A 144,179-nucleotide genomic window follows, 5' to 3' on the forward strand; every position below is an offset into this window, starting at 1 on the left:
TATGTGTGTTTTATGAAAAGCTCGATTTGTTTCATGATACCATAAATCCATATTCATACCGTGAACATTTCAACACCCCACGCCGAACGTTATAACTGTCCAGAGATGAACAGACAGGAACACAGGCAGCCTGTTTAATACCCCAAAGAACAGCTTCTGACTCTCGAGTTTAATTACTCAAAGAAAATAAAATCCGGCGTCTCTGTACAAGAGCAAATAAAGCTCTAGGGATGTCGTGTTGGGAGAAAAATCTGCAGAATGTTAATATGTGGATGAACTTCGCCGCTTTTATGTCAATAAAGATCGGGGCGAATTAGCATTGATGCTGGAATTAATAAAATAGTACACAGATTCGTTATCCTCCTGGGGGACAGATAGAAGCACCTGAGGAACGAAGGTCAAACATAAGAAAAAACAACAACAATGCCCTTATTACCTTGAGGTCATGAAGAAGGAATAAATATTTAAATGAGACTGAATTGGTAGGCAGTGTGACGAGTAATGATGCTAATTCATGATGCTGACTCATAATATTGGGACAAATTTGCGAAATAAACTATAAAAATTCAAACAAAGTCTGAACAGCCCTAATATATATATATATATATATATATATATATATATATATATATATATATATATATATATATATATCCCAGAATGCAATTCTTAAATCATATTAATATTAAATTGTCTAAGTCAAAGACTTCCTCGGGTGCTAGCATCGATCCCTGAGGTACACCACCTTAATGAAATCTGTCTTATTAGCAAGTATTCATGAGATGGTAATCCATTGGATTTCTTCATATTACACTCATGCTAAACCTGCCTTTTAAAAAAAAACTAAATGGCCAACACCTATTATTGTGGCAAACGTATTTCTCAGCAAATGTTTTCTTAAAATACATTCAAAGCTACATGATTAATTAAGCCTCTAATTAGTCACAATACAGCACACAAAACACCCGGGATCAAGCTAGCATGAACATACCTGTACGAGGCTAGTACGTGTCAATAGGTTTGTACTGAATGTGCTAATGGAGTTAAACGTGTGAAAGGATTGAATTGAAACGTTAGCGCTAAAATGTGTTACTCCAGGAAAAATAAATAAATAAATAAAATAAAACACAGGTCGCCCCATGTTATGGCATTGATTTTAAAGGACGGAACCCACAGCACGAGTCAGACAAATCAATCCGGCTTTATGGTAGCGCTTTCATTACCGACAGTGTCCACAAAAATAATGAGACCTTGCCTTTAAAAAAGAAAATCATTACAGAAGCACACCTGCTGGATAGCGAAGCCCACATACGGCGCGCCGAGCAGAAAGGTGCCGGATGTGCGCTCCATAACAGGCTTGTTTCCAGGCAACGGTGCTGATCAACAGTGATTTCTTGCGTGCTTATGGAGAGGCAGTGTTCCAATTCCAGCACACACAAACACACACAAACAGCTGGTCATGTATATATATCATTTATATATTTATTTATCACTTTACCTTTTCTTGAGATATAATAACCGCCAGCTCCATGATGGAATGTTCCGTGTGAACGAGCTTCATAACCACGCGAGATGGTGATAAATGATCTTTAATCCCGTCACACGCCATAACAAGATGCACGTTATAGTTTTGCACAGAAAGTAATTCCATACGCATCACTCTGTGTCTAATACATAAAAAAATTATAAATCCACCATTTTACTCGTCTGGAGCCACAGCGATTTCCAACAATCACACAAATCCAAATCAATTCATCCTCTGGTTGCATCGATACTTCCATATAAATCCTAAATTAATAAAGAGGCATAAAACGAAATGCTGCTGAGGGAACGAGAGTTTATAGCTGCTATAACAAATAAAAACAGGACCCAACAGTATTTTTTTATGAACCAAAGTTGTATCTTTTTATCTGTTTATAGTTACAATGAATTTTGTGAAACATCCACAAAACAAGTCAGGTAGTGTTTTCATTTGTTATAGCAGCTATAAATGCTCACCAGCCTTTCTTTTTACACCTCTTTTTTCTCTGCCTGTCCCACCTCCTGTCCCTCCATCTGTCTTTCTGTCCGTCTGTGATTCTAATTACTGTGATTTGAAAGAAAAAAAAAAAAGCCACATGATTTGGATAAAATAATGATTGTAACCAGTTGATGGATTTGGATTTGATTCAAACAGGATCAAGGTCACAGCAAGGTCAAACATCTGGGCTGGTTTTCTCTTCCTGTTTGAAGTATACTTTGAAAGTACAAGGCGTGTTCAAGTCAAACCGGGATTCTTAATGTTACAGATATAAAAACGGATGTAAGCATGGCGATACTACACACAGTATAGTGTCCTATTACTGATAGAAAGCGCACATGTCATGGGCCGGTCCAAAGACCATTAATCAAGATGGCAAACGACAGTGTTAGTGCGTGCATGGAACAGCGTGAACGTGTGAACGAAGACGTAAAACCTGCGCATATCTACAGAAGACTTTGAGCACAGTACGGTGAGGAGACGCTCAGCCAAAGTAAGACATGTGAATAGTGTAAATGTTTCGAAGATGAATCCCAGCCCACAGCTGTGAACATTCAGTGCTTGATCCTGGATAATCGACGAGATCTTCAGAGCTCCACATTTTAGCACTGATGACGAAGTAAAGCAGGATGTCCTTGACCTTCTGGCCAATCACAATCTAGACAAGATGCTACATTTTCACTGAAAACGCAGTCCAGGTTATGTTTGTACTGTCAGTTATTATTATTAATGATTAATAAAAAACACAAAAAAACTCCAAGATGAAGACAATAAAGGTCGGACAATCCCGGCCCAAGACTTATTATAAACGAATTAACAAACGTGTCATGCACACGTGAGATAATTAACGTGATGATGTTCAGGACAATGCTGTTTGCATCACGGTGATATTTCACAGGCATTGTGCAAACGGTGAGAATGAAACACTTTCAAGCTTTGCACCGTCTTCACACTGCTTCATTTGCAGTCTTGAAGGAGGCGTGAACCAAACAGCTGGCGAGATCTGATACGAGACAACAGCGCTGACGTTAGCGTTTCAACACTGGGTGCAAAACTTCAGTCAGCAGGATCCTCAGGAGATGTTGTGCAGTTAACGGTATACAGAGCTGCAGATTCCATCCAAAACACTGACCTACATATGACCTGCTGGTGGATCAGAGAGGGTTTGGAGAATCAGAGAGGCTCTTAGGGGGGGTCCAGGAGAGGATCAGATGCCTCTCAGGTGGAGGTGCTCACTGTTGATAAGCTGGACGATTATCTCGGTGTGAATTTCACTCCAGTGTCGTTTTGCAAATTCCAACTTGTTTGTAATCATCCTGTCTTTATTTTAATAGCGATTCTTGCACTCGACATCTGATCCTAATGCGAGTCATGCTCATTTTTGCATATTCACACACACACACACACACACACACACACACACACACACACACACACACATTCACAACAGTGCTGTAGAGGCAAAAAGTTATACTGAAGAAACAGGAAAAAAGTTTCAGGCATTTGACCTTGCTGTGACCTTGTCCTGTTTGAATCGAATCCAAAATTTTATCAGTTTACCTGCTTCAACATTTTAAAATATTGCACTTAAGAGAATTTACACATTACATGGCCAAAAGTATTGGGACACCCCCAATTCTCCAGGGAGATGTTTCTCCTCCCCAAACTGTTAGCACAAAGTTAAAGCTCACAACTGTACAGGACAACTGAGGACACAGCATTAAATTTTCCTTTCACTTGAATTAGGAGACCCAAACCTGTTCCACCGTGACAATGTCCTGTGCACAAAGCCAGCATAATGAAGATCTCCTGCTATAGAGCTCCATCCCTATTAAACACCTTTGGGATGAATGTGAACCTGACTTTACAAAGAAGAGTGGAGGTAAGAAAAGAAGACTAAATATGGAATGGGATGTTAAAAAAAACTAATCATATTGTCACGTGGCCACAAACTTTCATCCGTATAGTGAAGCTTCTATAATATGATAATGCGGTTTAATTTATGCACAGTGTCACAACCGCCAGCTTTATATGTACATCTAAAATTCCTTAAAGATTTTTTTGTCATTTGTCATGGACATGCTGAAGTGCATTTTGGTGGATCAATTGTCCTGCAGCAACTGTTTTCAATGAACTCGATAAGCTACACCTTCTATAAGAACACAGAGAGATGTTCTCCCAGGTTAGGTAGATAGCTCAGGAAGATCTTTTGGTCCATTCATCTGCCTTTTTCATCAAAACATTCAAATTATTCTAAAACCAAGAACGTCGTTAACGCTAAGCCTCTTTAATCAGATGTGAGATTTGTCCATAAAGTACATATAGTGTTCTCCGTATCTGCCCATCATATGAATTTCAACTGGAGAGCAAGCCAAAGTTATGAGTTAATTACTGGATCTGAAAACTTTAAATGAAAAAAAGTCTAAAATTTGGCCTCCATGAACCCTGTTTTTAGGATCCCAGTTTTGATGTCTCACAAACTAGACTTTAATCCTTCTCTAGAGACTGCAATAAATTTCTTCGATAATCCTATCCAAGATCTGCCTTCTTCTACTGGACATGTGAACGTCAACAACCGAGTGCAGAACTTCCTCTGCTTTCAACAACAAGTTGCAAGATCAAAATCTTCCACTATAGAAGCTAGCACTATATCCCCCTAAATCCCATACAGATGCGGCGTATTTTGTTGGAATCATGTTTGTTTTCTCACTGGATGAAATCATAACCTTGAAGATTCCAAAGCCAGAGGAGTAGGCGGAGCCTCGGAGACAGGAACTAGCGAGTGATTTTGTTTATTCTCTCGAAAGCCGTCGTCAAAACCTGCGTGATCCGGCCATAAATGCGTAAAATAAGAACTAGTTGACGGTAACAGTCCGTCTCGTTCTTCATCTCCGTGTACAGTCAGTCCTGACACACAGAGCACTTGTGTGATTCACGGCTCGCTCTGTGACGCAATGGCCCTGCTATACCGAGAGCAGCGTCTCTCTTTTTTTTCTGTGAATCATCCTCCCACCTTGTGGAGCATAAATACCACCTGTTCAGAGTGCAAAAACTCGCCAAGACACAGACAGAACACAGAACAGAAACCTTCATTAGCATGAACACCCCCTCACCTCTTCCTCTTCCTCCTCCTCCTCCAGCTGCAGCTGCAATAAATATTAACGCTATTATTAGTGAAGTGGAGGAAGGTGCGGAAAGATGCTCAGGACTGAAAGAATCCAAAGTGGTCTGGGAATTGAACAATGTGCTTTTCATAGAATTTGGCAGCAGGGATGTGGGTATGGAATAAATCATGACAGGGTCATAAGTAGGGGTTTCACGGTTCAAAACGTACCTCTGCTACGGTTTGGTTACATTTCGGTAGATTTGGGGGAAGAAATGAAAAAAAAATTACTTGTCGTTTTTTATTAACGATTTTTTAAATCAATTTGTAATAAAATGCCTGCTTGGTTTAAATAAAAAGTAGAATAGAAATAGAATAGAATAAAATAGAAGTCCAATTAATGCATTAAACTTTTATTATTATATTAATTAAATTGAGTAATTGATTAAATAGGCACAAATTGAATTGATTTAAAAAAATTAATGAATTCGATTGAATCCATAATCACATAAGAATCCAAATGACAGAAAGTGAGAGATTTTATGCAAAATCAACATGCGCAGTAGAAATAGTGTTTTCGTTACACTGCGCTCAAAGTGCGAGGCGGAGACTAAACAAACTTGCGGTACGCCACTTAATATGAGGAAAACGTACATTGTTACTATGTTTCACACGTAAAAAACAAAAATTGCATTCAGTACACGTGTACCGTACTGAAAGTCCTGTACTGAAATGGGTCGATACGAACAAGTGGACTTTACATCCTAATCATAAGTAATTCCATTAGGTCCTGTTTTCACTTGCGCTATAGCAGCTATCCAAGCTGATCTCCACAAAGACATTTATACACACAATATAAAGCATCTGCCATGAAAGAAATTAACAAACAATTTGTGTTGAGAAACGATGGCGTTGTTAAAGTATTACATTATTAGCATCCAGAAGTAATTAATGATGCAGTTATTATTTATGATAATGTACTTTGGGAAAGCAGTCTATCGAATGTCTCTCATTTGGGGGAAATGTGATCTTCACAAAAAGAAACAGTTTCTGGAGCATCTGAAAAACATGCTAGAACGAGAATGTTTTTTTTCTACAACATCGCAGGACATGATAAGAACGTTTGGTCTTCCAGACGTTCCCATGAGCACGCTTTGGCGGAAATCGATCCTGGTTGTCTGTGCGAGTTCAGTTCTGTTCATTAGTCCATTATGGAGCATTTAATGCACTTTGATGAGGTCATAACACTCCATAAAGGGAAGCCTCCGTGTGTCATGTGATCATAATTTACTCTGAAAGTGTGTCGGCTCGGCTGAATCACACGAACGGAGCTGATCAAATTGGAAGTCATACAGCATTATGGCAATCAGGTTGACGCATTATGCTGTCACACACACACACACACACACACACACACACACACACACACACACACACACAAGCTAGATTCATCATCCGCCATCTATCCACCCTCCTATAATAGACCGTCCATATTTGCATGACTAAATAGTTTCAACAAATAATTTTTTCACTTTTCATAAAAAGTTGCAAGGACGTCACGGTCGCAGGACGACACTCACCCCGAAGCACATTATTTTAATCTGATTATTGTCTAAATTGAGCTTTACGCTGCTAATGAGATTATTTTATCCTCGTTCCAAATAAAGCAGCTCTCCGGCAACTCTATAGCAGCACCGATCCGAACTCTGAAATGAAAACATCAGGGTACGTTATAGATCACTGTATAGGTGTTAAATGATCTGTCTGTTGCGCTGTACAATGTATTGGCACCCCTCTTACCCTCTACCCATGGAATCAGTGAAGAAGAATAGATGTTCCCTGTAGTGATGCACAAATGAGTCTTCTTTAAAGAGTTCCTTGAATAAAAGTGAAAACTATTAAAGTGCTACACATTTTAAATGCCTGTAAAAGCCAGTTTTGCTCTGCAGGGTTAAAACAAAGCTTTGGAGCAGAGAAAACTTTTTGTTTAAAGGGTAAGAGACCAAACTCTGATCGATCGAGGGATTGTATCGACGCTGATGGTGTACGAGTCCAAAGCGTCAGGATGTTTCTGCATCCCAGCGTCTGCTTCTTATTATAATGACTCGTCTTTAAATCTGACGATTTTCACATTCTCACACTGCTATTATTATTATAGAAAAAAAATAAAAGAATTCAGTCTCTTCGTCTCGCTTTTTTCTCCGTCTCTCCGTGTCTCGCTTTTTTCTCTGTCTTTCTCTTTGTCTCGCTTTTTTCTCCGTCTGTCCGTGTCTCGCTTTTTTTTCTGTCTTTCTCTGTGTCTCGCTTTTTTCTCCGTCTCTCTCTGTCTCGCTTTTTTCTCAGTCTCTCTCTGTGTCTCGCTTTTTTCTCCGTCTCTCTCTGTTTGTCTGTCTATATTACTCTCTCAGTTTCTGTAGTCTACTTAATTTCCCAATGTAAACAATGTCAAAAAACTCAAAAAAAGTTATGATTTTGTAATAAAACACCAAAATAACAGAACATACAGCATCAAGAAGAATAAATCCAGTTTTTTTATGATGCTCTGATGACCATAATTATACATTCTCTCTCTCTCTCTCTCCCTCTCTCTCTCCTGTCACCTTTCCTCATATCACGCACCAGCACTCAGCCATAAGACGACTTCCTGACTGACTGAAGCCTGGAAGATTAAACCACGTTTCCACTGCAGCTGCTGTTAAACGCATCGATACCCATCGCATCATCAGACGCTTCCTTCCGTCTGATTACAGAAAAACTGAGATCAGAATAAAGCACCATTCTGTTCCTAATAATGAAACATATGATTTTTACGTTTTACAATTCTACATCATCCCACGGCAGCGTTTCCTCCTTGTGGAGGTGATGATGGTCTTAAACAGACGTCATGATGAGGTTCCATGGAGAGAAGGACAGACAAGCACTAAATGTTGTGATTTCAATCGTGATCTCTGGTCTCATTTGGAGTTTCACATGTTCTCCATTTCTATGTGAGCTTTCTCTAGGTTCTTAGGTTTCCTCCCACCTCCCAAAAGCAAACCAGTGGGTGGATTATCTACTCTAACTTCCTCTAGGTGTGAATAGGTGTGTGAATAGGTTAGCCTCGTACAGGTGTCTCATCCCTGGTGTATTCCTGTCTCAATCCCAGTGTTCCCAGAATAAACTCCAGATCCACCCTGATCCTGACCAGGATAATGAACGGAAAACCGATGGAAGCTTCTTTGGTAGAGGTTGTGGGGAAAGGAACCAGTAAGGAACTGGAGAGGGCAACATGATCATCTTAGAGATGCACGACAGTAGACGAAATAATTGGGGATGAAAGCTATTTTATATGATATGAGGTTGGTGGTGTTTAACCTCAGAACACTGAGGACTTCAAGAGGACTGACGACAGAAAGAGGATGGTTTGAGGATCAGATGAATAATGAAATACATAAATAGCTATTAAAAACAGATATGATAATGATAAACGGTATATAATAAATCACAGCACTAACACCAATTCGGATTGAAGAAACCGAGATGCCATTATTTAAGAGGCTGAACGCGTGTGTGTGTGTGTGTGTGTGTGTGTGTGCGCGTGTGTGTGTTGCAATTTGGTCAGATTTGAATTTTATTACAAAATATTGTATAATCTTTAAGGATTCGATCAGAACGCGGCCCCATTTTTTATATAAATTAAAACAAAGCCGTTTGGAGGAATGGACTGTTCGGGTGTTGAAGCGGATCTCGGCGCATTTTCTGCGCTCTGAGCATCGCACTGTTGCGCAAAAGCCTCGGCTCACTTCCCAAAGAGAACCCGATCCCGAAATGCGCAATTAGGAACCACTGACATACCCAGATCCATGGCTCAACACGTCATGCCATTCCTTTACATCACATCCTTCCCATTCCCATTCCCAATTCCATTCCCATTCCCAATCCCAAGCCTGGGAATCATCATCATTATCCACCCCAAACACTCTTACCATGCACCGAGAACACACTGCGGACTCCCCGCAATCCTGTAGACGCGTAAACACACGGGAAAACGCACGACGCGCTTCAGGGGCGCCCGCGCACGCACACGCACACACACACACACACACACACACACACACACACACACACACGAGACTCTCATATACCTCAATTAATGCATTAAAACAGATAGGTTTCTTCTTACCTGGCTTTCTTCTTTATTATTCACCATTCATGATCCGGCAGTGCTGATGGATAGAGGATCTCAGAGAGAGAGAGAGAGAGAGAGAGAGAGAGAGAGAGAGAGATAGGAGCGCACTGGATGAAGGAGAGCTGATTGAGACGCAGGGAGCAGAGCGGCTTTCTACACACCTACACACACACACACACACACACACACACACACACACACACACACACACACACACACACACACACACAAGCGCTCTAATTCGGGTGCGTCTCAAATAGTCTTCTAGTGAACTTCATCTTAATTCTAATGGAAATAAAGACGCATTTCTATTGGCTGAAATCGGTCACATGGTCCTGCGTCGCTCACGTGACCGCTACTAAGCGTTAGAGGTTCCCAAAGATTAATTTGTAAAATGAATTCGCAATCTATTCTTTTGTTTTCTCTATTTTATTATACAATCATAGCTTGAAGTGCAACACCGGACTCATCGTGTACACAAAGTGCTGAGATGTACAGACTTTTCACGTCAGGGTAGAGAACGTCGTCGCCATAGTTACGCACACGTCACTGTAAACAGACTCCTCGCTGCTTTACTTTTTTCTATTTAAATGAAAACTAAATGATTGTGTCTGCATCGTTGGCAATCCTCCGGACGCCGTTTTTACGCTGATATATTCCATCACCTTCACAATCTCCTGCTCCACAGATTCAGTGTCCACGGATCTCCACTGTCACTAATCACTAATCACTGTGAAACATTGGCGTTGATTTCAGATTAAAATCCACACCAGCTATTCTACATACATCTGCTCAGTGGGATCACCAACGATCTCTGCTACGTCCTTTAAACGTTAATATTTCAGTTATATCTCTACACACGCTTAGCGGTCGTATATTATTTTTATTTTATTTAAAGGAAGTAAAAGCTCAATGACACAGCAACGTATTTATTTTTAATGCTATACGCTGATATACAGCAGTTACATGGACATGACACACAACAGACTGTGTTCTGCGTTTATAATGAATTCTCGTTGCATTTGCTAAAACAAACACGCAGAATAGTTAATTATTTATCAGAATAAGTTCAGTATTTAAACTCTTTTACTCTATTAAATGAAGCGGTATGTTAAATAAGGTATGAAAGAAACAAATATAACACTGAAAAGATTATAGGAATTATATACAGAATTTAGCCCAAGATTTGCAAAAGTCTGGAAAACTGATGTTTAGAAAACACTGGTGATTATCAGTCATACTGCTAATTTATTATTAATTAATATAATCATTTTATGTGTGTTTTTCATCTGAAGTCATTTTTCTCATGGTTGCTCACTTTATAGTACCACACTGTTTTTACATTTATAGCTATAACTATATTATATAATCCTTTTAAAACACACACACACACACACACACACACACACATTGCAGTATGACATTATTAACCTGTTATTTCCTTTCATATTTTCCCAAACTGTTAGTAAAAAGAAAACTTCTGTGTTTCCGACATTTTGTAATTATTTAATTAATTGTATTGTGGTTCAATAATTAAATCAATTAAGTAAATAATCAAAGGATTTTCGCTCCTTTTTCAGAGAAACGCACAAAAAATGGCCGATTGTGAATCTTGTGTTCAGAACCCGGAAGTAGGTGTCGGTTTGAGACGCGTCCCGGCGCTGAGTTCAGTCCGGTGATGTAGAAAACCCGGAGCGGAACCTGAACCTGGACTGAGTATTAATGATACTTACAGCTTCAGACAATCAAATGCTGAATGGAATGAGAGAGCTGGAGACTTGATAAATACAGAGGACCAAGAAACATTCTTCTTCTGGAACTTTTTCTATAAAATAAAATCTTTCAATATCCCCACTAGTGCTACTACAATTACTGCACAAATCCATATTATGGTGTGAAACACTCAGTTAATTAAATGAAGGTCAGTCAGTCTGGAACATCTCAAGAACTTTAAATGTATTGTCAAGCAGAGTCTCCAAAAACCAAGAAGCAATATTATTAAAGGCTCGACCAAGAGCTACCTCTGCTGCAAAGGAAAAGTTATTTAGCATTGCCAGCCTCAGAAACCACCAAGTTACAAAAATGCTGATTGGCAAACATAAATCAACATTCACTGTTCAGAGGAGACTGTGACTCAGTTCTTCATGGTCAAATTGCTGCAAATAAACCATTTCTTTGAAAAAACAACATGCAGAAGAGACTTGCTTGAGCCAAGAAACACAAGGAATGGAGATTAGATCAGAATGGACGGTTCCTGAATGTGTGGTTCCCACTGTGAAGCATGGAGGAGGAGGTGTGATGATCTGGAGGTACTTTCCTGGTGACACTGTTGGTGATTTAATCTAAATTGAGGACACACTTAACCAGCATGGCGACCACAGCATCCTGCAGCGACATGCAGCCATCACATCCGGTTTGCATTTAGTGAGAACATCATTTGTTTTCCATCAGGAGAACAACCCTGAACACACCTAGAGAGGTTCTGTATTTTGTTCAAGAAGAAGAGTGATGGAGCGCTGCATCAGATCTTCATAATCACATCATCTAAATCCAGGTGAGATGGTTTGGGATGCGTTGGACTGGAGAGAGAAGGGAAATCAGCCAGTAAACATTTCACACCTCTGGGAACTCATCAAGATTGTTGGTGGTGTGTCAAAACTTTTGACTGGTACTGTACGTTCTTCTGTAAGAACCAAAAATCACATTTGGACTCAGAACTTCTTCCGTCATCTTCAGGACAGAAGATTTTACGCTTTATGATTTACTCATAAATTTTTCTGTGGATGAGATGGTTTGAAAAATAAAAAGAAAAAATCAGGTTAGATGCAAGTTAATAGTCCATGAACTGTGATTTCAACAAAACTGTTTTTATTTATTTTTATAATTATAATAAGTTCTGAGCCGCTTTCCTGCTGCTGATTTCCTGCACAAGTCGCATTATATACAGAAAAGTCAATAAAATGCAGAACAAGAACTTCAGAAGACCTCATTCAAGCAACTGATCATCCACATCCTACAGATTTATCTGCATTTAAATGTCTTCATAAAAAACTACAACTTTCCGTGTGTTTAATTTCTCCTGCACTTTTATGCAGTTTGCTGAAACTGGTGAACTGGTAGCTGTGAAACTGTGTGAGCTGCATGTGTTCACCTCGAAGCTCAGTAAAGATGCAAACGTCAGACACTGACTGACTGAGGGACCAAACTACAGTTAAAAAGTGCTTCATGCATTTTTTTTTTCTGACACGGTGGTACAACAGGTTGGTTTACTGAGTTTAAATTAAACTATCTCTTCTTAATGGGATTCTTCAGAGATTTTACAGTTTCATTCCAACTCCCAAAAACATACTAGTAAACTAATTACTCCAAATTGGAACACAGTGTAAACTGATCCAGCCAAAGTTTGGAAATGAATGAAGGCGTGATTAGATTTTTCATGTAGAAAACCTGGTGGGTGCTGTTCCAGATCTTAACCACTAGATGGCAGCAAAATAAAAAAATTGTTGGAACAGATACAGGCGATCATGTCCACGCAACGTGTCACGCGCATGTAATTCCCTATATTAACATTTAAACAGGAATAATAATAATAATAATAATAATAATAATAATAATAATAATAATAATAATAATAATGCAATTATTCCCCACCATCTTTTCCTTATTTTGATCAGTAAAGTGTACCTGTCTATTGCATTACTTATTTTTACAATGACATATTTATTTATTTTTATTTATTTAAAATCATGATACTGTAAAAGTGAATTTATGCTCGTTTTCTCTCCAGGGACTTTCCCTTTCAGTCTCCTCGTCCCTCTCTCCTCCTTTTTCATCCCTCTCTCATCTCTTTCTCTTTCACTCTCTAAAAAACAAAAACTATATGAATAACATCTGAATGAGCTTCACACAAACCAGCCGACTTTAATAAATAAAAAGATCCAATTAAAAAAATCAATTAACTAATCCGTTTGATCGTTTGATTATTTAGATTTCTTTTTCCGGTGAATTATAAAGTTCCTGCTCGGATTATGATCAACCAATCAGCTGCCATCTGAGCGAGGAGAACACACACTTGTCTTGCGTGGAACTGAAGTGTGAAATGGTTTGGATGTTCGGTTCGTGTGAGTCGGAGCGCAGGAGAAGCTCCTCTGGGTTTATTCTTCTAATCTCGAAAACTTTCCTGATCTACAGAAACAGATAAAAGCCTCTTGCTGTAAACCAGCGTCTCTCTGTGTTTTAAAGTAAGAGTAGTTTTTTTTTGTTTCCTGAAGTTCTGCTCCTTCCTTGATGGATAGAACCGAGAGCTCTGAGAACATCATCCATTCTGGAGATCAAGCAATACAAATCCACACGACATCATCATCATCATAAACAGTGACAGCAGGTCTCTGATAAGGATGTGCCGTGTTCGCATGAAGTTCTGCAGATGTTCAGCATCACTGACTACCGTGGGGCTACCGGGACTCGCGAAATGAGTCGGTTCATTTAGTGGTGAATCGATTCTTAAGTACAAGGGGGTGTTGTATAATTATGATGAAGTGTTGTATCAGTGTGTTCATGTGCATGGATGATGAATTATGACTGTGTGATGTAAATGTGTCTAACTCGAACCTGCAATCTACATTATATCCTGTCCGAATCGTTTGTTCAGAAAAATCGACTCTGTGAAATGATCCGTAGTAAGAATCACTCCGGTGTACTGAGTGATCGTGCCGGTTTGACCCAACCTCCTCCTGTGTGCCAAACCCTCTGATGGGCAGGTTCACGTGTCAAACAGGTTTCATACACTGATATAAAAGCTGGAGTCTCATCAGCTCCTCACACTGACTGACTCTCAGCATTCCGGCTCTGAGGAACCTCCAGAGGTCCAACTTCTCAACTGTTACAAGAGAAAACCCAAAGCAAGCATGTCTCACGGGTGGGGATACGGCACTGCTGATGGTAAGACCAGATATATTTAATGCCCTTTTGAAAAATATCTATCTATCTATCTATCTATCTATCTATCTATCTATCTATCTATCTATCTATCTATCTATCTATTATTATTATTATTATTATTATTATATTAACTAAAGATATTTATTCCCTAAATCCTGAAATGAAATAAACCCCACCTCACCGATATGAATAATGATTTCACATCTCATCGTCTTTCCATCACATCGGCAAAACAATATATTTCCTTCACCATTTGTAAAAAACAATTCCCAGGTCAACTTGTTTGTGTGAAGCGATCATGCAAAAAAAAAAACATTTCCCAATAAAAGTGCATTCTAATGGAATGCATATTGTTCTGCATCCATGAGATTCTCGAATGCACATAAAATTGCACATGCATTTAAAACATGTTTACTTCTAAACGCATACATATCTAAATAAAAAAATTTTGTGTCCCTTGTGCAGGTCCTGACAAATGGGTGGAACACTTCCCTATCGCTGACGGAGACAGACAGTCTCCCATTGATATCATCACGAGCCAGGCCCATTACGACTCGACTCTCAAGCCACTCAAGCTTCACTACGACTTGGTCTTGTCTCAAGACATCCTGAACAATGGCCATTCATTCCAAGTGAACTACCTGGACCAGCCAGACAGCAAAGGTTAGGGAACCTTTCGCTCGGTTACGTCGTAGTGCAACAAATCAGTATCAGAATAATTTTAAGTTCAGTAACTTTATCTGTGAAGGAGAAAACATTTTGGTGGTTAAAACTCTGGATTACTAATCAGGAGGTTGGTGGTTCTTCAAAAAAGAACATTAAAGTGTTGTATGTTTGATGCAGATCACATTCTTTCCTAATCTTCTTCAGTAAATTGATACCATTTCATACTGTTTAGCACCTTTTTTTTATTTTTCAATTATATTCCATTTATATTCATTATTCTTGTTATCTGAAGCAGTCTCTAGCAAAAGAATTTCCTTCCAGAATAAAAAAGTTCTATATTCTCTTCTGAAACATTTAAAATTCTGATTTTACGCTCGAGTCAGCGTTCTCGAATCTGGTCATCATGTGGCTCTCAGTGTTTACGTTCTCAGTGTTTATTGCAGCCACACCGCTCATGAGTGCAGCGTGTCGGTCGAGATTTGGAAATAAACCACGGTTGGATGTTGTGTCTGAAGTTGATGCTTTAAAGGAGGCGTGTCACTGCAGGGGAAAAGAGTGTGTTGTGTCTCTTGAGGAAGTCGAGGCCATGCTGGCATACTGTTCTGTGTTGATCTGTTTTGGGTTCACCCTTAAAGAAAATCTCAGGGGGTGTGATCACTGTACCTGATCACCTTTTACACGTTCTGATGTTGAGGGTCAGGCTCTTGACCTGTACAAGATTTTATAATTGCAGGAATGAGTAGAAGTGTGTGTGTGTGTGTGTGTGTGTGTGTGTGTGTGTGTGTGTGTGTGTGTGTGTGTGTTTAGATCTGACCGGTGGGCCTGTCACTGGCGCCTACAGACTGAAGCAGTTCCACTGCCACTGGGGCGTGGGTGACCTCGAAGGGTCCGAGCACACAATCAATGGCCACAAGTTCCCCTGTGAGGTAACACAATGTCCAATTCAACAAACTCTGACCACACACACTCTTCCTTTTGTGTAAATTGACCACTCCCACCCTCTCCAGAGGATACTTTGACCACTCCCACTCTTTACTGTAGATACTCTGACCACTCCCACTTTCTACTGTAGATACTCTGACCACTCCCACTCTCTCCAGAGGATTCTCCAACCACTCCCACTCTCTCTAATGGATACACTAACCACTCCCACTTTCTTCAAAGGATACTTTGATCACACCCACTCTTTACTGTACATACTTTGACCACTCCCTCTCTACTTTAGATACTCTGACCACTCCCACTCTATACTGTAGATATTTGACCTATGGTAACAGTAAACCTGAGAACTTTTCTTCAAAACTAACAGCTGTAGATTTTTATCTGCCTCATCTTCTTTCACTATGAGTCATACCACCACAACTGGCACAAACTTTAACAAGTTTTCACCATATCTTTTATATATCTCTTCAGCTTGTTTTTTTGTTTATTTCAGCTCCATCTGGTGCACTGGAACACCAAGTATGAAAGTTTTGAAGAGGCTGTGAACAAATCTGATGGCCTGGCAGTTGTTGGCATTTTTCTGAAGGTCAAAACCACATCTCAGATGATTCTCCCGAGATTTATACAATCATATCTGTCACATTTAACATTTCCTTCTCTTTTCATCTCAGATTGGTCCTGCCAATCCAAAACTGCAGAAGGTTCTGGATAAATTCGATGCCATCAAAGCAAAGGTGATTCTCCATTGATTCCTTATTTTATTTATTTTGTTTTATGTTTCATAAATGAAACATTTTATTTTTTGTTTCCTCAAAATTTGTCTTATTTTTCCCACAGGGTCAGCAGACCACATTTCCAAACTTCCACCCCAAGTCCTTATTGCCCTCCACTCTGAATTTCTGGACTTATGAAGGTTCTCTCACCACACCACCTTTGTACGAGAGTGTCACCTGGATTGTCCTAAGAGATCCGATTAGCATCAGCCCCACTCAGGTACGCAGTTTATTTAGCCAGGGAATAAAATACGCCAAAACCGCTAGCAATGCAAACTGATAGCATACGCAGAAATAGTAAAAAAAATGTTAAAGTGTTAAAATGTGTGGCTGAATTATAAACTAATTATCATTTCTAACTTGCAATCTGCAGAGATCTTCAGTTGGTTCAGTTTATTAAATGTTTTTTTGTTATATAGCTTGAATTTAAGCTAGTTTAATCTACTAGCTTTCCCAAAACCTTTGAAATATTAGCATGTTAGATTGAAACATGTCTCAAATATTGAAATAAATGCTAACTAATGAGCAAATGCAAATCGTTTCGAATTTGTGTGAAAATGTTCAAGACGCTATTGTAAGGAACGCAACGTCATTCGGAATAGATCCGCCTCAAAATATCAAGTGCTGCGATTTATTTGACAATGCGTTGGTTCATATGTACATGGCTTGTATAATTATTTACACACTGTGCACGAGTAGCGACGAAGTGCACGTCAGTATTTTGAAAAAAAACAAAGGCAACAGGGACGGCTCTGTGCGTGGTGTTTAGCAAGATTAAATAATCTAAAGTAAGCGTAAGCATCACCTGGAGAACGGTTTATTTATTAACAGAGGTTAAACAGGACGCTGAAACGTTTTGTGCCAAAACCATCTCTCAGACCAACAGATCAACTGGTAGCACAGGTTTTTCTGTCACTCAGGAACTGTCACATCTCTGGTTGAGGCATCCTACAGTATGTTTCCAAAAATAACCTTTAATTTGTATGTAATGTAATTTTTCCATGTTTAAATATAGTGTATAGTGAGTGTAGTGTGTTGGTGAAGGAGACTGCTGAGCTCTGTAGCTCACACAGGAAGTAAGTAGGATGCATTTGGTGCAAACAGGAAGTGGGCACAACTTTGCAACTTTCCATTATTCGGTCACATATGCAGGGTTAAATAAAGGTTCATATGCTGTATGAAAGTGTGTGTGTGTGTGTGTGTGTGTGTGTGTGTGAAAGATAACAAGGCTAGAGAAACACGACTTGTAACATTACAACCCGTCATTCAGTGCCTAATGGCTGTACGACATGTTTGTACGTGTATTATATTTACATCTGCGGGGTTTTATATGAAGCTTTTACATCATTAACTCTTTATTTTTTCTGGTATCTCTTTCTCCAGATGTCGAAGTTCCGCAGTCTGTTGTTCAGCTCAGAGGAAGAGCCAGCTCGTCCCATGTGTAATAACTACAGACCCCCTCAGCCCTTAAAAGGACGCAAAGTTCGTGCCAGCTTTAGGCACGCCTCCTGAACGCATCTCAGCCAATCAAAACAGTCCTTTTCTATTTTTTTATTTTTTTTTTATTTTTTAAGAATGTCCCTGTCTGACACAAATACTTTTTAAAAATAAAGAGATTTTATTGTCATTGTAGTGACAACAACATTTCTTATGTTTATTCTTCGAAGGTTCATTTGAATAATTGAACAAATGCTTGAAAAAATGAACTTCAATGAGCCGATTGTCACATCTGAATAAAATAAAATAGAAAATGCTTTGGATTAGTCTTTTCTTGCAGGTGCACAATAAACAGAAGACCGTTTTGTATTAATTATTAACATTTTAGTTTGTAAATTGTAAAATTTCAGCTGTGCAAACCTTCCACACGTTAGATAAAAGCGAATACTCAACATTCCTGTTTTAGTTTCTTCTCTCCTGCTGTTAGCTTCACATTTCTGTGTGAAATGTTCAGGGTTCGGATCCCAGTGCAGAAGAAATCTTCTAATAAAGCTCTTTTCAACATGGATGACTTTTTTCGCAGCTGTAGAGACCCAGATATAGTAGATAAAGAAGAATTGTTTCTGAAAGATTTTTGCAAAGATAAAAAGTCTTGTTTTACGAGTGTTGAACGCTTGAAGGTAATAAAGTAATATATTAAAACATTAAACAAGTGAATTGTTTTTTGTTCGCAGTGTGATTCAAAACCGTGAGATTAAAAAACCACAACAATCTGAATGAATCATTGGTTCCTCAATGACACAATTTGACCTCAGTGACATGTATTTATGTTTTTGTTACATGACCCACTAATACTTTTAGACTCATCTTTAGTCATCTGTAATCTGGATTGTAAGCTTAGCTGCTGATTACGAAATGGGAATCTTTCCTCAGGGAATCAGCATCAAACAATGAACAGACACGCCCGAATCAGCTCGTTTGAATCTGTTCAAATGAATCGTTTGCATTAAGTACATTTTGTAAATAATAAAAAATAATACAAAAAAGCAAAATGTTTAAAAATATCAAAACAATTAATTTAAATAACATCATTTACTTTTGACCAAATGACTCAGTTGCTGTATTTGAATTATTCAATGACGCCAAATGACTCGTTCGAACGAGTCTTAATCGACTCAGATGAAAATCAGTTCAGTTTGAATTCTGGACTAAAATTAAATATTAGAAAATGCTTTGAATAACTAGAAGACAACTTTGTCTAAATAAATCAGTAGTTGTGTTAGAATTCACCCAAGGCCATTTCACCTTCATTAGCATTGTTTGTTTATGTGCTACAGAGCGCGAGATTATGAAAGAAGCTTTCATTGTCTGTTGGTACACATTTCAGGGATTCACCATGTGCCTACTTCTCATTACGGCATTAACACATGGCTTGTGCAGGGTGTGTGTGTATGTGTGTCTTTGTGGTGTTTGTTCTTTTTGAGATCTCTGGCAGCATTGCTCACTCTGAGCATGAATAGATTTAGTCAGATTCTGTTATGACGACATGAGACACAACGAGAACACAGGCCTAAAAAAAGTGTGGAAAATGTGAGGTGGATCCTCCATGGACTTGTTTGTCCTGTAGGTCTCACAGATGTTTAATCAGATTGAGATCTGTGGAATTTGGAGGCCAAGTCAACACTTTGAACTCTTTGCCATGTTCTTTAAACTGATAGTGAGCAGTGTGTTGCAAGTCAAGTCAAGTCAAGAAGCTTTTAATGTCATTTCAACCATATATATCTGACGCATCACTCAGTGAAATGAAACAATGAAACCTGTTGTATATCGCACACTGTGGTGTGTTAAAAACATAAAGTGAACAGTAACAAAAAATGTAAACAGTGTGGAAATGCAGGGATTATCATCTTGTTGAAAGACAACACTACCATTAGAAAACACTGTTATCATGATTGGGTGGAACGTGTTACTCTGTTGTAACAGCTGGTATGCAGCATTCACATGCACACCAATAACCAGCAGAACATCACCTATAGCATCATGCTGCCTCTGCTAGCTTCCCATGATGCTATATCTTCTCCAGGAAAGCTATGCCCTCACACGGCTGCCTAGATGATGTAGAACAAAAAGGATGATTCATCAGACCAGGCCTCCTTCTTCCATTCTGAAGCTCATATGTCCATTGTAGGAGCTTCGGATGGTGTAAAGGCTCAGCATAGCTCTCTGAAAGCTTCATATGCATCAAGCTCTGATGCTCTGTGTATTCTGATTTCTTTTCATTAGAACCAGCATAAATTATTTTAGCGTTTTCTGCTACAGAAGCACTTCTCTGAAAATGAACCAGACAGTCTAGCTTTCTATCCTCACATCAAATCGACTCGAGTGCCCCTGACCCTGTCTTGGGTTCACCGGTTGTCCTTCCTTATAGCAATAGGTAACCCATGAATACCAGAATTAACCCCAGAAGACCTGCTGTTTTGGAGACGCTCTGACACAGTCGTCTAGACATCACAATCTGGTCCTTTTTAAACTCATTTAAATCCTTATACTTAGCCATTTTTCCTGCCTCCACAACATAACCACGAGAACAGACTCTTCACTTGGTGCCTTATATAAATAATATAAATCCCACCCCTGGACAGGTGCCTGTGTAATGGGATATTCAGTGTTGTTCACGTCACAAATCACTGGTTTTAACGTTATGGCTGATTGGTGAAGCACAAGAGCAGCACTGAGATGTCACTCTTTTTTTTTCTGTGTCTGTATGTTATTTTTTTTATCCTAAAAAGTCTTTCATTCAGGTTTCCATGCAAGAAAGAATGTATAATTAAATTCCTCCTACACTGCAGGCGAGTGCAATCAGTCTAAATGTGCATCTCTCTCAAAGTGTCTGGTTACGGAGGAGAGAAATTAGAATGCAAACAGATGAGAAGAGGAGGAGTGATGATCAAAAGAGCTGCAGAAAGACAAGAGGCTGAGACATGAGCTTGAGAAAATGAAGGAGACAAATCCTCCTCTCATCATTCATTATATAAACAACAACAACAACAACAACAACAACAATAATAATAACAATAATAATAATAGTGTAGCTCCTTTCACGCTGAAATGGACCTTAAAGTGTTTCATATGAATCTGAATATTTATTCAACAAATGTTTCATCAAGTTTTGAGCAGCATGTATAGATCTATGAGTTGTCCTTTTAATTAATAAAACAGGGGGCGGAGCTATTTTCATGGCTAGCAAAACTGATTAATAAAGTAAAAAAAGCAGATCCAACAATACTTCAGATGATTAAAAAGATTCTCAATCATCTTCTGAATTATTTTGTCTGGTCACAGTTTTGAAGAATTATATATAAACACTAAGTCTCTTCATCATGGCACCTGTTAGTGGGTGGATTTATTTATTAGACATCAAGTGAACATTTTGTCCTCAAAGTTGATGTTAGAAGCAGGAAAAAATGGCCAAGCGGATTTGAGCGAGTTTGACAAATTGTGACGTCTAGACATCTGGGTCAGAGCATTTTCAAAACTGGGCTCTTGTGGGATGTTCCTAGTCTGCAGTGGTCCGAATCTATTAAAAGTGCTCCAAGGAAGAAACAGTGATAAACCAGCGACAGGGTCGTGGGGGACGAGGATCATTGATGCACATGGGGAGCGAAGGCTGGTCCGTGTGGTCCGATCCAACAGATGAGCTCCTGTAGCTCAAACTGCTGAAGAAGTTCATGCTGTTGATGCTCAGCAGGCCATGACTGTTTTAGCAGCAAAATGGGACCAACACATAATTATGCTTAATCTGTGTATCTACAGTAAATATCTGAGTTACTGTTACATCATATCTCCTTAGTGCATAGTAAGTTTATTCCACAATATCGTACTGAAAGCACAACAGGGAGCATGTTCAGGAAACAAAACTTCTTCCTGCCATTAGGAAGCTCTTTCGTTCAGATACTGTTTGTGTAATTAGTCTATCTGTGGTTTAATGTGCATCAGAGACAAAAGAAAAAAACACAAAAAAGCTCAAATGTAAAGTGAAAAGAGACGAAAACATTTGAGGTAAATGTATGTGAGAAAAGTTATGATAACCAATATGCTGTGTGTGTGTGTGTGTGTGTGTGTGTGTGTGTGTGTGTGTGTGTGTGTGTGAGAGAGAGAGTCCAGGAAATTATCACAATGTGTGTACTCTATAGTTTTAGAGATGCTATCAGGCGATGCTGATGCGGTTAGCAAAGGGAAAGTAGGCAACCATTCCATTCTTTGGAATAAAAACCCTTCACTTGCACAGTGGAACATTGAAACACGCACACACACACACACACACACACACACACACACACAAACCTCAAACCTCAAACCTCTAGCAAACATATTATCGTTATCTGACAACTGATAAGAAAGGTAGTTCTGTTCATTTCACATGAAAGTAAAGTATTGTTTCTGTTTCGCATGTTCTTGGCTTGAATGCTAGCTAGCATAAAGGCGACTAGCGACTAGCCGTAAAGCTCGGGTACTGAGTTTCTCACAATGACAGCAAAATTTTAAGCTGTTGAATTTATGCAGTTCTCAGATGTTTGTCTAAGTTGTGTTGGGTATAGACAGGTCACGGTTTCTGGTGAAATAATATAAAGAAAATCTCTATAAACACTGAATATAATCAACCAAAAATATGCTAAGACATTCAAGCAGTTGCGGTTAGTGTAAATAAAATGTTGCTGGGCCGGTAGTGAGGATGTAGGCTAAGCAGAAGCTTGGTGAGCAATAACATTTGCTTAGCATATGCTAATGATGATTTTACTATCACATATACAGACTATGCACTTGTACATGTAGGACATCAAACATATGAGCTTTTCTCTGAGAAGTGTCAGTAAATTGCTAAGAAATAATGACTGAAATGCAAAACAAGAGCATCGGGTGATTTGGAATCGTTGGGAGTGTTAATGCTAATCGTTTTATCTGCAAAAACAGTGTGAACTAGCAGTGGAACAGAAGTCCATTTTTGGTTTCATTTAATGGAAAGCTTTGTAGAAATGATGCCTCAGACACACAGTGATGTTTCTATATTTTGTGCAGAAGGTCGTACAGAAGCTAGCAGAATAGCGAGCGAGTCTGGAGGCTGTGTGCTGACTGATAAGAAAGCTGATAGGAGCTGGGTGTGTAACTCAGAGAGAACAACTACACAACACCCAGTGCACAAACACACACAGATCCTTCTTTAAATAATGCCATGCTACAATTGAAAAATGACCTGCTGGACAAACATCTTGACTGAAACGTAGTCAGCTGAAGAATAGGCTAATTCAGATATAATGGTCAAAGGTATCATGGCTCAATTAAAGTAATTTCTTTGAATTAATTAAATAATTTCAATAAATAAAAATGTTATCTATACAAAATATTGCTAAAAGTGTGTGGACACCTGATTATTAGATTTGTATTTGCTTTTTGAACATTCCACTCTTCTGAGAAGATAGATTTTTAGAGAAACAAATCATCCATAATCATGAAGCATTTGGAACCTAAATATATCTACATTTTTTAGTTTATTTATAAATGTATTAGTGTTAACATTTTCGGCTTTTAAGCAGCATTGAGATATAGTGTTTGTAGTCAACTGGGGAACATGAATGCTAAGTAGAAGCTTGAGAAAAACATACAGTACAGACCAAAAGTTTGGACACACCTTCTCATTCAAAGAGTTTTCTTTATTTTCATGACTATGAAAATTGTAGAGTCACACTGAAGGCATCAAGGGCTATTTGACCAAGAAGGAGAGTGATGGGGTGCTGCTCCAGATGACCTGGCCTCCACAGTCACCGGACCTGAACCCAATCGAGATGGTTTAGGGGTGAGCTGGACCGCAGAGTGAAGGCAAAAGGGCCAACAAGTGCCAAGCATCTCTCGGGGAACTCCTTCAAGACTGTTGGAAGACCATTTCCGGTGACTACCTCTTGAAGCTCATCAAGAGAATGCCAAGAGTGTGCAAAGCAGTAATCAAAGCAAAAGGTGGCTACTTTGAAGAACCTAGAATATGACATTTTTCAGTTATTTCACACTTTTTTGTTATGTATATAATTCCATATATAATTCCACGTGTTCATTCATAGTTTTGATGCCTTCAGTGTGAATCTACAATTTTCATAGTCATGAAAATAAAGAAAACTCTTTGAATGAGAAGGTGTGTCCAAACTTTTGGTCTGTACTGTAAGTAACATTTGTTAGCAAGCTGGCTAAATACTAAGCTGATCTAGCTAGCACATATACAGAGAGAATATCAATAAAAATATGTGTTGGTAAATTACTAGGAATTTATAAGCTGGGACTGAAATGTTAAACATTAGAATCAAGCGATTTAGCATTTTTGTGACTTCTATTGCTCATTCTGCATCTATTTCCAGTTCTTTTAGTTGTGTTTTTTTTTTTGTTTAAAGGCGTTTACTTCAAGTAATTGTTGAAGCATGAAGAGCATTTCCTGTTACACCAGTTTCGATTTTTGAATAAGGTGAAGTTTGCATTATAATTACTGATAAGAATAATTAAATGTGCGGCCTATGCTGCTGGATTTATAGGTGTGTGGACATAATGTGCATTACAGAGAACACACACACACACACACACACACACACTTTGCTATCAATTCAGTTATTAGATAAAAAACCTGCTATTAATAAACCTGCTAGCAATAAACCTACTTATAATTTTGGTAGTTTTAGATAATGTTTAATTTCTCTTATGGTTCCTAAGTGTCAGTTTATATCCAACATTAGCTTGTGTTAGCGTGTGAGATGTTTTAAATGAATGAAACAATAAAATAATCAACTTGTAACTCTGACGTTTACTGATTAGTTTCCTGTTACATCATGACATGCAGTGTTTTACTCCTGACTCAGCTTTTCTTAAGTGTAAATAAAACAAAAAATTGAATAAATGTTATGAATAAAAACATTAACTAATCATTTTCTCAATATATTAGCAAGTTCAGGAATAAAGAAGTCAAAAAGCTCCCAAACATCGAACTGGAAAGAACTCGAAGAGGTGAATGAGGGTCACTGCTGTATGATGATGACCAGCGCTAGAATTCAGTATAATTCTTAAAAAAACGTCTACTGCAACAAACTGTGTTCATCACAACTAGCATTAATGCCACATCGTACGCACCAGTATTTCCCGTTACTTTTTTTTTGTTGTTGCACGAACACCAACACCGGATTTGTAACAAATTACAGGGAACTTCACCTGGAGCTGTGTCACGTGAGTGAGAGAACAAATCTCGCTCCTGAGAAGAGACGACGGAACCTGAAGAACGAGTTCAGTGAGCAAACACCTACGCTGCGTTCTCTCCACACTCATCACCTTTGACATCCTGAGAGCTGGTGACTGAGATCATTGATTGCTTCAGATATGTTCTTATGCTTTTTTCTAGCAGAGTGTATTTATTTGTTTGTGTTTTTTTTTTTACACTTCCAAGTTGTTTTTTTAGCATGATAAAATTATTATTTTTTAACAGTATTTGGAGATCCATAGAAAAAAAAAAAAATCAACAAATGTGTCAGGTAGGTTTTTTAACAAGCCAAGTCTGATCACCAGACGCCAAAATACCCCAAAAACCTAAAATGACCAACTTTTCATTAGCTTATTAATACCCTTTTTTAAACATGCTGCTTTTATGACATCTGAGTGTTACAAAGTAGAATAATAAAAGTCATCTTTTATACTGCTTTTTTTCCATCTCTCATTTCTCTCTCTCTCTCTCTTTCTGTGTCGCCTCACTTCACCCGGTGTGAGATCTTTGGCATGTGGGTGGAGGTGGGTGGGGTTTTTGCCCTGCTTTAATCATGACTTGCCACCTGGCCTTGGCACACTGTTACCCACCCTGTTGACCCAGATGACAAACCTTCAGGACAACTGCTTACAAACTCTACCACCTCGACATGGCGACAAATCCCCCCTGCCTGGTAACACAACCTCTAGGTTTTTTTTTTACCCAGTTAGAGAGGAGATGCTGAATATCTCATTCATGTTAGATAAGTACTTCAAGAGAAACTGGTTCTTGAGCTCTACACTGCCACCTGATGGCCAGGATTATATCTTCTGATCTGCCAGTGAAGGAAAATGTATACATTTGATATATAAAATATATGTATGTATTTGTTTATTTGTGTAATTATTTATTTAACATATGCCATCATTCAAAAAGTAATTTTTGTTAAACTGCTGTAATGAAAGAGAAATATATATATTTTTTTTATACGATCACGATCACGATCACGATCACCGAGTTACATCTTTACTAGCAGTAAACTGCAGCAGGAAAAAAATTAATATTGTTTTAAATAATTTGGCTTCTTTGAATTACATAAAATGCTGAATTTTAAAAGGGCAATCAACCTTAGTACATGTAAAAAAGTGAAAGATTTATGAGGTGCCATTACTTTTGAGTAATAGGAAAATTATCCTGATTAGAGAAAGATGGAGTTTCGCATGACTGTAAGTAAAAACTCTTAAATTACAGAGTAGAAAAAAAGGGTTTGTAAGGTACCAGGCAGCAGATTGTACAGGTACACTGACACCATTAATGCGTACACAGCATTCTCTCTTTCTTTACACACACACACACACACACACACACACACACACACACACACACACACACACACATTTTATATATATATATATATATATATATATATATATATATATATATATATATATATATATAGGTGCCGCTTAAATATCTATACGTGTGTGTGTGTGTGTGTGTGTGTGTGTGTGTGTGTGTGTGTGTACACAAATGTGTGTGACAACATAAAAGGCTGAACAAATACACTGACTAGTAAATGATATTAAAGACGGAACATAGGGAATGATTTCTTTCTTTCTTTCTTTCTTTCTTTCTTTCTTTCTTTCTTTCTTTCTTTCTTTCTTTCTTTCTTTCTTTCTTTCTTTCTTTCTTTCTTTCTTTCTTTCTTTCTCTCTCTCTCTCTTTCTGTGTCGCCTCACTTCACCCGGTGTGAGATCTTTGGCATGTGGGTGGAGGTGGGTGGGGTTTTGCCCTGCTTTAATCATGACTTGCCACCTGGCCTTGGCACACTGTTACCCACCCTGTTGACCCAGATGACAAACCTTCAGGACAACTGCTTACAAACTCTACCACCTCGACATGGCGACAAATCCCCCTGCCTGGTAACACAACCTCTAGGTTTTTTTTTACCCAGTTAGAGAGGAGATGCTGAATATCTCATTCATGTTAGATAAGTACTTCAAGAGAAACTGGTTCTTGAGCTCTACACTGCCACCTGATGGCCAGGATTATATCTTCTGATCTGCCAGTGAAGGAAAATGTATACATTTGATATATAAAATATATGTATGTATTTGTTTATTTGTGTAATTATTTATTTAACATATGCCATCATTCAAAAAGTAATTTTTGTTAAACTGCTGTAATGAAAGAGAAATATATATTTTTTTATACGATCACGATCACGATCACGATCACCGAGTTACATCTTTACTAGCAGTAAACTGCAGCAGGAAAAAAATTAATATTGTTTTAAATAATTTGGCTTCTTTGAATTACATAAAATGCTGAATTTTAAAAGGGCAATCAACCTTAGTACATGTAAAAAAGTGAAAGATTTATGAGGTGCCATTACTTTTGAGTAATAGGAAAATTATCCTGATTAGAGAAAGATGGAGTTTCGCATGACTGTAAGTAAAAACTCTTAAATTACAGAGTAGAAAAAAAGGGTTTGTAAGGTACCAGGCAGCAGATTGTACAGGTACACTGACACCATTAATGCGTACACAGCATTCTCTCTTTCTTTACACACACACACACACACACACACACACACACACACACACACACACACACATTTTATATATATATATATATATATATATAGGGTGCCGCTTAAATATCTATACGTGTGTGTGTGTGTGTGTGTGTGTGTGTGTGTGTGTGTGTGTGTGTGTACACAAATGTGTGTGACAACATAAAAGGCTGAACAAATACACTGACTAGTAAATGATATTAAAGACGGAACATAGGGAATGATTTCTTTCTTTCTTTCTTTCTTTCTTTCTTTCTTTCTTTCTTTCTTTCTTTCTTTCTTTCTTTCTTTCTTTCTTTCTTTCTTTCTTTCTTTCTTTCTTTCTTTCTTTCTTCTTTCTTTCTTTCTCTCTCTCTCTCTCTCCTGCCCAGTCTACAGTAAATCCATTTATTTCTCTTTTGGCCTTTAATCCTTTCCATCCACTTCATTATTCACTTTATCCCTCATTCTCTCTCTCTCTCTCTCTCTCTCTCTCTCTCATATTATTGCTTTGCATTTTCCCACGTCCTTTCTCACCCTTTCCTTTTTCAGTCACACACACACACACACACACACACACACACACACACACACACACACACACACACACACAGCCCATCACCATCCTCCTCACTCCCTTTTCATCTTTCTCTCTTTTCGCTTCCCTCTTTGTAACGGCTCGATGCTCGCGGTTTCCATAGTAACCTCATGTTCCTGGTTATCGTCTCGTGGAAAATTCGGCTGATTCAGAGCTGAAAGCATCTTTAATCTTTTCCCCCCTGCAGCTGAAACACTGCCTCATACACACGTGTGTTTGGTCTGGTTTTCTCCGCAATCACTTCCGAAACTTTTTTCAGGATGTTCAGGATCTGTCACTTTTCATCACAAATATGATTAAATCAAATAAAATCGCAGCTTCATCAGAATCACTCACACATGCGGTGTGAATTCTGGAATCTCATTGGGCAGAAGGTTTCCATAACAGCAGCTCACAGGTTCATATGAATGCCCTCTTTCTAGTGTGTTATCGTTTCCATAGTAAACGATAACAATAAATGAATCTATATCTGACTATAATGCATCCTGTTTCATGTATTAATAAATAGAAAACTGAGATGAACACAAAATCGCTGCGATGTTTAAGGAACAAAATTCTGCAGGATTCCCTTTGATTAGAAAATAATAAACAATTAACAGTGACTTCGCCCAATCAAAGTGGAGGAAGGGTGTGGTTTCATTGTAAGACTTTATATTATTGTTCTTTTCCTCCCAATAAAAACAATCAAACCCCAATGATATTTATTTTCAAAAATATTCGGACACCCGCTTTTCCCAGTTTAAAGTTGGAAGAACACAATTGTATCAGACGCCTTTGGATGCAGTTCCATAAACAGTTACGAGACCCAAACCTGTTCCAGCATGACAATACCCCTGTGCACCAAGCCAGCTCATGAAGATCTGCTCTTCATGGGTTGGAGTGGAAGATCTCCTGCTGTATAGCTACAAACACTATTGAACAGCTTTGGGATGAATGTGAACGCTTACTGCACCCGAGACCTCCTCACCTCCTCACCTTCACCTACATCACTATCTGACTTTACTCACAACCCTGTGGATAAATTAATCTCCACAAAATCTAGTGGAACATCATCCCAAAATCTGTGGATCTGTCAAGTTGTTTTTCAGACTAATAAACATTCTGCTTACTCACTAAAGACCCCCTTCAATATTTTCCCCTAAAATAGATCCTCTTATAAAACCCAGAGCTCATGAAAGCTGCACCTGTTCTGCAGTGTATAACCTCAAACGCACCTGAGATTCCCTCAGACGACGCAGATCAGTTTTCAGTCACGGATTTGTGGAGTCTTTGTCCATGTCTTGTTCTCTCAGGTGTTCAGAGATCTCAGATGTGGATTGTATGTTACTGAAACCCAAAGGCTCTTTATTACCCAGACAGACAGTGAACATTGTGTGAGGAAACTAAATAACTTTCGATAGAAAATCCGTTTTTAGGTGGAGAAAGTTTTTTTTTTTTGCTGTGTCGTGGCTTTATTTAACATCAATAATAATAATAATACAATATTTTATACAGCGCCTTTTACAAGTACAAGATATCAACAAAAATATTTGGACATCAAAGGATAAAATGTTGTGCTTCTTTTTGAACATCCAATTCCACATGTTATCCAAAATATGCTGTTATAATGAGCTCCACTCTTCTGGAAAGATGTTTCATTAGATATTGTGGAGATGTTGTGGAGATTCATTGAGCTACAAGGTTGTTAGTAAAGTCAGGTAGTGATGTAGGTGAGAAGGTGAGGAGGCCTGGGGTGCAGTCAGCATTCACAACTATTCATGTTCAATAGCATTTAGAGCTTTGTAGCAGAAGATCCTCCACTCCAACCCATTGAAAGCAGATCTTCATGGTTCAGGTTTGGGTCTCTAAGTCTCTAAGCCTCTCAATTTACTTAATGCCCCTCTACTGGTCACTCCAATCACTTAAAAACCCTTTTCTGGCCACCCCACTAACTTATTGCCCCCTCTCACCACCTCAGTAAGTTAATTACATTCTCATGCTGACGTTCCACTGAAGGCGCTGTAGTTTTGGTTCCTGACCACAGCACATTACGTAAATAAAGTGTGAACAAGGTGCCTTTTTTTTTTTTTACCCAAGCCATGACAGTTTGCATGTGCGGAGAGATTTGGAAGTGGTTTGTCCCGGGATGGGCAGTTTAACCACTAATGACACTCCAGAGGCTTTTGAACTCTCCTTAGATAACATCATGGTTAGACATCATGACGGCCTGTCTGAAGCTTTTCTTCCATCTCAGTCTAAAAGGAATCTGATGTCAAGCTAAATCAGACGCCAAATTCTGAATTCAACTGAAATTCATCCATACACATTGTATACACATGACCTACATCACAGTCTGTGTGACAGTGGATTGTAATTGGCTGGATTAAGATCTGCTTTCCATGGGTTGGAGTGGAAGATCTCCTGCTATAGAGCTATAAACACTTTTGAAAAATTTTTGTGGCAACACTGTATAAAAATTGTATGTTTACTTTTGCATTATATTTTTCAAGGTCTTATAACATTTCGAACACTAAACACTGTCTAATACTGTCTAATAACTCTTCCCATCAGTCAATTTTTTTATCCCACACAATGTCAATTATCTGTTGCTCACATGTATTTCTTTACTTAGGAACACAAAGTTCTTCTTTCTTAGACAACACGGTGATGTTGAAACAAGTTTTACTTTATATTGTAAACACACGGCTGGGTGTAACCTCGAGAATTTATAACACTAACTTTATTAGCTACTGCAGGGGTTTTCAACTGGTTCTGTGCCAGGGACCACCATTCTGACTAACAACTAATCCGCGGCCCACTATTGTGTGTGTGTGTGTGTGTGGGGGGGTACTCCTTACCTGTTAGTGGGATTTCTGGGCGTGGTGACTTCCACACAGTCTGTCTATTCATGGTGATATAGTGGTACATAGTGACAGCCTCATATCATTCTCTGGTTCTAGTCTTGCCCTGTACTTGTTCTTTAGATATGCCAGTGTGGGAAAAAACGCTCTCACAAAGGTATGTAGTTGGAAAGGGTAAAAGACACCTCAATGCTTTTACTGTAAGCTCTGGAAATTCTGTCTGCCAACTTATCCGAACTTATTATTAGCACACTGTATTGAATGACATAAATGGAGAAAACCCAATAGTGCTGTCCCACATAAATTAAGTTTGTAGATGCAAAGTGCCATGGTTTAAAAAAAAGAATTGTATTGTTCACTAAAACATACTGCGAAACACTGTGTCAGTTTATCCTGTGTCAGTTTGAATATTTTAGACATTTTCATTAAATTCAGTTTTCCCACTAATGTGCAACTATTCTGGAAATGTTTGGAATAATAAATTATGGAAAAAAGTGATTTTAATAGTGAAATTATGTAGGCTGTCACGGACCACATGCAATGCCGCCGCGGACCACCAGGGGGCCGCGGACCACCGGTTGAAAACTCCTGAGCTAGTGCAACGTAACTGCAACCGTTGAAAAAAACAATCGAATTTTTTTTTCAACATTTGAGTTTGACTAGCCTAGCATGTTGCATCACAATGCTAAATTGGCATTTAGCTACGCTCTAGCTAGCTGCATCACGGCGTCTCTCATTACTCTGCCTGTGATCCTGAGCATGATGCCATGTTTTATGTCAGTCTTTCAGACTTCTCTTGAACTCTTTAGTTTTCCCTAAATTCCAGATGTGATAGGAGATAAGAGCATGGCGTGAAAATATGAAAATGATCACCACGTCAGACGTCATGGAGGACGCAAATCCGACATTGAGCCTGGACACAAAACACCTGATGAACAGATAATAAACTCAGAGAGATTTTTGTTTATTAAGTTTAGCCACGTGCATCTATTCCACCATTTACAGGAACATGTCGAGCTTAACACCTGCAAATAATTAAAATAATAATAAAAAAATATATAAGGACATAATTTGAAAAAGATATAAGATTATAATATTCCTTTGCGTGGAACATTGGTTTTTCTATTACTATTATTACTATTATTATTAGTAGTAGTATTTTATTATTAAAAAATTAAACAATTAATAATTAGCCACATATTGTTAATTTGAAATGTAAATGTTGTTCCCATGTTTTTGCCCCAGAATTCGATGTAACTGCATCGTCCCAGATCAGCGTCACCCTGTGTTTTTTTTTTTTTTTTTTTGCTGTGTCATCTTGTTTTTCTCTCACAGGGCATAAACCCCTCACACGTGTTGAGATGTAGGACATTGTGACATAACAGAGACTGATTAGATTCGATTAGATTAAAGCTGGAAGTTAGAACATGACAAAGAACTGAAACATGAGACATGATTCCTTCTGCAGAGTCAGTTTTAGAATCACATACAGATTCAGTCAGTGTCTGAATCAGAGTGATCATATTTATGAATTAGATCAGTGTGTCATTTATCGTCTCTTTATTGTTTTCCAGATCTGCCATTTAAAACTAAATGAATTCATGGTAAAAGTGGAAAAAAGAGTGGAATGAATAAGGAGTTTGATGTAGATATTTGTGTCCTGTGGACAAAAGCATGTGGAGAATATTGTCCAGATAAGACAATAATTACACCTCATTTTATCATTTAATGCAAAAAAACGGATGTCCTGTAAATAAATAATAATAATAATAATAATAATAATAATAATAAATAAATAAATAAATATATATATATATATATATATATATATATATATATATATATATATATATATATATATATATATATACACACATACATACACTGTGTGTCTAAAGCGTCATTTCTACAAAGCTTTCCATTAAATGAAACCAAAATGGACTTCTGTTTCACTGCTAGTTCACACTGTTGTTGCAAATAAAACGATTAGCATTAACACTCCCAACGATTCCAAATCACCTGATGTTCTTGTTTGGCATTTCAGTCATTATTTCTTAGCAATTTACTGACACTTCTCAGAGAAAAGCTCATATTTTTTATGTACAAGTGCATAGTCTGTATATGTGATAGCAAAATCATCATTAGCATATGCTAAGCAAATGTTATTGCTCACCAAGCTTCTGCTTAGCCTACATCCTCACTACCGGCCCAGCAACATTTTATTTACACTAACCGCAACTGCTTGAATGTCTTAGCATATTTTTGGTTGATTATATTCAGTGTTTATAGAGATTTTCTTTAAATTATTTCACCAGAAACCGTGACCTGTCTATACCCAACACAACTTAGACAAACATCTGAGAACTGCATAAATTCAACAGCTTAAAATTTTGCTGTCATTGTGAGAAACTCAGTACCCGAGCTTTACGGCTAGTCGCTAGTCGCCTTTATGCTAGCTAGCATTCAAGCCAAGAACATGCGAAACAGAAACAATACTTTACTTTCATGTGAAATGAACAGAACTACCTTTCTTATCAGTTGTCAGATAACGATAATATGTTTGCTAGAGGTTTGAGGTTTGTGTGTGTGTGTATGTGTGTGTGTGAGAGTGTGTGTCTGTGTGTGTCTGTGTGTGTGTGTGTGTTTCAATGTTCCACTGTGCAAGTGAAGGGTTTTTATTCCAAAGAATGGAATGGTTGCCTACTTTCCCTTTGCTAACCGCATCAGCATCGCCTGATAGCATCTCTAAAACTATAGAGTACACACATTGTGATAATTTCCTGGATTCTCTCTCTCTCACACACACACACACACACACACACACACACACACACACACACACACACACACTTGTTTAATGCATTTGCAATATTTTATTTTGTAAATGTGTAATTTGTCTTGTGTTTTTTCTTTAAACCCTTAAATAATCATATGCTGCTTGGAGGACACACAGAGGAAGTGTGTATGACGTAACAGGCTGTTTCCTGTACTGTACATATGACGTCTTGAATCTTGAATCTGAAGCGTGCACAATGTGTACTGTATACATGTGCTCACACCGCCACCTAGTGGTAAAGCACTGGCACTACACGACGCCTTTCCATCCCAGAAAGAGGTATGGTGTCATTTATTCTACTCTGAGTTAAAAATAATCCTCATGATGATATGGGATTATTACCAGCTGCACAGACAGACTCACAGACAGTCTTACAGAGTCTTACAAACAGACTCAAAGACAGACTCACACAGTCTCACAGACTCACAGACAGTCTCACAGACAGACTCACACAGTCTCACAGGCAGTCTCACAGACAGATTTACAGACAGACTCACAGACAGTCTCACAGACAGACTCACAGACAGATTTACAGACAGTCTCACAGACAGACTCACAGACAGTCTCACAGACAGGCTCACAGACAGACTCACACAGTCTCACAGACAGTCTTGCAGACAGTCTCACAGACAGACTCACACAGTCTCACAGGCAGACTTACAGACAGACTCACAGACAGTCTCACAGACAGTCTCACAGACAGACTCACAGACAGTCTCACAGACAGTCTCACAGACAGGCTCACAGACAGACTCACACAGTCTCACAGACAGTCTTGCAGACAGTCTCACAGACAGACTCACACAGTCTCACAGGCAGACTTACAGACAGACTCACAGACAGTCTCACAGACAGACTCACAGACAGTCTCACAGACAGACTCACAGACAGTCTCACAGACAGACTCACACAGTCTTACTGACAGATGCAGATCTGGGCTGTAATTTTGAGTTTTTTCCCATCACTCAGATGTGTGTCACATGCTTTTATTTTAGTATTAATGATGATGATGGTATTAATAATTGTGGTGATGATGATGATAGTAATGATGATAGTATAGATGATGGTGTTATTAATGATAGTATTAATGCTGGTGATGATGATTATGATGATGAATGAGATGATGATGAGTGGGATGACTTGATTGATATATAGATGAAGAATAAAAATATTGGAATTAATGGTGGATGAATGGACAGATGGATCGTTAGATGGATAATGGATGGAAGGATAAATAAATAATTTAATGAATAAATAAATGTTTCTGTTACTTTCCACAGCTATCGAAACTCTAGGACTTTTTTCTCTCAAGGACTCTTTTCACTGCATCTATAACCACTTTCTTTAAAGTCAGAAGAACATGAACATGTTTCTGTTCTGTTCTCTGGAGATAAATTCAGGTGGAATGAGGGAGAGGAGCGAAGGAGAGGAGCGAGGGATAGGAGACGAGTGCGAGTGCTGGTATTATGTGTAAAAGTAGCTCTCTGCATCAGCGTTCCTGCGTGGCCTTGTTTCCACAACACTTTTCTCACTTCATTAGTCTTGTAAAGGTCAAACCTTCATCTCAGTGGAGACTTCACCTACAGCCGCTGGCTTTTTAATAAGCAACTTTTAGCAAACTGTAACCGGGTTGTTCAGGTCCTGAAGCCTCCCAGAGCTCTGCAGCTAAAAACTATAAACTGCAGACTAAAGACACGTGCAGATATTTGAGTATATTTTTCTATTATTTACATTTCTATATGTAAACCACAACAGGTGTGTCTTTGAGCCCACAGTATGTGAAAATTTGGGCATGCATTCGAGTGTTTACAGGAAAATACACGCTCCAGATACTGAACTATAGTGTTATAATGTGGGCGTGTCTTATAAAAAGCAACACATATCCGATTTTCAGCGATCAGACAGAACATTATGACCTTTATAACATTCTGAGTGGTGAAGTGAAGAACACTGATGATCTTCATCATGGCTCCTGTTGGTGGGTGGATTTATTTATCAGGCAGCAGGTGAACATTTTGTCCTCAGTTGATGTTTGAAGCAGGAAATATAGGCGTAAGGATTTGATTGAGTTTTACAATTTGTGACGTCTAGACGTCTGGGTCAGAGCATCTCTAAAACTGCAGCTCTTGTGAGATGTTCCTAGTCTGCAGTGGTCAGTGTCTATCACAAGTGATCCAAGGAAGGAACAGTGGTGAACTGGTGACAGGATCACGTGCGTTCGAAGCTTATTGATGCACGTGGGGAGAGAAGGCTGGTCCGTGTGGTCCGATCCAACAGACGAGCTCCTGTAGCTCAAACTGCTGAAGAAGTTCATGCTGCTGATGATCGACGACTGTTTTATCAGCCCATGTCCATGTGACCATATATGGACAATATGGTTTCAACTCTATCATTCATCCATCAATCCATCAATCCATCCATCCATCCATCCATCAACCCATCTCCCTATTCCATGTCTGTAACTGCAGTATTCTTTCTCTCGCTCTCTCTTTCTCTTGGTTTTATTCCTGCCACTAAATAATTCAAATTGTTCAGCCTTGAAGCTGACAAGCGCTTTACTTCTGAAGTGCAAACTGAAACCTCACTGTCTGTAAAATCTCAATCTCAGTCTCTTCCCTGCTGATGTTTAAAACAAGAAAGAGAAGCTGCGTTTAAAAGTTTGTACACCCCCTGATGGGCTTAAGATGGAAAATTGTGGAAGAACAAAAACAACCAGAAATTCTTTATTAAATGGCTGAATGAATCAATTTCTGTGTTTTTGTATTGCAATATTTTTTTATTTATAGAATGAAGGGATCAGGTTAAAATCTGTTTGTTCACTCGTTTCTTAAGTTTTACACTTATTTATATTTTCTATTTAATATCGATCTATATATCATTCACTAGATAAAACCTTTGTAAGTTTGTAAGTTCAAAAAATAGAACAGTCCTTGTATTTTATCTGCACTTCAAGTGAAATGTATTGTTTTAATCAGTTTTGCAAAAATGTTTTGTATTATTCTTAAGAAAATGCAACAGACCTGCTAATGCTAATCAAACATGCAGCAAAACTCCAGGTGCAGTTTCCCCTAGTGAGCAGCAGGGGGCGGCGCAGGCAGCAGAGTACCTCTGAAACACGTTCATCATCAACTCTCAGGGTTTGATCGTCAACATTGATCTGTAATCAGTTTGTTTTAGGGAGGAGACTGAGAGAAACGTGAATGAAATGCCTGTAGACAGATCTCTCTATTCTCACATTATTTTTATCCCCTGACTCATGCGACTTGTAGCGGCTACAAGTCCTCCATCTTAAAGGACAGATGCAAAATGTGTAATAGTTTTTCTTACAGATTTTTTTCAATCAAGTCTTTCAGTCTTTCAAATGATCTCTCTCTCTTCTGCCTTGAACTTGTTTTGCTATTGGGACGATTATGGAGCTGCAAAACAACACAACGGCTTCCCGCCGCGTTCACGTTTGATTTACTCCGACACTCCTGCAGCTGCGGCGTGTTCACGCCAAACAGTTTGCACTGTTTGCACCAGGCTGCACTCGATGCACTTTATGTTGTTTTGTTGTTTTTGTGTAGCACCAGGGTTCCGGAGGAACGTTGTTTCGTTTTTACTGTGTACTGTGTACCACTGTGTATAGTAAAAATGACAATAAAAGCCACTTGACTTGACTTGAAATAAAGAAATTATGTAACACACTACATGTAAATGAAAAAGTCTTTCTGCATTAGGACGAGACTGGAGTGCAGGAGACGGGAAGACGACCTCGTTATAGACACGTGTAGTCTGTAATTATGACATGAATTTCACGGAAGTGCCAGTTTAAAGGATTTTTTAACAGCCTATTAATTATACACCTATTATTATTTATTTACATTGAATTTTTTAATTTTCACTTTATATTGTTGGTATTTTTTCACTTTAGGATTATAAATGTGTAATATATGAATATATAAATGTGTACACATGAATGTATAAATTTACAAATTAGTTTATTAGTTATAGTAAGGAAGGTGTGGCTTCTTTGTTCGTTGATTATATTATATAAGAGGTGTGACCTTTGTGTCCATTGTTAAGGATGTGTGGTCTCTGAGTGTATAGGTTACAGTGAGGGGGCGTGGTCTCTGAGTGTATAGGTTACAGAGAGGGGGCGTGGTCTCTGAGTGTATAGGTTACAGTGAGGGGGGTGGTCTCTGAGTGTATAGGTTACAATGAGGGGAGTCGTCTCTGAGTTTACTGGTTACAATGGGGGAGGCGTGGCCTTTGTGTTAATCAGTTAAAGTGAAGAAGGCGTGGCTTTTTTGTATTAGATATTTCAGAAAACCTTCCTCTCCCTAACTAACTCCCATGACCTTGCTTCCTTTTGATCTATTTTGGAAGTGAAGGTGGAAAAAGTGTCTCAGGAGTCTCAGGAAGTGAAGATGCAGTGTTCTCTAAAAGCAGCTTTTCCCTGCAGGACGTCTTGAGTTGAGATTCACAACAAGCAAACCATCATAAGGGCTGTTGAGCATCTTACACACGATCCGTCATGGAGCATGTAGAACAGAACGGCAGATGAAGATCCGGTGCAGTCTTGCACACACACACACACACACACACACACACACACACACACACACACACACACAGTGGTCTTTTAGACTCTTATGTAACACCAAGGGGTGCCATGAATTTTCAAAAACACACCTTAATGGTTCCTCTTGTTGATGTAATGGGAACATCTAACCAGGTAGTGTAGAGAGTAAGGAGTTTTAGTCTAACACACACAGTAAAAATGCTAGCTTCAAGCTAGTCGCTATGACAACAACAGTCTGTAGGTGTTAAACGTAATCACCAATTGGATGGTCAAAAAGTTCAATCACCTGCAGATCTTCTAGAAATAATTGCAATTCAAGTGCTGTTGAAAATGAAGCTGAAAAAAAACCCTCTTAATTAAGTTATGTACATTCTTTCACATTCTTTGAATATTTGCAATGCTATTGGACTAATCGTCACCCTACACTATTTTTAGCTCCGCCCACCCATTTGGGGTGAAACATAACAAATATTTTATTCTGAATTTCAATTACAATGGAAAAGTTTGCCACCAAAGTGAAAAAAATATTAGTGTAGAATATTCAAAGGAAACTTAATTATATACAGTATATTTACATAACTCCACCTTTTTTTGCCAGTAAACTAAGAACAATTATTCCTATTTTTTGGGGTGTTTTGTGTCGAGGCAATTTACACGACAGACTGAGTTTTTGAACAGGAATAAACCCAAGCTGTTTGCTATTTGCTTTGTATTTACAAGTTCAATCTTTGTGTGTGTGTGTGTGTGTGTGTGTGTGTGTGTGTGTGTGTGTGTGTGTGTGTGTGTGTGTGTGAGCTCTAAAGCTATGCCACATAAGCACATTAAATGTGATTCAGTCCTGACCTTGAGGTTGATCTTTAATAAAGCGTTTTTTTGGTGCCGTCCCACGCTGATGGATCATGAGAAAATAACTGCCCTAAAATTAAAGCATTTTATCACTGAATTATTAAAGTACATTTTCTCTGAATTATTGAAACCTTTTTTTCTAGGTGGAAGAATTCAGCGTAAAGGTTCAGCTCTTTGTGATTTAAGCAGTTCAGAGCCTCGGATACGTTCCTTTGCTCCGACGCTGCAGTTCGGCTAATAAACCTGACGCTGACTGCTGATGGGTTTCGATGCTAAAAGGCTAACATCTGTCATCTCTCAGGCTACACGTTAGCTCATTAGCATGCATGGTGTGACTTCGGCAGAGCCTAGCCTGGCCCGGATATGAAAAAAAACCCGATCCATTAAGGAAAACAAACGCCGCAGACATTTAGGGCAAAATACGAATTCAAATCAGACGTCAAAATAAACACGTTCTGGTTTCTCGGATTAGCGATGGAACACATGAAGGTGATGCTGAAATTCTGAAAAGATTAATGTCTCATGTATATTTATGTTTTTTTTTTTTAAGGGGCAAAGTCATCTCAAGATGGGAGGAGAAGGATGCAAGATAAAGGCCAGAGAAGAAATAAAAGTGCGCTAATTTGTTCTAAAGATGTCAGAAAACTTCTCTAATGACAGTGGAGTCTCCTTTCATAAATGGCGCGTCCATGTGTTAACGAGCTGTTACTATAGAAACGGGAACGAGGCAAACGAGCATGTTATTGCAAACCTGCACTAAATGAATCAACAACCAATCAGAATGCAGAATTCAACAGCACTGCAAACTGAACAAAGTGAAATCTTTTTTAGAAGCTGATTATTTCAAATCTTTAGACTTTGTAATCTGCAGCGGGTGTTTTTTAGCTTTAAAAAGACTGATCGCTTCACTTTCGGTTCCAGAGCGCTAATTTGGATCTACACTCGTGTCCGAAATTTACAGCAAAAAAATTCCTCTCATTCCGTTTCTCCAGGATCAGCGAATCTGTTAGTCATTCCACCACACGCCCGATTTGCTGATGCTCCCCACTCTCTCGGTTACTGAACCGGTCTGGGGTTTATAGCGTCCTCCGTCGCCGTTAAGGCTAGTGGGGCACATAATTAACAACTTGCAATGAGACAGATAAGCCTGCGCCACGATGCTCTCGTTTCTCCGAGTGAAAAGCAGAGCCCTGGAATTGAATTACTAATACATGAGCTTTAATTGAAGTTCAGTCCGAGTGCACGGCCGGAGTAATTACCATGTGACTGAGATACGCTTTCGAAGTTAATCAGAGAATCTGCGCCCCTCTTTTTTTTTTAATGAAAAGCTGAAGATGGAGACGGGAGGGATTAGAATTTGAGGAAAAAGGAGCGTCGCTGCATCATCAGCAGAGGCCCCGGGTATCGGATCTCAGCGATCACGCCATCCATCACATCCCCCAGGCAAACGTTTTATCTCCTGTGGTGCAGTGAACCCGTTTAGAGGATGATTAAAAATGAATTTTATTAAACAATATATCAGAGGTCTTCACTCCCAAACTCCCGGAATAAAAGTGCAGCTTTGAACTGTTGTGGCTCCCGAAGTGCTCCTCAGCATCACCTGGAGCTGTGAGGAGCCTGTTTATGGGTCGGATTAAAAATATATATATAAGCATTAATGCTTGGCTGTGAAGATACTTGTATTTGTATTGCGTGATGTTAAATGCTCAGACTCGATCTTACATACTGATGAATATTGTATAAATGATTTAATTTACAGGTTTATTTGAAACAGAAACATCCATGACCTTGGAGACTCAAACCTGTTCCACAGAGTCCATACCAACCCTTTTTACCAATCACATGTTCGTTATTCAGATCCAACTCACTGCTGTCTGACTCCTGGTTTCACGAAACACCAAAACTGGTAATTTTTCATGGATTAAACCTTAATGATTGAGTCAGAGATGATGGTGCAGAGAGAAAAACTCTCTAAAGCAATATGAGCAAGAAACCTTCAGATGAACCAGACTCCAAAAAAACCTCATCCTTATAATAGTTCCATCATTGTTGAGGTTATCGACCATCTCTGTGACAATTCTAGTTCAAAGCCAACGTTCTGGTTCCTAAATGTTTATCATCTCTAGTGTATATGGAGGCTTCCTCAGCAGCAGCAGTGTCTGGTTTCTGGTTTATGAGACCAGAAGAAGGAGTATCATGATGGATCAGGCAGGAAAGCATAATGGGAGAAGATCACTCGGTATCTCAGGAGCATGGGGAGAAGGGTGGAGAGAAGGAGAAAGATAAACAGAGGGAAAATGAGATGAGCAGATAGAGAAATACATATTAGCTTGCATGTGCTTCTGTGAGGTCGTGTATGTAGAGATAACGCTAACATAAACACAGGCAATTATTTTCTCATTATAGCGCACCCTAAAGTTTGTTTTTCACATTACCAGAAAAATCTTACAAACAAATTTGTGAAAACGTGTTCTGGGATTTAACCTCACAACCTTCTGAATGGCTCCGCCCCTCACTCTAACATCCATGTTTTAAATAAAGCTCGAAATGACTCTGATAAACAAAACATAACCCTTCATTTAAAGTGTTCATTGATTTTTTTTAAACTTCAGGAAACACACAATAACACACACTGATCAGACTCATCATCAGATAAACCGTAAACACGCATCATTTCAGAGCGAACGCTTCCTGATCCTGATGCTACGGTAGATGAGCACAGTAAAGCGTTTACGGTTCACTCAGAGCTTTATTACAGCCAATAATCACACCCTGATACCAAGTGTTTATTATAATAATGTTTAATTCAGTTCAATAAAACTGTAATCACGCTGTTGACTCGATACAGACGGACAGACAGACGGACAGACAGACGGACAGACAGACAGACAGACAGACGGACAGACAGACAGACGGACAGACAGACGTCTGGTCTGGTATAACACAATATAAAAACATCTCTGTGTATAAATATGTACAAATCTACATCTGAAACCTGAACAAAACCCATGTACAACATCTAATACACTTTAATTACATTTAATAAAAGCACTATACTTTTTATTTCTTTATGGATTGAAGATTAAAATGTTTCGAAAGCGACACCAAGACATTTTTTAATCTTTAATCCGAGTTTATTTATTTATTTATTTATTTATTTATTTATTTATTTATTAATAGTGAAATAACACCTCATACTGACTATCACATTTTGGGATTTGATTTCTGTGTAAATGTGCCATATTTGATAAAAAGCCCAATTCGTCTGTACGGGTAATAAGAGCAAACAAACAAACAAATGAAAAAAAAAAAAAAATCACAAACAAACAATAATAAATAAGCAAATAAAAATAAACAGAACACATCTGACATATTAAATATCAAGTACGCAATTAAAGTAACAAACAAACACAAATAAATGAATAAACAAACAAACAGATATAAAAGTAACACAAAACAGACAAATAAAAGAAATCTAATAAACAATTTAATAACAAACAAAGAAACGATTAGATAATGAGATCAATCAATTAAGAAATAAACAAATACATTAATTAATACAAGTAACAGAACCCACAAATAAAAAACATACAGTAAACAACTGAAGCAAGAAACAGAGAATTAAATAAAAACAAAGAAAAATAAAAAGAAAGAAATCAGACATTCTGAAATGCAATAAATAATTAAAGAAAAACAATTTCTCATTATTCACTGTCACTTTACACACACACACACACACACACACACACACACACACACACACACACACACACACACACTGACAATTAGCACATTTCCTTCTTTTTCTTTCTTTTTGAATTGCCTGTTGCATCATCTGTCAATATCGTATTTTTTTTTTTTACTTTTTTTTATCTGCTGCTGCTGTAACAATTATTTCCCTCACAGAATCAGTAAAGTATGTTTAAGTTTAAGTAAACAAAAAACAATACAGTAACAGTTGGTCTTCAGATTTGCAGTCTGGAATCCTCTCTTGCAGGAACCTTCTTCTGAATGGAACATCACACAGTAATGATTTTCTTTGGAGTGCTTCATCTTTGCTTTTCATTATACATTACATTATAAACATCTCTCATTGTTTCTCTTCACATATTTCACTGAGCCTGCTCAATGTGCTGAGTTGGAGGGTCTCAGTATGCAAAGCCCAGAGTTCCTCAGAGCTCCTCATGGGCCGGACGAGGCTCTGCAAATCTCTGAGCATTTATATTGATCAATGGAGCAAATTAGGATTCAGTTGTGAGCAGATTACAGACATAACGTGATCTTCAACTGAAGGCTTTTCAGTGTAAATGTCTTCCTGCAGCTCTGATATCAGACGCCAGAGAGCCGTGAGACCGTCAGCATCCAGCACCTGGCTCCTGGACATGCAGGAAGAAAGGGCTCCTCCCATCAGACAGGCCGAAAGGTCACCTTTGATTTGCTCGAGTTGCTGCTGCCGCTGAACAGAATCCTGCCTGGGAAATGTATGAAAAAAGCAAGAAGAACAAAACAGGTCTTGGATGTTGAAATTCTCTGAATGAACAGCGGATCAGCACGGGTCAGCGCTCCTGCGGTGCCATAACCTTTACTGCGGTCAGACTCAGGCGGAAGACGAGCGAGCCGAGGGTCCGATCACAGCCCGGGCGGACACGTCTTATTTAGACAGGTGATGAAGACGAGTGTTCGGGGGGAGGGTTGGTGGAGGTCGGTGGAGGTGTGAACACCATTCGCAGAGGTTGTGCTGACAAATTAGATATAAAAAAAGCAGCGAACAGAGTCGCAGGTTTAACCCGAGACCTCGCACCACCGCCGGCTGTAATTGGCTTTATGATAAATTTAGAACGCGAGCGCAGCAGTGCTCAGATTTATGTCTAGCGCCTTTGTGGTATCATTTTTTAATTGACTGATGGTGACATGAGATTTTATTTCACTGAGATGAAATGTGAACCTAGTTCTCTGATCTAATTAAATTTTACTTGTGTAGCACTTTCAATACCGGACAGCGTCACATTGCGGCTTTACAGAAATCCGGATGGGGGAGATGATGTGGAAATACTCAAAAAAGAAGAAATGTAGAGAAGAACCAGACTCAAAATGGAAACAGTCTTTGCAGTGAAGGAGTTATAAATCATTAGTGTATACAGTTTTACATTCAGAAAATATTTCAGCATGATGACCCGCATCTACTCAGTGTAGCTACTGAGGCCAAAGTGTAAAGCATGAACTTAATGTCCACCAGTTAACCAACTTGCAAACATAAACATGAAACCAACCAAGTTCAGAAAATCCTCCTATAAAATTCATTTACACCTAAGATCCTTAACTGAGCTCAAAATTAGTCCTAGGATGAGCATATAGTAGTTGACCTTAACATGGCTTGGAGTGAAAAATCTCCTGCTATAGAGCTTCAACCTTATTGGGATGAATTTTTCATGCTGACCTCTGCACCTCACCTACATTAGTACCTCACTACTAACACACATGTAGCTGAATGAATCTCCACACAATCTAATCACACATCTCACATCACAATCTAATCACACATCTTCCCAGAAGAATGGAACAGCACATGGAGACTAAATGTGGAATGGGATGTTCAAAAAGCATATTACTAGACTAATTCCAGTTTATTCTCACACAAGCACACAAATTCCATATATTCATTAAAATCATTCTGCTGGTGTATGGAGTGGATTTGAAGAAACTGAAAAAAAAAACATCTGCAGATAAAAAAAAAGCTCATATTGTTGACTCGTATCGACAGGACGGAAAAGATACCGGAGCTTTTTCATCCCCCAGGACGTGACCCGTGATTTAGCGCTGACATTCACACCTCCATTTTTCCGATTCGGGAATTTATCCATGACCCGACGTCTCGCTCGTCTGGTGAATGGCATTTAATGATTTTATCCACATGATGCAGCACATCTCTGCAAATATCACAAAAAAACCATAGGCAAGCAAACACACAAAGCAAGCAGCATCTGAAGGAGATTTGTTTTTAGTCCGCAGCAGTGTTTAGCCTCAGATAACCTCAGATACTCTTTTATTTGGATTTATTGGACCAGGAAATGTGATATAAAATCACTGCATGTGGTTTCACACATGAATTTCTTATGAAATCGATGCTTTCAAACAGATTTGTTTTCCTGTCCGTGAAAAATCGTACTGTTTTCTCTGCACCTCCATTATATAACATTGTGATTTTATCCCTGGTTCTTCTTCATTGTATCTCAAAGAACCATCCAATCCTCTAAACACCGACTCAAAACTCGACAGAACAAGCAGGTGGGACTGAAGAGCGTTAACGTTCTGCCTGATTCACAGGGTTTCCTTGTTATTTCTCAAAAATCAAAGACAAAAAAAACTTCAGCGATACAGAACCACAAAATTATAATAATAAAGGAGAAACAAATCTCTACTGTAAACCCTTGACTCCAGGGCAAACACATCACTGGCACTTTTACAGATGTGTCTATCAGATCTTGACTGGTTAGAACTTACTCTATAAATGTGGGAAATCTTAAGAAATCTACATTTCTGGAAATAGAGAACCATAGAATAATAATTTTCTGGAAATGAATGATTATGATAAGAACCCTGGAGGGTTCTGGAGCTAAATAACCATAGGAATAAAAGATTCTGAAAATAAAAAAACAATGGAAGTAAAAGTTTCTGGAAATAAATAACTCTGAAAATAGAAGATTCTGGGAAAAAAAACAACAACAACATAGAAATACAAAATTCTGGATAAAGATCCAAGGAAATATAATGGAGATAACGTTTCAAGAAAATAAAAGTTTCAAGAGAAAAAAAACCCTGGAAATACAAAGTTCTTGGAAATAAAGTTTCTGGACGTAAAATGTCCTTGAAATATCAAATCCTAGAAAATAAACTCCTGGAAATATAATGTTCTGTAGCTATAGATACGCTGACTGTAGCTCTGAGGTGAGCCTCAAACTGCATCTTTAATGGCTTCCTGCTCCGTGTTGCACTGAGGGTGAACATTAGCGAGCTGTTAGCACGCCACAGCGAGCCGGCTGTTTCACTCAGACGCTTCCTAACACACCCTGTAGAGTTCTCGATCAAAGGGCAACGAGCGGTGTAGAGGCGAGGCCGACAGGACAGTGTGTGTTTCATAACCGGTTGACTCGTCTAAATAATTCATGAGTGCTGGCCTGCTGTCCTTCAGCCAGCCTTTATAAAGACCAAGCAAGTGAGGAAGTGAGGAAGCAGTGCAGCTCTGCGGTACTGAGACTGAGGGCACAGGGCCAGACATATGATAGATGTATACACTGTTCACATGGCTGCACGTCTTCATCTGTCCCTGGCTCACGTCCGCTGTCTGAATGTCAGAGAAGATCCCAGTGTGAGAGGGCGGATCTTCTATTTCATTAAATTGCTTTTAAGTATTTTATGCTGTTCTGACCACATGTGCACACTGTCACCAAGCTCCTCCTTACACGGGAGTTTTTCACCAGAAACAACATGATCTCTCTTCTGCACCCACACTGCTCGCCTGATTTGGCTCCTGCAGACTTCGCCCTCTTCCTGAAGATGAAGATCCTTTGCAAAGGTCACCGGTTTGACACCGTTGCAGAGATGCAGCACAAATCGCAGAAGCACTTTCGAAATGAAGATTCCGGGACACATTCCAGAAGAACACTTGGAGATGTATTGCTGTGCAAGGGGACTATTTTAAAGCTGATTGTGTGGAAATGTAGACAAATAAAGTAGTTTCTTGTTAACAAAGCGAGTCTCCAAACTTGGACCCTGTGAATGTACAGCAGGAGAATAACGTCTGCCCTGGGATGCAGGTAGTGGAACTGACTGATACCCGGAATATGTTGGAAATAAAAAGCGATCCCAGGAATTGGTAATACTGGACAGTGAGAATGACAGCTGCTGGGAATATAATACTCTGGGAATATTAGAAACTGGGAATATCGGTAATGGAGCACTGGGAATATAGAGCAGCAAGATCTTTTGACCTAAAATTCTGGCAACATAAGGTAGCTACAGTATGTAGAAGGAAAGCACAGCATTAACATCATTTCCTGTTTATTGGTTAGACATGATGTTCGGTATTGTGATTGTCTCTGGTTAATTGGAGTTTTCTTCATTAGTGATTGTGTAACACAGCCAGTGATGTTTCTTAACATTGTGAACTTGCTTTTTTGCAGTTTTTTGTTTTAATTTGTGATATTTTTTTTCTTCCTACCTGCTAGTCCTCTAAGCTTGTGTTTCTCTGGCTGTGACATCATCTCGGGTGTGATTATCAATTTGCCATTAAAGGCGTCTGCCTGCTTTTATGAACCCTGACATTGCTAACGACTCTCAGCTGATTTACCACAGTTTTAAATAACGAGGCTAATTTGAGAGTGCAATCCAAAAAGTTGTGGGTGTAATTAATGTAATTAAAATATCGTTTATAAATAAAAGCCTCGTCATCTGGAGACATTTGATGCTTGCATTTGTCAGTTGAATCTAAATAAATGCACTGTTTATAAACACCTGTAACCATAGTAACATCCAGTTCCAGTTACATCCAGAGTGAGACAGCGATTGTACACATTTCCGAATGACCTCACTGAGCTCCAGGGAGGAGTTTTGCATGTAGTGGAACTTATGTGAATTCTTATAAACGACTTTAGGCACAAGATAAATTTGACAAACTGGAGAAAAACTGAGAAAAAGAACAAAAAAACAGCACCAGGAGTTAACTCCAAAAGCTTCATTGTTAGTAGAGACGTGGCACAGATGTATGTGATACACTCGCTAATCTTCTGGCACTACATTATCTCTGTGTTTAAGATTCAGAGCAGAAGAACTTTAGCTGTAATGTAGCTCTTCTCCCTGCAACTGCACCCCTCCACTGCCCTCCCTCTCATTCACACACATGTACTCTGTCTTACTCCTACTGACTCTCATTCCCCTTCTCTCCAGTGCACACCTCCACCTCTCTAGGCTCTTCTCAACCTGCTCACTACTCTCACCACAAATCACAATATCATCCACAAACATCATAGTCCACGGAGACTCCTGTCTGACCTCATCCTTTAACCGGTCCATCATCACTGCAAACAGAAAAGGGTTTAATGCCGATCCTTGATGCAGTCCAACCTCCTTGAACCAGTCTGGCGTTCATACTGCACACTTCACTGCTGTCACACTGTCCTCATACATGTCCTGCACCACCCTCACATACTTCTTTAACACCTGACTTCCTCATACAATACCACAACTCCTCTCTCCACCCTGTCGTACGCTTTCTCTAAATCCACAAACACACAATGCAACTCCTTCTGACCTTGCATCTGTGGTGCATGAAACCATACTACTGCTCACATATATATATATATATATATATATATATATATATATATATATATATATATATATATATATATATATATATATATATACACGTTTGACAGCCATCAATAAATGAGGTCTTCAGTGTTCCAACCCACTTTAGATAAATTGATGCAAAACCAAACAAATAAAACCTGGTGAAAAAGTCAGAATTCATCCAGATGACTGAGTTAGCTCAATCACTTAATCTTATTTAAATCAAATATACCGAGAATGAGAGGTAATTGCGGCGCAAAACGCGCTTTTAGAACTGAAGCCTCATGCAGAGCGAGTCTGAGCGGTCTCCTCACGTCTGGAAGGAAAAGACTGACACTTGAAAGCCCACCTGATGTGCAGTGGATACAGTCAAAAAAAGAACCCATTCCCTGCTAATGATAATGTTCTGATCCAGTGGAAATGTTAATCGCGTGCGAAAGCGGTCCGTTCTCGGGAAATGTCAGCGCCACCCGCTCCATTATCCTTCCTGTAATTAAAAGACGCTTATGACCTCTATTTTTTTTTCTCCTGTTACACAGGCTTGAGATTTTTTCCTTTTTCTACATGAATGAGCGTGTCATTGTTTGGATTCCTGTGCTGAAGATGCATTCACAGTTTTAGAAAACTTTTAAAGGTTTATCTTTCCTTTATTTATTAAGAAGCGTGTCTTTCCTATAAACACACAGAAGGTTAAAGTGCTCGAGGGCAAAAAAAAGGAAAAACGCAAAAGAAATGACTAATGAAAACTCATCTCCTTTACGAAGTTTTTTTGGATTATCTGGAGCATCTCTGGGATTGAACTTGTACTACACTATAAAACTGATAATGCATCAGAACTGGAGCATTAATATAAACCTCTGATCTGCAGGACCTTTAATTATCTGTCCCTACAATCTCTTTTTTTTAAAGGTGTAGGATTTATTGCTTCAGAACGATCAGTGTGAGGAATTTTATTGATTTGAGCTGAAAGTTTTGAAGACTCATTTGCTCAGAAAGCCTCAGGTTACACTTTCATACCCTCTCTCTCTCTCTCTCTCTCTCTCTCTCTCTCTCTCTCTCTCTCTCTATTTCTTTTTCTCTCTCTTTTTCTCTTGCTGTCTTCACTCCTTTATTTGAAGATGGAGTCAAACACCCCTGAACGAACATCTGCGTGTGATGACAGATCACCACAGCCGCCTGAAAAGCGTAATCTCTTTTTTGATATTACCAGATCAATAATTCCAGTTTCACCCTCAGGATAAAGACGTCATTGGCATCGGATCTGCACGTGTTTGGTGTGTGTGTGTGTGTGTGTGTGTGTGTGTGTGTGTGTGTGTGTGCACGCGGGCGGAGTGCTGGGGTATGGAGCTCGAGCTTTGATCCTTTTCCCCCTCTGAGAAACTGCAATCTAATGAAGTGCTAATGAAACGGGAATTCTATCCTCCACCCTGTCAGTTAAAGAGAGGGAGAGAAGAGAAAGAGAGCAGGGGAGAGGGAATGAAAAAGTGAGAGAGGGGAGAAGGAGTGACAAGGTGAGGGAGAGAAAAGAGAGGGGAGATGGGAGGAGAGAGAAGAGACAGAAGAAAGGGAGATAAAAGATAAAGAATACAAAGAGAGAGAGAGAAAGAAAAGAGAAAAGAGAGTGGAATAGAGTAGAAAAGAGGTAGAGAGAGAGGAAAGAGAAGAGAGAAAGAGGAATATAGAAGAGAGAGATGTATTAAGAGAGGAAAAGAAATAAAGTGGAATAGAGGAGAGAGATGTATTGAGAGAGGAAGAGATGGGAGAAGGAAAAAAAAGAAAGAAGGGAGAGGAAGTGAGGAAATAGAGAGAGAGAGAGAGAGAGAGAGAGAGAGAGAGAGAGAGAGAGAGAGAGGTAGTAAGAGAGGGAGCGAGAAGACATTGGAAAAAAGGAAGTGAAAAGATTATCACTTTATCCACATCAGACTGTTTATCCATTTCCTTCACCAACTTTAAAATCCTGCTACCAGGAAAGTTACAGCGTTCCCTTTAATTGTTGTAAAGCGCTGACACTGGAGACTCCTTCCATAAACGTTACTGTTACAGATGATTATACTTCCACACTCACTGGGCGTGTTCTGGGCGTGTCCTTGGCGTGTCCTGGGCGTGTCCTGGAGATTAACAAGTAAACAGGAGACAAAATTACAGTATTACAGCCCACACTGTCTGTGTGTAATCTTCTCCTATTACATTAACCTTCACCCAACGCTCCTGCTCTTCTCTCCCTCTCTCCTTCATTCCTTCTCTCTCTCTCTCTTCTTCGCTCTCTCGTCCCTCCTCCACTTTAATGAAATGTTTCGTTGAAAAATGGCTCCGGACTTTCATAAAGTTGTCTATATTCATGATTCACAGCCATCAGCTTCTATCAGCTCAGTGGCCAAAACACAATAACTACCCTCACTCCATTAAATCACCCCCCTCCCCTCCCCCCCACAGCGGCTCCTCGGGCGACAGCGACTTCATAAACAAAAAATAAATGCATTAAATAAAAATCAGAACAGCGGCGCTTCGTCGATGCAAACGCAAATCTCCACGCCAGGACGCTTTTTACAGGAAGCTCATTAGCATTTCCTGAATCAGTATGCGCAGGAGGTTCGTTCTCATGACCGGGAGAGCTGAAAGAACGTCTGAAAGGAGCGTCAACTCCGAGCTCGGAGAGGTGAATGCTGATGAGCGTCGCGTTTCTGTGCATCGCGAGCCTGTGGCTTGAGAATAAACACTCGCTTGCGTTTATCGTGTGAAAAGAAGTTGAATATTACAGCTGTGTAGTAGTAGAAACACACACACACACACACACACACACACACACACACACACACACTGTATGAGTCAGTCATGCTGTAACATTAAACCTAACCAACAGCTAGTGTGATTAAAGAACAAACAATTCTGCTAAATCTAAAGATTTTATATTACAATACAAATGTAAACTTCGGTACGCCATTAAATATAAACCTTCCTCCCTAGAAGCCTAACAGAGTTTAATTCAGTTCTTGATCCTGATTGTTCAGCGTTAAAGACGTCGATTCGTTTTCCTCGTTCTAATACGTCACTGTTTCCACGGCAACGTCTCTTATTTTAAAAGCGTCAATTTGTGAGCTTGATTTATTTTTAAAGTGTTTGGTGTATTCAGAATCGGGTTCTTTACACAATTTATTTTTCTCCCAGTTCTACGAGATGATTAAACTGGGTCGTTACTGCAGATTGCAGCCCTTCATGTTCCTGAAGCTTGTGGTCAGAAGACGTCTGTGGGCGGAGCCTCTCAGGATAACGACTCTTTCCGTTAAATCGATTTGTCTTTTTTTTATTTGGAGTTTTTTTCCCTAAAGTGAGCTTATTTGCATAAAAGTAAAAAGAAAATTGAGCCTGTTATCAGATACCGTACATCTGTACACATCTGTGCAGGTTGCTTGCTGCTAAACAGGTTCTCCAGATGTTTAATAATTAAAATCCAATCACGAACATTTTGTATTCATGACTACTGCCTTTAATAGTTCTGGAGTTATGCTGGTCAGGAGGATGTTTCCTTTAGAGACAGGAAATGAATTTGGGATGTGTGTGTGTGTGTGTGTGTGTGTGTGTGTGTGTGTGTGTGTGTGTGTGTGTGTGAGAGAGAGAGTGTGTGTTGACCTGAATGTGCCATATTAAATTTACCACTGTTCACTCTGACAGACGGTCACTGGAGAACACCCAAGTGTGTGTGTGTGTGTGTGTGTGTGTGTGTGTGTGTGTGTGTGTCTACTCTTAAGCACATAAAGTGATGGAACCATCTCAGGTGTGATGTTCTCTGCATGATGGTCCTTCACTTTTTTTTTTGTCCAATCAGTCCAAAGAGAGCAAAAAGATCCTACTTCATCCTATATATATCTATAATCTATCTATAATATGACCACGCACGCACACACACACACACACACACACACACACACACACACACACACACACACACACACACACACACACACACACACACACAGAGTTGTACAGATCGTCTAAATGTGACGTTTGCATCTTGTCCCCAAGCCAACCTTGTGTTGTACAGCGTTTCTATGGAAACCCAACATCTCATCAGCAGTTCAAATCAAAGTGCACAGGTGCAACGTACTCGATCATCATCACCCCGTCACCACTGTGCAACGAAGATCACCTCTTTACCTCGCTGAGCAAAAGTATTGACACCTCAGAGCCCTTAAGTTTTTTTTAAATGAGGAAAGAAACCTCCTCATTTAAAATGTGATAAAAATGTGTGTGTGTGTGTGTGTGTGTGTGTGTGTGTGTGTGTGTGTGTGTGTGTGTGTGTGTGTATCTTCATATTACAGATATATAATGTACATCCTTTGACAAGTCCACAATCACAACAACAGTGTCATTGTGTGTGTGAAGGACCATCATGGCCATGATAAATTCTTAATTCCATGATATGTAACATAACTGTATAAAAGTGTGAGCTGTAGCAGGAAGCTGCATCTTAACAGTTATAATGTTGGACTTCTAATCACGTGTGCAAATTCCAGCACCTTCAAACGGCAATTGTATAAATGAGATAAATGTCTTTAACTCAGGATATAAATGAAACACTTCAGGTCGTATAAGAGTACATTTTACTGGTTTTAATGTTTAAAGGCTCTGGCATGGAGAAGCTGGTGTTGGATTTATGATGATCTCAGATGTTGAGCTATTTTATGAGTTGCTCAGTAGCTCCTGGTTCCACAACGTCATCTGACTGTATAAGACTGTAGAAAGAACATCAGTCATAATCACACACTCCACTGCTCATGTCAGTTCTCTCTCTTCAGTGTTCTGTAGTGTTTAAAGACTATAATCTCTTGATGTCACCCAAATGAGGATGAGGTTCCCCTTTTTTAGTCTGGTTCCTCTCAAGGTTTCTTCCTCATTCATCTAAGGGAGTTTTTCCTTCTCCACAGTTGCTCCAGTCTTCATCATCAGGGATAAACACACATCTTTCACTTCTATAAAAGTTTTTTGTTGTTCTATACCTCTTACCTTCTGTAAAGCTGATTTGAGACAAAGTCCGTTGTGAAAAGCGCGATAGAAAAATGTAAACTTGGTGTTTCCTGATTCTTTTTTGCTTCCATACCAGAAAGTTCTAGAATCCACAGCTCTTTGTTATACACTACAAATCCGAGTTCCTGGAAAACACGGAGTTCATTCGAATGGAAATGTCTGTCAAAATTATAGTCTTTAAATGTAATTGTTTGATCAAACAAAAAACTACCCACACCCCCATTGCACACACACACACACACACACACACACACACACACACACACACACACACACACACACACTATACAAGCACCCTGTACACCAATTGTCCTAATTGCCCTCGATTAGCTTCGGATTCTGTGAGCATCTTTTTTGACTGTTTTTTTGTCTATTAAAGGAAAAGTGCTCTGGATGGAAAGTTCTCAGGAGCTCCGAGTTCTTCTACAGCCATTTAGTTATTTAAGATTCATTAGCAAAAAACCCCAGCAAGACACTTTAGATTTGGTCAAGGTCACCTGGGTCGTTGTGAACGTTTTCATCTTTTCTAAACCTTCTGTCTTCCATGTTTTTGTTTTTGTTTTTCTCCTCACGGGTGAATAAACAGCATGACATGAACACAGCTCAATTTTCTGAAAAGATCTGTTTACAAAGCAGCTAATTTTGTGAAGCGAGTGTCGGAGCGGTCGGAAGCGTAGACGCCACCTGAGTCACGGTGGGGGTGGAGACGAGACCGGAAATCTCTCGCTTTTATTCACCAGCTCTCAACCCGAGCAACGGATTCGGAATAAAGAGCTCCATCACGACGAGTCATTAAACCTCGAGTTCTTCTCCTGCTTATCTGCTCTCTTGACTTCAAAAGAAAACATTTTGTGCTTCACTTCACCAACATCTGGACTGAAAACTGGATTTCACGAAGTTTATGATTTTTTTTGTCTGATTAAAGATTGTTATAATTTGATCTATTTATAGTTACTTCCTGTCACGTACGTTATAGTAGCTGTAAATGGCAGTTCCTTCACTAGAAGTAAAAAATAAACGTGTGAAAACAAGAAGCATGAATTAGATCACGTGAACAACACGAGCGAACGGTATGGAGCTGTGGAACGAGAGGAATAAAACATTGTTATTAAAATAGAAATAATGGAACTTTTCAGATTCCTACAACAGCACGAGTCGGAGTGTTTTATTCCGTACATCAGATGTTCTCCTGCTCCAGTGCCTGATCTCCGCTCGGAGCCAAGCGCACCGTTCTCCCTGAGATCACAGAAATATTTAACATTCACTCTTTTTTTTTCCTTCTTCCCCAGACTTTCATTTCATTTTCCACGCAATATTGAGGAATCCCCAGGTACACACACTTCAGCATGTGAAATATGCTTTCATTGTCTTTACTGCGCTTCTGTATACAGCACCTGGGTGTGATAAAGTTCCTCGAGCTGCTGCTTCCACCTACACACTCCAGCAATACATCACTTCTCCACGTCGCTCTGCTGCGATCCATCATCCGACTGCAGCAATCACGGCCCTGTGCCTGCGGGAAAACTCTCCTCTCTCTCTCTCTCTCTCTCTCTCTCTCTCTTGCTCTCTCTCTCTTTCTATCTCCCCCCTCTCCTTCTCTCTCTCTTTCTCTCTCTCTCTTTCTCCCACTTTATCCTTCCTCTCTCTCTCTCTCTCTCTCTCTCTCTCTCTCTCTCTCTCTCTCTCTCCGTTTCTCTCTCTCTCTCTCTCTCTCTCCCCCTCCTTCTCTCTCCCTCTCTCCCTCTCTTCCACCTTATCCTTCCCTCTCTCTCTCTCTCTCTCTCTCTCTCTTCCTCTCCCTCTCTCTCCCTTTCTCCCACTTTATCCTCCCCCCTCTCTCTCTCTCTCTCTCTCTCTCACTCTCTCTCTATCTTTTTCATCTCTCTTTCTCCATCTCTCCCACTTTACCCCCTCTCTCTCTCTGTCTGTCTAATCTCTCTTTCTCCCCTCTCCCTTCTCCTTCTCTCTTTCTCTCTCTCACTTTCTCTCTCTCTTTCTCTCTCTCTCTCTCTCTCTTCATCTCTCTCCCTTTCTCCCACTTTATCCTTCCCTCTCTCTCTCTCTCTCTCTCTCTCTCTCTCTCTATCTTTCTTCATCTCTCTCTCCTCTCTCCCACTTTATCCTTCTCTCTCTCTCTCTCTCTCTCTCTCTCTCTCTCTCTCTCTCTCAATCACTCTCTTTCTCACTCTCTCTATTTTCCCCCTTTTTCTCTTTCTCTGTCTTTCTTGCCTCTGTCATTCTTTCTCTCTGTTTCTCTTCCTTTCTCCATCTCTTTCTCCATCTCTCTCTTTCATTCTCTCTCTCTCTCTTTCTCTCTCTCTCTCGTTTAAAGACAACGTCTGGAAATAAAGCACACGATTCTGACGGAGGAAAAGAGTGAATTATAAAAACGGGCAAACTCAGCGATCCATTCATGAGCCTTTATGCTCAGCTTTTCCACCGAGATGCAGCACTAACTCGCTCGCGATCGTGTCTCTCTCCGTTACATAAAATCACACGTGGGAGTTTAACACGTGATGGGAAAAAGTAAACATTGCATTTCTGCAATTGAAAACTTTCTCAAATCCATTCAGCGTTACTGCGGGTTATAATAAACGAACAACTCCTTTAGATGAGTTGACTCACGTTAGAATTGTGAGAAAGTGTGTAAAAAAACGTGAAGGTGGACGTTTTGTCGGATGTGCAAGCTGACGTGAAGATTAAACACTGGATTTTTCCGCATAAAGTCAAATGTGGAAAATCACCTGAAAATAAATCAAACATTTAGATATTATTCACAGGAAAAGTGTCAAGAGCGAGTTTACCAGGAGTCATAAAGGAGTCAAGAAGGAGTTAACAAAGAGTCAAGAAGGAGCCAACCAGGGGCCAACCAGGAGTCAAATAGAAGTCAACAAGGAGTCAACAAGGAGTCAAAAGAATTTGTTTTAGTAGTTTAGTATCTTCTTTACCCATTTAGAGCTCGAGTTGTGTGTGAGATGAGAAAACGAAGGCCGGTGTGCAGGGAGATGTTCCTTCTGATCAGCAACTGTAATTAATTAAAGCATAATTATCCAAATCTCCAGAGCAGGACATGTGAAAGTTCTCCTGCTCTCCAGTGAACATCCTGAATTAGATTGGAGATGTGAAGAAAGCAGCTGGGGCTTTTCCTGGATCTCTGCGATTATGGTTGTTAGTCCAGACAAGTGTGTGTGTGTGTGTGTGTGTGTGTGTGTGTGTGTGTGTGTGTGTGTGTGTGTGTGTATAGCTGCCTAGTCATTACACCTTTGAAGTGTATGATGCTCCTTTGACTCCAGTGAAGGAATCGCTGCATGGCTCGAAGGAAACACAGCCCTGTGACTGTCATGTTCAATTTACCTGCTCTCTCTCTCTCTCTCTCTCTCTCTCTCTCTCTCTCTCTCCCCCTCTTTCTCTCTCTCTCTATTTATCTTCATTTGTGTCTCTGTCTGTGTCATTTTTTCTTTTCTATCTCTCGTTTTGTTAACCTCTTAGTTTCTTTCTGGGTCTCTCTCCCTCTCCCTCTATCTTACTGTGTCTTCCTTTCTTTCACTCTCTGTTTTTCTTTTCTCTGTGCCATCTCCAGTGTCTTCTATCTATCTATCTATCTATCTATCTATCTATCTATCTATCTATCTATCTATCTATCTATCTATCTATCTATCTATCTGTCTGTCTGTCTGTCTGTCTGTCTGTCTGTGCTCGACACACTTTTTTCAGTAGGGATCGTTTTGGGCGACACTCTGGACCATGAGGACGCGAGTCGCCTAAACAACCACCGAGAGTTAATGCGTTAATCAGAATGCATTAAACACTGTGTATGTGAACACGCCGTTTAAAGCGGAGCGACTAATCACTGTGACTCACACGAGCACCGCAAACCTGCACCGCTTCACCTCACACAAATTACACCGCAAATGACAATTAGCCAGTTACCAACGCTTCCAGAACCAGCACTTTGACCATAAACTGGCAGTCAATCATGTGACATTAACACACACCCGTATGCAGGGACGTACTGGAATAAAACGTCCGGCCTCTTTAATAAGCACCTACATCAGCGCTAATCACGCACCGCTCGCGCCACTCCATTAGCTTGTTGGTGTCGTTAGACGCTAGAATAAAAAAATGATAATTTTCGTGGAAGAACTTTGGCAGTCTGCGAGTCGCATGGAATTAAAGCACTAATTAGCGTAGGTGTGAGCGAGCGAGTGATGGTGTCGGGTTCAAGTGATGCATGTGCACATACTTCATCTGCATTCTGGTGTAAAAATCTTAGGAGTGCAGGAAAGAAAAAAAAACCCTGGACAAATAAGGAACATTTATTAACACATTCAGATTTATAGCACATTATAACACCAGCACTGTTTTTCTAAAAATATAAAAATATATACAATAAAGTCTGATAATAACTGCAATAAGTTGAAAAAATTTTTTATAATGTATATTAAATTTTTTTTAAATGTAATCAGTAAAATATTTTTTTTCGTTTTTATATTAGAATAGAAAAATATTTTTCATTTTTTTTAAATTTACATAAATATAATTTACAGTTTTAAAAGTTACACGTTATATATAATTGATGAAATCCAGAATTTAACAGCACCCATGAAATTCCCTTTGGTTGTTCAGATAATAATAATAATAATATAATAATAATTAGGACGCTAATTTTAATCATGCTAATATGCTAGCTAAGCCTGCAGGAAACAAACATTTTTACTGTTCAATAATTGTTTATTTCTGACATCAGACATTTTAAATGAATGATAATTTGTGAGATCTCTGAGTTAATGAGCGGGCTTGGTCTGAGATAATAAAGTAGGCATGGCTTCTGTACTAGTCTAAACTAATGAAAGGGGCCCACCGAGCAGCCCCACGAGAGCGGTGAGGGAGGAACAACTGAAATGCTGCAGACTGTGTTTTTGGCCTCCTGGATTTATTCAACGACCGTATTTACGGCATCGCTGAACAGGCCAGTCAGCAGCACAGGGACGTCCAGCAGTAAGGCTCTAACCCTGTCGAGCAAATCTCACACGCTGAGCCAAAGGTGTCTCTCTGTGAAGACCAGATTTTACACTGTATTATCTCTGTGAACTCTTTTATTTGTATTTTAAACCCTGATATTTTACAAGTCTGTTCTGTTCACAGAGAGAAACTGTTTCAACTGTTTTTCATGCTTTTATTCACTGCTCCAGATTACAGTCAATGTTTGTGCTTTTAAAGCATATTTTAAGTTATTTTATTGTGAATGTTTGTTTTCAGTGTTTTATTCTTAGTTTTGAGTACATCAGGAGGAACATGTTTACATGCCAACTAGTTCATTTTATTTTTGGGCAGGTGAAAATGGCCATATACCTGAGCAGAAAGAACAAAGTGTCACAAAACGCTGACTGTGATGCCATCAGAATGTTCTCCAGACTCACGCAATCAAGGATTCTGTTTGATTGAAATTATGTGGGATCTGAATATGTTTCAGGCTGTGGTGTTGTAGAGAAGCTCTATGTTCTGTATAAGAGGAAGAACTGCACTTTGCAGCAGAACTAGGCTAGATGATCTCACACACACCACAACCTTAAACTGTCATTGTTTTTATTTATATCTGTTTATCATTTTATTGATTTATTTCATTAACGAGTCAACCTGATACCATCTGCCAATTAGCATGACTTGTGTCAAAGAAAGTATTGTAAAACTCTCTCTCTCTCTCTCTCTCTCTCTCTCTCTCTCTCTGCTTGTTACTGCAGAAAAAGACCTTGGGATGAATCCTGCAATGTCAAACACATTTGATCCCGCTCGTATAAATTGCTCGTAGAATCAAACCGTAACAACTCAGACCTAGCTTTTACGCCCTAATTTCCCACGCCGCCTTTGATGACTGCTTTTACAGCGCGGCGCCGAACGCCAGGCGATTTTCCACGCCCCTGTTCAACACACCAGCCTGCATTAAAAATAATGAACTACATAATTGCCCATTTCATTACTGGCCCACGGATGACACAGGGCCTTTCTGCACTCTCTGTGAGGGTAATTACTTTCGGGGACCTCCGTGCCCTTTGTAAGATGTGGGCCGTGTGCTGGAGTCCAGCTTGTTTATCAATTCTGTGCGAACAATGGGAGATTTTTTTCCCATCATACAATTGTTGTAATAAAAGAGGAAGGAGGGAACAGTAAGCAGAACGAGGCAGTTCGGAGCTGATAATGTGACGTCGCTTCTGTTTGGATGCTTTTTAAACATTTTAAATAAGAAGATAAGCTACTGCATGGAACATTGTGATCGTTTCAGATGCCAAATTTTGATTAGAAACTAAAAACACATTTATAGTGTCAATATCAGCTACAATTTGCTAACGAATACAACTTTTAATTTAAAACATGAGAAAAAACTCAATTAAACAATGTTCTCACTTATGTTATAGCAGCTATAAACTGTTCTTCCTCCACCAGCCCTGTTTTTGTTCTGGCTCAACATTAACAGGACAAAAAATTAAAGATTCGCACTGGAGACTCCTTACTGAAATAAATAGTAGCTACAGAAAACGTTACTATGTTGTATGTAGTATGTTAAACAATCAAGTTATTCTTATAGAGAATATTTGTCTGTTATTCCTTAATCTGACAAGCACCATAGATTTTTATTTAGCTAGCTAGTTCATAAAGCCAGTAATATGATTAGCTAGCTAGGTAGAATGCTAAACACGTTTAAAAAAAATCAAACAAACACTACAAGTATCCAAACTTTTATATGCACTGTGAGACATTTACATGCAAATTTTCCAGCTGCTCTCTCTCTCTCTCTCTCTCTCTCTCTCTCTCCACTGTGCTTTTCCTTCCCTCTTTGCAATTTCCTCGTTTTTGCTTTCAAGTCTGAAGGAAAAAACTGGGTTGGATATAAAGTAGATAAAAAGCCAGCAGGCATTCTTTTGGAGGAGTGGACAGTAAAATGAAGATCTCACCACAGGGAGGAGATGCTATATAGGCTACACAGGCATGATGATAATGAGGCCAGCGCAGGACAGCACACATACATCATGTGAAATTTTAAGGCACTGGATTTAATCAAGGTCAACCATGTATTAACCGTCTACAGCGGCTGGAAGAGTGGCTCTACTGGAGTTTCCTGGAGGCCATGAATAAAGCTGCTTTTTTTTGTTGCTAAACAAGTTGTTTTTGTAGTTAGAGACAATATGTAGAAGTATTAGACACTTTAGGCTAGTTATCATTCTAACCACCTTATTAACATTTTATAGGATCTGTAAAAGTCTTATATAACCTCAAAGACTTCTATAGAAAGAAAACGTGGAATTAATGATTATTTTAAATGAATGACAGCTCCGGCTCTGTGGACCTTCAGAACCTCTTACATAAGTCTGAAGACCTTTTAATGTGGAGCTCTGTTTTCTGAGGGAAATTATGCTGTACCATATTTAGACTCTGTCATAGCACATGCTAATTACCAGGTGAATAAATCTGTTAACAAGAAGGTACTTTGTTTATCTACATTTCCACACGATCATCTTTAAAACCGTCTCCTTGCACAGCGATACAGCTCTCCCAGCGTTCTTCTGGAACATGTCCTGGAAGTCTTCTTTTCAAAGCGTGTCAAACACCTTCTGCGATTTCTGCCGGATCTCCACAACGGTGTCAGAATGTCGACCTTTGAGCTAATTTTCAGGAAGAATGCAAAGTCCAAAGGAGCAAAATCTGGCGAGAAGTGTGGGTGCGGAAGTGAGATTACGTTGTTTCCGGTGAGAAACTCGCGAGAGGAGGAGCTTATGATTATTTTTCCATGTGATCATCAGTTCACCTGCATATTTAGAAACCAGTTATAGAACAATGTTCTAATTACTGCATGTTACTCCATCAGAAGTTTGCCATTGCTTTCGGGTCACTTTATTGCGCTGATCAGACCTGATCAGACCCGTTGTTCCCTGCATGCTTATCTCAAACTCGAGTAACAGATGTGAAGCGACAAGCTCTATATTGACTCAGTCATGCTCTTTCACACAGCACATAATTAAACGCTGTGTTTGTTTGTTTCTCGGCTGCCGTTTTCAATATCGGCCCGTCTGTCATCGCTGTACTTCCCCAGGAGACTGTCAGTTAACGCAGTTCAGATCGCTCAGCTCAAGAGGGACCAGTGTTTAGATCCTTGGAGCCTGACAATAAAAAAAAAAACCTTCTCACAATTATAACCTCCCTGAGACATGCTAGCCAAGCCACCTGGTGACCGAGTGCTACTGCAAAAAAACCCTGAGATGATCAAGAGCACAAAGGGCGAATCTTGAGGACCCGCTTGCTATTGTAGAGCGGGTACGATATTACGGACAGAACGCAATTAACGTCCCAGCAGAACCTCCTGTGAAGACACTTAGCAGGAAGTGATACATACTGTGAAATGCCTTGTATCAGAAGTATCATGACTCCCTCCTCATCCCACACATTCACAAGCTCTTCATTAAAGTCATGCGTTTGATAAATGTGTCGAAAGTCCGTGGAGTGGATGCTGCTGTTAAAGACAAGAAGAAAAAATGAAAGGTGGTGGCTGCAAAAGCGTGAAGCGAACGTGTAAAGTTGTGATTTTTGTTTAGCAGGAATATTGAGCGTGGTGACAGACACGAAAACTTTATAAACAAATGCTCATAGGCCACACCTCCTTCACTGTCACTGATGGAAATAGAGGCCACACCTCCTTCACTGTCACTGATGGAAATAGAGGCCACACCTTCTTCACTGTCACTGATGGAAATAGAGGCCACACCTCCTTCACTGATGCTGAAAGACACCTGAGTAACACATAATTTTTACTTCACACTGGAGTCTTCTTCTTCTTCTCAGCTGCTCCAGTTAGGGGTTTCCACAGCAGATCATCCATCTCCATACCACTCTGTCCTCTACATCTGCCTCTTTCAAACCAACCACCTTCATGTCTTCCCTCACCACATTCATAAACCTCCTCATTGGCCTTCCTCTTTTCCTCCTTCGTAGTGGCTCCATCCTCAGCATTCTCCTACCCCATATCCCTCCTCTGAACAACCAAACCAAACCATCTCACCTTGTCTCCAAAATGTCCTTCCTACCTGGATCACAGCCACTCAGCTACACATTCTTCTGAAACTAAAGATTCATTTAGTTTCAATTAAAAATATATATATCATTTTATTGTCAGAAAACAGGATTTGGAATGTTTTCTCGCTGCAAAGCAACGTGTCAAGCTGAAGCTCTCCAGGTCCTGCAGATATACACGCTGTATTTATTAAAAACAAATGAATTAGAGAATGAAGTGGGTTTTTCTGTAGTTAAAAATGAGGATTTTTCCTATTTTTTAAAACCCTTTATATGAGCAACGCCAAACACAGGATTAAATTAGCATGGGAATTTGAAGAAGGTCCTGATTAAGCTGTCAGGAAATTGCCAAAGGAGATAATAAAAAATGGTGGTGTGTATAGTATTGAACGTTTCCTCTGAATTAGCATAGCTATTTCATAAATATTATTGAATTTCCCTTCAGGGATTAATAAAATTTATCATAGATACTGAGACTGGGTCACTTGGTGTTGAAGGTTTTTAGATGCGTTTTCTTGCTTTAGTTAAAGCTCATGCTGCCTCGCTCTCAGCTGATGATTAAAAGAATTCTGGAGCACCACTGATGTTCATTTTGTTCAGACAGCACACCTCCGCCTGAAGCCATGCTCATTACGAGTGTGAATATTATGCAGCATTCTTTTTCTTTGCGGCCAGATAACCTTTACAAAGTTCAATAAGAAGGGACTGAGGTGAACCTATAATCGTTTGCAGACGAAACGTTTCAGCAGTCCAAACGAAGTCATTAGAGAAAAAACTGCAGCCTGCTGCTCATTAGAAACAGGTCAGTGGAAAAAAAACAGAGACTGCTGAAGGAAATATCCAAGCTTTGTTCCCATGTAACTTAGATTCTCTGTAGCGTGTGCACTTGGAAACGTCAAATTAAGGTACATCACTTTCGATACCCGTATGAGCATCCGTTTGAAATCTAGCAAGTGGAACCATGTGACGCTATTTGATATACGTCTAAAGATGAAATGAAACAATCCAGGCTAACTATTACGAGATAGAATCAAAAAGTTTTGAGACTAATGGTTGATCAGGGACAGCAATTTAGAACAAAGAGCGAACGTGAATTTCTGCGTGAAATTGGGAATCTGCCAGGGACTTTTGACGACGTGGCAACGAGCCGTTCCAGGTATTTTGAGCGTCACATGCGCTTCAAGAGTGGAAGAACATCACCGGAAAAGATGGTGAGAGGTCAGGAAGACCTTCAAAGGGCTTGACCCCTGAAAATGTCGAAAACATTTGGTAACTCGTGCATGATGGTCGTAGGAGAACAATCCACATGATCTCACTTCCACACCCACCCTATTTGCCAGATTTGGCTCCTTCGGACATTGCTCTCTTCCGAAACATGAAGATCCAGCTCAAAGCTTGTGGTTTGCAGAGACCGTTGCAGAGATCCGCTTTAAAAAGACTGTTGCGCTTCAAGAGGAAGACTTCCAGGACACGTTCCAGAAGAAGACTGAGAGTGCTGTACTGCTGTGAAAGGTGACTATTCTAAAGGTTGTGGTGTGGAAACGTAGATAAATAAAGTATTTTCTTGTGAAGAAAGAACGAGTCTCCGAATGTTTTGATACTAAATCATATACATTCATATTCAAATGCTATTATAAGATCTGCTGATCTCTTCTGAGAAGCATTTGCACTGGATTTTGGGGGATTCTTTTTTTATTACATTTTTACCTCTAATCTGTGGGGATTTGTGCTCATTCCATTACCAAAGCGTCAATAAGTTCTGATATGATGTTGGAGGAACTGAGGAGCCTCCAGTTCCAGTTCATTACAAAGGTGTTCAGTGGAATTAAGTAGGTAAGGGCTCTGTGCAGAACACTTAAGTTCTTCTACTCCAACCTTCAAACCAACAACCATGTCAACAACTCATCCCACATTTCCAACACTGTATTGTATACGGAATTGACTCTACATCATCAGGCTTCAGGGGCTCGTTAGAGCTGAGCAAGAGCTGCTTTATGGCCCGGGTTTGAAACCTTACACACTGATTGCGGGGCATTTATGCCTTTTTTGACATTTAATTACGCTGCACTTTACAACAGCAGCTAATGTACAGGATAAAGAGTCCCGCGAGATTCCCCGGGATCGCAGTAGTGCTGAAGGAGCGTGTTTTCTGCTGAGGAGAGATATGACGGCTCATTTAATGACTGAAAGGAGACCACCATCAACAATCTTGCAAGAATTACTAGTTATTTGATGTTGAGGAAAACATTCAACTGTATATTAATGCAGTTTAGCAGTAAACTATTTACATTTGGAAGAGAGATCTGTACAACAATGCCGAAATTGCTAGGTAAAAAAGAGATATCAGCCATTATTACAAATCTTTTTTGCCTCTGATGCTTGAATATTTATTAAGACGTACAGCATGAAGTGTGGAAACGTGTGTTCCGGCACTCTCTCTGCTCTCATCACGTCGCTTTCGAGGGCTGCAGCAGCTGAGCGGTTTGATTTAACACGCCGTTATGAATTATTCAACAGTACACGTCTCTGTTTATATCCAGCCCTGGCAACAAGATCAGCTCGGACTCGCATTTCTTACAGTCTCTCTCACAGTGAAAAAAAAATCTAAATATATAAATATAAAAAACAAACAACAACATTTCCAGAATGTCACAGTTACAATAACTGTGTTATAAATCCAGTTTATGCAAATTAGAAACAACATCACAAACCCCTTCCCTTCCACCTCCACCATTAAATCAGTGCTTCAGGTCCTGTATTTGCATATTAAATGCTGATTGGCTCTTTCTATACCGAATTTGATTTTTAGATCAAAGGTTCTGGAAAACGTTCCGAAATTCATGATGGAAAATCACTGATGTGTTTTAGTGTCAGCAAGCGAAGAAATGTTAGCTAAGCAAAAGAAATTAAAAATAAATAAATAAATAGATAAATAAATGAATAAATAAAAGTTTATAATTTTGGAAGAGTGAAAATATTTTCATGACATCAGTAAACAGATGTTTATACCTTTTTATTTAATGCTGTAATTCACTGAGGTGAGATTTCAACTTTGGACAGGACGACCTTTCAGGCAGCGATGAAATGAATCCTTTTGACTTATTATGTTTGCTGTTTTGCTTTAGGCTTTGGACTTATCGACTACTCTTTTGCTTGTTTTTCATCCTGCTGGATTACAGCCACAGCGAAGTCTTGCCTGAATGACGTCCTTTTGTATTGATTTTTATCAAACTTTTTAAGCCATCGATATGAATTTCTAGTTTTCAAAACAAAAAATCGTCATATTTAAAAGTGGGTAAAAATTCTGAATCAACACCGCACTTACCGGTATTGTTCGTAATGTTTTAATAATTTATAATCACACTCTTGGTGCCACCCAGATGAGGATGGGTTCTTCTTTTTGAGTCTGGTTCCTTTCAAGGTTCCTCTCATACCATACCAGCTTTTCCTTGGCATAGTTGCCCCAGGCTGCTCATCGGGGGAAAAATACACATACATATAAATATATACATTTTGTTCTTACATTCTGTAAAGCAGCTTTGAGACAAAGTCCACTGTTAAACGAGCTGTAAAAGGGTTGTTGAGAAGAACGGGTCTATCAGTTTATGGTCGGTGTACATAACCATGGCGACACAAATATAATCGTATTTAGAAATTCAGCTAAAACAAATGATGATTTGTTTATTAGGGGAAGACGAAGAGCTTTGTGTCGTGTTATCTGTCCATCCAACAGGACGTTTTCCGATATCCTGACTCCGGGACGCTTTGAATCGTTATCTGTATTTTGCATAACTCTTTATAAAGCCACGCCTAGTCTGGGCCGACTGTCCTGCGTGCTGCTGCCGTTAATCAGCCGATATGAAAGCGGAGTTGTTTGGTGCAGACTGCGAGACCGAGGAATCGATCAGGACAAGATTGCAAACACAGACTTCTCACAGTTGCTTCATAAGTCATGGGAAAGTAATAAAAGATGCCCATTGAAGCATTTGAATCCAATTAAGTTCTACAGAACGCGGCATGTAATCCAATTAGAGCTCTTCCAGTTCTCAGGAATTAGAATGTCATTTTCATTACTATTGACAAAACTGATTTATAATTTGCGAATCGTGTGCCCTTTGATCTTCAAATGAATAGGTTTTCATTTGAAAACTAAATTTTCTCGCCATATTTTTCTCTCTTTCGTCCTCACGAGACACCGTTTTCAGTCAACATAGACGTAGCCCGATAAAGTGGACAAATCAGACTGTGTGTGAAAATGAAGGCTTTACAACTGTTTCATTGTGGATGAGCAGCTTCTGGGAAATGATTGAAAACTTAATTGTGGACAATTGTGTACACAAGTTTGACAAGTGTCAAGTCACAGCAAACTCCATTACCCAGCAAACATCACAGCAAATCCAACATGGCCACTAAGAGCACATTTCACACACTAAGTAAAGCCATGGTAAAGTAGCCCACCTCCAGCGAGAGTATGACAAGATGAACAAGCAAGTGGATTGTTTTTATTTCACTCACCCACAAGTTACCACAGATGCTGAAAGTGGTGCACTTTTGAAAACGTCTGAGCATTCTTGGTGGATACTGCTTGTAGCTCTTCAACTGTGATATGAACAGAAGGACTGAATAGGAAGACAAAATAAAGCTGGAACACTGCACACGGGGCAGACAGAGGGACAGTCGGCAGACAGAGAGCAAGGGGCTACGGCCTCCTCCAAAGAGAGTGGCACCGGTATTTGAGGTGGGTTACTTTTCCATGGACCACGCTGTATATTAAGAAACTTTTTGGATTATTGTTCAGACCTCTCTCGCCCGGCCCTGTGCGTACTGTCCGCTAATCACCTGACCGTTTTCAGTTTTGCTAACTGCACTGAGAACTTAGATAAGACCTGCTTTACCTGCACTTCCATCCACCTGGCTTCCTGTTTTGTGACACATAAGATACAAATCTTTGTATATATTGTCTATATTTGCCTAGATTGTAGTGTATTATTATATTTCTCTCCAAAACGCTAAGCCTGAGCTACATGAAGTGCTGAAACAGCAGGTTTGATTTCAGGAGCACATACCTGAGGAACCCCAGAGGAGCAGGATAAACCAGTGCACTGCAACCTCGTGCTGGAAAAGAACTAACCTACAAACATCGTTTGATTTATTTATCCACAATCATGGACTTTATTAAGCAATATAAAATATACACCAGGGAAAATAGTTTCCTTTGTTGGTCCTTGTGTTTACATTTTCTCCCAAAAAAAAAATAGTCAAAATAATCCCAGGAAAAAAAAAGAAAGAAGTAAAAACAGAACAGCGTTTCTTTCAGGAGCGTCCGAAACACCGATGAGAAAAAAAAAAAAGACACATTGGGGTTTTTGGGACACTAAAGCGTGTGCTGGTTGCTTCTCTCCTGGAACAGTGTTGCGAGAGAGTGAACGTCAGGCCACGAGGTGTCCAGGTCGAGTGCTTCGGCTTCATACGGGGGATCGGAAAGATCCAGAGAACTGATGGAGCCGGACGGAGATCCCTGGCCTTCATACGCATAAGTCTGCAGCGAGTCATACGGTGGGCCGCTCGTGTCCTGATCCGCCTCCTCGACCTTCAACTGGATCGCTTCCTGGATGTCCTGAATAGGCATGGACAAGGACGGACTCAGTGTCTCCGCTCCTCCGGACACGTACGGCTCGCACCGAACCTCCTCTTTTCTCCTCTTACGTTTTTTACGAGCCTCCGCCGCAGCCTCGGGGTTCCTCAGAGCCGCCATGTCGAAGGCCTCTGTGTCCTCTTCACCTCCACCTTCGTCGTCGTACGTCACCACGTTCTCCCTGACGTCCTCCTCGGAGATGATCAGTGTCTCTTTTTTACTCTTTTTGCTCCTCAGGGTGACGAACAACACCACGATGGCTAGGAGAGGGAAAAAGACTCTTAGCAACAAAGTGGTATTGTTATAACATGTCCAAACCTGAGGCTGATAACTAGCATTAAATGTTAGAAACTATTTAGTTTTAATCGTTTTAATGTAATTTATTCTCCCAAAGACTCAACAATGCTGATTTGGAGCAAAAACAGGATGCTAGCAACAGTAGATACTGTGATACCTACCAATAAATTGACTATGCTAACACTGTTGAAAATAAAAACTAGCCATCATTATGAAAGCGTGAGTGAATCATGCTAGTTTTGCTAGTATATATCGAGTTGCAGTCATTTTAGCATCAAGCAAATACCAAAGAAACCCAGTCCCAGTTCCTCCAATCATGTAAACAAATGCTAACTTTAAAATCATAATAATCAGTGGATATTCGTGTGTAATGTCTGTTAGCATTCTGTGAGCATTTGCTAATAAGTTATATAGATTTAAAAACAAAAAAACTGTGCCAATAATAAAATTGTTGAAACTGTTACAGATCTGTGTTCAGAGACGTCATGCTAATCACCAGCGTTAAAGGCATGAACATTCAGATGTAAATGTTACATAACGTTGTTTTTGCTAATATGCGGTGTTACCCAGCAGGATGAGGACGCAGAGCAGGATGGCGATGAGAGCCCCGGTGCTCAGGCCAGCGGAGGAGAAGAAGGCCTGAGGTCGGCAGGTCGGGGTTCGGAGGCCACGTTGGCACTGACACACACGCAGCGTGAGGGTGGTGGTACTGCTGAGAGCTGGTTCTCCTCCGTCCCACACCACCACGGCCAGCTGATGGAGCTCCTGATCGGCCCGAGTGAAGCCCCAGCGCCGGGCCACGATATTCGCACTGCTGTCTGTTAAAGCCGAGAGCCCAAATAATGAAATAGACAGAATATTGATTATTGAATTTACCACAAATTTTAAAGTGTTGAGACTTATTATTTCCCAGTTTAAGCCATGCCCACTACTTATCAAACTTTTACTAACTAGTGCAAGTGAAGTGAATGTAAACCTTGGAAAGCCACAAACTAATCAAATAAAATATCATGCCCCTGATTCTTCTCTCTTCCTGCGTATATTCTCATTCTTCTGTCCTCTGTTTACTGCTAATTCTCTCTCTTTCTTTCTTCACGTTTGGATTTCTCCTGTCTCTTTGTCCCAAGCCCCACAGCGTACGTGTGATCACGAGCATCTCCTCTGCAAAGCTGATTCTGGTCTCTAAGGAGAAGAAGCACAGCAGGTAATGGAGGGAGGGAAGGAGGGCACATCTCCACTTCAGGATGCCGTCTGTCTCCATCTGCATGCCAACTACTGTGTGCAAACAAACACAGCTGGGAAGCTCTCCTGCTCCTCCTCCTCTTCCACCTCGTATTTTACATTTTCACAGAAAAGAGTCTGAGCACCAGACACGATTCACATGAACTGCATCGAAGTGACAAGTATTCACACACAGCAACACCCTGAGACAGGCCACACCTCCTTCACCAAGACTGACAGGCCACACCTCCTTCACAAAGACTGACAGGCCGAGAGGCAATGCCTTCTTTACTAAGCCTGACAGCCACAAGGGCTACGCCGTCTTCACCAAACTGATGGGCATGAAAGACCACCGTCTTCACCAAAACAGGTACAGAGGCTCATCTTCACCATTTCTGTTAAACATAGAGGTCAAGCCTTCTTCACCAGAACCAACAGGCATAGAGGCCATGCCTTCTTTACTAAGACTGACAGACACAGAGTTGTAGATTTCCAGAATTAAAGCTGATAAAGGGGGAGTGGTCTCTGCAGACTTTCTCATTCCTATTCAGTGTTAAGCACATTTAAAGAGCCACCATTTTCTCCGACTCAGAAGTGTGATTAATTCTTCCGGAGGGAACTGCAGTCCAATTCGTTACGCAGCTCCTCATTTCTGAGCCTGTGGTCACATGACCCTTTTCAAGCCATTTGGATAAGCAGTAAAACATCTCCAACAACTCCAACTTCTCAAGCCCAGGTACTAACTGAATGTATTTCTGAGATAATGTGATAAACAACATTATCCATGAGGCACAATATGATTTTCAACTCAAGTTTCAAGAAAGTAGGGACGCTGTGCAAAATGTATTTGATGATTTTCAAATCCTTAAAACCCATATTTTATTTACAATAGAACACAGAAAACATATCAAATGTTTAAACTAATGAAATGTACCATTTTAAAGAAAAAATAAGGTCAGCTTAAATCTGATGGCTGCAATTTGATGTAAGTCACAAATGCAGGTAAAGTTTCTATCGCCCAGAGAAGAAGGCATGCGTGAACATGATCCAAAAAAAAACGCTATCTACTTTTTCACTTTTTTTCCATTTGCCTCAGAACATTTTAAAAGAGCTTTTACCCAGAGGGGATGAAGGCCTTTCTGGGTCATGTTCACACCTACATTCTTCTCTGATGAAACCCACTGCCTTTCTAAGATACACCATTTATACCCAATCATCTTACTACCCTGTTGTCAACTAACATCATCAGCTGCTAAATGTTTCTCCAACTGTTTCATTGTAATAACATTTACTTTTCAGACGTTTGTTGCAACGTCACAATATTTTTTAAACGTGTTGTAGCCATTAACTTAAAAATGACCATATTTTTTCCTCAAAATGGTTTTGGAATTGGGATTGCAAAAATAAGAGCAAGAAGCTCAGTTGTAGGTTGTAGTATAAATACGGCTTTATAATATAAGCTTTAGTGGTTCAGTGTTAGAAATGTATAGGCCACGCCTCCTTGAATTTACATATGCATAAGCCATGCCTTTTCACTATGACTGGCAACCACAGAAGCCATGCCTTCTTCATTCGCACTGACTGTTTAACCCCATTCCTCCTTCACTATGACATACAGGTGCAAAGGCCACGACTTCTGCACTCAAACGGACATACTGTATCTTCAGGACCCCCGTGATATTCTAAAATGTAAACTTTATTTAGTCTCAGCTGAAGAAGAAAAAAGGTGAAACAAACTGAAGTAAAGCTCTAAAATCTCTGACAGCAGCACAGCAGAGCTCTCGGAGTCTCTCAGCGTCTGTTTCTTATCTCCCCGATTGCTTCGTTAAACCCTCACAGGCTTCTTCAGGGCCTCCTCCATTGCTATTCCCTCGTTTCTCTCCAAATCTCTCAAAAAGGAGCAGCCTGCTTCCTGCACATGAATCATTTCAGTCTGACCGTCTCTCTCTCTCTCTCTCTCTCTCCCTTAAAAAACTAGCAGCATCACGAAGCTGGTTTCCAGGGCAACAACATCGCTAGCCTCTTGATATGAGGAGAGCGTGGTTTGATGAGGGAACGAGCAAAGATCTACGTGACACACAATGTTAAATATGTTTGTCTTGAGGCGCTTGTGCTTTACTCAGGGCAAACATGTGGGATTCGCCACTTACAAGGTGAATTTCATTAGTGAAATCAGAGCAGAAAGGCAGAGCAGAGATCTCATTTGATGAGGGGAGAGAATCAGACAATTCTTCACTAATACTCAGCTGCATGTCCTGATTTAATGTAATAAGTCACAAGTTGCTATAATGGTGGCACAGTGGGTGTTACTGCTCCGAACTCCTCCCAGGTCCTCGGTTTGAACCAAGGTCACAGAGTTGCACACATTCTTCCTGTGAACTTCTGGGTTTCCTCCAGGCTCTCTAATGTCTTTCTACTGTGCATGAACATTCCAGGAGCTAGTCTGGCCAAGCTAAAGTGTAAATGTGACTGTGTTGTTCAATGAGACAAAAGGGTGTTTTCTACAGAAGACATTTTTCTAATAAGAATATAAACACCAAAATTCTCTCGTCTCGGTCAGTGAAGGGTACTTTTTTTTTTGCAGATTCGGCTAAAATCCTCTCTCTGGGTATATGCAAAAAATCTATATAAACTGATGGTTTGATGCCAAAAGTGAATAAACTTGTCAAAACTTTTTCTAAAAGTGTAATACTAAGCAGTATAATATATATACACACACACACACACACACACACACACAGACACACACACACACACACACAGTCAACAAACTGCACGAAGTATCATCAGCACAATGTCTGTAAACAACCCTGCATTTCTACCAGAGGTACTGATGGCTCTCAACGATGAAAGGGTTCTTCTTGTTTTTAAAAGATCACAATCCTGATGAGTCATCTGGTTTGGAATCCTTGGAAGCATCATTGCTCTCTGATTGGGAGGAATGGCACACCGTCGATCAACTAGTCAACTGCAGATGTCTTGTTGGATCATGAATGCGCTGGTATCAAAAAACTTTGAGACTAGATTTGTTACACACCAGCAGATGGCAGCACAAGGCTGCACGCACAGTTACAGGGAGCACCGACCTTCATAAGTCAGTGTGTTAAAAGACTTTATTCTATGAACCAGTAGATGTGCAACTGGTACTGTTTTGACCACGTGTGCACCCTGTCACCTCACACCTCCTCACACCAGAGTTTCTCGCCGTAAACAACGTGATCTCACTTCCAGATTTGGCTTCTGCAGAGTTCGCCCTCTTCCCAGAGATGAAGATGCTGCTCAAAGGTCAACGTTTTGACATTGTTGCGGAGATCTGGCGCGAATCGCAGAAGGTGCTTGACACGCTTCGAGAAGAAGACTTTCAGGACACATTCCAGAAGTGGCAGGAATGCTGGGAGCGCTGTATTCCTGTGCAAGCAGACTATTTTGAAGGTGATAGTGTGTAAATAAACTTTTGTGAAAATAGTTTTTTTCTTTTTTGCAAACAGAGCTAGCCTCGAAACTTGCCTCGAGAAAGCATTTTCTGCCGAGTTTGTTACCATGATGTGATACCTCATGAGCAGCAGTTAGTTAAGTTAAGACAGAGCTAGCACGATTCAAGTGTCTAAGAAATAAAACATATTATCGATCATCTTCCCTGGTTTGTAACTGTTCAGTGTGGAGGAATAAACAAGCAACCAAATTGGGTAGAAAAATTAGACACTGCACATTTCCTCCTCTATGAGAACATGTAAGAATTTGAACCCCATCTGACAAACCATAGTGAGTTCTGATTTCTGACTTCTGTACCTTCGTTATCCTTGAGGGTGAAATTCGGATTAGATGGAAAGTCTTCCGGCAGAGCAAAGGAAAAGCGTCCGTTAGCAAAGTTGTCCCTGTCCATAGCCCTGATGGTCTGGATGACCTGCAAAGACAAAGAGAAGCAGAAAAGGACTGAAATAAACTACAATTATACTTCCATCCAATTGCCATGACTGAAACCCTGTCTTTCTCTTCTCTGTCTAATTCAGCAAACTCTTCACACTCCCCGAGCTTCCCTGAGCTTCCCTCTGCTCAGATTAAAGGGCGTTTGCCCCAGCATGGCATCGCACCAAGCAGATGCATGCGATGATGTTTTGTCAGCTTGTTAACCTAATTGGATTCCTCACACAGGTCATGCCTGAAACGGACCAATTATTGCAGTTCACCTGTGGGCGTGGGAAGGTCTTTGTCTGCCACGAGCTGGAAGGATGAGACGCGTTCACACCGACTCAATCACGCTCTGACTTTCGCTTTCCGCTTCTAATAAGGGCTCCAGGTTGTGGCTGCGTCTTTTCTAGCTTGTTACTCGCTCCTGTCACCGCTTCAAGAGACACAGATGTTCTTGTTTGGTTTTTCTTGTAGTCATGCTCGTCATGCTCGGAGTCTGAGCCAAAGAAAATTCTACCATGTTATAAATATAAAATGTGCTGGTGTTCACTGTGGACGGAAAACAGGGAAAGAAAAGTCTCTGCTTGTTTTCTAGCAAACAATATGAATGAACTTTCCACAGTTTGAGATGTTTTGTGTAAGTCTGTCATTTTCGGGTCGGTAAGCAAGCTCGCATATTTATGGTTTTGTTCGTGTTAGACTATTAAAGAAGCTCCTCTTAGGTTTTCAGGTCTTATACAGAAAGATCTACTGATTCACAGTGTACATGCATTTGCCTGAAACACAAAAGTAGAGGCAAGGAACAATGACCCATTACATGAATGAACGTACACACACGTGACAGGTGTGATCCTATTTGCACACCTGTGGCACTCTGTAAACTCCAGCTAGTCCAATTCAGCAGGAGGAGAATACGAGGTTGTTTCAAAAAGTTTGGAGATTAACGGTGTAACTGTTGCTGTTTTGACCCACGTGCATTCCCACGTCCGCGATTTTCATCACGGAGAGCAAGTTAAAACAAAGAGCAAACGTGAATTTCTGCGCGAAACTTGGCTACAGAGACGTTGGAGGATGACGAGATATCAGGAAGACCTTTTAATGAGCTCAACCCCCGGAAATGTAAAAAAACGTTCCCCAACTCGTGCATGATGATCGTCTGAGAAAAATCCACATGATCTCACTTCGGCATCCACACTACTCGCCAGACTCCTGTGGACTTCGCCCTCTTCTCGAAGATGAAGATTCAGCTCGCAGAAGGTGTTTCGAAAAGAAGACTTCCAAGACACATTCCAGAAGACCACTGGGGGTGCTGTTTTGGTGTGCAAGGGGACTATATTGAAAATGACTGTGTGGAAACGTAGATAAATAAAGTACTTTCTTGTAAACAGAGCGAATCTCAAAAGTTTTGATACCACTTCATATGTTACTAATGTCTTTAACACAGTGCTGTTGAATTCTAGGGTCTGATTGGTCAGAAGGTGTTGATTAGTTTTCTAGAACAGGAGCAGTTGAGGGTTAAGGGCAGCAGTAGCACTGGAATTTGAATTTACAACCTTCTGATCAGAAGTCCAACATTTTACCGACTGAGCTATATCCCTTTCCCCTGAGCTTCGTTGATCTATTTTAGGTTCTTTGTGTACAGCTGCTATAACACCAACGTCACTGCTATAGTTACAACAAACACTAAATGCAATAATAAATGGATAAAAAGTACAAAGTTGTAACTGTTGGCTGTAAGAGGAGGAAGTCACGGCACCACACAGCTGATTTTCCCCGTGACTGCATGACATCGAGTGATTTATTCTGTCCGTGTTAGAAAACGCAAGTAGTATGGCGGGTCAATAATAAAGTGTCCTCCATGCAGGACCTGTTCAGCTCATCTTTCCTGCTTAGTGATCATCATTCAGTGGGAAAAAGATAGTTTTGATAGTCAGGAACACAGCTGAGATTCCAATCTGAGCACCTCTGCTCAGATGCACATGGTCCAGAATGGCAAAGTGTGATGATTAGCATTTCCTGGGTCTCAGTGTGAGGTGCTATCTGCTCCTGAACCTCAGAGATGCTGAATTATTTATGGGTTCAATAGGCTTCGGAAGTGTGCAGAGCCACAGATAAATCCGAGCCTGATGGTGTCAGACACATAAAGGGACAGTGTGTGTGTGTGTGTGTGTGTGTGTGTGTGTGTGTGTGTTTATATGTTTGGAGAAGGAGAAACAGGATTAAAGACAGAAGAAGGGCTGAGGGTTTGGGGTTAAGATGAAGAAACAGCAAGCAGAAGAAAGTGAGAGAAAAGAGAGCGTGACAGGGACGAGTGGAGCGAGACAGGGTTTCCAGCCGTTCAGAGAATAGATGAGAGATGAAAGTGTGACAAGAAGAAATGGAGTGCTGGAGAGTCAAGGGAAAGAAAGGAAAGGAAGAGATTTAGGAAGTGAGAAACCGACCTGGCCTGCTTTGGTGCTCTCACACAGGATGATGTCACTGTCGCTCTGGATGTACGGCGTGTTGTCGTTTACGTCCAGGACTTGGACTGTGACGGGGACGGAGCTAACCAACGTGGGATTGTCTGCAACACACACACACACACTATAGAAGTACATTATCACTCAATTATTTATGAGATATATACATTTTTCAGAAAACTAATTCTCAAATCTGTTTTTTTTTTGGAAGATGTTAACAGCTGAAAAGCAGTTAGCTCATATTAGCTGGCTAATGCTAGCCTTGTACACACATCTATATATAACTATCCTGAAAAATCCTGTTAACTTAGTTTGTCTGGTGAATCTTAGCAGCTGGCTAATGTTTAGCAGTAGGGTCACATTAACTAGCTGACTCATGCTAGGTTTTGCGTTAGGTTAGCGATTTAAACCAGCAGTACATGTGAAGTAGTTTTCTTGTCAGATTAACTAGTGGTCTAACATTAGCAGGCAGCTTTTTTGAGCTTGCTAGTTAAGATTAGCATTCAGCACATGTTGGTAACTCTAAGCATTTGCATGGAGATGTACCAACCACACCCATGTCGTTTATTTCAACGTATAAAAATAAACCTTCAGCATGTAAACTAATGCCACCTGGATGGGGCTCCTATTCACTTCTATACACGTTTCACTAAACACGAATTTTAATGAGACCTGAAGCTGATCGTGTCCTAAAGCCTGCTCAGATGTCGAGATGATTATCATGAAAACTGTCAGGATGAAGATGATGAAGACGATATGCCTCACTGAGGTGTTTAAATGATGGGAGTTCCACTTAAAGCTCACGAGACCTGCAGTCTGTCAGTGTTTTCCTGCAGGATCTATATTTAAACTCTCTCTGGAGCTTTCTTTACCGAATCAGCCGAGCGAAAACAAACCGAGCCAAGAGGAGACACGGAAACGTAAAGCTCATGAATATTTCAGCGTAGCCGGTGAGATTATTTTCCTGACTTTTAGCCGTGAACTTTCTCTGCCTCACACGTTTGTCTCTACAGAGGATAAGTGATGGTGCTGAAACACTGCAAACTGCTGAAGAGCAGCGAAAAATGAAAAAAGAAAAAAATCGATATTTTTGCTCGATCACATGACTCTTCACAGTGATTGATCAGGCAATAGTATCTGTTCTATCAGGTGGAGAAAAAAAAAAAAAATGGAATCAAAAGACCAGGCTGATTGTTTAGATAAGAGCTGCTGAAAGAAAGAATGAAAAGAAATCAATCAACCCATCCACTTTCATCATGGCATCCCATTACCTATTGCAACAGCATCAATCCTATAATGCAACACTCCCCCCAGTCAGTAATTTACTACGGTCAATAACAGTTACGGCTTCCTTGTGCCTCCCGTCTCCTTCAGATAGATGCACCTGAAAACAGTAATAATATTTACTAATAAGTCTCTCCTAAGCTCCGCCTTCTTACATATTGTTGCTACGTTCGAGAGATTTTCAGGTCTATGATTTATAATAAAGCGGCTGAATTTGTGGGTGTGTCTTTGAGCCCATACACCAGGAGTTCCCAAACTACAGCCCACACATTTGGAACGGCCCTCTGAATAAAGCCAGAGACATATTTCAAAAATGTAATGTTAAATACATGCGAGACTGCGTGCTGCACAGAGAGAGCTGGATTTATATTAAAATCATAATGTATTAATTATATAATTATATTTATTAATGAATATATCCAGATTCATTTCCTGTAGCCTGTTTAATGTTTCAATACTTTTTTTTGGTTGTTTTTGTAATAAAGTTCACTACAATGTTACATGGAGTGTTATGTATATATATATATATATATATATATATATATATATATATATATATATATATATATATATATATATATATAAGAATGCTCAAAACAGGAAATGCACTTTGACCTGGGTGAGCTCAATATAAAAAAAAAAACTGTTCCCTCTGGTGGTGTGGAGGTGAAATAGCGGCTGGAACTGTTACACCAGTATCCATTTTAAAAAATCCGTTGATTAATCGGTTATCGTTAGGTACGATCCAACTTAGCTATCAGTATCTGTATAAACTCCACTATCTGTTGATCTCTGTTCATCTATTGCATAATTATTTGTTCAATTCATCCACCAACTATATGCATATGCATAAGTAAGTAAATGTGTTGCTTTCAATAGCAATTAATATAAAAAAATGTTGTTACGATAGTAATAATGCTCTTTCAATTGGCTTGAAAATTAATGTTCATTTGTCAGTACAGTGCTGAATAAATAATCTAATCAATCATTAAGAGGCAAATAAATAAATGTAAAATCATAATAAAACCTCTATAATAATTTTTGCTGTTACAGAACAACCCTCATTAAAGAAAGGAACAATTATGTGGTCCTCATAACCCTAACTCTAACCCTATATGGTCGTAATGCCACGCCCAGTGAACTTTGCTTTCATTTTACTCATACATGGTTACAGTCCCAAATATGGACTTCCCAATATGTAGCAGTCCTTTTTCTTTGCTCAGACACGCCCATAACAACCTCATATTCCCATATACACTCTTGAAGTCACGCCTTTTGCGGCCATTATGGAGACCGCTGGTGAAGTTACTTACCAACCTCTGCAGCACTGACAGTGATGTTGTGCCAGGCCACGCCCTCTCGATCCAGACTCGCTGTGGTTTTAATCAGGCCGCTGTTCTCATCGATACTGAAAAGCGTCTCTCCGTCTGCGCTCTCGTCAATGGAGTACCTGTGGATCAGAACTGCGTGTCAAAAGCACCTAATTTACCCGTGCGTTTCTGAGTAAACATGATGATATTTAATTAAACGATGGAGAACTCGCTGTGAGTGCGGAATATTTAAATATTTAAATCAGGCGTGCTGAATTAGCGAGGCGAGCTAATGCACTGAAACTGCATCGACGCTCGGGAAACCGTTCCCCAGTGATCTTCCAGTTGTTCCAGTTCCAGCACTCCGGTGGGAACAGAAATGCGGTGGAAATGAAGGCTACAATAAACACGCATTCTTTTACTGAGAAACTGCAGCACAAACCATAACTGTGAGGATTAGCCAGTTTGTGTTAATACATTATAATATGTTATAAGTCACAATAATTTAGTTGTGAACAGTGTTTTCTGTGAGATGTTCAACATTTAAAGGAACGGGTCTCCAGTGTCAGCAACTTTACACTTTGTGGATTTTTTAGTAGTGTGCTCTTGTTTTATTCTTTACAGTAAAATCATGGCGGAGGCCATAAAATGCTGCTATAAAAGTTACCCAACAACGTTCGCTTCATCACACTATGCTGTTTGATTATTAAAAAGTACACCAAGACAACTGGAACGTTGGAGAAAGACACGGGTGCCAATACTTATTGGAAAAAAAATACTACACTTCTTTATAAGGTTAATTCACTTAAACCCACATCTACTTTCCCAACATAGTTGTTTTAAAAAATGGCTATTCTTTGTTAGAATAGTTCTTACCTATTCATAGACACGCCCACATTCCCATATTAGGTCATAAAGTCAATCGTACTATTTTGACTATTTTGTATCTGGTCAATTGCTCTTTGGGGTCTGCAGCTTAAAGAAAAGATATTTGTTACATATAAAATAATTTTGTGCATGAAGGAGTTCATGTGTCATCCTCTATTACTTTTTCTGTTCTCTTTGTAATTCAGGTAAAACTCATTCCCTGTGAGATACTTCACAGAATCCGACCGCTCAGGCGTGACAGCGGCTTTTGATTCGCGCTCACAGGGGCTTTGCTAATTAGCTAGCAATTTGTGCAGTAGGGAAAATGCAGCGCGGTTGTTGCACGCTCGGATCGCTCGCTGCGTTAAAAGTGAGCCGAAACAAAGATGAAATGACAATCAAACAAAATCACAACATCACCTGCCACCAGCTCACGCATATTCTGTAGACATGGATGTCACACTTCACAGCAGATTGTTTGTTTTAATTGTTTTAAAAACCTGATTTTCCCCCTGGCGTTGTCGGGGTCTTGAGCAGTCACGATGCCGACGTCCGTCTCGGCCGGAGCGTTCTCGTAGACGTCCATGATGTAATAATCCATTGGGAAGATCGGAGCTTCGTCTACATCCCCAACGATGATCTTCAGCATGGTGGTGTCTTTGAAGGGTCCGAGGTGCAAGAAACGAGGGTCCAAGTGTATATTCGCTCCCTCGATGCTTAACGTGTAGACTTTTTTCTTCTCGTAATCCAGAGGCTGAACAGAGAAACAGCAGACATTTAGACATTTCCATATATGGCCTTAAAGACACACTGTATGTGTTGTGACACCTGGATACAGATGTTATTGTTTACAGATGCTGAGCTATAATTGGTCAATAGCATTTTGGGGGTTATTTCTGATCATTTGTTTTTTTCATACTATAAAAGTATTTTAAACCTGACCCTGACTGCTACAAAGTGCTGACACTGGAGACTCCTTCAGTGTTCATGTCAACGAGTCCATGCATGCTTTCTTGTTCCTGTGAATAAACCATTACTACATAAACGCTAATGTTTTAGAACATGAGCATCACACCTGTTTCAGCGAGATGACCCCTTCTCTCTCATCACTGTCAGTAAAGATGGAAAACATGGCTGCCCCTTCCTCATTGGTGATCTTATACTCAATTTCTGCATTAATTCCTAGGTCTTCGTCATTGGCTTTGATTTTTCCCACAGCTTTCCCAACCTGAGCAGACTCTGGAACATACAGCTGGTAGTTTTCTGGAGGAGATACAAATAAATCATATGAAGTAAACACTGATGCTTGAACGCTAACTGCACTGACGAGACATGATTAAAACAGACTGGTTCGGAAAGAGTGATGCATCACACACTTTGAGGAAACCTGGGTGGATTGTCGTTGACGTCAGTGAGCGTGATGTTGACGGTGGTGGACCCTGAAAGACCCCCCACGGAGCCGGCCATGTCTTTGGCTTGGATGATGATGGAGTACATTTCTCTGGTTTCTCGATCCATGTTTGCCAGTGATGTCCTAATGACACCTGCAACCAAAAGATTAAAATATTGACCAGCAATAATTGTTGGATAGAATCATGCCTGTATGGATTCTGACAACAAACACATACAATATATATATAGTTAGGATTAGTCTAAGAAATGTATAGCAGGTGAGGATTAGTTGAATTTGGTTAATGCATCTGTGGAAACAAACAGGGTTGATTATACATGTGCATCCTATCTGTGTGTCCTGGTTTGTAGAAACTTTCAGTAAGAATAACTTCCAGTTCCAGTGGGAGTAGTTGGGATTAATCAACCTTTCAGTTTGAGCAGTCAGAGGTTTTGTAGGGCTAGTTGGCATTTGTCAAACATTTAGTGGGAGTGGTCGGGATTAGTCTTAACCTCCAGTGGAAGTGGTCCAGATTAGTCTTAACCTCCAGTGGGAGTGGTTGGGATTAGTCACACTTCTATTAAGAGTGATTGGGATTGGTCCAACATATAGTGGGAGGAGTCGGGATTAGTCTAAATTCTATGAGGTTTGGTCAGAATTAGTCAAACCTCCAGTTCAGGTTTAGTCTAAATTCCCATAGTGAGATTGGTCAGGATTAGTCAAATTTATAGTATGAGTGGTCGAGATGAGTCAAACTTCCAGTAGGAGTGGACAGATGTTTTGTTGGAATATTTGTCATTGTTCAAACCTTCTGTGAGTATGTGTAGGATTGGTCCAACTTCCAATGGACTACTCAGGATGAATCACATTTTTTGTGGGATTTTTCAGCACTGCTGGAAGTTAATTCCTGGGTTAAAGTTTGTGGATCATTCACATGATAATTTATTCCATAATGGTACATTTATATATTATAATACTGGCCCCATATGACATTCATTAGTGTTCTGAATGAGAAATTTCACTGTGAGCTTCAGGGACAGCTCTTCACTCAAATCCATGTTCTGCATGAATTGTAAATTCGCTGCTAATTAGCAGTTTTGGGGCAGCTCTAATACAGAACCTTTAACCATCACTGCTATTTTTTGGAGATGTGGGGTCTCTAAAGGACTGTGTTAAAAAAAAGAAGAGAAAAACGCACAGCGTCACACGGCATCGCTGGAGTGTTAATTTCTATTAGCAGGGAACAAAAGATTAATTGGACTGTGACATTCAAGTCAGAGCTTTACTTCTAATTAGGTAACAGCACATGAGCTGAAACCTGGCAAAAAGTTTGTTACCCCTGAGTGCTTTCAAGATTCTGAAACACACACACACACACACACACACACACACACACACACACACACACACACACACACACTCTGTCATACCCAATTATTGACTAACACACAGGCTAACAATTTCTCCAGGCTTCGTACACACCAAACGCATGCTTCCCAGACAAAACAGAGGATAGCTGGAGAGAAAAACAGTTTGAGTTAGCATGCTACATCTGAACATGCCCCAAGGAATCCACACTTCTGCAGACCACCGTGAAAACACTGCCGGAAATTAGACACAAACCTCAGTCAGACTCACTGCTGCGAGCAAAGCATACCTGTAAAACGTGTCATTTTTCGTTTTTGGCATGGCGTGAACTAATTATAAGCACCAGGGCTTGTTATATACCTCAGGATCTCAGGTTGCTCATTAGAAGCTGACGTTGAGAAAAATGCCAATGTGAAGCCTTTGATATGTAGATACCGTGTGACCTACAGAAGTGCATAATTAGACCTATTTCATGTCACAGCTTTTTAATGTAATGTGTTTTTCAAATGAAGTGACAAAAAAAAAAGGTTCATGCATTTGTAAGAGAAGGATTTTTTCTACGAGACTTTGTTCATCTCTGAAGATGTCCTTAAGGCCTACGAGTCCAGTAAGAAACATTTTATAAGGCTAAATGTTCACGACACTGCTATCGTTATGGGAGTGAAAAATGTCGAGTTTATATTTGAGCAGCGGCCATTTTTTAACCATGAGGAATATGTTTCCCTCGAGTTGGACATAAAACACATGGATCATCACCTGCTTCAGTACACAGCATTAATCCAGATCAAATATATTCCATATTTATAGCAGAAAACAGAAAATCCTAATGTTAGGCAGGTGATGTAGAGACGATGAAGACATGAGCGAGTTTTACAGCAACCTTTAAAAATCTCATTTATCTGTAAAGTTCAATTTGTAACCTGCTCAGAATTTAATGCAGTATGCAGTAAACACTGGTTCTGTTGTTAATATTGCTGTTAGTTGTAAAATTAAAAAAAATGCAACATTATACTTATCTAATTTAATTAATCTAATTGCCATCTAATTTACATACTGATACACATCACACTGTTTACTTTCACCTGTACAATGGTATATTAACTTCTGTACCATAACCATAGAGTTATTACTGTTTATATATTACATTTTCTTCCGTTCTGTACGTGTAAAGTTGAACAGAACATAATCTATCCCTAACCTTAACCTAATCCTAATCTAATCTAACCTTAACCTAACTCTAACCTAATCCTAACCTAACTTTAAAATAATCCTAACCTAACCCTAACATAATCCTAATCTAACCTTAACCTAACCTAATCTAACCATAACCTAACTCTAACCTAATCCTGACCTAACCATAACCTAATCTAACTTTAACCTAATTTAACCCTATGCTAACCCTAATGTAATCCTGACATAACCTAACCTAATCCTTACCTAATTTTACCCTATCACAATCACAATCCGCTATTCACACCTGAACCTCCAGCCAATCACAATCCACTATTTACACCTGAACCAATTAGTGTAGTTCACTAAATGAACAATCTTACAAGAGCATATTATTTTTTTATTATTATTTTGTCTACAAACGGCATGAAATTCAGAAATAGGAAATACTGCCACTGCTTCTTGGGCTTTCATATGTAGCTATAAAGAAATATTAAAAAGTTGATTACACATAAAGCAGAACATTTTCACAAACACTGCTAGAGAAAAATTCTTAAGTTGCAACCAACAAACTAAAAACATGAACAGAACTATTAGCATAATTTACAGCTGTATTAGCCGAGATAGCTTAGCTTAGCGTGGAGGCATGGTCTTTAAAAAAACTCTCAAACTAAAAGAAATTCTAAGCTTTAAGACAGAAGCAGAAACGTAGCTTAAAGTTTCATCGCACAGCAACCAGACGGCACTCAGTCTGAGTGAAGTCTTGTAGCTAAAACTGATTAGCATGACTAGGCAGCCAGAACGCCCGGCAGTCTCGCTGATCAATAGCTTCAGGAAAGTTTCTGGCTCCAGTTTTAACTCTTGAAGAAAGAAGACACACACACACACATTCCAGTTCTGTAATATCGTCTAGTGTCTAAGTAGCGACTTGCTAAAAGATAAGTGGGGAAAATCAGATTACGACAAATAGCTACTTCATACGAAGCCGTAAAACATGTCCAATTTCGACGAGCGCTCACCTCCTGCATCGCTTTCATATATCACACTGCCCGAGTTTCACGGCCAAGGTGAGCCAGATTTCCTTTTTCATTATTTTACAGTTGACTATATAACCTTGAACGATACGAACCCTGGCGTCGTGAAGGCCTCACGTTTAAAACGCAGCCGTAACATCAAGAAGAAGTGAGTCATAAATTCTGATGAGGCGTTTCTGAGAAAAGTGCTCAGAGACGAATCTGTTCTCTAAGCATAAATACAGTTCAATGAGTGTGTAATGCGCACACACACACACACACACACACACACACACACACACACACAGAGACTAGCATGAAGTGTGAACGATGTCTAAAACGAGGTGTTAATTGAGAATCTTAACACAAATATTATTGGAATGTTATCAATTAGTGCCATTATTATTATATAAATACACTTTATAGGCAAAAAACTGACCATAAGATTGTTATATGCTTCTTTTAGAAAATTCCACGTTTAGTCTCTATTTTCCTATTATAACTAGTGTGTTAGTAAAGACAGGTAGTGATGTAGGTGAGAAGGTGAGGGGGTCTGGGGTGCAGTCAGCCTTCACATTCATCCCAAAAGTGTTCAGCATGTTGGAGCGCAGACCATGGAAAAGCAGATCTTAATGGAGCTGGGTCTCCTAGTTCAAGTGAAGTCAGGTGGCTGAATACTTTTGGCCACACACACACACACACACACACACACAGACACACACACACACACACACACATATATGTATGAATTCATAATAGTTTCATTCATTTACATTATTTTAAAATTATAGTAATAATTAAGTCTAAATTAAAAAACTCTTTTTGAGCTCACCAGGTCACTCAAACATTCAAAAAAGTGGTTTGTTTGATTTACTTTTTCATGATTTAATTTGTAATTGTTTTTTAAACATTTTAAATGGAGGCGAAATAAAAAGTGAATCAAAACGTTATAAAATATATAAATGTTGATCAGAGTTGCAGTGATTCTCCGCTATGAGAAATTTAAATAAGTATATACACACATTTTGATAAATACTTTTTGTTTATAAAATTGAAAACCTCAGAAGAGCGAAGCAGCTCACGTGTGCTGCACGTGTCTGTGGTGAAAAAAGCAGCTGCCGCAGATGTTCCTGCAGAAGCGTCGATCTCGAACGAAAATTAGAGTGCAGCTTTTTGACTCGAATGATTTCTAACGCACGCCAAAGCGAATAAATGTGTTCTGGGTTCATTCCCAGAGAGAACGTCACACACACTTCACCTCACACATCGTCTGCAGATCGCACCTGCCAGCTCGTGGCCTCTCAGCTGGACACCGAGCCACTGAGGAGCCAAACCTTCACGTTAAACAGGCCCTCGGTGTGTTGTGGCTACAGGCACCAAACGACGAGAGGAAACGAGGTCGGACAGCGAAGGCGGAACGGCAAGGGAACTTCTCTCACAGCTCCTGAAAAGCTCTCCATGTGTGACGCTGTCGAGGCGAGTTAGCTAATAACACTGGGGGAATAAGTGGGGGGTAAGGAGGCAGAGCTGGGGGGAGAAGGTGCCTCTTCTCGGTTCATACACAAATAAAAATGATCCTTCGTTAGTTTGAGTTCTGACGAGCGACGATCATTTCTTATGATGTTTTCCTGAAATAGCAAATTCATATTTTTTTCTTATTTACATTAAAAAGATCCTGAAAAGTTTCTAATAACCTGGAATTAGATGTTTATTCGTCTTTGAAGTGACAGAATGTTTCTCTTTTAGCATCCTGTAAAGTATTCGGACACCCAACTTTTCAAATCATATGTGGTTCTTCTGCAAACAGTCAGCGCAACTTTGGAGACACACATCTGTATAATAATAATAATAATAATAATAATAATAATAATAATAAAATATATATATACTGTATATATATATATATATAAAACATACATTTAAAACACATGCAATTAAAAAACTAAAAATGTTAATAAGCACAGTGTAGCATGAAGCTCAGGATCCCATACAGTAGGTGCCAAAAGCTTACAAAGAAAAAACTAAGGACAATGAGGACATCGATCTAAGAGTTTGGGTATATGTTTAAACGTAGGTCAGATAAATGTTTAGAGGTCGTAAGCTGTTTTCTGTAGACACATGATGCGAAATAATAAAACAATAAATTTTCTCGTCCTTTTTTTCCTCAAACCATGTGATGTTTAAGGTTTCTTATTAAAACCAGATGTTTTCTCCAAGCAGCAAAAAGATTTTTAAATAAAATATGGAGTAATCACTGAACATGATAAAAACGTGAGCCCGAGTCGTGTTTTCATGCGTCTGTTTAACACCATGGAGTGAAAGGAGAATCCTGAGCACTCGATCAGCTTTCGTTCACTCTTTTCTTTTTTTATCATTCGTATTTTATTTCCTGAACCTGATTCATGGCATTAAACCTGAGCACAAAAACGCACGTTTACACGTGTGACCCTGTGAACCCTCGAACCGCCTGCTGAGCGTCGCGTCAAACCCTGCAAATACGACACGTCGACCTCCATCCTGCACATCCTGACCTCCACCTGTCCTCAGACATAAACACAGATACGAGGAGCTCTGAAGCTACGAGGGAAAACAACAGCGGTGGTGAAAAATATATTTAATGCTTCTAGGAAGAAAATCTGCTCTCAAACTAAGAGGAAGAATTTTACTATTTACTATTTTTACTATAAACTTTTATTTAAATGCACCGCAAAACATTCCATACGCTGAATAAATAAATAAATAAATAAATTAATAATAATAAAATAATAATAATAATTAATTAATTAATTAATTTAAAAAGTGATTTCCAAGCATAGAAATTGGAAATACAAATTTAATGTAAAATAATAATATTAATGATCATTATTATTATAAAATAAAATAAATAAGTAAAATAAACCTCACAGATATTTTACACAAAAAACTAAAAACTAAAAAAAACCCTGAGAGCTATTCTGAAGGTTTTAAGAGCAGATGTTAAAATTCAGCCTGTTTAATCTCAATGAGAGAGAAATCTAGTTTTGGTGTATGCAAGAAGAAAAAGCTTGATCACCCATAGAACTACTAAGACACCAGAATAAGAGAAGAGGAGATCACACCTTAGAGTGTTGACAGGTAAACATTGTGACCAGTAATGAGGAGTCAGACCATGAAGCAGAAACCACAAACCATCAGCAGAAGAATTTTCAAATCAATCCAGAATTTAACAGTGAGCAAAAGTAGGAGACCCAAACCTGTTCCAGCACAAAGCCAGCTCCATGAAGATCTGCTTTACATGGTAACGTTGGAGTGGAAAGTCTCCTTCTACTATAAACCCTACTGAACACCTTTGGGATGAATGTGACCACTGACTGCACCCCAGGAACCTCCTCACCTCACCTCCATCAGTACCTGACTTCACTACCTGGCTGCACGAATCTCCACAAATCTTAGTGGAACTTCTTCCCAGAAGAGTGGAGGTTACTATAAGGGCTCAATGGAGACTTAATGTGGAATGAAAAGCTCAAAGAAGCTGAAAAAGAAGCTCATAGCAATCTTATGCTCAGATGTCCACAACCTTTTGGCTATAAATTGTAATTATTACTTTCACCTTTTTCTAACTTTTTTTTGTGGCTGAATGAGCACAGATCTCCACAAGCACACTTCAACATCTAGTGGAACATCTTCCTATCTATTGATCCAGCAAGTGTTTAGCAGATCAATAGTTTGTAATACGAATCATAGAAATGTCATGTGATACTTTTTCAGACCTGTAAGAATAAGGTTTTGTCCTCATTCGTCCAAAACACAGTCTTTTAAAAAAATATCAATACTATTATAAAATAATATTTTATAAAAAAAATATATATATTATATAATATAAAATAAAATAAAATTTAATATAATATAATATTTTATAAAAAAAATTATATATAATATAATATAATATAATATAATATAATATAATATAAGAAAAGTTCTTCTGTCCTGTTTTATTCTTTGATGTGTTTTATTTGAACTTGCATTAAAACACGTAGTTACACAGTAGGTGAATAAATTCCCTTTGACGTAACACACACATAACCTTCACACTCGACGCGGACCTTCTTCCACTGCAGGCTTCGAGCGGTCACGCTTTTTCTTCTTGGTGGCTTTGAGCGGAGAGCGATATCATTCTCTCTGAGATATCTCAGGAATTTTATATAACACACCTTTATGGCCAGGTTCAAGTCCAGTTCAACATATAATCACTGCTCGGTCTGTTTCTCGCTCATGCAACACCATCCATCTCTTTTTCTCTCTGTGTTTTACACACACACACACACACACACACACACACACACACACACACACATGCAATCCATCCACTTTATGCACTCGAAGGCCTATACAGACGTTTACCGGGATGCTTTGCCCACAAAGACAAGGCAACAAAAGACGCATTGTGGTAAAGGGAGGGAAGGAGGGAAGGAGGGAAAGAGGGAAGGAGGGAGCACTCCGCGGCTTGTCTAATTTCTGTGGAAGCGCAGAACAGGCTGACTGAAAGGCCCTCCACAATAAGAGAGGACGTCAATTACAGTCTGCAGAGGCCGGCACAATAACCTGCACAATAAGAAGGTTGTTTAATGGGCTCCCTGATGCTCTGCTCTTAAGGGGTCTGCTGCAGTGGACTGACTCACACCTCTCTCTCTCTCTCTCTCTCTCTCTCTCTCTCTCTCTCTCTCTCTCTCTCTCTCTCACTCACTCGCTCACTGATTACTTGCCAACACAACCTGATTTTTATGAGAAATGCCGTCGTGTATCGTCTTAGCGAACGAGTCCAACAGTCGACTCTTCACCATGTTAGGAAGCAGGAAGTGAACACGAGGGACATCGAAAAAACAACACAGGAGATTAACAGAACAGAAGTAAACCTGGATGAGCAAAGAACAAGTGCAGTGAGATTTAATGTGAGACTTTAATGCATAATCTGATTCAGGTGCAGAGATCATGTGATAGGACAGGTGAGGGTGCAGTGGCTGATGGGAAACGTATTCTAGAGCCATAATCCCGGCAGGTACACAATTTAGAGGAGAATAATGAAAAATATTTTCTCTGTCTGTCTGTCTGTCTGTCTGTCTGTCTGTCTGTCTGTCTGTCTGTCTATCTGTCTGTCTGTCTATTTGACACACTTTTTGATTTCTCCTCATTCTGATGAGCTCTTGATTTCGTGTCACATAAATATAAAATGTTTATTGTTTAAATGCCCACACACACACACACACACACACACACACACACACACACACACACACACACACACACACATTTCCATTCAGATGAAAACAGTAGAAAAGTCGACACCTGGCTCCTGTAGAAGTCAGTATAATGGGGGAGAGAGTGATGAGTGTGTGTAAATAGCAGCATTGGGAGCAGAAGAAGAAGAAGAAGAAGAAGAAGAAGAAGAGGAAGATAAAGAAGCCATGCTCTGTTTCTGCTCACCGGTTTTGGGGTCAATGCTGAAATATGACTGGCCCTGCAGGATGCTGTAGACGATCCTGGCACTGTTGCCGTACGTGGGGTCGTCGGCGTCCGTGGCAGTGATCTGGATAACCGACGTTCCTGTATGGAAGCAGAAAGAGCACAAAGACGTTTTAGTGGGTTTAATTCATGCAAATCGCAGAGGACCTGCTCCGATAGGAATCACCTCTCTAGGTCTAATCATGAACCTGCCCCAGATTCCAGTACCATGATTAAGACGCCTCTCCTTCAGCGTTTAGTCTCCAGATTGTTTTGACTCTCTTTGCCTTATATGGAGTTTTGTGGGTGTGGCTTAATGTTAAAGGTTTGAATTATATTTATCAAACGTTATATCATGTAATTAGGTGGAGAGAAAGACAAAGGACTGGAATATATGGAATAACAAACGTGAGAGGATGTGTGTGGTCCAGGGTGACGCTTATTAACCCTAAACGTCTGTCTGTCTGTCTGTCTGTCTGTCTGTCTGTCTATCTATCTATCTATCTATCTATCTATCTATCTATCTATCTATCTATCTATCTATCTATCTATCTATCTATCTATCTATCTATCTATCTATCTATCTATCTATCTATCTATCTTAACTTCTATCTTATATCCTCCAAAACCCTTTTCTCCTACAGTGTGGTTTTTTTGAAAGAGGCTCTGCGCCACTCTCACGTTCAATAAACCAAATGTTGACACAGAAGAGACAAATTTTTCTGGCAGTTGGAGAGTTTTAGAGCTGGTGACCGGGTGATTATAAGTTTAAACCCAGACCTCCCAAAGCGCTGCTGTAGGATCGAGTGAAGCCTTTAACCCTCAGCTTAACCGCTCAAGGAGCGCTGTACCGCAGCCGAGTCTGCACTCTGAACTCCACTTCCTTCCAGGAGGAAAAACAGACCATTTCCTCTCGGGGATTACTCCAGCGTATAAAAACATGCAGGCCTTTTTATTTAGTCGACTGCTCGTGCTCCTGCTGAGTCGTTCGGCCGGGGAGAGTTCCATCAACACAAACAAATCATTTCATCCATCAGCGTCGTGCGTTGCAGCGGGAGAACTCCATCTGTAGCACTTCTGTATTTCCTTTCATAATTTATTCATTTATTTTTCCTGTGTGTGTGTGTGTGTGTGTGTGTGTGTGTGTGTGTGTGTGTGTGTGTGAGGTAAATCGAGTTGTGAAGTAGGCAGTTCAATCGGAGTCCTCTGATGTGTGTGTGTGTGTGTGTGTGTGTGTGTGTGTGTGTGTGTGTGTGTGTGTGTGTGTGTGCACCGGGTTGGTGGTGAGGAATTGATCACTTCTAGCCTGAGCTCGGCTCATCGATTGCAAGAGGGAGGAAAAGGTCTGTGCACAATTAGCGCTTTCCTAACACATTCCCGCAGAGTTATTTATCAGCCGGGCTGGACAGCGCCTGCCGAGGCGAAAAGCAGGTAAGTGTTGTGTTTTGCTCAGCTTTTACACAGCAGCCGATTTCCAGAAGCCGGGAAACGGTCCAAGGAATCACGCTCCAGTATCATGGAGTCAGCACAAATGTTACTAAAAGTTTTTTTAGCATGTGAAATGTGGTGTATACGGGGCCGATCCTGCGCCGCGATGCTGAAACAACAGTTTTTGCTCCTCTGGCTGAAGCTGTTTAAAATGCCGGATGCTCTCTGGAGGTTCTCTGTAACCACGCCAAGATCTCATAAATTGTAGCTGCAAACAAGCGAGACATCGTGGAAGACCCGGGATGCTGCAGCGCTCCATCACAAACTGATGACCAAGCTAATAAAGCCATGAGCAGCTCACACACCACACACCACCCTGATTCCAGATATGGATTTTATTTTGTGAATAAAGGACTGTGATTGGCTGGAAGGAGTTCAGGTGTGAATAGTGGATTGTGATTGGCTGGAAGGAGTTCAGGTGTGAATAGTGGATTGTGATTGGCTGGAAGGAGTTCAGGTGTGAATAGTGGATTGTGATTGGCTGGAAGGAGTTCAGGTGTGAATAGTGGATTGTGATTGGCTGGAAGGAGTTCAGGTGTGAATAGTGGATTGCGATTGGCTGGAAGGAGTTCAGGTGTGAATAGTGGATTGTGATTGGCTGGAAGGAGTTCAGGTGTGAATAGTGGATTGTGATTGGCTGGAAGGAGTTCAGGTGTGAATAGTGGATTGTGATTGGCTGGAAGGAGTTCAGGTGTGTATAGTGGATTGTGATTGGCTGGAAGGAGTTCAGCTGTGAATAGTGGATTGTGATTGGCTGGAAGGAGTTCAGGTGTGAGTTCAGAGTGTTGGTTGTTTGCATTCGTCAGTTGAATCTAAATGAAAGTGCTGTTTATAAACAACTGTAACCATAGAAACATCCAGTAAACAGAGTAAAACAGTGACTGTACACATTTCCTAATGACCTCACTGAGCTCCATGGAGGAGTTTTGCATGTGGTGGAACTTCTATGGTGAATACGGGGATTTTTAGAAGCGGCTCGAGGCACAGGATTAATTTGGAGATGAGTGGAGAAGAAAACGTTCAAACGAGGAACAGAAGAAAAAAACAGCACCAGGTTTTAACTCCAACAGCTTCATTATTAGTAGAAACATGATTATTTATTAAATGTGATCTTCTGGCACGTCTTTATATCTGGGTGTGATTTCAGCAGAATTGTAGATGTAACAAGTCGTATATAAACTTCCAGTTGCACCTCACAGCTCTTAAGCTGATTGACTTTTCTGCCTCTAACAGTGAAATGTACAGTTTCAACACATTTTCCTGGAAATTTCGTGTGTACTCCAGAATAAATCATCTTTTGAAAACAGCTTCTGGGGTTTTTTTCTGAGTATGAAGCAACGCCTCTGTTTTTTTAGACCTCACTAGTGTTTAATTTTTCATTTCTTCTCCTCCCTTTCAACCACACACACACACACACACACACACACACACACACACACACACACACACACACACACACAATACCCATCTCTTTAGGTTTTTCTGCCTGTATTTTCCCCCCTAAGGCTTTCTCTAGTTCCCTTACACACACACACACACACACACACACACACACTGATTTTTCTTCTTGTTTCACTGGTTCTCACTGTCTTATTATCTCACATCTCCCTGTAGAATATCATTAACACACTCACATTTTACACACACACACACACACACACACACACACACACACACACACACTCACCAATGTCGGCCATCTCAGGGACGGAGGCAGCGAAAGGGCCGTTGGGAAAGGTAGGAGCATTGTCGTTCACATCCTGAACCTTGATGATGAACTCGGACTCAGGTTCCACGGTGTGATGTGTGACGCTGTGGATGGCACGAGCGTGGAGGACGTAGTGGTTCTTCTTCTCACGGTCCAAGCTCTTGGTGGCATGAATATCTCCTGTGGACTCATTAATACTGAAGATGGTACCGGCGCCTTCTCCGGAGAGTAGATACCGGATCGAGCCGTCACCTTTATCTGAGTTGGAGTGCAGCTGGAGAAGGACGAGAAGAAAAAAATAAGTCTGTAACAAGTTGCATCATCATCATACAGCATACAGCTTAAACGTAAAGTGAAGGAGAAAACGCTTCCGGATTTGCAGTAAAAAACTGCACTACTGTCAGAGTTAAAAACAATCAGCTCCTCCGAACCAATCAGAATATAAATCAGATATAAAAAGTTCTGTATATTGTTTATTTTATCTTCTCAGCCCTGGTCTAAAATGTAAATAAAAAAGAATGCAATGATTCACAAATCTCACAAACAAATATTTTATTTTACAAAGAAAACATATCAGTTGTGTAAATAAGGAAAATTTACCATTTTAAATGAAAAAATAGGTCATTTGAATTTGATGGCGACGACACGTGTCAAAAAAGTAACGGATCAACAAATGTCTGGAAAAGTGTGTGTTAAAATGAAAACAATTGAAGAAACATTTTGCGACTAATGAGGTTAATTGACAGCAGGTCAGTAAGACGATTGAGTATAAAAAGAGATGCAGAGTCTCTCAGAAGTAAAGATGGGCGGAGCTTCACCAATCACAAACAAATTGTGGAATAATGTTTCTTAACTTCAAATTGCAAAACAGTTGAATATCAAATCATCTACAGAACAAAATATCATCAAAAGTTCCAAAGAATCTGGTGAAATCTTTGTGCACAAGAAACACGGGGGAAAATCAATATCGGATCTTTGGGCCCTCAGGAGGCACAGCATTTAAAACACAATAAGACATGAATAATGTTTCTGTAAAGAAATTCACTGCTTTTGGAAAACTGGAAAACTGGAAAACTGCTCGGTGGCCAGACAAATCTAAATTTTAATTTCTTTTTGGACACCACGTCCTCCGGACTAAAGAGGAGTGGGACCATCTGGCTTTTTATCAGCGCTCAGTTCAGAAAGCCACATCTCTGCTGGTATGGTGTTGCATTAGTGCCTGTGGAATGAGCAGCTTGTCTTTTTGGAAAGGCTCCATCAATGCTGCATGCTAGATACAGGTTTTAGCTTCCATCAAGAAAACGTCTTTTTGTTAGTGAAGGGCTTGCACTGAACGTATTCTCATCACAACGATCTGCGCTACTGTCAGAGTTAAAGAAAACCAATCAGCTCCTTCTAACCAATCAGAATCCAGGATTCACACGAAAACTCTGCATATTCACACACGGTTTGTTTATTTTATTATCTCCTCTGATCTTCAGAAAGCTGTCCATGAAAATAAATAAATAAAGAACTGAGACGATGATGACTGACGCTGATGTTAATCCTCCACATGCTCCAGCTTGTGCGTGAAGTCTGACGTTACGTGAAAACCTTTTTGTCACGGATTTGTTAAATTATAAAAGAAATGCTCGAGGGAACAGTAGCAGCCGCTGTACTCAAACCTCCCTTTCTTTTAAACAGAAATCTTTACACAATACCGAGCGATTATTCCTCATTTAGCACGATGTGAACTGAGCTGGCTTTCTGAGAAAACTCTTACACACTGCTTTTACCCGCGTTCGCATGCTTTAATTGCTGTTAATTGAGTAAGATAAGTGTGTAGCGCCGCTGATTTACGATGCCGGGGCTCCGGGAATAAAACCGTAACCAAAAAAACGACTGAAAATGTGCAAGCTGGAGCAGAACATTTCTGTTTCACTTCTCCATTCAGTTCAGACACAGAACTTACACATGGTTTTTATATCACATGTCTGAACATAAATTATTTTCTTTTTCATGAATCATGCAAAGTAGTGATGTAGGTGAGGTGAGGAGGCCTGGGGTGCGTTCAGCAGTCAGCCTTCACATTCATTCATGTTCAATAGGGTTTAATAGCAGGAGATCTTCCCTCCAACCAATGGAAAGCCATGGAACAGGTTTGGAGGGAAAATTTCATGCTGCATCCAAAGACAAAATATAATTGTATATCTCCAAAGAACCACTTATGACTGGGGAAAAAAACATGTATAATATATATATACAAATACCTACTAATTGTCTAATACATTTACATTATTAAATACAAACTTATTTATTTATTTATTTTAAAAAAATTTCAGCGCAAAGAGACACAACATCTGTTTATACATTTGATACAAGACCTCTGACTTAAATATACTCCCTAATCAGAGGGGAAAAGAAAGAAAGAAAGAAAGAAAGGAAGAAAGAAAGAAAGAAAGAAAGAAAGAAAGAAAGAAAGAAAGAAAGAAAGATCAGCAAGTTCTTCATGGCAATAACAGATCAAAATATCTCTTAAAATTATCTTTCAATTCTACAGAAACTATTTACAAAAGAAAAGGAATTTGGACGGAATCTCTAAAAAACTAAACATAAAATATTGATTCTATAAAAAAAAAAAAAAAAAAACCTGATTTGGTTCAATAGGAGTCTTATATTTAATCCATTTAGACCAAAAGTCAACCAATACAACTTTATTGTTATTCACACAAAATGTAATTTTCTCCGCAGTAAATATACTTTTCACAACTTCAATCCAATCCTGTATTTGTGGCGGAATAGATTTATAATCTAATCTAATGTATCTATCTAATCTATAATCCAGCATCTAGTAACAACTTTTTTACTTGAAGCAAGAATTCTTCTGTACACATGAACGTTCTGTACGTTCTTCTTTCCCAGAAATCATATAAAGTACTTCAAAGCTGAAGTCAACTGAAATGTTAAAAATCTTTTCTAATACATTATTTATATCTTTCCAAAACCCCCTGATATCAGGGCATCCACAAAATATGTGAAAGTGGTTTGCATCTTGTGAGCCACAACGTCTCCAACAATTTGAGTTGCATAGAAATGTTTATTTTTTTCTGTTTCAGAGTAAAGTAAACCCGAACAGTATTCCCAATGATTTCCAGATTTTCTATAATATGCTCTTTTTATGTCACACTACATAAAGTGATAAATAAATAAAACATTCAGTGTTACGATGTCATGGCAACAGACCGAAGGACGGAGAAGTGACGACCCGACGTTAAACTTTTTATCCATTTAAAGTTACACTGAATGTCCTTAAAACGGGTTTTAAACATCTATTCTTACTTCTGTTACAGTCGTTCCTTAAATTCTTTCTTTCTCATAAAAAATTGCTTGTATTTGTATGTTAAATATCAGAATAAATACAGTTTAATCTCTGACTGTTACCGAACACTAACACTGGAGACTCCTTCCTTTTAATTATTAAATAAACGTCTCCTTACAGAAAACTTACATACAAATGTAAAGTACTATATTTGTTGCTATTGAAATGCAAACATATAAACCTGCACTACAGTCATCAACAGCTTCTGACCAATCAGGATTGAGCTCTGAATATAAACAGGATCCACTGGATATTCCTGTGTGTGGTTTCTTTTTAAATCTTAGTAGCAATTTTTGTTCCACCAACTTTCTCCATCCAAATGCTCTCGCTTTTAAATTTCCTCTCACAATTCCACCAGCGTTAGCGTTTTTTTGGTGGAACAGTGAGTGCAGACACTCGGCTCCTGTGACATTTGGAGGAGAAAACCGTTGGTGCCCAGCTGAATAAAAGTAGAGCTGAATATGAAACACGAGCGACGAGGGAAAGGAGCGTGGACCGATTTACGCCGTCGTCATCTCACCGCCGAGACGCGTTATATTTCCCAAAACGCTAAACATGGAACTGCTTTAATCACCACTGCTCCAAGTTCACCCAAAGTGGTGTTGAGAGAAATACAGGTCAGAGCACAGAATACAAACTATATATATATAAATATAGTCTTTCATCTTCCTTTTATTTCTATGCAACAACTCTGAAAAAACAGTAATTGGACAGATAATGAGTGGACGAAAGTTCTGTGAAAGCTGTTCTTCATGCTAAGGAAAATGTTTCTATGAAAATAAAGTGGAACATCTGGACATTTCTAGATTTAGTTTGGTCAAAGTAAATCTTTATACCGTTATATTACTTTGTTTGTTGGATAGAAACAAAAGGAACATTAAACACTTCTTAATTATAGGAACAGAAGTTTGTAGACACCTGACTATAAGATTGTTGTGTACTTTTAAAACATCCCATTCCACATTTAGTCTCCATTTGCTGTTATAATAACCTCCACTCTTCTGGGAAGATGTTCCACTAGATTTTGTGGAGATTTGTGCAGATTCATTCAGCCGTAAAGTCAGGTAGTGATGAGAAGGTGAGGAGGCCTGGGGTGCAGTCAGCGTTCACATTCATCCCCAAGACGTTCAGTACGGCTCTGTAGCAGGAGATCTTCCACTCCAAGCCATGGAAAGCATAGGAAATCTTCATGGAGCTGGAGAAAGCACAGCTGGTTGCGCTCCTGTGAGCCATGAACTATGCTTTGCTGTACAGATTTTTCTTTTGTCTAAATGAGAATTTGATTTTAATATGACGTTGTGTACGCTGATATACGACCCTTGTTTACTTGTTTATCTCCCGTCTCTTATATGCAAATCCATTTGCATAAATCCAGATTCATTTTATTCAACATCAGACAGAAACTTATTACTGTGATGGTGACATTAGAGAAACACACAGCCTGTGGCCTGCAACAGTGTGTGTGTGTGTGTGTGTGTGTGTGTGTGTGTGTGTGTGTGTGTGAAAGTGCCATTTGCATTTCTTTTGCCTTTATCCACTTCCTCATCAGTAATAAGTGGTTATGAATCTTTTATGCAGATTGTAAACGAGTAATAACACGCCTCTCTTCTGCGTCTCCACGCGAGAAAATCGAGCAGCCGAGATTTTTCAAATATCCGCCGATCCGTAACGACAGAGCGTCAACGCACAAAATTCTGCAACAATCTATAATTACAGTAAACACATTTACAGCTAAGCAGCTCCGTGCCAACAACAAGCCCGAGGGCAAACAGGAAGCTGAGAGGAAGAGTGAAGCGCTCCAGAGACGTGATCATTTTCAGGTTACTTATCAGATGATCCATGCTGCCGTTTCATTCGCTAATCATCGCTACAGAGGGCGCGGAACGATCTCGATCCAAACAAGCCGAATAAAACAATCTGCCTGAGCAAGGGGGAAAAACAATATAATAACTTGCCATGCTGAACAGGCTGATATTAAAACAACACACACACACACACACACACACACGCACACACACACACACACACACGGACACAGACAGAGTGCATCTGTAGAACTTGGCTACTCCTAAATTCTCACAACGGAGAGCAATTAGTCAGGACGACATTGACCTTCTAAAGTTCCTCCCTGTGGCAACGAGGAACATTCACCTTCACGCAGACGTGTGTGAGGTCAACGCTTTCCCTGCCTTCTCTTTCCTCCTGCAGATCCCACACGGTGCACAGGGAATAGTAAAGCATTTCACACACACACACACACACACACACACACACACACACACACACCAAAAACTGGAACATGTGCAGAAAATAAGGGTGACTTGTACACAAACCGCGAGTCGCCTCTTTACGACCCCAGGCGTCGCCTTTGGATCTGATGTGAGGTAACAGATTCTGTCACGTCCCTCATGGAGAAAACGTGTGAGAGTGGGGTAATAATACCAGATGTCTTCCTCATGTGTTTCTGATCATGTGAGTGATATGTGACGATTGTGTAAAATAAACATGTGAATGTGTATTTCAATATTTGTACAGTGAACACGTGTAAACACGTGATCTGTAAAAAATGTGCGATCACGCGTGAGAAAATGTGTCCGATGATGAAAAATAAAAAAATTAAACGATGGCATTATGTGAAGACGAGTGTGAATGATTGAATCATGTAAAATAAGGAAGTTAATCATGTGTAATAAATAGATGAATAATTAATGACTGACTGACTGAATAAATAAATAAATTATTAAATAAATTATTAATAATTGAACAAATAGATCAATGAATGAACAAATGAATGAAGAAAATACATTATTATTTATTTAATTAATTAATATATGAATGAATAAAAGAACAAACAAATGAATAAACTAATTAATTATTAATAAAAAAAGTATTAATACCTGAATGAATGAATAATAAACAAATTAATACATTAATAAATGAATAAATTAATGAATTAATAAATGAATAAATTAATGAATGACAGGTTATAAATGATTTGGGTGATGTATAAAATAATGTTATATATATTTTCGATATAATGATTCATTGTAAATAAACAAATAAACTTTAAAATCATGTGATATGTGAATTGTTCGGAACAATAATAAATGAATAAGTGACACAAAAATAACAAGTTATAAAAATATCTGAAATATGTAGAAAAAAATCAAAAGATTAATAAAAAAATAATCTTACAGGTAAAAATCATGTGGAAAAGTGAAAGATCTGAGTCTGAAAATCGCACCAGGAAATTTAACATAAAAATCTAAAGAAAGAAATAAGTTTCGTATTCAACAAATTGTCTCCTTAAGCAAATACATTATTAAAGTTTCATAAACATGAAATTAATCATCTAATGAGAACAAAATCATGTTTACCATAGGAACAGGTGACTAATTATTAAATCATAATTACATAAAAACATAATAGCTTCTATGTGCAGTCATCAGTTTCAGTGTTAATGATTGGAAAATAATGTTTTTTTCTGTAGAATTGTAGAATTGTTGTGCTGTGAATGTAAACCAGTGATGTGTAGGAATGTAATTAAATCCACCCTTCGCTAATCAATGTTTAATATAGCATTTGAGCATTCTCCATTTTCACTGTATAAATGTATTTACAGAGACACATAGAAGTGCATTTTTAGCACTGTGTGTGTGTGTGTGTGTGAGTGTGTGAAACTGAAACTGTTGTAATGATATAACAATCGTCTTTTTAACGAGTCCTCACTTGGCTAGAAACATCGATCCCGTCCTGACAGTTCCCGTTAAACTCCGTATCAATATTCATAGCGTGCGCTGAGGAACTTCAAGGATCCGAGTGTTTCCTTTCATCAACCTCTTTTTCTTCTCAAACAAGAAACAGAGTGCCGTCCAAGAACCTGAGCTCTGGCTACTGCGATAAGAGGCAGGAGAAAGGAAACGCTTCAATTATCCTCTACCCCGTCCACACCACAAAAGCCTCCTGATTAGATCAAGATTCGGATGCTGGATCCGCTGACCGCAAATTACAGCGCCGTCTGGCACGAAAGGTCAATTTTACACTGACGCGAGACGCCGAGCTGGAAGGCGCGGACATCGCTGATAGCAGGGAGAAAAAAGGGTGTGCGGTTTCGAAGAATTTTTATCTGGGCTTCAGACTTCAGCCTCAGTGGTTGATTGCCATCTCTCAGGTGGTGAGAACAACCTGCAGCACATCTTCCTCCTCTTCACATGTCCAATTCACATCTAATGTATGTGGATTATATGATGGTGTAACATGCCACGTGTACTGTTTGTTGCTAAATACTGTGACAGCCACGCCTCCTTTACTGTGACTAACACAGAGGCCACAACTCCTTATTAATGGACTCAGAGGCCACACCTCCCTCACTGTAACTGACACAGAAGTCAGACCTCATTCACTGTGATTGACAGAAGCCACACCTCCTCCACTCTGACTGACACAGAAGCCACACCTCCTTAATTGTGACTGACACAGAAGCCACACCTTCATTACTGTGACTGACACAAAAAACACACATCCTTCACTGTGACTGACACAAAAAACACACCTACTTCACTGTGACTGACACAGAAGCCACACCTTCTTTACTGTGATTGACAGAAGCCACACCTCCTTCATTGTGACTGACACAGAAGCCACACCTCCTTCACTGTAAATTACACAGAAGACACACTTCCTTCATTATGACTGACACACAAGCCACACCTCCTTCATTGTGACTGACACAGAAGCCACACCTCCTTCACTGTAAATTACACATAAGCCACACCTCCTTAACTGTAACTGACACAGAAGCCACACCTCCTTCATTGTAAGGAAAAACATAGGCCACATCTAATTAATTGTGATTGACACCGAAGCCACACCCACATGATATTGACCTACACACAGAAGCCACACCTCTTTTACTTGGATGAACAGGTACAGAGGCCACGCCTCCTTCATTTGCATATATTACGTATATATAACGTGACGAACTCTGAGATTGTGATTAACCCGGGGAAAACACTGTTACTGTCACCATCGTGTATTTCATGTAACAGGAAGTGACGAATTCTGAACAGGAAGTGATGCTGTTTCGAGGAAAATGTTTGCTGCAACAATTAATTTTTCTTCTTTTACCCTAAACATTTGTTACGTTTTTCAATCCCTGTAATGTTTCTAACGAACTCTGATGCCTGACCCTAAATCGGCTACGGTGTGGAAAAGTCACGCAGCGACGCTCACACTTTATCCATCACGTGTTTGATTTAGAAGTAATGCAGAAATGTCACTAATTGGCAGACGGAACATGGACATCTGTGCGATCTGGACTCGATAAGTGAAAACACGAGAATCATTTGAGCTGAAGCAGATGGTCAGTGAGCTGCTGCTGTTATGCTGAGATGAAAATTAGAGCAGAATCTTTTTCTCTCGTTTTTTTTTTCACCTCAGCTGCAGCTCTTCAGCGCAAACCGGCTTTCTTTCTGGCCTTATTCGCTCGCTCGAGCTGCCAGACTGTTACCAAGGAGATTCAATCGAGAGAAACGCAGCATATTGCTAAGAGCAAAGCTTAAGCAGTTTGTTTCTGTGTGCACGCGAGTGCCAATAAGATGAAAAGGCGATCTATTTGTTAACGTCTTTGCCGTACAGGAAATTGTGGAAACGTGAAAACAAATTCACCCGCGTTCTTCTTTTCTTTTTTTTGTTAAGAACGAGCGAGAAAACGCAGCTAAAATCGGAGTTGGACGGCTTCCACGGCGCGCGCCGCTGCGGCTCGGGTGATGGAGTAGAAATCAAAGGCCTGACAGAGCGAGTCCCTCAGGAGCGTTAGTGTTACTCTGCCCTTGAGCAAGGCACTTAGCCGACAATCCCACCGCACACACTCGCTAACAAACGCGTAGCGCAGACAGCTTGCTGATAACAGTGTTGGATCACGTCGCACACGTGTGTGTGTGTTTTTATCTTTTCAGGTTGAAGCACTGAACAAATAATCTAACAGGAAGCTCTTCCTGTAACCCAGTGTCTGCTATCTCACACGCGCCTCGTCATTTACTAAATCACAGCTGATGTTACAGCAGGAAGTGAATATTTTAAACACGTGTGTATGTGTGTGTGTGTGTGTGTTTATCACATCCTCCTACACATATCCGTGAGAGATTTCTGGAAAAGATAAAGTGGAATTAAAAAATATGATAAATTATTCATGATGGGTTTTTTTCAGCGATGAATAAATAATGAGCCGGTTTCTGTAGAGTTTTAAAAATGTTAAGGGTTTAAAATGATACGATTAAAAACATCTGATGTGACAAAAATATATAAATAAAGCAGAGGCCACGCCTTTTTTTCAGAGAATGACAAATACAAAAGCCACGCCTCCTTTATTGTGACTGACACCGTAGCCACACCCCCTTTGTCATGACATCACAATGCCGTTATGTCTCATTGAAATGAAGTAGATGTCATGAAAGTCATCATTGTTCGATTTTGTCTTCATTTTCATTTTTCGAGAAAAGGAGAGCTGCTCTAACATCAGGCATGAACAGCAAGTCACTTGTTCCATGGATGTTCCTTAAAATTAACGCAACTCCAAATGGGTAAAATGAATGTTTCCCTAATGACTCGTCCCCTGCTGGTCCTCAGGACAGAGATGTTCCTGCTCAGCCGTGTCTGAAAATAAAGCGTGAGAGCTCCAGACAGCTGGCTGCACTTTATCTGCAGCTCTTTCTGCCATGTTTTGATGATTCTCTCGGTGTTCGGCGTCTAACCTACAAAACAAGACTCCCGAGACAATTTCTCGTTTTTGACGTGACACACTTTCATGCCGACATCTTCGATTTGAGGTCAGACGTGTTTTTAGCGCATACCCAACCCTCGTCTGGTAGCCCTGTCTCGTCTCGTCTCAGTCTGTCTGTTCCTGAGACCACTGAGGTGTTTGTGTGTGTGTGTGTGTGTGTGTGTGTGTGTGTGTGTGTGTGCCATTTGATTGATTGAAGACAGAAACAAGGCGGAGACTCGGACCTTTACACTGCGTGGTCTCTGAGGTTTTGTCTTTCCGTATCGGTGTAGATACATCTACATCTCAGTGGCTTCTTTTTTCACATCTCTGTCTCTGTTGCTCTGATCTAAATATCCATCTATCCATCTTTATCTCCATCTCTCTATCTATCTCTCCATCTCCATCTATCCATCTTTATCTCCATCTCCATCTCTATATCCATCTCTATCTCTATCTATCCATCTCTATTTCCATCTCTCCATCTTTATATCCATCCCTTTCTCCATCTCTATCTCTCCATCTTTATCTCCATCTCCATCTCCCCATCTCTATATCCATCTCTCCATCTCTCCATATCTATCTCTCCATCTATCTATCTATCTATCTATCTATCGATCTATCGATCTATCTATCTATCTATCTATCTATCTATCTATCTATCTATCTATCTATCTCTATATCCACCTCCATCTATCCATCTCTGAATCAATGACTTCTTCGTTATCTCCATCTCTCCATCTTTTCATCTCTATCTCCATCTTTCTCTCCATCTCTATTCCTGTCCTCTCTTATGGCTTTTAAAAAGCAGACAGTGATCCATATGAATTTCTCAGAGAGAAGCTGAATGCTGAATGGTGAAGCCACTGATGGATCCTGCGCTGATGACTAATCAGTAATCTCACATGCAGGTTGTTCAACATCCCACAAACCCAAATCTAAATAAATGAGGTCATCTATTTTAACTACTTAACATTTTTGAGCAAGAAAAAAAAAATATGAACACAACCTTCTAAAAAATAAAAATGTATGTGAATATTTTTGGTAAAGGTTATAAACAGCAGCATGCAAAACAACCTGAGTGGCGAGTTCCTCATAAATCACCAGGCTCGGGCTGAAAATCTACCAGCGTCCTTCTTTTAATTATCACAGCGGGATTCGTTGTTATGTACAAGCTTTTTATGAGCCAGCGAGAGAAATAAACAAATTAAAATGACCAGATTTGTTATCTCCACTCATAACCTCCTGTTTTGTGGTGTACACAAAAAAAAACTAATGACCCAATTTTCTGAAAAAATGTCGAATATAGTGTAATGTACGAGAGAAAAAAAACACAAAACACGCTGTTAAAAAAACAGGAATTAATCTCCAAGCGTGTTTTTACTCTCCTGTTCCAGGACAAGGACATTAGCGAGAGTCAACGGAAATATAACCAGCACTCCGTAAGAAGCTTCACGTCAACACACAGGCAAAGACGCTGCATTATAATGAGTTCGGAAAAAAAAATGGGAACATGTAAAAATATCCTCAGTGACATTAAGGGCAGTTCACTTACAAAAAAAAACAGATGTTTGAGCTTGATCCAGCTGTGTCTGCATCAGGATGTAATACAGCAAACAGCACTGAACAATACGGAATCAATATACTGTATATACGAACGAGTTACGATCCGAACGAGCGTTCGTACCATGAATCCATCTCATAATGATGTAAGAGCTAAAAATAACTATCAAATAAACAATTTAATATATAAAAAAATCTAAATACTGTATACAATATTTTGTGTTAAGTACCGTAATTTCCGGACTATAAAATGAATGTTATGAATATTTTTATTTTGAACATAAATAAGCCGCATCAGTCTACAGTGATGAACGTTATACAGGCTTTAACGAAAGACACGTTACACGCGATGTAACGGGTTAAATATGTTGCGCTTCCTTTAGGAGCATTGCGGTACTACTGCATGTGTGGAGACTGAGGAATATGTCCTTATTATTTTCTGATGTTCATTTTTAAGTTTCTTTGACTAACCCGTAACGCTGTTGCCAAGAAAAATTAAAAATTAAATACAATGATACAATACCAAATCAAAACTATCACAAAAATAAAACAAGAAAAATAATGAAATAATGGGACATTGTTTGCTGTGAAATGTTTGTGGACACCCATTTGACCACCATAAGATTGGTATGTTCTCTTTCAACTTCCCATTCCACATTTAGTCCATGTTAAAATCAACCTCCATCTTCTTGGAAAACGTCCCACTAGATTTTGGAGTGCTCTTACCTTTCCGACATATTGTGGCTCCGGTCCAATGTGCTCCTCTAAAACATAGAACTGATTCCACACCCAACCTCTCTTGGGCCGGTGATGGGGGTCCTTCCCTCCCTCGGGAAGTCTAGTCCGATTCTGAGTGTGTGTGTTTAGGAAAGAGCCCACAGGAAGTCTGGTTCGGTTGTGAGTGTGTGTGTTTAGTACAGAACCCACAGGAAGTCTGGTTCGGTTGTGAGTGTGTGTGTTTAAGCCCAGGCCTGATGTAGACGGGCTGGCGAGGCTCCTCTGGAGCGCAAACAGGCCCAGCAGCAGAGAGCTTAAACAGGCTCTCATGTTAAAGAGAGGCCTGAGGACGGAGATCAGGCCCGGCAAGCCGGCTCAGCGCACCAACGTCCATCTTTATGCGTCAAACCCATCCTCGCGATCGAAACCCAGCTCACCGCAGAAAGCCGACGCCGTATTCACATCCTGGACAGACGGCTGGGAGCTGTGCAGGTCACAGCTCGTTGGAGAGAAGGATTCCACCCAGGGATCTCTACAGGCACACCATCAAACATCTGTGGGAAGACAGAAAGAGCAAATCAACCGCTTGTGCTTTCAGCAAATTAAACAGGGACGATGGACAGTTCTGCTGAACGATAGAAGGATGAGATGGTTTTCTGGTAAATCTTATTCAAACAGTGGTTCGGATTCGCACACAGTTCACACCCATTTCTTCAAGCAGATAAAGTAACAGATAAGATTATAAGCATTAACATAATTACCAGGAAGCACCAGGGAAAGGGTCGATTACTGGGAATACGCAGGTTAGACAACCGGATAGTGAGTGAGCCAGAAGAAGAAGATGATGAATGACTGCTGAGGAGTGGGGAGGAAAGAGGAAGGTGAAAAGGCAATAAGGATTGAGTTAGTTTAGAGAGGTATGAAGGAGAGGAGGATCCTGAATTGAATTGGCACATTGTTTGGGGAGGTTTGACAAGGTCTTGGCATCAGGTGTTGGGAAGAAGCACATGCTGTCAGGGGTCTATGATAAATATCGTCATTATTTCAGTTTTGACGATGTGCGATTTGACAATATCGAGTAAATCGCAATAAACCAAACAAAACACACCTGCAGAGTTCACACGTACGTCACGTGATAAAGTCTATTAGGGTAGACGAGTGCATGTGCGCATTAAGTGTGTTTTTTCAATTTTTTCAATAATCTTGAATATCAGTATTCAATGTTTTATGTTTCTTCTTCTTCTTCTTCTTTCGGGTGCTCCCATTAGGGGGCGCCACAGTCGATCATCCGTTTCCATACCCCCCTGTCCTCTACATCTGCCTCTTTCACACCAACTACCTGCATGTCTTCCCTCACCACATCCATAAACCTGCTCCTTGGTCTTCCTCTTTTCCTCCTTCCTGGTGTCTCCATCCTCAGCAATCGTCTACCAATATAACTCATGTCCCTCCTCTGCACATGTCCAAACCATCTCAATCTCACCTCCCTCACCTTGTCTCCAAAACATCCAACATGCACTGTCCCTCTAATAAACTCATTTCTAATTCTGTCCATCCTCATCACTCCCAATGAACATCTCAACATCTTCAGCTCTGCTAAATATCAAAACATTATTTGTGCGTTTTCTAACTGCACTTAAAAGCTTCTGTTTTCTTTGCATTGCAAAGATTCATTTTGTTGATACTGATATTATTTTTGTCGATATTGCACACCTCTAAACTTGTATTAAAATAGTTTGCGAGTGATTTTATTTTACTGAATTCCCCTTAGCAATCCTCAGCTGTTATTCTTTTTTTTTTGGAGAATCTACAACACTACTCCATTTATTGAGTTTCGGTCTATAACAACAAAACTAAAAAACACTTTAAGGAACATCCCCGCCGTCCACCGGCGTCTCTAAACAACAGTGTCAGGAGGTACCCGTGCGGATTTCATTTCCTTCTAGCTGTGATGTGCAGTAAGGTAGAGACTCTGTCTGAATAGTCTGAATCCATTTAACTGAGGCCCAGAATAATCTGCTGCTGGTTAGCCACCCAGTAAAACACCTAATGCATTTTTGATGGAACAGCTGTTCTACTATAATAGCAGGGATTGTATTTGGCAGGCCAAGACTCGCTTGTACAGCATGGCAGTGAGGCGTGAATTTTCAGGACTAATAGAAATATAGGGCTCAACTTAATAAATTCAGGTGGACAAGCTGTAAATCCACATCCTACATAGTGCACATATAGAAATCTTTCTGACCAGGATTTGATTGCTTATACAGTGATAGAGCGCAATACAGAGTGTGTTAGAGTTGTTCATTACTATCTTACGTAGTGCCTATGACCTGAATTCAAAGTAGGTAATATTGAATTGTCTGGAATTAGGAGCTACATAGAGCTTGTATAACACACTACATATAGTGGAAAGACAATAGTTTCCTGTACTATAGATCTTGGTGTGATGGTTAAGGGTGGACAAATTGGCATAAATATCAATGGTGTAACACAACAAATCACAGTCGGAATTGGGGATTCGTGTTCATCCAGCTACAAGAGCATTAGTGAGATTAGACAGTGATGTTTGGATGTTAAGGAGACTCAAGTTCCAGTTCTTCCTAAAGATGGTGAGACAGGTTGAGGTCAGAGGACTGTTCAGGACACTTTTTTTCACTCCAACCTTCTCACCAAAAACCATTAAAAAAACAATATATCTAAATGTATCTCCATTTCCAAATGCTAAACTTTTGTTCGAAATAAAACTCTAGATGCTTTCCTAACAAGATCTCTCATAATCTCCTTCACAGTTTCATCACAATCTTTACTTCAGAACCCCAAATCTACTGAAGGCATCTTGCTGCAGGATAGCGATCGTACCTTCCTTTCTGCAACTCTAGGTATATTTCAGGAGTTCATATCCAAAGAAATCCCAAGTGTTTACCTCAATATGAGAGGAATTGTGCTCCGTATGACGAAGTGACAGCTGATCGCTCTGTGTGTTGAGAGGGAGATCTGAGCACAACATGTGAAAGCAATTGTAGTCTCTCAGGAATAACAAGATGTCTGTTTTTCGGCAGTGTTTTCGTGAATGAGATCACCTGTCAGAAGACAAGCTCGGCAGATAAAAAAACCTTTTATGATGAGGTCTATCAGCCTACGTTATGATGAACATGAAGGCAATCTCTACTTTCATTCTTTCATTATTTGACATTCTCAGATGCAAAAAAAAAAAACGTGATTTGGAGATCTTTGGATGTTCATATGGGAAATGTTTTACCTAGAAATTGTTTACCTAGAAAAAACTTGAAAAAACTAGTGACCTTTGACAAAATTCTGACAAAACCAATAGCAGATGAATGACTAAAGTTAATGATAAAGCAGGACAACAGAGACAACAACAACAACAACAACAACAACAACAACAACAAAGCTTTAAAAAAATTTAATCAGGAGTCTATCACACTTGACTCATGCCAAAGACAAGTAGCCCCATAATAGACAACTGAGGCTCAACAATGTACATTTGTCTAGTGTTCAGTCCAGCAGCATGTATTGAGTGATTCTACATACACATTTGCTCAGCATTTGTTCATTTTCAACGAGTCTTTAATGTGACTCAGCAGAATGGGTCGTCTAAAAAAAAGATTCGTTAATTTTTCAACCGGACGCGCATTAGCAAAGCATCGCAAAATCGCGGCAGGTTGTGCAGAAAAAACAGAATTGAGTAGTTCATCTCATAATTCCTCTGGTCCGAACCGTTCGTTCTTTTGTCACGTGACTCCCATAGGTGCTATGCTATATATATATATATATATATATATATATATATATATATATATATATATATATATATATATATATATATACATTTATAGTCAAAGTTCATGTACAGTATGTAGACGTTTTGAAGGACCTGCTTATTGGAAATGTAATATTTTATTTGATTTCTGATTAAAGGAACGAAATGAACTAAATGACTTGAGATTTAGTGAGTGAGGTATAAAGAACCAGGTCTGTTTCTGAAGATCTCATACCTTTAACCAGAGGGCCAGGTGTTGGCAAAACCTTCAGCCCAAATACATGTAAAAAAAAACTCATTAAAAACATTGCATTACATATAAATTCCTTTTTTTGGTTGTTGCATGGAAAACAAGATCACTGTGGTGCACATGCATTTCTGTTGTATTGACTGTTGATTATCCACTCGATCCTATATATTACAATAGGAAGGATGCTGTAGATTAGAGATAAATGGTCTGCACTTATATTTTAACAATGTGGAAATGTATTATATTTCATTCCATTCATTTGCTCTAATACAGGATATTACAGGATATAAACGTTATTGTTTCCTGGTATAACTTGATCCTTGTAACCCTGTTATTAACTTAGCGTCATTAGGACATGTTGCAGTGCCTACATTTGACCTTTGAAGCTAAACGAAGCAGTGAAATGTAAAAAAAGAGCAAATTTGCAAAACAGCAATGTTTCATTATTTAGTCTCTCGATAATTAAAGTAATCAACAGAATTTAAAATGTATGCATTGAATCAGGACTTTGTGTAAAATATAGGTTGGAATTCTGCACAAACTACAGACCCTATGAACAAACTGCTACTACTCAGAAACCTAAGCAGTGAGAAAAAAACATATCTCGAGACCAGCAATCAGAACGGCAGAAATGTCAGACGCCGCGAGCTCAGCCCACGAAGTCACGCTAATCAGCGGCCGGGAGATGTATGGACACCACGCACTTAGCTGGCTTGATGACCCGTAAAATGAAGAGCTCTAAAACACAAAGCAATAATCAGGCCACTAAGTACATTGTTCACCACGTTCTGGTGAGCTCCAGAAGAATCAGCGATGTGGCAATCAGCCAGCGACATCAAAAAAGCCTCGAAATGGAAAATCATAGCACATTCATATTCATTCACCGGCTATTTTCAGGAAACACCATTAACATGAAGAATCGCAAAGGAACAGCACTGAAACCATTAGACGGCTCGGTGCAGATCACCAACCTGTTGGGTTGCTTTGTGCCAGTGACACACAAATGTCAGGTTTTTTCTTCACTTTAAAAAAAAAAATCTTCTCTCAGGATAATATCCATTGTTCAAGAGCGCTTTCACGTGTCAGTTCAACGCTGAGTCTGAATCGGGGTGAAATTGATTCTTTTGCTTTTATTCTTTTGATTCAACAAATGCAGAAACTCAAATGAACCAAAAAAAAAGGGCATTTAGACAAATGTTTTGTGAACAACACCTGTTTATATATTTATTTATTTTGTTTCACTGTTTCATATCTAAAGGCCACATGACATTTCTGCAGTATGACATCTCTATTCCTTAGCTCAATGTAGCAGCTCAGATTTAACAAGAAATGCCGTTACAACCTGGTTGATTTACTTCCTGAATGTGAGGAAAACCTTTTCCCATTGCAGTTCACCTGAAAGTGGAATGAGACCATTCAGGAATGAATGCTCTCCACTGACTGGAGAACCTTACTGAGCAAAAGAACACCCCAGGGTTCTATTCAAACAGCCTGTATGTTACAGAAAAATTCAATCCATCTCTATTCTTTTTGATTTGGTTTACCAAAATGCTTTGTTAAGCAACACAACACTTGTCTTAGTGCTACACACATTTTGAAAGCACAATTCCATTCTCTGGAATCTCTTGGTGCTGGGATTTTAACTCGTGACCTTTTGATCCAAAGTCCAATGCCTTACCCACTAAGATACCACCTCTCTAGCTAGCTAGCTCCACCAGCTAGTTCCTTCAGTTCACACTAAACCACACGATCCAGTTTGTAAAGAATCAGTACCGCTCTCGTTCAGACTCAACACCAATGCAAGCACGTGTTTTAAATGGGCGGGACTTCGATTGAACGAAAAACTATAAGAACAATTTGCATATAAGATTTGTTCACATTCACTCAATTTTTAGTATTTTACACAATCTAACTTGTACAGTATGTGAACTCATTACTTCCCGTATTGTCCTGAAAATAAGACGATGTTTTTTCATGGAAATGCATCTCAATAAACGACGTCATCTTATATTCGAGCTTAGATGTCAATAATAAGCACACACACAAAAATAGGTGGCGCCAAATACAAGAAAATGAGTTTGGTTGAAATCGGTTTAAAAGTCGGCTAAGTAAACCAGCTAATGACGCAAATTTTAAACTCATGGTGATAAATGCAGTCAGGTCATCTCGCATAGATTTTTGCCAATAGCCGATAGTTTTTCCAGGTCGCGCACGTTGCTGGCAATCGGCAAGTACGTTCCAACATAGCTATTTGTATCGGTAAAATTGTATTGGTTATTATTATTATTGTTAACATTATTAACATTATGGATATCAGATAATCTTAATGTCCAGCTGTATTATATTATGATAAAATTGAGTATATGTAGATTAGATCAGTGGTGGGGCGGAGCTAGATTGTGGACGAAGCATCCTAAAGTTAAAGGCATAATTAAAAACACCATTTTAGGTAAATCTTCAAGAAATAAAGCATAATACACTCTTCTGATACTGATTCTGATTTATCAACATTATATCCTGTATATAGTGTTGTATCATATTCTTTATTTTTTTTTGTGCTTCTAAAAAACACATAATCCATCCCTTCTCATCGCCCGTCATCCTCTGTTTACTCCGTCAGCCTTGTTTGTGTTGGGTGCTGAATGTCAGCGAGGCATCTGCCCTCTGTAATGGTTTGTATCCATAATCACTCCTTGTTCCATTCAAAGACCGGTTTGTTGCTTCTCATTAAAATGTATACTTGGAGTTCATTCTCGGCCCCCCCCACCTTCCTTCTCTCTCTCTCTCTCTCTCTCTCTCTCACATAATTCTGTCTTTGTCCCTCGTTCTTTGTGTAATGAGCTACCTGTTGGATTTGGATGCTTTGAGGACAGGCACAAGGACGAATACCTGTGAGATCGTTTTCTCTCAGTGCCAGACGCTTTGTGCTCTGTGTGTGTCTGCTTCGAGCTTTACTCATTACCGTGACACCGCTGCACATGCCATCGCTGGCGAAATGTCGAAACACGTCATCCGACTGTAAACGGAGGCGGTTAACAGGAATTACTTCAAAAAAAAAGTGAAATTAAAAATACTTTAAATGCTTTAAATACCTTAAACATGGCTGCTTATATTTTACACAACTCTGAAGTGCACTCGAAACTGAAGAAGCTCCTTAATCGCTCTTAATTTTTCTCTCTCTTGAAGTTAATAAGCCAATAATTAACACACACACACACACACACACACACACACACACACACACACACACACATATATATATACTATATATAGACGATACAACAAAGATGGTGGTGTGTGCACAACACGGGGCTCAGTGTCTCTCCAAATTTCACAATTTGTTAGTCATTTCTCTACTAATATATTCACTCAGCCCCTTTAAATCAATTTGCACAATTGCCACAATACCGGCACTTCTGGTCGACGCTCAACAGCATTCCCTTGCTGTGTACCTGCTCTATAAAGTTGTATCGATTCTATTTATTAGAGGTCGGCCAATTCATCATTTTTGCTGGAAATAAATACGTTATTTCAGGTCACGTCCTTTGCTGGAGCGGCTGAAAAGGTCTGCTGTAGCTAAGAGAGCGGCCTCTAGAGGTGAATAAGCGACACCACGTGCTGTTTGCTTTTACGCGCGAGACTGCGCACTGCACGGGGAGCGCTATATTATATTTACTAATTATAATTTATATACCTATGTTTATTATTATAATTTCTAGACATTACTAACACAAATATTAAGGCACACAATTGTATAGAATGCAGTTTCTCCAAATCTTTTCCAGCATGGCGACACACCCCTGTGCACAAAGTCAGCTGAGAAGGTTTACGGTTCTTCCTTTTTTGCTTTTCCACTGCCTGGAAGACATTATTTGTGTGGTGGTACAGTATATTCTCAGTTCTTTACATGTAGATGATCCTCTTCTACCAACACCAGATGACAGCAACGTCTGCATCACATCTGTACTGAAAATAAACCATCACACCAATTAAATATCTGCTGAATATATCTTATAGTGCTTTCTTTTTACTGATGGATGGAGTAAAAGGCTGTCAGTATATAATCCGCACATTAGCTGGGAAATAATAAAGTAATTAACATAACTCTAGATTCTAAACACCAAGCTGCTTGTGTTGAATATTTCTCCATAAAACCCACCAGAGGTTCGAAAAGGCCACATTCCCACATAACTTTCCTAATGTCATGTGTCTTGTGAAGTGAGACGTGTGTACTAAACATCTAATGCACACTTAGCACTCGTGTTCTCCCTCTAGGCTACGCCGAGCGTTGGACAGTGAGTTCGCTGAAAGAACGTATCTCCACACCTCTCCACACCTCTCCAGAACAAACAACGTGCTTCCGAACGCCGTTCCAGACAAGGTCTCAGGTTCTAACAGAACCCAGCGTGGGAGTCCAGTCTCACTGACACGTATTTTCATTAGCATGCAATGATTTCATTTCAATAAAATGAAACAGGACGGATTAAACAGATGGATAAAGAGAGGAAAAGCGGAAAGACCTTGAGAACGGGCAAGGCCAAAGTGATAAACAAAACAACAGCGTTCAAAAGATAGGAGGTTAATTACATTAGGATACAGCCTAGAACATAAACATCAAACTTTCCCAATAAAGAAAGACAGAAATATTCGAAAAAATAAACGACCATCAAACGAATCGAGTGAATGAGTGAAGCCTTGAACTCAATGTTCTACAAGTAGAGCTGAGGGATCTGGAGATACTGAGATTGTGATCAACAGTTTTTCTCCATCTTCTCCACAAACCTGGAGAAATTTGTATAAGACGTCTTTGGATGCATTTGGTAGCATAAAACTTTCCCTTCACTTGAACTAGGAGACCTGTTCCAGCATGACACAGCTCCTGTGCACAAATCCAGCTCCATAAAGATCTGCTTTACATGTGTTGGAAGATGTGGAAGATCTTCTGCTATAGAGCTCCAGCCCTTTTGAGGATGAATGTGAACACTGACTGCACCCCAGGGCCTCCTCACCTTCTCACCTACATCACTACATGACTTTAATAATACCCTTATAGCTGAACGAATCTCCAAAATCTAGTGAAACATCTTCCCAGAAGAGTGTGGGTGGATGGATGGATGGATGGATGGATGGATGGATGGATGGATGGATAGATAGATAGATAGATAGATAGATAGATAGATAGATAGATAGATAGATAGATAGATAGATAGATAGATAGATAGATAGCTTGAGTTTGACATAATTGCTACATTTTCATGAGAATGGCTCATTCCGTTGTATTTTTTCCACTTTCTGGACTGCGATTGGCGAAAACATCTGCCAGGGTGTGTGTACATTTTCAGCGCCCACAGTTGTGCCCAAGATCGCATGCGCATCGATTAATTACGACTCGATCTCAGAGCAAATCGTTTGGCAAATAGTTTGGGATGCGCATCAGCTGTTCACGGTATCCAGATGTTTTTGCTCTCAGTCATAAGTGAGCGGTGCTATGAAAGTGTCTAAGCTGTAAAGAAGTACAAATCTCCACAACACTCGTATAATATGTTTGAAAGTGCTCTGCAGCTTACTGGGTGGAATTCTGGGTAATTATTTGACACTGCTGCACCAGACACATGCTGCACCAGAGGTCTGGAATGTGTTTAAACTAAACAAACATAAGATGTAAAGCAAGAAGATGTTTCCAATAGTAACCAGAGTGGAAGCAGAGTAGATCGGTGCTGGGGGCGGAGCTAGATTGTGGGCGGAGCATCTTAAAGTCATAATTATATTTAAATTTATGGCATACGCCCTTATCCAAAGCGACTTACAACTGAGCAGGTGAGGGTTAAGGGTCATGCTCAAGGGACCCACAGTGGCAGTTTGGTGATGCTTGGATTTGAACCCAGGACCTTCAGATCTAGCTGGATAGACACACACGATCTGAGCTACCACCTCCCCTATAAACACAATTTTTTTTTCTTCTGTCATTTGCTCCATTCAACTATTCAATTAAATGAATGAATGCATTAAAACTCACGGCTTGACACTGGAGACTCCTTCCATTAATGTTAAAAGCGCTAAAACTCATCACGTTTTATTGTCAACACCTTCTGACCAATCAGAATCCAGATCACATCAGCGCTGGGTAATAATTCAATGCTTATAGATAAAACAAAAAAGAAGAACTGGAGTTTTTTTTTATTTCTCCAGGAATATAAATGACATGGTGAACATTATTAACCTCCAGCCGAGGGGTTAATGCTGAACAGTCCAAAGTGATTCACTAATGTGTTGAACTCGAACAATTAAATTGGAATAAATTACTGACCCTGAGATCAACTGCTCCACTGCAAACACCTGCTTTCTGTTAAAAAAGTCAATAAATCATTCTCCATTAGGGAGATTCCTCATTTCCATACTCAGCTCTTCTGTTTCGACCCCGACTTTATCCAGATCGAGACGGAATCACGGCCCACGGAGCCCAGAACTGAACAGTTAGAGGGTTAAGGGTCTGACTCAAGGGGCTAAGATCGGACCTGGAGGATTTCTACATCACAACCTTTAAGTCGCTCGTGCAGATTCGAAGCCGGTGCAGTTTTAATGCGAGTGTCTGGAGGTCGTGTAAACACTTCTGCATTAGTGGGATGAAGGACACGGTGTCAGTCGAAGGGCAGATCCCAGTTCTCCACTGCTTGAGAACATAAAGCTGTGCTGTACTTCAGAACTGATTAGATGTAGACACCTGCACCTAAACATCACTAGGGTCCTAATTAGACCTTAAACATCCTGGAGTCTTTTATACTCATGTCTATGCAGTGTGATGACAAATTCTCAGTACACAAAACATCCACACAGAACAGGAATGATGTTCAAGGACGGGATTCGTTTTCCACACAGAGGTGTGTGATGTAATCAGAACATCCCTGGAAATGTGGTTCTGCTCAGTGCAAGATGTGCCACTTCTTACTCTTTTCATCTCAAACGTATCAGAGAAGCCATGCTGGGTATGTTCTCACACGTGGCACAAGTACAGCTTACAGACACCTGGTCATGTGACCTGATAATTATGTAGTGCAATTTGCATGACCACGCCCACAGCATCAAGGATAAAGCCATGAGTCATCATAAATATTAGACTGAAGACTTTCTTTCAAACTTTCCTAAATTATAAAATAAAGAAATTTTATTCTGTTTTGCAAAATGTAAAAAAATGTAGTAGGTGAATTTTCCCAGTGTTTCTGCACTGAATACAAAAGATAAACAAAAACAAATGCGTCCATACCGTCGTTTTGTTTCCCAAAAGTTGCTCATACACACACAAACGTCTGAAAACGTTTACGTTCCTGTACTGAGGAAAAGCACGAGAATAAGTACGACGCTTCGACCTGCGTCATTTCCGCCTGCTGTTTCTTTACTTTTCGACTCTTTGAAACTTCATGCCAGACTAAAAATGCGTCACTATTTTCCAAATCCTCCATTTTTACAGTCCACACTGCGACGTGAACACCGTTTTCAAAAAGCTACATTTCTGTTGACTGTGAAAAACACGGTGTCTCAGTGTAGACAGAAGGAGTATTAGTGTGGACATGGTAAACATCTGGACTTGTCTGGCATCTCTTTACAGTTTCTCAAGCATTCATCTTTTATATAAATAATTTGTAATCAGTATTGCCGTGTGTGTGTGTGTGTGTGTGTGTGTGTGTGTGTGTGTGTGTGTGTGTGGGTGGAATATAGTAAAACCGCGATATGTTCTAGATGCTCTTCTTAACCGTCACATCGATCAGTCTGATCCTGTCAGCTTAATGCAGCACTGCTGTGTATTTTTAGGGTGTGTGCTGTTTTACTCTGAACAATCTGTCAGTCACACACACACACACACACACACACACACACACAGAACACGAGCTCTTTCTGCGCTTTTATGGTCGTCAATCAAGTGATCACGTGACACGTCATCCGTTCACGCAGATAAATGTATATATTGTTATTTTTTACACAATGTGCAGAAACTCGCATCCTGCACGTGCGCTCCTCTGCTTCCTCCCCTTCCTCCGTTTTCTTCCCTTTTTTTTTTTTTTGGAAGTCGGAGCTTAGTTTACAGTATTATCTGGATCATGGAGATGGACTTCAGAGAGGCTCTTAGGTGCTGTTTTGGCACCTCGACATAACCGCGGCTTGAAAGCAGTAATAAACGGGGCGGAAAGAAAAGAAATCAATGCATCGCACCCAGACGGTATCTGATCACCAGCATAACTTCACTTCATTTAGAAAAAAAAGAAACGCATCAGACACCTGGGAGACAGATCTGCCTCTCCCCCCACCCCACCCCCCCAAACACCCCCAATACACCCCTCCCCATCAGGAGCAACATGCGGTCGCACAGTTTATAGGCATGTAACACACACACACACGCTCGCGCACGCGCGCGTATACGCGAATTTGCATGCACGCATAAATTTTTTTTTTGGTAACCAAAAAGACATTTGAATCATCTCAGAAGGCCTCGGGGATGAGCTTCATGATTCTCACAGCAGCAGCTGGACACCAGAAGCAAAGTATTTATTTATTTATTAAAATTTAATTTGATTTAATTATTTTTTCTCCAGCGCCGTCCTGCAGAAACCCGCGGCCAGAGAAAGTGTGGGATGAAGATGAAGATGAAGATGAAGGTGATGGTGATGGTATTGATGATGGTGGTGATTATGATGATGATCAATATGCACGCGCATCTTTATTCCTCTACATAACAGACTCTACCCACACACACACACACTCACACACACAGCGCCAGCAGCCGTTTGCACACTTTCCTCGTCTCGAGCGTTCGTTACCCCGCGCGCGCACAAAACAGAAACGCAAGACAAGATACTGTAGTGTCGCTTCTTACCTCGCGCTTCTGCCTCTACACCTGCAAAAGGTGTGTAACCGGGTTACCTCCACATCTTAGGTGCGCGCGCGCGTGTGTGTGTGTGTGTGTTCACAGTCCACTCCACTCTCGCTGCCAAAATCTGCCAACCAGTCGCGGCTCGGGAAAGGAGATCTGATTGGCCGGATGCGCGCGCGCGTGCACAAGCATCTCTCTCTCTCTCTCTCTCTCTCTCTCTCTCTCTCACACACACACTCACTGTCACTCTCTCACGTGCATGCGCACAGTCAGCGTCTCACATTTCATACTCTCTCTTTCTCTCTTCACCTTCAGCCCTCATCCTTCTTTTTACGTCAACCGTAAACCTCTCTCTCTCTCTCTCTCTCTCTTTCTCACTGTCTGTCTCTCTGTCTCTCTCTCTCTCTCTCTCTTTTTCTCTGTCTCTCTTCTCTCTGTCCCTCTCTCTCTCTCTCTCTCTCTTTCTCTCTGTCTCTCTTCTCTCTCTCTCTCTCTCTCTCTCTCTCTCTCTCTCTCTCTCTCTCTCTCTCTCTTCTCACTGTCTGTCTCTCTCTCTCTCTCTCTCTCTCTCTCTTTTCTCTGTCTCTCTCTCTCTGTCCCTCTCTTTCTCTCTCTCTCTCTCTCTCTCTCTCACACTCTCTCTCTCTCTCTCTCTCTCTCTCTCTCTTTCTCACTGTCTGTCTCTCTGTCTCTCTCTCTCTCTCTCTCTCTTTTCTCTCTGTCTCTCTTCTCTCTGTCCTCTCTCTCTCTCTCTCTCTCTCTCTCTCTCTGTCTCTCTTTCTCTCTGTCCTCTCTTTCTCTCTCTCTCTCTCTCTCTCTCTTCTCTCTCACACTCTCTCTCTCTCTCTCTCTCCCTTTCTCTCCTACATCTTTCATTCTTACGCAATCTCTTCTCCTCTCTTCTCTTCTGTTTCTTTCCTCTCTTCTCCTTTTCTCTCTTTCATCCCCTTTCCTCTATTCTAATTTTTTCTCTCCTGCCCCCCTCCCTCTCTCCCCCTCCCTTTCCTCTTCACAGACCTGTAATCTATCACTTCCTACTGTTTATTTATATGTCTGTATTTTGTTCCCTCTGGTGCTGCTGGGGTTCCTGGCAGGTGGTCCTGAGGTGAGCTGATGTAAATGAGGCTGCCTCGTGTGTAGGACGCAAACCCATCCCCTATTACTCCATCCCCTATTACTCCATCCCCTATCACCCCATCCCCATCACTCCATCACTCCACCACCCATCACTCCATCCTACTATCACTCCATCCCCTATCACTCCACCACTCCATCACTCCATCCCCTATCATCCATCCCCAATCACCCATCACCCACCACTCCATCACCCATCCCCTATCACTCCATCCCCAATCACTCCATCACCCACCACTCCATCACTCCATCCCCTATCACCCATCACTCCACCACTCCATCACTCCATCCCACTATCACTCCATCCCCTATCACTCCACCACTCCATCACCCATCCCCAATCACTCCATCACTCCACCACTCCATCACTCCATCCCCTATCACTCCATCCCCAAACACCCACCACTCCATCACTCCATCCCCTATCACTCCATCCCCATCACTCCATCACCCACCACTCCATCCCCTATCACTCCATCCCCTATCACCCGCCACCCACCACTCCATCCCCTATCACCCATCACCCACCACTCCATCACTCCATCACCCATCCCCTATCACCCCATCCCCATCACCCATCACTCCACCACTCCATCACTCCATCCCCTATCACTCCATCACTCCATCACTCCACCACCCATCACCCACCACCCATCACTTCATCCCCTATCACCCATCACTCCATCACCACCACTCCATCACTTCATCACTCCATCACTCCATCCCCTATCACTCCATCACTCCATCACACTATTACTCTATCACCACCACTCTATCACTCCACCACCCCATCACTCCATCCCCCTATCACTCCATCACTCCATCACCCCATCACTCCATCACCACCACTACATCACTCCACCACTCCATCACTGGTCCTGAGGTGAGCTAATGTAAAACGAGGCTGCCTCTTATGTAGGATGCAAACTCCATCCCCCTATCACTCCACCCCCCTATCACTCCACCACTCCATCACTCCACCACTTCATCTCCCTATCACTCCATCACTCCATCACTCCATCACTCCATCACTCCACTTCCACTGAATCGCTGCACCGTGTTTATGCTTCTATTTACACAATTACACATTATATAAAGAGAGTGAGAGGACTGAGGTGATACAGAGACGATAAAGTACCACTGCAGAAGACCACTTGACCCTCGGAAGCCCCCGTAGTGCTGACACGCTGAAGTGTGTGTCAGGACGTGACAGCTTCAGACACATAATCGAAGGTGTGGGTTTAACCGTTCGGGAAAAGCCTGTAATCCTGTGCCTCATCATTTACTGATATGAAACAAAAATTGACACTACAGGAGTAAGCCGGGGATTTGCAAGTGTGTGTATGTGTGTGTGTGTGTGTGTACATATGTGTGTGTGTAGGTGGTATGTGAATGTTTTTATATATTTAATTAATTAATTTAGGGCTAATAATTTTGCCATTTATGCCTCGAATAGAAAATACTACAGAAAAAGAAAATGAACAAAAATGTGTGTGTGTGTGTGTGTGTGTGTGTGTGTGTGTGTGTGTGTGTGTGTGTGTGTGTGTAAGTGTGCCAAAACCTTTGGACAGTCTATGTATTGGGGTGATATAATCATGATATAGTAGGTAATATTAGAGCAAGATACTTACATATGTAATAAACAATATATTAGATTACTGTAGCTGCTTTAATGCACTGGGAGCCATGATGTCTATCACACACACACACACACACACACACACACACAGTTAGATCAAGATCAGGTCGATCTTTAAAGGCAACCCAGAGCCATGTAGGTGCATAGTATTTCGTTTGTTACGATGTGTGTGTGTGTGTGTGTGTGTGTGTGTGTGTGTGTGTGTGTGTGTGTGTGTGTGTTAATGGGCACATGCCAGCTGTGCCAACTGAGCTAATGAATGGCCCGTGTAAAGCTTTCCTGAACACCGGGAATCTCCAGCGTGGTCCAGGAGCGGCGTTCCTCTTTCCTTCCTGTGCCAGTTTTCCGTCTCTGTACGGATGCCAGAAGAAGATTAGACTGTCGAGTGAAATCACGCCGGCGTCGACAGGAAGCTGTTAGAACGCCAAAGGCGCCATCTGTATCCGTGACAACACATCGTTCAGCGTTCGTGGAGGTGATGCTGAGCACCGGACACTCTTTAGGCAGGACACTGACCCTGGATCAGGTTCATGTTCATCACCACTTCCTGATTCCAACACAATGTGTAGTGATGTGTCGTTCTGCAGAGATGTTCAGTAGCGACCATATGGTCCTGATCATCAACTTGATGTTCCTTCAACTCCCACCACTGTACATGTAGAAGCAGCACCACAGACTTGTAATAAATTGTAAAGAATTCGGGGAAGGGATTCCGGTACAATCACTTAAGCACAATTAAACACACAATCCAGAATAGAGACAAGTATTCAAGATTTCAAGATTCTTACAGACATACTGGGATTATAGTATCAGGCCGAGGCGTGTCCTGAGGGTCACATAAAATACAGATTATCATGGCAGAGGCAGAGCAGCATCTTCCTGTAGATTGAACAGGAAAAGAGCATCTGGTTTTATATTATGTTTTTTTGAGCCATGCATTAGAATTTAGAAGGCACTTGAGTAAACTGATGATTTGACGTCTGTCTGAACCAAAGAAATAAAAGTGAACTATCTGTAACATACTGAATTGCAGCTCATCATATTTTTTTCTATCGTATTGTATTCCATTAAATCATATCACTTTAAATAAAATCGAGATCACACTGCATTGTAACAGTGGAGAATCATGTGGCATCGCATCAGTAGCTGATCATGTGGATCTTTAATGTGTTGTATTGTTGACTAGGCATCGAGATGCGAATCGCATCAGCCTCAGTTCTGGAGATGCACATTCCTAATATATTTATATCATCTAGTGTTTTTGTGCAAATTCTACATTTAAAAAACTGCAAAAAATATAAATGGTTCATGAAAAATCTGAACTTTTTCAGCGATCTTTTCTCACGATGTCCAGCTTTTCTTAAAAAGTCCATCCTGTTAATGTCCTTGTAAGTGAATCTGCAAACAAATCGATTTCTTCTCCCCCGCAGTTGCTACAGATGCGGTTTGTGAGCTCTGGACTAGTGCGCTCTCTGATCATCCAATCAGAGGAGTTGAACATGCTGATGTTGTAGGATGCCTGCTAAATGGTTTTAGTGACTCCAGCTTACAATTTGATTGGTTATTCCCCTTATTACTATTACTTGGTGTTCTACATTTACAACATTAATATGTAAAGTAAATTTAACATTTCAGATTTTCAATGACTCTTGAGATCGTCTCTAATCATTTTTACCATTTCAAGTTTGGCCATATTGATATAGTCCCTAAAAACTGTGTCCAGTCATAATTAAACTTCAGTTCGACCATCTTGGAAAAGGTGCATTATTTTTGTAAAAACATTTTCTAATAATAACAAATGCTCATTAAAACATCCCTTATCATGGATTTAAATGTAAAGATATTGTCATTACTTGCACAAGGCGTAGTGCTTGGACCCCTTAATTGCTCCTTGTGGCTGTATTTGACTAAACAGTAATGCAGGGGTGTTCAGCAGTGTGGGTTGTGGTTTAATGTCGTTAGAACCTAACACTCGATGCCGAGCTGGAATTCAGGGAAGTGGGCGTTTAAAACAGTTAACATTACGTTAGTAAATTGAATAATGGTGGATTACGACAAGCGTTCCTCTCCCAGCTGCTTCTCAGTGGAAATTATTATTCTATTAGATTATATCACACCCAGGTGATAGTATTTCCTGCCTCTGTTAGAGTGAAAGCTCCTACACACAGTATATGAAGGGAATTGTCTGTTACAGTAGGTCTTGTGTTACGAGTCACGTCTGGATTTAATCCCATATCACTAACCTGCCACTGATGTGTAGCTGGAGCTCCTGATTAACATTTAACGTTGGAACATCGACCTTAAAACATGTAGCTCACGTGTTAGAAGGATATTTCATAAAAAAATAGACACATAATATCATTTAAAAAACTCCACCAGTGAGGAGAAACAAAGATGCGGCATAATCTCTATCAGATGTAAAAAAGGAAGTCTCGCCGTTCCGTATTTGGGCGACGCCATCGAGCTCAGTCTAAACCGTGTTTAAGTACTTTCCTCTCTCTCCATTACACAGGTACCCGGTTAATGAAGCGTAAACAAAGAACGCTCTCAGGAGAATGCATTAGTTCGCACACAAACCCACCCAGGACTCAATTTCCTCACAGTCATTTATATATTTATTTACTGTGTTTGTGTTTTACAAGGACAAACACCAGACTTCCTGATGAATTTTTTCTGCTTCTTCATGGCCCCAGACCTCACAGACCTCGTGTTCCGCGATGAGAACAACTCGTTTATGTTAACAAACCTTCTCGGATCTCGCTGACGTTTTTTGACTGCTTTCGAGCTGAAAAGATGTGCGGAATGCGGCATGATAGACAGCTGAACAAATGCTCATGAGTCAGAGCTCCATCTGAGAGATCTGAAGGCTCACTGTGGTGCAGATATAACCGAGACACGAGAGAGACGGAGCAGATGGGACATGCGAAAATGAACGATGTGACAGAGGTATGCGCTGAAGGACGAGTCTGAAATAAAAAGGAGTTTTAGGACAAATGAAAAAGAGACGAGAAGAGATACGACACCACGGAGATGATGGATGCATGTTAACATTACCGTTTCTATAGCAACAGCTCGTTCAGAGAAAACCTTCTGTAAGTGGATTTTATTGAACATTTCTTTTGAAGGAAGGAGTCTCCAGTGGCAGTGGTTTGTAACAGTCAGACATTAAGCAGTTAACCTCACAAATTCTCCAGTAACTATAAGAGAAATAAAGAGAGGCTGAGTTCTAGCTGCTGTAGCGTAGGAGGTGGTACCAAAAACTTTGGAGACTCGATCTGTTTACAAGAAAGTACTTCATTTATCTACGTTTCCACACAATTATCTTTAAAATAGTCCCCTTGCACAGCAGTACAGCAACCCCAGTGTTCTTCCGGAACGTGTCCTAAAAGTCTTTTTTTCAAAGCATGTCAAACTTCTTCTGCGATTCACGCTGGATCTCCACAACGGCGTCAGAACAGGAAGAGGGCGAAGTCTGCAGGTGCCAAATCTCTTAAGTAGTGTGGGTGCAGAAGTGAGATCGTGTGGATTGCTCTCTGACTATGTTCATGCACAAGTTGGCAAACAGTTTCAACATTTTCGGGAGTTGAGCTCATTGAAGGTCTTCCTGATCTCTCATCGTCCTCCGGTGATGTTCTTCCACTCTCGAAATGTGCATCTCGCTCGAAACACCTCGAACGACTCGTTGCAGCGTCGCCATATGTCAAATGTACATCGTGTGAAACGTCTCTGTGGCAGATTTGCCCAGTTTCACACAGAATTTCATGTTTGCTCTTTGTTCTAACTCGCTGTCTGTGATAAAAACGCAGACGTGGGAACGCATGTGGGTCAGAACAGCACCAGTTACACCAATAATCTCCAAACTTTTTCATACCACTGCATACGTGAGAACAAGAACTAACATGCATTCTAGACATTTCACAACATGTAGCTATAAATGGATAAAAAGTATGATGTCTTAGTGTCAATGAAAATTATTATTGTTAACAAATGTTCAACACTGGTTTCGTGTGTGTGATGAGGAGTTACTGTTATAAGAACGTTTTTTTATCTGTTTAAAAAACAAGTTTTAGTTACCGTATTATTGATATATTTGAACATGATACGGATAAATGTACTTTTGTGTAAATCCTGCCTGATTTCCTGAACTGCAGAAGCATAGGGATGAATTTCATACCAGTAGCTGCGGAACTTGAAACGAAATCATTTCTTTTCTTCAGCAAAACAGACGTCTGACACCGAATTGGCTTTTTTTATCGCTTTATTTCTTTATTTCCTCTGTTACATTCGTTGCTTTAACTGAAACTTTCCTCTCATTGATTTTACTCTTCCCTCTGCACTTGGCAGCTCTGCTTTCAAAATGTTCTTCTTTCATTTCCTTTCAACAATCGCTCTCTGTTGTGAGACTAAAAAAAAAAATAACAAAGTGTCTGCAGAGCTGAGGAACCCTCTGTAGCTCGGTGAAGGAGACGTTAGTACGAGGCTTAGAGCTCGGTGCGGTCCTGAGCCACATCTTTTTCTCGACCTTTAGACTTTTCATTGGCTTTTGTCTAATGGAAAAACAATGCACTCGGTCACCCAGACTAACAAAACAAAAACATTTAGAACAAAAGCAAATCAATGTAAAGCAGCTGTGCAGAGATGAAGAAGTTAAGAATAGAATTTTTGAATGTAAAAATTAGTCCCTATAAGTTTATAACTAATGACTGAGACAGTGGTGACTGTGGCAAGGAAAAATGTTGAGAAAGAAACCTTGAGAAGAACCAGAATCAGAAGGGAGGTGGTAATTTAGTGTTTAAAGCATTTTTAACTTTAATCCAAAGGTTGTGAGTTAAAATCCCAAGCAACCACTCTTGGGCCCTTGCGCAAGGCCCTTAACCCCATATCTGCACAGTTTTATGAAGATAAACATAAGGGTGTCTGCCAAATACCTTCTTCTACTAAGGGAACCCATTTTTATCTGAATGGCACCAAATGTCCATCCAAATGTGGAGCCGTTACTATAACAACAATCATTATTATTAACATCAAAGCCTCTGAAAGCCAATCAGAACACAGAACTCATGGCAGCACAAAACATTTCTGACCAGTCCAGTGCTTCGTTTCTTCTTCACTCTTTTCATCTGTATTCTTCTAATCCACTCGGGCAGGAACCTCATCTGCAGCTCAGATGATTCATCTCAATTTGTTTTGAATGAATGTTCAACAGGGTTCTGTGGCCTGATGCCTCTAATTGCTGTACTCATTCCTATTACAGAGCTGCGGCGTGACACGGCCGGCGCCATTAATCACACCGCAACACACGCCAACCACTCGGCCTAAACAAACACCACATGCTAACACTTGAGATGCTTTCATGAGCACTCGCACCAGCATCTGGTCCACTCCTGCTTATGGCTGAACATCCAACAGAAGCTGTAGACACGTCTGCTCGGTTTCCATTCACAGCAACCAACGCTTTGGTAGAACAATTAGCAAACAATTTTTAATGACAGATGATCATGACAGAGGTTCCATTATGTTCTCACAAGCTTTTATTTAACTGCCATCTTAGAACTCATTCCATCATCTGCTTACCATAAGATAATCCTGAATTCTGAGAAACTTTTGAGGAACTATTGGGTACTGGATGTATGAAGTAGCTGCATTCACAACCAGTGCAACTGAAAAGATAAAGGTTCTACACTGGTTCCAAAATATTTGTTTTTTAGGGCATCCTGAAGAATCTCTTTAGAATTGATGAAGATCTCAGTAAGAAGATAAATTTAGAAAGAATGGTATTGCAGAGAAGCCTTCTAGATCTTTTTTTTTTAATAAATATAATTTTATAAATATAATTCTTTGTTTTTTCAACCGGTTCTTCTCCTAAACAATCCTTGAAGGCTCCAGATTTAACTTTGACAAGGTTTTCCTCAGTGGGTTCCGATCACAATGTCTGATGCTTTTGGGTTTCAGGTTTAGATGTTCTTTCTGAAGGGTGCTTAGACCACCTTCAAAAATGTAAAATGTTTTCTTCAGTTGTTTTCCTTCTCTGTGATAAACCTTTAAAGGTTTTAGGTTCCTCAATGGGTTCTAACCCTAACCCTAACCCTAACCCTAACCCTAACTCTACTACTTAAGTCAGAGAGCTACAGTAGTTTTGAGTCTTGAGCAAAATCCACAGACTTAAAGCTGAATTTCATTCTTCTAATGTAAAGTGAGATCTGCAGGTTTCAAGCACCTTTTGCTAACAGAAACCCAAGTTTTTTGTTCTTGCATAATTTTACCACAACAATTAAACCAGTTACATTAGAACAGTTCTAAATCTTCTGTGGTTCTTATCAACTCCATTGAACAGAAATCTTCAGAAATGCTTAGAACTCTACATGCAAATGAATGATAATAATTGAACCCACACCCAGATGTTGCCGTTTCTCTCTGTATCTCTACCTGCTCGAATGGTTCAGGGGTTTTTGTTTTTTAGCTCAGCTGCCATACACGTTAGCTCGCCTTCCTCAGTATCAAAATCAAGTCACAAAAACTCCAAATGAATAATTGAAAAAGTTTTCTTTCTTTCTAACCTGTGTGGGTTTTCCTTCTCTGGCCCGAGGCTTTTCTTCTGCACAACTCATTCAGTTCCTCCTGCGTTCTGGTGCCATTTAAAAATGAATAACGTTCTTAGAAGAAAAAGAAAAGCGCAGTGAATTTTAAAAGGACCGTTAGCATAGCACGCTGCATACTAAACGGCGCTAAGCTATCAGGCCGCTTTTTGTATACGAAAACGCAGCACGCAAAACCCTCCGATTTTATCATTGACTTGAATTTGATAGCAGTGAGAGTTTCAGAGCAGCGTTTCTTCTTTCAGAGCTTGCAAAAGATTTTACAGCCATGAAAATGAAGCTCAGTTATTAGCAAAACCATCAACGCCAATGAAAAGAAGAAGGAGGGGAGGCATGAAATGTCAACTTCTTCCAAAAAACTTTTAAAACACTTAATAAGTTTAAATATCACATATTTCACATTAAAAATAATAAAAAATAAACCAGAAATATGGTCATTTCATAAGTATAAAATAATATTTTGAGAAATATTTTAATCATATTTAAGCTCAGTTACATTTTTCAGAGAATTTTGACACTTTTCTATTATAAACTTGATAGCAATTAATTAATTAATGTATTTACTAATTGATCAATCAACCAAAAAGTCAATCAACTAATCAACTAAACAACTATTTAATTAGAAAGTCATTAATATTTAGATTTTTTTATTAATTATCTACATACACATGATTGGTTAATTAATACCAAGATTGGGTCCCTGAATTTATATAATAATCCTAAATAAAAATATATATATAATGTATATATCTTGCGAGGGAGAGAAGGTGGAAAAACAGAGGGACTAAAAAAAAGAGCGGTAGAGAGAGAAAAGATGAGTGGGAGAGAAAGAGAGAGATTTTGTTTGCTTCGCTTGATCTGTCACTTCAGCTTCATTTCTTCTGTTCTGTTTGCTAGGCGTCTGGAGAAAGTCCCATGTGGTCATTATAGGATTAAGGATGGGATGATTTTCTGTCACTCCTCTTATTAATCCTCTTTTCTGTCCTCAGTGTTCTTCTCACACCACCCTGATGACGTTTTCTGTTCAGGAACATGCTCCAGTAGGTGGTCGGTTTTATCCGTGCTACATGAAATCAGCCGTGTTTAGCAGCAGTGATGCAACAAAACAATGATGATTAAGAAGGAAAGTAAACGTTTCAGAATTTTAAGACATTATTTAAAAAATGATCATCATTACCACCCCACCATCATCATCATTAACACCACCACCATCATCATTACTATCATCATCATCATCATCATCATCATAATTACAACCACCACCATCATCATCATCATCACCATCATTACCACCACCACCATCATCACTATCATCATCATCACCATCATTACCACCACCACCATCATCATCACTATCATCATCATCATCATCATCATCATCATTACAACCACCACCATCATCATCATCATCACCATCATTACCAACACCACCATCGTCATCACCATCATCATCATTACCACTACCACCACCACCATCATCATCATTACCATCACCAACAATCATCATCATCACTATCATGATCATCATGATCATCATCATCATTACCATCACCACCATCATCATGACTATAATCACCATCATCATCACCATCATCATCACGATCATCATCATCACCATCACTATCATCATGACTATAATCATCAATATCATCATCATCATCATCATCATCATCAGTCAGTATTTGAGGTGAAAGACAGAGTGATGTTAGAGTGAGTGGGTTCTGGACTCTGTAGAATATGTAAGATCAGTGTCTCTGACAAAAGCCCATTATCCGATGTGTTAGTGTGGCATGTGTATGTGTGTGTACAATATGTGTGTGTGTGTGTGTGTGTGTGTGTGTGTGTGTGTGTGTGTGTGTGTGTGTGTGTGTGTGTATGTGTGTGTAGCATGGTCTCAGAGTGTATTTAGCCCTGCAGCGAGCCATTGAGTCCAAATTACTAAACTTACTTAAATGCAGAGGCATAAATTCGATGGCTGTGCGTTTAGAGCGCGGCACTTAGGCTTGAGAAATGGCCACGAGAAAGAAATAAAGAAGACGCTTTGAGATGTTCTGAAACCCATCCGAAGGATTTATGAGGACTTTCTTTCACGATCAGCACCGTTATGATGGAGCTAAATGAACTAGCTGGAAAAACGGACAGCCTCGTTAATAGTCGATGATATCCGATGTGTCCATACTGTTCCCGCCATGTTCTCTCCTGTTGTACTCAAGATAACTTTTCTGATAGTTTTTAGAATCGATCCCTGAAATTCTGCGAGATCTAAAAAAAAAAAAAACACAAGCACATGACTTTGCTTCACTCCACGACGTTTGGTTTCATCAAGTGTGAAGACGACCGCTTTCCTCCTAATATAATGCTAACAAATGCCTTGATCGCTAGCCATGGTCCTGAAATGATCATCCGCTTGTTCTCAAGGCATCTAATGATTTCTCACACTGTAGTAACACGTCATGGTTGTGAGTTGACAGCGGGGTCGGGGTGTGAGGCAATCGGGGTGAAGAGGTGTTGAAGATTCATTGCGCTGTGTAATGGGCCGTTAGACAGCAGACCACCCCGAGGAAGGTGGATTATTGACGGTCAGCACTGTGATCATGCTAAAGGTCTTTTGCTTGCCCTGCTGCACATGCAGCATTCTAATCTGGCTACATGGTGCATGGCAGTCAGACAACGAAAATCCTAATTATTTTGCAAAAAAATTCAAAAGTGTAAAACATGAGATAAATATTCAATCTGAAACGTGGAAACAAAGTTATTTGGAAAGAAACACAGTTACAGCTCGGGTTTTCAGCTTGCTAATGCTCAGTTTTGCCCACAGTGGAGATTTATTTGGTCATCTGGTCATGTAAGAGTGATAATCCACATATTGTTTAGGTGTTACAGGAACTTAGTGAGCATTAGAATGGCTTAAGCTTTTACACCTAGTCATGGATTATCAACTTATTCTGGTCACTTCCCAGCATTAAGGCGTTCACGCTGTTATTGATTTAAATGCATCAAAATAATGCTTCATTTTCATATCACATTTAGTCACCATTCGCTGTTATAATAACCTCCACTTGTTTGGAAAGATGTTCCTCCAGATTGTATGGAGATTCATTTAGCCACAAGGACGTGCATTAGTAAAGTCAGGTACTGATGTAGGAGAGGTTGCTGGGGTGCAGTTAGCGTTTACATTCATTCTGCTCAATAGGGGTGGAGCTCTATAGCAGGAGATCTTCCACACACATTTAACCCATGTAAAGCAGATCTTCATGGAGCTGGCTTTGTGCACAGAGGCATTGCTGGAACAGGTCTGGATCTCCTACTTGAAGCGAAGGAAATATTTTCAATAAAGACCTCCTATACAGCTGTGTGCCTCCAACGTGTACGACTACAAAATGTGGGTGTCCCAATACTTTTGACCAAAAAAATACTCTATTTATTTAATTAGTTGTTTGTTTGTCTGTTTGGATTGTAAACAAAATGGTGAAAAAACATGGAATGTACAGTTTAGTAAAATAATACACCTTTGCTTCCTCTGACACTGGAGACTTCTTCCAGAATACTCAAGGTTACTATGGAAAAGAGCTGCTACTATGGAAACGATAACGTATTAGTTTGAATATAAACCGTAAGCGCTACCCAAAGAGCTGCTGATATAGGAAACGAATCTCAACAAACTTTCTGACGAATTAGAATCCACAACTTAATACGTAATAGTAGCTACTTGCAAACTGAATAGTCGTTACAGATTTGTTGTTTCAGGCTTTCTGCAAGTGGCATTTGTTTTCCATACCTTTATTTTACAAAACTCACTGAAACTATATAAAACATTTTGTTCTTTCCTATTAGAGACCCCGAGCTCGGGATCACTGAGCTTTTAGCGGTGATAGTGACCGGAGCGATGGAGCCCGGGATTAACGGAAACCCTCAGTAGCTCAGAACCAGCACACCCTCGGAAATAGATTGTGCAGCACCGCATCCATCCATCATGTCTGAATAATGCCCTGGTGTGGAATTTCAATGCGATATTAATCCCCGGACCAGAAAGATATGAAGCACAGCGGCCGTGGACCTAATTACAAAAGTGATGGAGAGCCGGAGCGTGAAAAGATTCTGGATGCATCTAATATGATCGAGTATTAATCACGGCAGGCTGCTCTGCATCGCGCCAAGCCAAAAATGTGATGAAACAAAACAGGAAGTGCAGTGGCCTCATCTAAAAAAAAATAGTAAAAGGTTTGTCTGGCATGTCAGTTCAATCAAAACAGCCGTCCTCGCAGATCCTCATGATTAGTTACAGGAGGAATGCACTGAGGAATCATTATCGATATTTTTCCTCTCGTTTTGTGGAGACTGAAATGACACCAGTGCCTCTGACGCCCACTTTTGCCCCCGTGTCTAGTGACAGACGCATCGTTTTTCCATCTGACTCACCACCCTGTGAATTATACCCTCATATTCGGCAGCGATTTGGCGCCGATTTTTCTCCCTCTGACATCTGATGCGTGCTCAGCCATGCAATTCAATTTCTCGCTGAGGAACAAATGAAAAGGGATATCTCCCTCGTTCTGATGCAGATAGATTCCTATTGGCATGCGTCCACAGGGACATCGTTTATTTCCTAAATAAACGCCTCCCTGATGGCAGCAGATCTGATGAATGACAAGAAACTTCGAGGCAATGAAAGGTAGCAGGAGGCAGGCTGTGCAATCACTCGAAACGCATCATCTCAAAGAGTCTAATCTCACAGAATTAGACTTTATATGGCACTGACTGGAGCTCAGAGCGCTCCCTGGATACGTTTCCATCCAAACATCTCACCAGTGATTCCTGAACAGATGATTTGTGTGGCTTTCCATCAATATCAGTTGAAGACCCTTTCTTTTTTTTTAATAATTCCTTATTTAGCCGCTATTTTAGCATAAATAACGTAATCCTGCATTTAAAATAACGAGTATCAGGCTGCTTCATGCATGTGCATGCATTTCATTTATTTAAGTATTAATTGCTGACTCAGCTACAATTTTAGTTTAGATTAGCCAAGCAACCTAGCAATACTAAATTCACCAGATTCACTAATGATCTCACATTAAAAACACATATTATTTATTTTTATTTACAATTATTAAACACGATACGAAAAACACTCTGAAAAAAGTAGTTTTTTTTCTGTAAATTCTGTCAGGTGATTCGATTCCTAAACGTCTGCTCTAAATCCTCGAGCCTTGTTTTTAGGCTGGAGCTCACTGTACATTGTGGTGCAGTTATCTGATGGTGGAAAAGTGTTTGTAGGGATGTGATAAGGAGAAAAAAAGAAAGGATCCAAAATAAAAAAGTAAGGAATAATCAGGCACAAGGAAGCCCATCTGGTGCAATTTATCCTTCTTGGGAAACAGTTTTGAGAGGAATCACGTGATACTCCATCATTAAAGATGATTTTTCATGTGTGTTGTGTTTTATTTTGCATGTTTCAGCTCGTGTTCCTGACAGAACTCGTTGTGGTAATGGCGCTAATTAGAGCTGTGCTTAGCATTGTGCTGTGTGCTAGCGTTGGTAGCGTTTCTCAGTCTGGATGCTTTACTCCCACTCCGCTGAGCGGGGATAAGAGGGGTTTTTTATCAGCTCATTAACGAGGGCTTCATTAGGGTAAAACGAGCGTGCTAGAAGAGGAAAACACACTGCAATGCCATTAGCCACGATGAGAGACTGAAATATTGGCAGGAAAATGATTCATTTGTGTTTAATTACACCAGGAGATGTGTTCCTGCGCCGGCTCTCCAGCACGGCTGTCAGACTCGGTTTAGCTAACGGGTCAGCTCGTACTTACGCAAATGTCAAGTTGGATGAAGCAGAAAAAAGGATATTTCCTATTGACCAATGACACTAACTCTTCTTAAATGTGTATTATCATTGATTGGAATTGATCCTGGTTAAAAACATTTATTTTCTTTATTCTCCAGTGATCCTGACCCTCTTCTGCTCTCTGGAGCTTCTGGATGAAGTTCTCATTAGATGGAAACCACTCACTGCTGCTGACGAAGGCCTCCATATGGACATTACATTACTGTGGAAGGTAAACTCTCAGTAACCATGCCAACGGCTTTGAACTACAATTTCCAAGAACAGTTTTTCCACTCGAGTCTCTGACAGTGAACAGCTGATCAGCTCAACAATAATGAACCATAAAGAACGAATATACTGTGTCTAGATAAAGATGGGTTCTGCTTTGGTGTCTGGTTCATCTCAAGGTTTCTTCCTCACATCCTCCGGCTTGCTTATTTGGGCCAAACTTATTAATTATTTAATACATTTTTAAATGTGTATCCCAAACTTTTTATTTCTGTACATTGTTAAAAGCACAAAACATACATCATCATCATCATCATCATCATCATCATCACTGGTGACATCATCATATCATTACAGCTTATTAAATCATATATTGAATCGTATTAAATTGTATCGTATCATATCATTTCGCAATGCGTTGTATCTCATCGAAACATATATCACATGGTATTGTATCGTATTTAATGGCACCAATGGCATCCGATGATTAATCGTGTCATATTGTATCACACTGTACCATATTGTACCCTGTAGTATCTAATCTACTAATTGTATCAAATTGTATTGTATTATATCGTATTAAATCACGTATCATACCATGTTGACGCACATTCAGTTTTCTTACTTTTTTGCTCATTAAAGGAGACTAGAATTTACTTTGTATTAAACTGCAGTCTCGGTCCTGCATGGTTTACTGTAACTGTGATCTTCTCACATCAAATGTTATATTATTTAGTTCAAAACTAAAAATCTGCTTTACTTATTTTTAATTGTCGTAACAACATGAAAAAAGAGAAGCCTGTAAGACAATCAAAAAACATCAAACCAAATCAATCCTGATGTTTGAATAATCTGCTCGCTGCTGTTGAATCTGAAGATTTTATTCTGTTTTATTTTAAAATGATTCCAAAATCAATTTCTTCTGTTTCTTAAAAAAAAAACACAATATGCACTTTAGATTTCAATCACAAAGATGCTGAAAGTGTACGTTGCCATAGAAACAATTTATTTCCATGCTCTCGGCTTCATCAGATTTTTTTCATTAGTTTTCAAACGTTGTAATTAATTAATAAAATACAAATAATTTTTTTTTGCGCCTGTGTCCACACTTTGTGGTTTGTTATATATTACATCAAATTACGTACAGTATAATCTTCGAACCCTGCGTGTGCGTCATGCTCGTGGATGTCTGGGGAGAAGAAAATGTGTTTCGACCCATGCATGATGACGTGAAATTAAATTTGTAAGAATCCATATTTATTGTGAGTAACCTAACATGATACGGACGGAATTAATATCAGGATATTGTTTCTTATTCGCATTTCAGGCAATCCGAGAATTTTTATTTTCATCACCATGTGAAGTAATATCTTCTGTTCACACCTCTGCAGCGTCTCAATCTTCTCTTCATGATGAATAACAATGTGAGTCGCAGCTTCATTCCTGTTCGATCGTCCAACTGTAATACTTCTGATCAAATACAAAGGAGGAGGATTTCTTCTGAAATGTTTTAATGGTTTCAGATTTTGGAAATCCTGCGTACTCGCACTAACAATAACACCGGAGATGGCAAAAGTCCACACATCCTTCACTTAAGTAGAAGTGCAGACCTTCATGTTTTAAAAGACATGTTTTAGAAGAAGTTTGGGCTCTGACAAAGTAGCTTTTACTACTATCTATTTTAGTGTCACGCTGGTAACTTATAACTTTATGGCACATTTTTATCTGTTTTAAATGTATCTTAAATAATACTTTTTAATTCTCGAATCAACATGGACAAATATTGACGCTTTATGCAAATGTATGTTAATTTTTTGTGAAAATGAACTCGACATAGAGCATGAACACAAAATAATCTTTTCAACGTTTTAAAGTAATTATGGTGTTTTAAATGCCGTAAATGATTAGGACACCAAAAGGAAAGTTTCCATACGGACGGCTAATGAGGTGACACCGGAGACACTGTACCTCTTTTAACTTTCATACAGATTACAGAATCAGAGAATAGTTCTTTGATGTGAATTGGTTAATTTAAAAGTAGACATTTCAAGTTTTCTATTTATATATTTATTATGTGTGTGAGGAAAATATTCACTGAGATTCAGGTTGTTTGGTTTAAGTGTCTGTGAAGAGAGATGACGTACAGAAGAGAGTCTGTTTTCTTTATTTAACCTTTACGGATGCAAATGATGAATTGCTCTTATCTGTACGATTAACAAAAAAAGAACACAGTAATTTAACTTTGTTTCAGCTTTAGGAGGAAAAAATGCGACAAAACGCGTCACTGCGTTTGTAGACCCCAAGAGGGTTCATTTGTATCATGGCGGATTTGGTGCTGATTTGAGACTCGGCCCGTCAGTAAAACAAATGTTTACTGATTAAATAAAATGCAATGAAAAAAAATTAATGAGTGAAAGTAAAAAGTTGTCTAAAAAATAAATAGTAAAGTAAAATACTGATACCAGAAAAATCTACTTAATTACCATTACAAAGTATTTATACTTCTGACATTTTGTGCACTGATTCCACAGTTAAATATTCAACAAAGCACAGGATTCATCAACCTGAAGTTCATTATTTTCCTACAACAGCTGCTGTTTTACTCCTCATACACCACCGCAACTTATCCACAATCACAAATCATACATTTATTCTTACATTTGCAGTCGTGGAACATCTGCCAAATGAGTTCTCATTCACACGGGACACAGGGAAAGAAGAGCTCAGTGGTTAAGATGTTTGGCTTCTGATTGAAAGGTTGTGAGTTCAAATCCCAGCACCACTAAACTGCCCCTTCAGGGCCCTTGATCAGGACCCTTCAATCTCAAAGGCTCAGTTGAATAAAAAGATCAAATATAAGTCCCTCTAGATTAAGGCATATGCTGAATGATGTAAATGTTACCATTTTTTCCTGCAGATTGTTTTCCAAAAACTGAAAAAAGTATAATTTTTGTTACATTGGGGAAAAATTCATAAATATTAAAGAAACAGAAATGATCGTTATAGAAAATGTGCCTACAACTGAACTGCTGCAGTAGAAATAAAAAATGTACTGATATAAACAAATGAATTTAATTGTATAAACCTGTCATTTTTAGCTGCACTTATCTTCAGAGCTGCTGTTCCAGAAAACTTATCAACACCTCCTGACCAATCACTTGTTCTGGTTTTGTCACCTTGTTAGCTCGTTATCATGACCAGGCCCTGCTGAGGATCCAGGAGTCACTTCCTGCTGTGACTCCACCCCTGGTCCGGCTGTAGTCAGCATGCTGAGCTGAGAAAGAAGGCGTTTGAAGTTCTCTCTCTGCTGCTCTGAGCGATGGTCAGGTGTTGATTATTTCACTGCTGCCTCTTTCTTCTTTATCTCCTGCACCTGTGTGGAGGCTGGGATGAAAGCAGGACTGAGCTCTTCTCAACATCCATCATTTTCTCAACATGGTTTTAACATGCACTTGAAGCTCTGAGCATTTTCTTTCCGTTTTTGATCCTCGAATGCTTTAACACTTCACTTGTCTTAACCTCAGCCTTTATTCTCTGTAATCAGTGGAGCTGCAAAGAACATCAGTGTTTTTCCAAAACTCGGCTCTGCTCCAATGCTCACGGGCCACGGCTCGTCAGGAAATGACAGGGAGAAGCTGAACTTGTTGATGATGATGATGTTGATGACGACGTTGATGATGATAATGTTATTGATGATGTTGAACATTAATTAGTGTAGTAAAGCAGGGGAATAAACAGGGTGTTTTAGCAATTTATAAATCCTCAATGATGAACTCTCTTTTAGATCAAAACAGTGATAATAAATAAATGAAAAGTGCAAAAGTTTATATCCCCCCAATGCATTAGGAGTGAACAAGAAAATAAAACACACAAATATGTTTTTGTTTAAAAACAAATCTTTTTCTTTCAGTTTTCACACTGAGACGACGTTTTCAGTCAACATAGACGTAGCTTTTAGAAAACGCTCTCCGACGTGGATAAATTTGAAAACGCCTCATCACAGAATTGATTAATTTCTCATCACAGTGTGAACTGTGTGAAAACGCAAGCTTTCGAAAACGATGATGCATTTTTATTTATTACCGCGACATTTTGAAGAGCCGGAATGTAAATAAACAGAAGGCAGAAATCGGGGCATTTTGAGATAAAAACTAATTTTAAAAGGCTACCTGGAGAAGTGTAGATGTAGCTTCACTACGTAGCTTGCACTTTAGATAAAGACATTTTGAGCTAAGGCAAGTATATCTAATATTTTATATTTATATTTCAAAATACATCTAATATATTTTGACAAATCTTAAACAATTTAACTTATTACACCCAATAGTTTTGTGTGTGTGTATGTATGTGTGTGTGTGTTTCTGTGTATAATATAAATATATAATTATCATATAATATCAGTAAGAATCAGAATATTTCAGCCTCATGTTGAGGGAGTCACGTTTCACACCTGGATGTGAACAGATGCAGAGGTCCTTGTGCTAAGACAGTGCAGCTGTCCGTGTGATTGATGAATCGGCCACTGAGGACGCTGATGCTTGCCGGGACACACATTAATCACCTGGGTGGTCTGGCCGATAGCCGAGAGCAGGGCCACAGGCTTCGACTTGTCCACACCAGTGGGTTTCTGTCAGCGTAACAAGACAGACCTGTGATCAATGTGTTTGGTGGCATGTCAGGTTCACTGGTCACTCCAGGCTCTGCTTTCCGAGCGCTCGGAACAAATCACATCATGAGCCAAGCTCTTTCCTGAGGGGACACTTTTACTAAAGGACACGTGAAAAGAGCTCTGGGTAGTAGTGTAGATGACGTGGCTCCGAGCCGAGAGTCTTTGATAGACTTGAAATATGGGAGCTCTGATAAATCTATTTTTAATTAGAATGTTTGCATAATATAAGCTCTTGTTTAAACAAAAACTAACAAACAAATAAATTAATACATCGAGATTGCTGGAATATAATCATTAAGAAATGTTCTAGGAGACCACACCATTAACATTATTTTGGGGCTGATGAGATCATCTTTTTTTCAGTTCCAGTCATTTTAGAAATTAACCCCTTGGCCAAGACACCATAATTTACTGAAACAAGGTTTTGGAGAAATTCTGCATTCTGTATGTTCTCTATGAGTTGTATGAGCTGATGTGTATAAACTGTATGAGTCTGCATATGGTTCAGGTGGGAATTGGAAAAAGCTTCTACTGAACTGCAGAAATAGACATCAATCTTGAGGGCTGCTTTGTGTTTTCAGCCTGCTTTCTGTTTAAAACCCATCACTGTTGCACCACACTGTAACAAATAAGCATATGTAGTCAGAGATAATACATATTTATAATATCTACAATGCATCATAGCCAAACGATGTTCCAGCTGTGAAAATAAATGCTATTAATAAGCTTAGATTTTGGTTATAATATTTGCTTTGTACTGATACAATGATTTGTGATTCATCCAGGGCTTAGATCAGTTTCATTCACCCAATCATTCAGGTCAGGACGTCTTTAAAGACTAATTATCATTTAATTTTGATTACCACCCAGAAGTCATTCATTTCCTGTTTAATATGCTCACATAAGTGCTTTGGGTTTCCACTTTAAAACCAAAGTGAATGCAGGTATGGAGGTCACACCTTGTACCCAAGAAATGTAAATCATTTATTATTTTAGCTGGGCTGGGCATCGAATGAGGTGCTGCACTTTTCACATGTGCTTTAGATTCCTACGGACCATGAAGACCACATACCCATGGATTACTGTCCTTTCTCCCTCTGGGCAGGTTGATGTCCACACTGCAGGAGACCATTTCTTTGACATTTATACACGAGGGAGCAATTTAGCAGGTCACCTTGATGTTAACAGGATTTCTCAGACTGTTCCACTTTGGACGACAGCAATGAGATCTTTTAGTAATGTCTGGGGAGGAGAACATCCCTCAGAGGAGCTTTGAAACCAGCCCTGGTGCTGAGGATGTACTGTATGTTTGATTCATTGGTAGAACTTTGGTTACAGAGGTCATTCTGTGGTGTTCAGGACTATTGAAAGCTTCTGAAAGTGCTTTCCTATTGCGTTCTCCTTTAAAAACTACATTTCTCAATACTGTTCTAGATCAGGTTCTTGTCTTACATGCAGTGTTGACATCTAGAACCTGGCCACAGTCAGAGGACATTCCTGAGGCCTTTTGATAAAAAAAAAAGAAATTAACATTCCAGAGGGCCATGCTCATGGAAGTTTTAATTGATGTGGATATGGTCCGTCTTCCAGATATATCATAATCACGTATTGCTTTATGTTCCAGAACTGGTGGGATTTGGGTTTGGATGCTTCACTAATGAGGAGATGATCCGTCTTCCAGAAACTTCATTAAGCAGTCATTGGTCTATGTTCCAGAAGCTTAATTGATAGGGGAGATGGTTCATTTTACAGATACTTTATTAGTGAATCATTGGTCCATGTTCAAGAGGCTTCATTAGTGTTGCAGTGGTCCATCTTCCAGAAGCTTCCTTGGTAAGAATTTTATTTATGTTTAAGAAGCTTAACGGTTGGGCTTCACTCAACCCAAACTGAGAATTTATGGACTCTGCTGAAGTGTGTCCTGAAAAAGACATTGGATCATTGCATCTGCTTGTGACTAAAAGGCAAAAATGGCCATTTTTGGCAATTTTTTTCATTCCCCAGTATTTAGTACAAAAATGCAGACATCTGCCTACATTCAATGCATTTTTCTTGGGTTTTTGAAACAAGAACCAGGAAGGCATAGGTCCAGGTCTATCAACCAGAAACCTGAGTTCATAGATCCTAGTAGTATTGTGTCTTTTCTGTCACTTTGTTTCAGACCTTTTTTAGATTTTTAGGATCGGATACTGGAGCTGCAGGAATGGTCGAGGCTCACAATAGAATTTCAGACCTCTGGAGATACCAAGAGCACTGAGGTGGAATCGGAGAATCTCTCACTTCTCTGATGAGATATCTGGGTTACGTTTCTACATCCAGTGTGAAACATACCAGGGTCTAAGAATACTATGGAGAACTCGATATACAAAACAGAAATAGTACAAGTTGAGACAAGCTATGGAGTTCAGTGCTATTTTAGCATCTCATAAGTACCTGCTGTGCATTCAGAGAAACAGTTTTGAACATCTGAAACAGAATATTTATAGACGTGAGCACATTATTAGTGATTTTGTTAGTGTAAAAATAAGTCATATTAATAGCTTTAAACACAGTAGTGGGCGGGATGGTGCAGATGTAGCACCCCAGAAGTGATGAGTGTTATAGGGTCTGGGAGGCTTAAAAAGGCAAAGAACACATTGTCTGTCATCTTGTTGGTTAAACATAGATATGCCAGAGAAGTGTGAGGAGGAACAGTGCAGAGAGATGAGGATGATAATTAAATAGAAGGTAAGCAATCACCTAGTGCTCAGCTGCATGGAATATTATAATGAATGTGAGAACAGGAGCATATTTATATAGATAGATAGATAGATAGATAGATAGATAGATAGATAGATAGATAGATAGATAGATAGATAGATAGATAGATAGATAGACAGATGATAGATAGACAGACATACATACAGACAGACAGACAGACAGACAGATGATAGACAGACATACAGACAGACAGACAGACAGACAGACAGACAGATGATAGACAGGCATACAGACAGACAGACATACATACATACAGACAGACAGACAGACAGATAGATAGATAGATAGATAGATAGATAGATAGATAGATAGATAGATAGATAGATAGATAGATAGATTTCTTGTTTAGCTTGAGTTACATAATCGCTACATAATCGTAGTTGACATAATCGCTACATTTCCAAAGAGAATGGCTCATTCCATTGTTTTTTTGTAATTGGTGCTGTTCTGACCCCCGTGTTCTGACCCCCGTGTTCTGACCCCGATTTCATCAGAGACATCAAGTTAGAACTAATAGCAAACGTGAAATTCTGCGTGAAACTGCGCAAATCTGCCACATATACGTTTGACATACAATGATTCTGCAACGAGTTGTTTGAGGTGTTTTGAGTGGCAACACTGCTTCAAAAACTGAGGAACATCACTGGAAGATAAAGTGCGCAAATATGTTGAAAGCATTCGGCAACTCGTGCATGATGATAGTCGGAGAACGATCCACAAGATCTCACTGATGCACCAACCCTACTCTCCTGATTTGGCAGGAGATGAAGATGAAGATCGATGGTCGTGGTTTTGACACCGTTGCTGAAAACTGAGAGAAAAGAAGACTTTGTGGACACGTTTCAGAAGAACACGGGGAGCGATGTATTGCTGTGCAAGGAGACTATTTTAAAGGTGATGGTCTCACAATGTTTGAGTTGAGTCTCAAGTTGAGTCTCATATATTCAAAGTTGGTGTATTTAGACGTGTTGGAGGATCTGCTTACTAAAAATGTACCATTTTATTTTATTTTATTTTTAATCAAAGGAATAAAAATTAACTAAAGAACCCAAAAAAGATTTGTTCATTTTGATGATCTGATCTTTTCATCACTTCAGCATAGGTCAAAATCAGCATCCTCCTTGTTTGGATAATTCATCCATCTTTACTGATCAATAATGTGAAGGCAATTCATCCATCTAGACTTTTCAGTCTGGTCAGCTCCCAGGAGGAATCATCAGGAACACACGCATTTAAGATCTAAGTGAATGAGTAAGTGTGTTATTATACCTGGTTGAATTCTGATTTCTGATTGGTCAGGAGATTTTGATTAATTTGTATATAAAAGCATCTCTGATTGAATTGCAGTTTTCTAATATGCAACATTTATTAAAGGTGTCTACAGTGACTTAGTGTAAGGTCTCATGATTGTGAGGTTCAGGAAACATGGAGTGTTTTATTCTTCATGTGTCCTCTGTAGTCTTGGAACAATAGTCAGATCATCAGGTTCTGGTTTTAGCATTTTCTTTTCAACAGCAGTAGTTTAAAAGGACATCGATGCGTGATAAATTCAGCTCTTGATTCTTTTCACTCACACAATAATACACTGCAGCCACCCGTTCATCTTCAGCACTAAGTGCTTGCCTCTGGTCAAATGGTCCATTACTCTAGCTGGCCCTCTCAGCACCCCTTCATTACCTGCATTATCCAGTTGGACCTGAGCCAGGCTCTGTGCTTCACCAGGGTCACATGGCTAATGCAGTTTATTCGTCCTTGCCATTGCAACTTTGCAAAAAAAATAAAAAACATTTCACAGTAAAACTGCAGATTCAACTGATTTGTATGAAACCACCAAAGATCCTATGGCTTTTTTTTTCCAGGCTGTTTGATACACACGTGCATGGTGCACAACGAATCAGCGACTCGATTGACTCGCTAACGAATTCGAGTGTCACTTCAACAAATTTTCAGCTCAGTTAAATGTTTACACAAAGTTTTCCACCAAAGACAAAGCAAAAGACTGATCTCCATTTCCGGAGCTGATCTCCTGATTTACTGTTTAAATTCTTTCAATTCTTCTACATCAAGCTAAATAAATCACACAGCGATGTTTGCTAAGTACACAAGGTCAGGGTCTTGTTACGCTGCACGCTCTGTCGGCGGAAACGAGTGTGCGTTCGCAGATGAGCTTGTGCGGCTCGTTCTAGCTAATTGTGAATGACAGGCGGCGATTTCAGCGTTCTCTCAAACCAATTAAAGCACCAAGCTCGGGCTGATGCTCCGGGGGGAGAAGCTTCATGAGCCCGAAGGTGGCCGTTTGTTACTAAATGCCTCAATTTACTTCCACGACGATGTTCCGAGCCATTAATTGACTGGCATTCAGTTTCCGGTTGAACATTTCATCCAGATTGTTTGCTTTATTACAGAACCGAAGCAGACGGCGTGAATAAAGAGCTTTCATTGTCGTTCGCTTTTAC

At 39.8% G+C, this 144,179-nt stretch overlaps 3 protein-coding genes across 5 annotated transcripts in view; 1 reads left to right on the forward strand and 2 right to left on the reverse strand.

Annotated features, from left to right (window-relative positions):
- dlgap1a (discs, large (Drosophila) homolog-associated protein 1a) overlaps positions 1–9,425 on the reverse strand; it is a 62,063-nt gene extending 52,638 nt beyond the window's left edge. The window contains exon 1 of one of the 2 annotated variants that reach the window (XM_046876735.1): positions 9,286–9,425. The gene's annotated coding sequence lies outside the window, so the exon portion shown is untranslated. The remainder of the gene's footprint in view (positions 1–9,285) is intronic. The other variant, XM_046876736.1, reaches the window with a different exon arrangement.
- Positions 9,426–14,078: 4,653 nt separating this feature from the next.
- cahz (carbonic anhydrase) lies at positions 14,079–18,366 on the forward strand. The gene is made up of 7 exons (XM_046877032.1): positions 14,079–14,232; positions 14,698–14,895; positions 15,706–15,824; positions 16,334–16,426; positions 16,512–16,574; positions 16,678–16,833; positions 17,997–18,366. The coding sequence occupies exons 1-7, from the start codon at positions 14,199–14,201 to the stop codon at positions 18,123–18,125; spliced, it is 792 nt and encodes a 263-aa protein (XP_046732988.1). The 5' UTR covers positions 14,079–14,198; the 3' UTR covers positions 18,126–18,366.
- A 49,759-nt stretch (positions 18,367–68,125) lies between these two features.
- Positions 68,126–119,011, reverse strand: LOC124403078 (cadherin-18-like). Of its 2 annotated transcripts, XM_046876657.1 has the most exons (12): positions 118,875–119,011; positions 105,987–106,531; positions 93,559–93,853; positions 90,366–90,485; positions 81,341–81,508; positions 81,040–81,227; positions 80,465–80,718; positions 79,101–79,237; positions 76,486–76,607; positions 73,925–74,039; positions 69,481–69,732; positions 68,126–68,877 (listed from the first exon to the last, which is right to left on the reverse strand). In XM_046876657.1, exons 2-12 carry the CDS (start codon positions 106,305–106,307, stop codon positions 68,357–68,359), a joined length of 2,493 nt encoding a protein of 830 aa, XP_046732613.1. In that variant the 5' UTR covers positions 106,308–106,531; positions 118,875–119,011; the 3' UTR covers positions 68,126–68,356. The 2 variants fall into 2 exon arrangements, with proteins under 2 accessions (XP_046732613.1, XP_046732614.1); XM_046876658.1 differs by lacking the exons at positions 90,366–90,485; positions 93,559–93,853; positions 105,987–106,531; positions 118,875–119,011 and adding an exon at positions 81,693–81,775.
- Between the last annotated feature and the right edge of the window lie 25,168 nt (positions 119,012–144,179).

This window comes from Silurus meridionalis, chromosome 20 (assembly GCF_014805685.1).
Source record: "Silurus meridionalis isolate SWU-2019-XX chromosome 20, ASM1480568v1, whole genome shotgun sequence".
NCBI lineage: Eukaryota > Metazoa > Chordata > Actinopteri > Siluriformes > Siluridae > Silurus > Silurus meridionalis.

Excerpts from the sequence above, each read along its gene's own strand:
- cahz (XM_046877032.1), top strand. The coding sequence starts at position 14,199 with ATGTCTCACGGGTGGGGATACGGCACTGCTGATG. Across the intron at positions 15,825-16,333 it reads GCCACAAGTTCCCCTGTGAG|CTCCATCTGGTGCACTGGAA; the intron begins GTAACACAATGT and ends TGTTTATTTCAG. Across the intron at positions 16,834-17,996 it reads TTAGCATCAGCCCCACTCAG|ATGTCGAAGTTCCGCAGTCT; the intron begins GTACGCAGTTTA and ends CTCTTTCTCCAG.
- LOC124403078 (XM_046876657.1), bottom strand. The coding sequence starts at position 106,307 with ATGAGAGCCTGTTTAAGCTCTCTGCTGCTGGGCCTGTTTGCGCTCCAG. Across the intron at positions 90,486-93,558 it reads CCCTGAGATGGCCGACATTG|GAACGTCGGTTATCCAGATC; the intron begins GTGAGTGTGTGT and ends GCTTCCATACAG. Across the intron at positions 69,733-73,924 it reads CACCCTCAAGGATAACGAAG|ACAGCAGTGCGAATATCGTG; the intron begins GTACAGAAGTCA and ends CGGCTTTAACAG.